Raw genomic sequence first — 144,179 nt, 5'->3', positions numbered from 1 at the left:
CTTCTGCCCACCCCAACAAATTTTACATAGACATTAAAATAAAGTCCATGTAATTCCTGAATCTGTTTTTGTGAGATTGGCAAGCTATTGCCATGAAAGACATAGGAGGAGAAGTGGCCATATAGCAACCCGTAGCAACCCATACATTTTTGCGGTAAAACAGGGGTTAAACTAGGCTTAGGTGACATGCCATCCGTAAAAAAATATTATGATGGTGCCCAGTCACTTCACTACTGCTGCAACCCTCTGCGTGCCCTCTGTAGGACTGGGCAGCACCAGCTGTACTTCAGTTCAAACGTAGCCTAGTTAGCTATAACATTAAATCATACTAATACTCTTGATTTATGAATTACTAACATAAAAGCGGAAATAAACTACAACGTAACTAGCTAACAGTCCTATAGCTGCACCTACACTCAGCAGGTGTAATCACACAGCCACTAAAGGTAAAACATATTTTCTGCACACAGCATCATTTTTCGGTAACATCATGGCATTTGTGAAATCAAGTAGTGGTTTAATTTATGGATATGATATTTCAGTTCGATCTAGTTGACAAACTAGGTTTGATGCCAAGTGGAAGACGCTAACCGCGGAAATAAGGTTTTCATCGTTAATTATCCCCTCGTCTTCGTAATAACTGCGTCGATATAACCAGTTAGCTAGGATATATAAGTAATCATGGTGCCAGTTTGGACTACACTTCGTAAAACTGCTCCTTGGGATTTTTCAGATCACTGGTTAGTTATATCACTGAGTTACATGATACAACCCATTAAAAGTAAGCTTACCAGTGACAAAATGATCTCTCTCCCGAGTTGAGCAACCATAAGCTGCTCAGAAATGAACCGTAATAAAGCTGTGTTATCACTGTGTAGTTATCCTTTGTCGTTAACCTGAGATTTAAAAAACTATTTTCTATCATTCTACCATTACTATGATTGGCTATGTTCTATGGAAAGGATGCTCTCCACGGGTTAACGTGGTCACATGGTATGTGACGTATTAATAACGAACCATACCAACCTTTGCTATTCTTTAATGAGCTCAATCATTTTTGCCATCTGACATATGATTTGAACCAGTAGTGGATGAATGTTATCTTTAGACTGCTTTTGTGTGCCTGTATTGAACTTTTAATTGTGGTCTAATCTCCAAGCGAATCAGCCATAGTATATACTATAACTCATTTGTTATGTTCCTGTGTTCTGTGTGTTAGTGTATCATTGTTTAGTATTATTTATTCTTGTAATTTATTATTTTTCATATTTCATGTCTGGTTCTGTTTATATTTGTTTGTCTTTGCACTCGTCTTCCCCTGTGATGTCTGAGTCTGAATGTTTTCTAGTCCAGTCACTCCCTTGTCTGCGTGCCCCACTATTCGGGTGTTTACGGTAGTTCCGGGGTTCAGTCTTCCTTCCAATCTTACATTACTTACTTCCTGCTTTCTCTCCATTTCATGTTTGTACATAGCACTAATATACTAATCCCAACTAACATAGAATTTGTACAGTACTAATTATACTAACACACTAATATGTTTGTCAAACTAACATTCACTAGTTTTGGGTATTTGTAATTTAAAGCACTTAACTAACTTACTAATGCATCTCCAGTTTCAATTCTGTTCTGTAACTCCACCTCCCTATTCTATCACTGATTACTTGCTTAGTTTTCAGCGAAGTATTCGCACCTGTCTCTCTGTATCTCTGCATCTCCTGATTCTCTGCAAATTGTCTACTCCCTAGTCTGGAGCCGTTTGTATTACATGTGTGTCTTTGTGATTCCAGTCCGCGTTTTTGTTTCCCCCTCGTTATTGTCCCATTACCCTTTCATGTGTCTCACCTGATGTTTATTTGTTAGACCGCCCTCACTCCCATGCCCCGCCTAGTTTGTCTCATTCCCCTGTGTATTTATACCTGTCCTTTTCAGTTGCACGCTGCTAGTTCGTCTTGTCCTGTTTCTGTTCCCGAGCCCTTGATTCCTTACCCAGTTCTAGCCTCCTTGTTTCCTTGCCCTTGCCCTTGCCCTTGCCCTTGCCCTTGCCCTTGCCCTTGCCCTTGCCCTTGCCCCCGAGTCCTTGCCCTTGCCCTTGTTTATCTGGTTTTCCTGTTTTGACCCCTGCCTGCTTCCCTGGACTATTCTTTGTGTTTTGTGGATTTCTGTACCTCCGCCTGTTTGGACTGACCCCCTGGATTTTGACCGTGGCTTGTTTTGTGACTACGCTCTGTCTGTCCCATCACCTGTGAGTAAACTTGCCATTTTCCACACCCCTGTGTCTGCTTCTGGTTCCTCTGTCCTCCCTGCCGTAACATCATTAGCTAATTGAGCCAGGCTAATTGGTGGGTACAGTAACCTCCATACTGACCCTCCCAGGAAAGGAATTGCCCACCTCTGGATTAAACATTTTTCTACTTGATGGTCTGTCCTTAGATAACATCCACCTGTAGAACAGAAGCAGGTGTCCTGTAGTGCTTTGTCAATGTTTTTAAACCTAAAGCCTCCGTGTTGCCTGTCTCTTCACAAAGCCTGCTTTATTAAACTGTAGTTCTCTGTAGTCAAGAATAGTGCGTAAATGCTTTTGGTTAAACACTTCAGTACACATGTAAGTAAGAGGACCAGTGGAGGGGATTCCAGCACATAGCTGTGGAACCATTGGGAACTGCTATGTGTTGTGAGGCAGAAAGAAGAAACTACACAAGAGGTTAAACTAAATCTGTACAGACTCTGGCCTTTATACACAATAAAACATGATATCCTCCTGTGACCTAGCAGAAAAGTTGAAGCATTTACATTTTTGTTGACATAATAAAAGTATCTTGGATCGGAAAAAAAAATTTTTTTGCAGTGAAACTATTTTTTAAGAATATAGTTTATTTCATTTTTGAATGTTCCTTGTAGTGGGTTTCAGCATGGTGAAATATATGGTTCTTGAGATTAGGAGATTAAGTGGTTTTAGTCCCCTACAGAGGACAAAAAGTTATTTTTCTTTGTATTTGACCTTTATGTAACCAAGAAGATTTTGCTCATGATTAATAATCGCTTTTTTGAGGGAGGCCTGGTGAAGATGTGAAGAATTCTTTGCACCTTTGCCTGCCTCCCTGCATTAAATGCACATTCCCTCATAGCTGTACTTGTTGGCAGAACACCTGTATGGCCCTAAACCTCCAAAGAACCCGTGACAGAAAGCAATGATGCACTCTGGCAACTGTCTCATTTGTAAGCAATAGACATCACTGTATTGGCTGTGTTCAAGGACAGAAAGACTATCTTTTATCAACACCTCACTTCACTATTGACCTTCATTACCTGAAACCCCCCACCCCCCCAGGGTTACAAACAGTTTCTTTCCAACAGCAGAGGAGGCCCAGAACAATAAGGTGAAGTTATTAAGCGGCTAGTATTTCCAGCAGCGGTTATTGCCGAGCTGGCTGTCTGGATCCTGAGCGGCTTGGCACACGTAGACAGGAACTTTAATTAAACACCAATGCTAACCTCTTGTGGGGCATCTCAGAGAGCTTAGCCTCGCAGTTCATAAACTCCTGCAGGTTCCTATTGATCACCTGACAAAGCAGCAGGAAGAGGCTCAAAGAGAACAGACTGGTTATTCCACACAGCCTGGAAGATACTAGATAGAATTCAGACTTAAAAATGCATCTTGCACATAAGTGTTCAGTCTCTGTTCCTTTTACGTCAGTCCTACTCGTGTTATGTGTAATTAATATAAAAGTAATGTTTGCTTGCTGTAAATTTGTTTCTTAACATTTAATAACAAAGAACATCGACTGAAGCATGAATACAGGCCTTTTAACTAAACAAATGGAACTTCAGAAAAGTTGCTCGAAAATGCTAGCTTTGGTGCTGGCACTGAGTGGAAAAGCTCCACCAGACCTCCAATCAATTTTCAAACCCAACTCTTCAACCTCATCTTTCCTTTCTGTGACCTTGAGGTGATCATCTCTCCCTTCCCTGAGTGGTTGCTTTCACCAGTCCCGATGCCTGCCTTTTTCTTGCCTGCAATGGTCAAACGATCTTCCTAACACGGTCAGGACATTCGAATCCATGGCCTAAATGGTATTTCTGTCTTTAGATCGCATATTGGTTACCCCTCCTGTCCCCACCCCATAGTACTCCCTCATTGTGTATCTATTTAGGTTATGGTAATTGCATGTCTTGGTTAGCATAGTTCAAATGCATGTGCACTACTGTATAGTGATGTATCTTTACTTGCTGGTCGAATAATGTTGTTTGCCAGGACTGACACTGTTGCTCCTATTAACAAGGTGAATGTACTTATCTTCTTCGATGTTTTAAGTCACTGAATGAGAGTCTAGTAAATTAATGTCATTTAACTACACAGCTTCACAGCAAAATGTCAACAATTGCAGATTTCTATATCTACAGTCAACTCAGGTTTTAATTATGCTGGAGTTGTTTATTGTATGAAATCTGTTAATCTGGAGTGGGCTAAGAGGTACCCTCAGGACAGCTGATGTCCAGAATCAGAAGTGCACACTGGTTGTCTAATGATTTGGCCAGATGTTCATCTGCAGATTTGCTGCGTGCAAGCAGAACAGCCCTCTTAAAATGTCTGGGGTGCTGCTCTTTTGGGCAGTGAAAATCATCAACTTGCACAACAAAATACATGTAGAATGCAACACCACACTTAGGATCTTTCCCAGAGCCCAGGGAGCAGAGTCATGTCAACAGATCACTGGTTAGTTATCACTGAGTTACATGACACAACGCATTAAAAGTAAGCTTACCAGTGACTAAATGATCTCTCTCCCGATCAGCACGAGTTGAGCAACCATAAACTGCTCAGAAATGAACCGTAATGAACCTGTGTTATCACTGTGTAGTTATCCTTTGTCGTTAACCTGAGATTTAAAAAAACTATTTTCTATCATTCTACCATTACTATGATTGGCTATGTTCTCTGGAAACAAGTTAATCTCCAAATTGACCAATATCAAAATTCCCACGAACCTGTACCTACAAATGCCCGTACACCTGTATTTTAATGCTTCTATGCAGAGTATTAACAGACTAATATTCTCAGACATTCAGTGAAAAGCTAGCTTTGTCTCATTTACAAAGGGTAATGTCCACTTGCTGGCAACATTTAGTAGCTAATGCAGTTTTCATTTTGCAAAGGTTACTTCAGCAAAGTGAGATTGCCTTCATTTAGGTCTATTTGATTTCAGCATTATCTTCACAGCTGAAAAACTAAACTGAAGTCTCCATGATGAAATCTAATCTACTTAATGAATTAATGACTCGATGATTAATTGTAGCTTGCAATGAGAATTTGTGGAGAGTTTTTTTTTTTTTTTTTCTTGAAGTGAAATGTTCCAGCCTTTTCAGGTGTCTGACCCAATGTAGACAACATCTCCATGAACACTGTAACAAGTCTGAACCCTTGTTATGTGGGATTTCCCGTAGCGTGCACATATTCTTTGTCAGTTGGCAATGGCAGGCAAAGACAGGAGTCCATGGAGGGTAATGAAGTTCCATTTATTGTAGAATGGATTCTGCATCGTTCAACCGTTGTTTCGATAGAAATACTCAAGATACAACTTCAGAGACAATGCCGGGCTGATAATTATTCTTTCTTTTGTAGAAATCCCCAAAGCTTACCCAATGGCTCCAACATCTTCAGCAACCAAGGACATGAACAATCACCCTTGCTTTTCACGGGCCAGGGTTTTATACCCAAATGTATCACTTCATGCATTTCTCATTTAGGTCCACTCCAGACTACTTAAACTAGTTGTTTTCTCACCCTAATTTTTACACACAAAATCCGGAATAACATTTACAATACAATGCAGATCCATAAACAACCTGGTTCATTAGAAAATGCATGAAAACCCTTAACAGCATATGCTATTCCGAACATTTTGCTATTGCAATGTAAAACATGTTTAATTCTGCAAAAATGTATATTTTCAGGGTGATGAAGTTGAACTTGTGACAGTGACTAGCGCCCCATGTGCATCTCGCCCTTCACAGCAGAATGTATCACAAACACAAATCTGTCACAATACAGATAAGCACATTGCACAAAGAGTGTATGTATTAATGGGTAAGAGAGGCTTCATTAATTTATGAAAGCATAGTGGGCCTACAGTATAATGTGTCCTCCATGACTTATCGATCCAATACGACAATAAGTCATTCAACAGTGGACAGCAGTCAAGTCAGTGATGACAGTCAAACAGTAGATCTCCTCATCATGGAGTTCTTCAAGGCTCACTCTCCCTAATAGCTGTGTTACTTTGCAATAACACAAATATTCCTCCAGTTACACACTGGAATATAGCATGGTGTCAAGGGAATTCCTAAACATTTTAGAATGAATTAAAATACAGGCACATATCGCTTTCTGCCCACGGCTGGCTGCGACAGAGCATATGTTGCTCAGAAAAAGGAAGGAGCAGACGCAATAAATGCAGCAGATGGTGACAGCTGTGTCCCTGCTCACCCACCAGAGTTTGTCCTTGATAAACCAGACATAACCTTCATTGGGCGCAATGGTCAAATACAGCATCCCCTCTCGTGACAGCAACACTGCAGGCAGGGTTCAGTGGGTCTGGTCACAGAGAAATAGACACACATGTGCACGTACGCGCACACACACTCACACATGTTGATGTAATGTTTCAAATGGCAACAATCCAATCAACACAATGTGCAAAAATTAATCCATATCATGAATCATAGCCAAATATTTATTTAAATGTTTATAATCTTAAGGCGGTTTGCTCTCTCAACCTGGAATGTGTTACTAGATCATTTCCAGTATATTGATAGTTTCTTACAATTTTGGATCGTATTGTACGAAAAATAGTGATATTGCCAAATATCGAACCATTGCGTCAAGAATCGAAATCTTACCCTAGCTGAAGCCTGAGGTTTTACACCCCTAATATATGGGCATTGTTCCCCTAGGGAACCAATGTTCCCTTTTTGTTGTTCTAACACTGAAGCCAAGTCTTGATCCATCCCTTGATTGCTTTCTTGTTCATTGGCAAGTGACAAGTGGATAGCAGTATAGTCAGGTAGACCCACAGTGTAGTTGAAATCCCTTTCCTTCAATAAAAAGTAGAAGTTGAAGTAATACTGGAGTCACCTGGTATTTGACACAGTCAAGATGACCTGCAAGGAGTTCACACTCTGCAGTGGTCATTGATGTAAACAGAATGGGATGGTGCCTGCAACACCCCGGGGAACCTGCAAATGGCATTCCTAATGAATTCAAGTAGATCTTTTGACATGTCTACAAATAGTGTCTGCATGTACTGATGTCCCCCCTTGCTGTGTGGTCATGCCTGAATTATTTGTTTTATAATTATTATTCAATTATTAATAACTACAGTTTCTCCCTTGCAATAAACCCAGCAAGCAATTGTCATTTTCCACATACACTCACCAAGCACTTTATTATGAACATTTTTACTTTATTACACCTACTTATTCATGCGATTATCAAATCTGCCAATTGTGTGGCAGCAGTACAATGCATACAATCATGTAAATACGGGTCAGGAGCTTCAGTTAATGTTCACATCAACCATCAGAATGTGAAAAAAATTGATATAGGTGACTTGGTGGACAGGGTGGTTTGAGTATCTCAGAAACGGCTGATCTCCTGGGATTTTCACACTAGCGTTTAGAGTTTGCAAGGAATGCTGCAAAAAATGAAAATAAATCCAGTGTGCAGCAGTTCTGCAGACAGAAACGGCTTGTTCATGAGTGACGTCAGAGGAGAATGGCCAGACTGGTCAAAGCTGACAGGAAGGTGACAGTAACACAAATAACTACACATTACAACAGTGGTATTCAAAAGAGTATCTCTGAACACACAACGCATCATAACTCTAAGTCGATAGGCTACAGCAGTAGAAGTCTAATAAATATGCTCATAAAGTGCTCAGTGAGTGTATTTCCCTTGATTTTAGTATTTTAATACACTCACAATGTTCTAGTTAATGAGTCATCTCATGAGTTGGAAAGGCAGCTTTTAGTCTAAATACCACAGGTGTTTTGTTAATAGTTTTTTCTCTTGAAATACATTGTGTAAAATGTAAGAGCTCTAATTTGCTACATTGGTGTGTGAAAGTGCGTGGTTAAATTTGTTGATGACATTTTAAGTATCATTTTAGTATGTATTTTTTTTTATTCATCTGAATCATTGGTGCCCTCTGTGTTATGGTTATTGTTATAATACTCACTTGCATTCCACTTTTTGAAAACGCTTAATGATAATAAAATGCATTATCATTAAAGTTTTCAAAAACTACAATATCAGTGAATGTTTTGTTATGCATTTGAGACAAAACGTAGATTATAATCCAACAACATTGTATAGCATTTACAAGCTAAGGAAATGCAACTTTAATTCTCCCTAATTACTGGGTTTGCAGGAAATCTTTCCTCCGGCAAATCTGGAGTTACTGTAAAGCGTGAATTTGAGGTTTAGTGCTGACCACCCTGACAGATGTCAGGAAGTGTGGCTCAGGTATGCAGAACGCACAGACTGTAGCGGCTAATCAATAGGGAGGTTCTAGTGTGATGGCCTGGTCAGGTGTGTCTCATCACTGCAGAACTCTACTTGCTGTGATTGATGGAAAACTGACTGCATGCTGTTACATTGATGAAGTCCAGGGATCTCACTCCCCACCCTTCATTTGTGGTCACCCAGACGTGATGACATTACAGTAAGAAAATGTACCAGTTATGCTATGAAACGCTTTCTTCCTAGACATGTGGGATGAGCTGGAACAATGTGTTACATCTAGGGCTCAGTGAGCAGAAACCTGCTAGACAAGGCTCTATAAGAGAAATGGGATGGATTCCCACAAGATGGCTGTTAACTACTTGGTAAAATTAGAAGGTTAAGCTGTTGCCATAAATGCTACAAACAGGGGCATCTTGGATAAATTACAATCGGTGGTTTTCATTTTTTACTTTTACTTGTCTTTTACATTCAGAATAATCAATCTGGGAGATACTAGAAAATGCATTACTTGAGAAAAGTGGAGCATGTTTAATGCAACTAAACCAATAATTCTGCAGCAGAATTATACACCATGAAAGTGCCTCCATCTGATTGCTGGAGCTACTGGCTAACCAGCTTCTGTATGCTCATTCTCAAGACTGGAAAATCTGCAATTTAGTCGTTAACAACACTAATTTCATTTAGGCTATTAATGACATACAAATTAGTTAATGTGATGTGTTAATGGAATGAGTTCATAAACAAACTAAAATAAAATAAATGAAAAGCAATGATGTGCAATCCTCATTTTACCACACTTCATTACTTTAGGTTTCATACTTAAGAAGTGATTCGATTCTCGGTTTTGCTCCACGTTCGTGGTGTATAGAAAGCTTCAAAGATCCATACCTCTGCTTATTAGTAACCCTGGGGTCTGAATCAGGCAGAGCTGGCATTTCCCAGAGTGTTTCCAGAGTGTTCTCCCCAGTGTCCACCTGCATGTGTGACTTCTAGAACATCCATCAAAACTGGGCTCAGACTGCCACGCAGAGGATAAAGAGCCTTCATGATAGGTCCCAAAGCGCATTGCCTCGAAGAACTAAGCTTTCCTTTTCCTCTGGGAAAAATACATGTGACAAAATGGCCAAAGAAAAATATACTTAAATGGCATCAGGGCCGAGGGACTCAGTCCCCTCGCAGAGCACAGATGTAGCAACAAGGGCGAGAGATACTTCAACGTCCAATCAGGACACATCTTCACATCCCCAGAAACGATGCCGATGCTTGTTCCACAGCGATAGAGCATAAATGACGAATCTCAGGGAGGGAGTAATAAAGAATCCTGCCTTCCAGATGGTCAGTGCAGGGCCCCGTGCGTCTCCTTGTTGTATGCGGATGTGACTGACTGGACTGCAACAGGATGCAAAGTGATATTAATTGCTGCTGCTGTCTCAATGCCCAGCCTTTTTATCCCCTGCTGCCACCGGCGCTGAGGCAGGAGCATCAATCACTGGCTCCGTGTCACAGTAACACAAGTGCCCGCTGACCAAAGTTCTGCGGTGCCTAGCCCCTCCTCTGTGACCTCAAGGAGAAAAGTGACACAGTGACCACTTAGGGTCACAGAGTGCAGAATCCATATTTTTACTGCTTGCTTTTCATAGATATGTAGCTCTTTTATTGCTTTGTCTGCTGTGTGAATCCTTATCCAAGGATTGTGGCATGAATGATACCTCTTGTCACTGCATATAGTATGTATACACTGTGTGTGTATGTGTGTGTGTTTGTGTATGTGTGTGGAGCGGTATATTCCAATAAAGTGGCATGCATTTGATGTGAGTGTTTATATTTCATAAGTGCAAAGCAAAGCCCTCGGATATTTCAAAGGGCAGAATATATTAGTTGGGTTTAATTACTTTTATGATCATATTCATAATAAAAGCCCTTTTAAAAAAAATCTGAAACAGTCACCGTGAGGACCATTTCTGGTTGGATTATTAGTTATTGACTGGCAGAACTATATATTATACACAAACAATACACTTACTGGGGGAAAACAAAGTTAATATTATGTCAGCATAATACAAGACAAGGCGTTCCTGGTATCTGGTACTAAAACATTATCACCCACAAGGGTTGGTCCAGATACTGGTTCGGAAATACAAAACACAGATCACAAAAACACACATTCAAAAACTAGTGGTCCTGAGATGCAGATGCAATATCCACCAAAAACATTATTTCTTATGTATAGTGTAGCTCATTTAGTCAACTCATAATAAACAATGTTTTTTTAAATTCTGGCAGAAGAAGATTCAAGCAAATTAAAATGTATCTATTGTTAATGCAAATATTTATAGCCAATCATGTGGCAGCAACTAAATGCATAAAAGGCATGCAGACGTGGTAGAGAGGTTCAGCAGTTGTTCGGACCAAATGTCAAAATGGGGAATAAATTTGATCTAATGACTTTACATTACATGACATTACATGAATGGCATTTGGGAGATGCTCTTATCCAGAGCGATGTACAGTTGATTAGACTAAGCCAGAGACAATCCTCCCATGGAGCAATGCAGGGTTAAGGACCTTGCTCAAGGGCCCAACAGCTGTACAGATCTTATTGTGGCTACACCGGGGATCGAACCACTGACCTTGCAGGTCCCAGTCATGTGCCTTAACCACTACAGTACTGGCCACCCTGTGACTGTGGAATGATCCCAGAAAGGTGATCTGAGTATCTCAGAACCTGCTGATCTCCTGTGATTTTCATACACAACAGACTTTGCAGAAAGTGGTGCGAAAAACAAAAAACATCCTGTGAGCAGCAGTTCTTATGCACGTTGTTAATGAGAGAGGTCAGAGCAGAAGGGCCAAATTAGTCGAAGCTGACAGAAAGGTAACAGTAAGGCAAATAACCACGCATTGTAACACTGGTATGCAGAACAGCATCTCTGAACACACAACGCATCAAACCCATAAGTGGATAGGCTACAGCAGCAGAAGACCAATAAGTCTAATACACCTAATAAAGTGCTCACTGAGTGTACATACTGTATGAAAAGATCATAATTGTGAAAAAATGCTTATAAAATTAAACATGAAGATTTATTTTCTGCTGGTACTTACTTCTGAGGCTGCTGCTCTAAAGGAAATATGAGATTCAAATTCAAAATATTATTTTTGTTGGAAATGATAAATAATGAATCACAAAAAAACATGTGATTCAACATGTGAAAAATGTTTGCATGTAGCCCTAACGCTAACATCAGCCTGCTCTCCATCAAGGCATAAGCACTGATCTCTGACAACATGCTACAGCCATGTTTACTCTACCTCAAACAACATTTGCTTACCACTGGGAAGATTGTTTTAAGATTCAAACCTCTCAAAAAATTCATAGAATAGTGCACAAGTCTATTGGCAATTTTGCATATTAAAGTTAGAGGCAATATACTTATTTTTTTACGTACGACCCTGAGAACCCAGACGCAGACCAGGGGATATTCCAAAAACATAGTTTATTGCAGCCCAAGACAAGACAACCAAGCCAAAACTAGAGTTAAAAAAAAACAAAAAAAACTAGCAGAGGTCAAAAATCCAGAAAATCCGAAGGCGAAGGTACAGATGGGGTAGGCAAAAATCAAAGTCGAAAAAGCAGAATCAAAAGTCAAACCCAAATAAACAGTAGTGCAAACAAATCAAAAATGGCTAGGCAGACTCAGAAATCAGGCAAAGGGTTGTCGAAAAGAATCTCAATAAACAGGCATACTGGTAACTTGGCTCTGAATAATGATGCGGACTGGATGCACATAGACTCACATGTAAGACATACGGCTCCGGATAAGGAAGTAGACATTTGCATAGAGTTCGAGACGTAGTGATAGTAAGAAACAGGTGCGAACACTTCGCTGAAACTAAGCAAGTAATCAGGGATAGCATAGAAAGGCGGAGTTATAGAACAGCATGGAAAGTAGGAGATAACATTAATGAGTTAGTTACGTGATTAAATCTAAACTACCCAATTTACGTGATTGGATTTTGTAATCCAATCCTACGTAGATTCTAGGTCAAATCTTGTTTTTGGTTATTTAAAAATTCTAAGGTGAAGATTAGGATAGTTTTGATACTGAAAATCAGGATAATCAATGTTGATTTAGGGACACATGGCACATCTTTCATTAAATTGTTTTATCAAATGATTGCACATTAATATGAACATAAACCCTTCCAAAACAATAACAATAACAATAATACACACAAGAAGAACACCACAAAGCTAAAAGTGGTCTAAAGAAAATGGTAAGCCTTAAAGAATTGATAATGTGTTGCCATTTTATTTGAAAATGATGACTAGAATTATGTCCAGAATTTACTGATTCCAGGAAACATTTCGGGTGGCTGCTACTGAAACTGGGATTGTAAAGTCACTGAACGGTTAAGGGTAACATTTAAGGGAGAGCCCCTCTCCCTAGAATGTAAAAAACACAGTTTAGTCTCACCTTTGGTTGTTGGTAAAGAGAAATTAACTACGTGATTGCCAGTGACTTAATGGCATCCTGTTCTTGGCAGTCCAGAGTACAGTGCCACTCTTCTATGTAGCTTTTCCCAAAAACACTGTTGGGATCCATCCATCCATCCATCCATTATCTGAACCCGCTTATCCTGATCAGGGTCGCAGGGGGGCTGGAGCCTATCCCAGCATACATTGGGCGAAAGGCAGGAATACACCCTGGACAGGTCGCCAGTCCATCGCAGGGCACACGCACCATTCACTCACACACTCATGCCTACGGGCAATTTAGACTCTCCAATTGGCCTAACCTGCATGTCTTTGGACTGTGGGAGGAAACCGGAGTACCCGGAGGAAACCCACGCAGACACGGGGAGAACATGCAAACTCTGCACAGAGAGGCCCCGGCCGACGGGGATTCGAACCCAGGACCTCCTTGCTGTGAGGCGGCAGTGCTACCCACTGCACCATCCGTGCCGCCACTGTTGGGATGTCATTCAAAAATTTTGTCATCTATTCTAAAATAGTCGCCTAATTGATAGCTGCAAAAACAAGAATTTCACAGTTCTTCCTCAGATAATGCTACGCCAGCATCCAGATGGATCAGTTGGACGATCAATGAGAGACACCGTTATTTTAACGGTCTTTTGATCAGTAAAAACATTGTGCTGACAAAACAGTTGTGTCTGGAAGTCATTTTCTCAATAGTTTTTAAAGTTGAAGTGTTTGGAATTATTTGTATTATCCAGTGAGACATTCCATGACAGCACAGCTACATGGGGCACAATGTCTCTGGGAGGAACTATGTGACATAGCATGCAGGTAGTTTGCCCATTACTAAGATTTAGCGGCAACGTTGCTCACCACGGAAACATATTTGGGTCAAAGTGATGAAAGGAAACATAATTTGATGTGGATTTGTGTCATAATTATCAAGCAAGATATTTATGATTGAGGGCAAAGAAATTAATGTTGCAGTGGAAAATAAGCCCTTTCAATTTAGAACAAAAAGTTGCAAGTGATTCATAATTTTTCTGTGCCTGTGCATTATTTTTCTGTGCCTGTGTTTTGTTTGATACTAAAACCAAAATTTAGTTTGGCAAAAATCTGATTCTATAGCAGTGCGGTATTAAGTGGCTACATCTTGGTAATGGGCAAACTACCTCCACGCTACATCACGACTACCTCCCCCCATATGGACAGCGGCAGAGTGCCTACATCGACCCTATGTTCCTTTCTCAGTGTGCCAACTGGTTGAATTCTGAAATTAGGCTGACTCTGGCCTATGTATTGTGTATTAATACAGATGAGGACTAATATGCAAAATGATTTACATCCAACATGTTCACTCATGTCTTTTTGTCTGAATTAAATGTTGCATTATTTTGCAGGTAGAGACACATCCAAAGACTGAAAATCTATATAATGTAATCCTCATCTTGTGGTATCTTGATCACAATGATTCTATCTGAAATCCGGGACAAAACCAACAAGATCAATTTGATTTGGGATAGCAAAAAAACGGATTTCAAAATCCAGATAATTTTGATCTAGATTTGAAATACTGCACTCATTTTCTTGCTTTTGAGCACCAGTGACTGCGTTATCATGAAATAAAATGTAAAAAAGGCCAGCTGGAGACTATTAGCTCTCAGCAGAGTGTGTGTGCATCTGAGCCACACAGCCCTGAGCTCACAGCAGGTATCCAAGACTCCCAGCAGGGCAGAGGGACAGAGCCCCCATGGGAGCCTTGCTTACACATTCACCAGCAAGCACCAAAGCTTCAGTTCCTCAGATATCAAACAGCACACCGAAAAAGCCAGAGCATCACAGACACTGCAACCCAGGCCTGCACCTGAATGACTGATCCCAGGAAACATCTAGGGTGGCATCTACTGAAAAGTATTGTCTGCTCAAAGTCACTAAACAGTTAAGGGTAACATTTAAGGGAAAGCTCCTCTCCCTAGAATAAAAAAAAACATAGTCTGGTCTTACCTTTGGTAGTTGGTAAAGCGAAATTAACTTTATGCTCTTAAGTGATTGGCAGTGACTTAATGGCATCCTGTTCTTGGCAGTCTGGGGTACGGAGTGCCACTCTTCTATGTAGCCCTTCCCAAAATCACTTTATGCCATAATTCATGCTGCCCTGTCACTGATGGGCACCCACACAGCTGCTGAGCCATGAACAATACATCCATCTCCTAATTACAGCGAGCATCCCTTCTGCTTGGCAGATTTTAAAAAGCTGTCAGAACATTATCATTAACAACCCTTTAAACGAAGGCCATCAGAACTGAGAAGTGTCTCACCCGGTCCCCACTGCCATGTGACAGGTGCTCCTTTTGAGTCCAGAAAAGCACCTTAATGTGTGGATGAGCAATGTCCCTCGCCATATAAAGGGATTTGCAATGCCCTGTAATTATTTGGCTTACAAAAGACAACAGTTACAGAGGCAGGAAAAACGACCGAACGGACCGACACACATTAAAAAGGCTTTACCAGCTTTTGATACTCACAATATGACAAATACAGTATATGTTTACTTTTAAAGACCTGCTAAATACACTCTTGACCAGACACCCATACATATTTTGAAGCAATAGACAATATTTGCTATACAAGGAGTGCCCGTCTGGAGATTTCAATATGCAACCTTCACCTGAGTACCCCCTCTCCCTCCCCCACCCACACACACACACAAACTATAAAAATGTGTTTTAAAAACACATTTCCTTCCAATGTTCCTCATCAAAAGAGAAAATGCCTCCTCAACCTTCAGATATAATTGCTTTAATGATCATGACGTGCAATCTTAAGTGACCATCTCCCCTCAGTTGCACAAAATCTAACAATCACTACAAATGTAACGTCTGAAGATGCAATCGATCACAACTTGCCATACATTACGAGCTTTGGAAAGGAAATCAGCTCAGAATAACTTATTCAGAATAACAGAATAACCAACCAATCAATGCATTTCATTGTCCTGTGCATAGTTTAAGTTATACCTTTCTTGGGTTAATGATGTGTTAATGAATATATCTTAAAGGTACTGTTAAGAAATTCATTTTGGTGAAGATGCAGCTTCCATCCTTGCAAAATCAGAAGGTAAAAGAAAGAAAAGATACTTCAAAATTATCAGTTGGCAAACGGTTCACTCTATGAAGGTATACTTTGCTGAAACTATGGTACTCAATATGAAACAGTATGAACAAAGATAGAAAAGGACTGGATGGACAAAGCCTCCTTATTTAAGTTCAAGTTGCCCAAAGTTTCTCTGAGACCAAATTATAACACAGCCATCTAAACCATTTTTATGATGTGCCAGTCTGTGAAATAATATATTTTGTGCTGTTATTACAGTACTGCATTGGAGATGGAGGCTTCCTACTATTTGTATCTGATGTGCCTAAACCCTCAATGGAAAAATAACATTCTGAAATATATTTTCTTTCTTCTAGTTACACCCCCCAGCCCTCCTCAGAAAGTTATTTTCAAGGTTTTATTTAAGAGCCTCTAATGCATTTGTGTCAGCCTGTGAAGACAGCCTTTCATACAGCTCCCTGTAGCCATCTTCTATTTCCGTACATGTTGCTGTTAAACAAAATGTGGTTCTGTACGGCTAATGTAAGATCGACACCAGTGTTATTTCTGTGGATAGAAATGTATTGGGTGAAAGGACCTGGGACCACATTCAGATCCCTTTGTGTTCTATTGGATTCAATTCAACATTTAACATATTGTAATGTTAACAGATTATTTAGCCTACGGACAGTAGGTTCTAGAGAATCAGAACGTTTAATGAGCAGTACTCTTCACCAACAAAATGGATGAAGAACACCTGTGTTGACAGTTACTTCAGTGACTTCATACATCTGGCCATCCAGTTTTTACACAGTTTTCAAATTATTTGTACATGTTGGGCTTGTGGTCAGAGTAATTGATGGGTGATGTGGGTGTCAACGACTCCCTGGTCTCCATTGCTGTGACCTCCCCCTCATTGTTGTATTATGGATCTTAAGTGCCTTTTGCTGCAGAGTTTCAGGAATTACCCACATGTCCATGTGAATGTCAACTACAGAATGAGATGACATTACTGGGGAAGCAATACCCATGCTGACAGGCAGGGGCCTGCCTTGGTGTTCACCACCTCTGAGTTTTTCAATTTGGCATGAGTGGTCGGCTATCGGTAGGGGAACCACCAGGGATTTGGAGCCACAGGAAAATACCTCACATTGGGACACACCAACCCAGTAAATGGTATGTCCTAAATTCTTTTGAGGGAATTGTCGTGCCCCCGCCCCCATGTCTAACAGCACCCCTGACTGTTGGACAGTCAACATGATGGCTGAGATGAGGAAAAGTTGTTAAGAGAATGCAAAATGGTTGGTGAATGGTTCTGCCTCTAAAATAACAGTAACCATCCATCCATTATCTTACCCAGTTATTCCTGGTGGGGTAGATGAATTTTGTAAAAGAGGGGGGAATGAAAAACAATGGGACGCACCCGGGGGTGCTGGAGCCTATCCCAGCATACACTGGGCGAGGGGTAGGAATACACCCTGGGTAGGCCACTGATCCATCACAGGGCACACTAAACACTCAAACCCACAACCTTCTTGCTGTGAGGCAGCTGCACCAGCGTGCTGCCCTTATTTACTGCAAAAAAATTAAAATCAGTTCACTTGGCTAGGGACCTTGTTTTTTAGGTCAGCATGCTAATTGTATCTTGTAGAGCTGAGCAGCTGAAGAGCCACAGTTTGAAAATATAGTAGAACTAACTAGCTTTTTATCAGGCACAACATTGTAAACAAATATTTCATATTGGCCTAATTGAAAATGGATGCATCTTCAGGATACGTTGCACTGTGAAATTTTCATTTGCAGGCACGCTTATTTCACAATATCATGTAATGGTTATCATATCAATACTTGAATTTTATGATAGTCACCGTGTAATAAAATGTCTGGTCGCATAAACCAACTCCCACTGAGTTTCTTTAGTGTCCCTGCAAGGAAATTAAGGAAGCTCCCTGTATACAATTATTATTTCCTTTGTTTAGTGCTCTAACCTTTGGTGTTATGCAACATTTCTTGTACATTGCGGTCTTATCGAAATAAAATGCCCAAACCAATAAAAATAAAATGACTGCATTGTCCCCACTGTCTCCTGTCGAGGAAGTGAAGTTTAAGGTGAAATATGTTTAATTTTTGAATCCAGCAGTTTTAATAATTAACACCCTAATTTAATTTAATATTAATCACTCTGAAAATGGAAGATAAATGGAACAGTTGAAGTCAAGGCTCATAGCATAGTTGTTAAGGTACATGACTGGGACCCGCAAGGTTGGTGGTTCGATCCCCGGTGTAGCCACAATAATATCCGCACAGCCTTGGGCCCTCGAGCAAGGCCCTTAACCCTGCATTGCTCCAGGGGAGGATTGTCTCCTGCTTGAGAAAAACAATTTCTCCAGAAGTCGCCAACTATGGCCTTCTCACTACTTAGTGAGCATGCCACAGCAACAGAGAGAAACAACCCTGCACCATCTTCCCACAGAACATTCGTCCTGAATGTTCACCAAACACCTTTCCATCAATAATTCACCAAGGGCAACTTTTCAATTTATTATAGGATGACACCACACATTCCTCCTCCTACTGACAACACAGGTATACAGAATCTTTTGAATGACAGTACTATTCAGCTTTTCAAAATGCTTTCCTACACTATTCCTACACTATTCATTGCTGTTTGATTAAATGTGAAGGTCACTGTCTACTGTGGACCCTTATTGTTTGTTGACTGATGTTCCACGCAGATGTTCTTTAGTTTGGATGTTTCACATAAAATGTATTTTTGTGAACTCTAACCCACAAACTTCACCTCAGTATTGAGTCTCTTAATGCCTTGCCTCAGGAACAAATTAAAGTGGCCTTTGAATTAGTTTTCAGTTCACTGTTCAGCAGTTTTAAAGACAAATACAGAATGAATCCTGAATCCTGCAGAATACTTGCCAAACAAACTGAACAGGCACTAATCTCAAAAAGGTTTTATACTTTTGCATGAGAGTAATTAATTTGAACACTCTTTGTCATTTTAATGTTAATAAACATTATTCAGATTAAGCTTAATTCCAAGATAATTCATAGAATTAGTCCTAATATCCTGAAAAGATATTTACTATTGTAGAATATTAAAAATATTTTAGCTGAAATCATTCAGTTCAGAAACTGTATTGTAGGGAACAGAGAAAGTATCCAATATATTGTCAGGGTCGCAGAAGGACCAATATCAGATTCAAGGCATGCATGTTGACATAATAAGGGTTAGGGTACCGCAATACAGGAATATGCAGAGTTCTTAAAGTCCAAGCAGGAGGATGGTTTGGGGCAGAGAACGAGGTCCAGGGTGAACGAGGGTCCAAGCAGGGCAAAAGAAACCAGGCAGGTAACCAGGAGAGAGATACAGCAGCGAGAATTAAGGGGACCAAGGCACAGCAAGAAACAAAACAGCAAAGAAAAGAAAAGAAACACGGGCACAGGCAGGCTTAAAAGCCTCACTAACGAAAGACAACAAGAAACAATTGCCAGGAAGGAAATACGTATATGGTGTGGAAGGCGGAGACACGTAATGGGGAGAGAGTGAAAACAAGGACTGGAGAATGAACACAGAAAACACATAGAAAATGGGGGAACAAGAAAAAAGGGTGCGAAAAGGGACAGATATGCATTACTCTTCCGAAATGAACCTTTAGTTTTTCATTTATCATGCTTCATTTTGCTGAGTGAATTTTTGCTTCGCATGTCTAACATCATCGGTAGGAACTATCCAAAAGAAAGCAGTGTCTCGTCTTCTTCTTTTCTGGTATACCTTTGAAAGACTGCAGGAAGGTCAAACACTCAGCTATCATTCGCCATTACTCCAAAAGTAATGTCAATAGCTTAATGGGAAGCTAACGCTTGAGGCAGGCTGTCTTCACTCTCTTCTGTTCCTCTTAATGTCTTAGACATTAGGCCGAGGGGTGAGCACTATTAGAGACATCTCACGAGACATTTCAAAGTGGCAGGGGCTGACATTGACTGCTCTTTAATAACTCTTGAGACTCACTTTGCAATTACAAGTGAGTTCTTTAACATGAAATTCTAGAATATGCATGAGTAGTTCAATGACACCAGACTGATTTAGGTAAATCCAGCACATATTATTAATATGGTATATGATATAACTCAGCTCTGTGAATCATGCTGGCCATTGGTTTTATTTTCATTGCCTTAACAAAGAGATGATCTGTTAGAGGAACCTATATAGAAAATATAATGCTGCCATATTTTATTTTTTATAGTCATCATGTGGTTGTTGACGGTACATACAGTGGTCTCCAGAATTTCTGGCACCCCTGATAAATCTTCACAAAACGTAGTTGTATGTGTGCTTTATTCATGATTCAATGGAATCACTCAATTTTCTAATTCAAAAAAAAGAATTTCCCCAAAAAACAGGTTCCACAATTATTGGTTTAATATTTTGTGCAAACACCCCTAGCAAAGATGACAGACATACATTTTTTCCTATAATTTGTGACAAGGTTTGAGAACACATTTGGAGGGATGTTTGACCATTCTTCCATGCAGAACTTTTCAGAATCATTGATATCCTTGGTAGCCCCCTCTTCGATTCAGATCACATGAGATTTAAGTCTTGGAGACTGAGATGACTATTGTATTGTTGTTGTTTTTACTTTTATGCATGGATTTTGATTTATGCTTGTGGTCATTGTCAATGTAAATGGTTTAGTTTATTGTGCTCAGTAAGGTCTGTCTTTGTGCCACCCTTCCAAAGAGTTTTCTGGTTTGGAGGTGCCAATACTTCTGGAGCCCACTGTATCCTTGATGTAAATATACAGTGTTCCAATAGAAAAGTTAAAGGAGCACTGGTGTATACATCCACTTACAAAATGAAACCAGAATAACTGGAACAAAACCCAGCACTCTGGCACTCTTCCAAGGGTTGGGGAATGGCAGTTTGAGATCTCAGCAAAAGGATGAGCAGTAATAATCTGCTGGCTCCGGTGGACTTCGTCCTGCATGGGGGATTGTGAGCTGTTGTACTGAGTGTGCGGGACGGGGGGCTGAGTTATGCATTGCTGCTATGAGAGAGCTCAGTTGTGTTCTTTCACTCTCTCCATTGAATGGAGAATCTCTATAAAGCACCTACAAATGATGTCAAATATACATATAACACTATTAATTATGCTATGTGACATTGACATGCCTACACAACAGAAGCAACCAGCACCAAAAATGTAATAATAATAAGCAGAGGAAGAGGAATGTACAGGTAAGTAAAACAGATACATAAACTAGAACATACAATTATTTTGGATGACTGTATATGATAATTGTGTTGTCTTTGCTCTTTACTCCATCATTTGCAACAGACCTGGATTTTTAACTTTTTGGTTTGAATTGGAAGTTAACATCTAAGCCCTGCACCTTCTACTGGTCTTTTTGGAATGTTGGCTGTGTTCAGGTTTCTTGAGCATTTTGGAAACCAGTTGGGATTTGGTATTTTCATGAATACATTTCCGTTGTGACTGTTATGTGTCTGCGTTTGCAACTTTAATTGTTTTAAGGTAGATGAACCACATCTTCAGACTAGACTATAATTTTTGTAACTAAATAAATCTCTTGATTTCCACCTGGTTGCAAGTTGTGTATTTTGATAAAGGTTGATCCATTTGAACATTGAATTTACCAATTTAATTGATAATTTGTATCTTTGATAATAATGGCCAAATTAAAAAAATCAAATAAACATATTTTACATGTTGGTTAAGTGAGGTTGACATGACTGTTGACATACTTGTGTTCAGTATTCAGAGTGCTTGACAGAGTGCTTAACCGTGTTCACAGTTAAAACTGCTGGATTCATAAATTGCTGTTTTAAACACATTTTGCATTATCCTCGCTTCCCCGACAATGTGATATACCATTTATTAAGCTTGCTAGCTGGAGCTATACTGGTGTTGCTGAAGTCAACTTGATTTAAAGCGTAAGGCACATTATCTATATCTAAGGCACCACTGCAATTCAAAGTCTTGACAGGTTAAATATAGGCTAATGCAGTTTGCACTCTTCAATTTTCCTCATCACAGGCTGCGAGAATAAACCAGAACAACATTTAGGTCCACCATCTATATAATAATCATGGCCATCTTAAGTCAATAATGGCAGCATAATGCCTTTCCATGTTGGCTTTCATTGTTTTATTTATGTACTGAAATGACAATTTAGCAAAATTTTTCACACGATAACATTTTTTTCTTGACTATTAAACATAAATCAGCAGACTATTACTGTAAAACAATGTTGCTAGCTACCCCATGTGGAGGAAGCTTTTGTGCTGATGATGACTTTTTGATTATGATATGATTTGACTGGTGTGAAGCCATCCTCACGTTGGCATCAATTCCCCACCCTTAGGTACTTTGTGTCCCAGTTCGCCCCCCTACACTAGAAGTGGGCGATACAAATTTTTGTTTCGATCCAATACCAAGTTATACCAGGGCTAGAATCACATAAAAACATAATTTGTTAAAAGCTGTCTTCTATGTAGGGGAGGGCATTGTTTCATGATGTATCATGTGAATGCAAGGACATATAATTTCAATAATTTCAACTTTGGGGTGGACAACAAACAGGAAATTTTATATAAGATTTGATATTTCCCAATTTAGGCCATATTTGGACCATTTGATATTCCTACAAATGCTTTGAAGAGGCTCTGGCACTGGAATGGACAATTACTTTGTGATACTCCTAGTTGATACCGTGTGTTTTGGAATGTTTCAATTACACTTTATATTTTACCATTGTAAACAGCTGCTGAGTGACTGTATGCTGGAGCACATCCCAGGAAGGGTTGTGCTTGTACAGCTGGGCTGTATCTGTGTGCTGAGCTGCTGCAATCTCTTTTGACTGTGGTCTGATAAGGGCATTTGTGGTTTGACAGTAAATCCATTTATGAAGAAGGGGTTTATATAGCATGGCCTAGAACAATATTACCAGGGGCTGAATAAATGTATATTGTTCTAAAGAGTACATTCTAATCCTGCCGTTCATTATATGCAGACCAAGACCTTGACAGAGATTTGACTATTTTTTTCAAGCAATCTATCATGGGCATTTCTAGGGATTATAATTGGTAGGTGGTGCAAAATGGTTGGTCCAAGTATGGTAATTTGATCATTTCCCAGTGTGTTGTTGAAGTCAGGTTGTAATCCTGTCCTAGAGTTAGATCCATCTCCAGCATACTAATGAGCGAGCATCTCCCTCTCACATACTTAAAGGCAGAGGAAGTAGTCGCTGACATTACATCATAGACTGGGAACTTGAGTGGACGAACAGATCACCCCGGATGACGGCTATTACAATATGGCTGCTTTCTTTGAAGACTGCAGTAAGTTTTGGTTTTGTTTGAATCAAATGTTCTTTGAATCCATTCTGAAAATATAAATCACAAAATATCGAAAGCACATAAATCAAGTCTTGAAGGTTTGCATAGCTTGCTTTGTGAGATTCTTTCTCTATTGCTTAAAGACACTGATTACCCCCTCCCCCACCCCACCCTTAAAGCGAGGCCATTCTTCTTTAAAAAGACGAGGAAACAGCAGATTGATAAAGCTCGGGCTGCAGCCTGTAGCTTGATTTTTTCACCGTGAGCTCTCCTACAGAGAGGAAAATGAGCGGGAGATTGATGTTACTGCCAACAGGCTCGAACACAGGTACAGTAGTTCCAAATTAATCAAAGAGCTTTTGTTGGCATGTCTTCCAGTACAGCTCACAGAGACTCTTTGGCAGGCTTAGGCGGTGGTTGCGATAGTATATCGACTGACTGATCCACATACCCGCTCCGCTGTTGAATACGCGCGAGACAAATCAGCCGTGACACGACGCTGGTGTGGAACAGGGCTTGGTGTCTGATGCTCGCCGTTGTATTGGGTTAACGAGCGTCCGGGGTGCCTTCGGCCTTCACACAGATCACTGCCAGCCCGGCCGGTTCCTGGCTTTTGATAGGTCATTATCAAGGACTTGGTGAAGAAGCTCAGCTCTTCCCGCATGCAGAGTGAACAAATAATTAAGTCTACGGTAAGCTCCATTTCTTGGACTCCCAGACTATATGCATACCTTTAAAGTGCATACACTCAATGCTGTTGGTGTGTTTTCCTATGCTGTAATCCTCATTTTCATTAACATAGGCAAATATCACGAAGGAGAGGTTTAGCAAAACATAGTGCACCTTCTGGTGAAAGAAAGCTCATCTTGCAATGAAAAGGAAGTGTGAGAACAGTCTGGAGCATGCCATAAAAAGTGCTGCTGTCTTAAGGGGCGTCAGGCTTACTGGTGACAGGAGGCATAGCAGTTATTGTTCCAGACTCAATGATATTCCCTTAGCAGACACACCATACATGTCCAGGAATGAACACACACACAGACACTAGCAAACACACACACACACACTTTCTCTCTCTCTCTCTCTCTCTCTCTCTCTCTCTCTCTCTCACACACACTCATTCTCTCTCTCACACGCACACATTCTTTCTTGCTCGTTCTCTTTCTCAAACACACACATATTATATCTCTCTCCCTCACACACATTCTGTCGCTCGCTTTTTCTCTCTCACACTCATACATTCTCTCGTTCTCTCTCTCTCTCTCTCTCTCTCTCTCTCACACACACACACACACACACACACACACACACACAAACAGATAACACTCGCACAGACATTCTTATTCTCACTCATTCCAGCTGAGGGTATAGGCATACAGACAGAGAATAAACAGGTAGAACCTCCTCCTACGCGCGTGCCCTCGCTTTCTGTTAGACAGAGGAAGGCATCATGTGGGCCGAAGACGCTGATGTCATAAGCTCTGTGCTCTGTGTTGTGAATAACACACAGTGTTATTCACAACATCACCAATTCATTTACTGCACTGTCCAGTCAGAGAATCCTGATCCTGATCCACTATACCCTGCTAAAATTTAAAGATATGAGCTAAGGTATCAAATCACATTCAGGGAACAGTCTGCCTTTCCCTCATCCTTCTATTCTCGCATTATTGTAAACACCTTTTTGGATTACATTTCCTTTTTGAAATTGGCCATTAGCTTTTTATTATTAACATGTTGTGTATTTCATTATTGAAATTGGTCATTTCACTGGCATGGTCCTACCTGATTTTGTGCTGATACAGCCTGCATTTTTGCTTTAATGGTTTTTATTCTATCCATTTCCACTGAATATATAAATATATGACAGTGTTTTAATAAAGTGGTAAAGGTTTGCATTTGGAAGTTATGCTGTAATTAAGTTATACCAGAGTAATGTCTTATGAACTGTTAATAAATTACTCAGGAGCTGCATTTGATATTTCAACATAAATCCACTCCATTTTTTATTAATACTGAGTATTAATAATGCATGAAATAGTATCAATAAATGTGTTTTATAGAGGATTAATATAAATATTTATATAACATTTATACCACTTTCTTCTACACACAAACAAAGGGAGAACGAGAGAGAGCCCGTTAAGCAGGATGTTGTGACTTTGGACATTACAGCCAGAGCCTGTGATGAAATCCCCACCTTCCGATTCTCCCAATTTCATTTCTCATTTCCTGCTTTATAGCTGCTCATGTCAGTGATCTGTGGGAACAATAAAACATGGACAGTCACCATCAGCTCTTTCTACATCCAGGCTGAGCTGCAAAATCCAATTTTAATTTTCCAAATCTCCGGGCCCTGGGATCGTATATCTGGTGCTGACTCTAAACTCAAGGTGTAGCGCTGAGTCAGCATTTCTGGGTTATTTCTCACAGTGTTGTTGGTGCCACAGCCCATATAAAAAGTGGCTGTAAGCAGTGAAAATGACAGGGTGTAAAGACACCAGGCCAAAGCTTCTCTGATAGGACAAGAGGCCCTCAAAGCAGAGAGGAGGGTTTCATTTTGCCGTTTTTTTGTTTTGGAATGGTGAGATCTTGACAGGCGGTTCTCCCGTGAACTGTCAAAGCATACAGCACTTCACTTACACACTGAGTAGTATGCTTTCACACAGTACAAGGACGAGAATGTGAGGTGCATACAAAGCTGCGTTTTCTCTTTGTAACGGCAGCTGAGGCGGAATATATAACTTTACCTGGTGTGAAAGCCCTAATTCTTCTCATTAGCAAACCACAGCATGGATATGACCCTCGCAACCAGCAGGAAGCCTGACTCTTTTGTGTGAGGCAGATGTACACTCACAAAGCTCTTTATTAGCCATTTATTGCGCTGCTGTAGCTTATCCACTTAAGAGGTTCGATGCATTGTTCAGAGATTCTCTTCTGCATACCACTGTTGTAATGTGTGGTTATTTGCGTTACTGTCTCCTTCCTGTCTGCTTTGACCAGTCTGGCCCTCCTCCTCGGACCTCTCTCATTAACAATGCATTTTTGCCCACCAAACTGCTGTTCATTGAATGTTTTTTGTTTTTTGCACCATTCTCTGCACATTCTAGAGACATTTGTGCATGAAAATCCCAGGAGATCAGTACCACCCTGTCTGGCACAAATAATCATTCCACGGTCAAAGTCACTTAAATCACATTTCATCCCCATTCTGACATTTGGTCTGAAAACAATACTGAACCTCTTGACCATGTCTGCATGCTTTAATGCATTTAGTTGCTGCCACATGATTGGCTGATGAAATATTTGCATTAACAAGCTGGTGTACTAATAACATTTTATAAGAGATTTAACATTTATGATTCTGCTGTAAGACTTCCCATTAAATATATCAGATACCACATAAAAGCAAGAAGAAAAACGCTGCCACAAAAAAGCGTCTACACTACAAAAAACATCTTGCGCAAGCATTCAACAACCCTCAGCACTGGGCAATGCTTATGTACATGTGTCTACCCCCTGTTCTGTTCACCACAGTACTGCAAATATATTCCCAAAAGATTAACAGGCACCATGCACTCCATGCACATTTCTATGATATACTTATAATTATTATGAATCAATAATGCTAACATGTTTAGTTTGATTAGTCTTGCAATGCAAAGAGCATACGCAGATTATCAGGTGTATGGAGCGAGCATACCAAAATCTGCCATGGCTCTAAAAGCCCCAGGCACAGTCCTCTAAAGCCTGACGAACCTGACAAAGCAAACCAATCTGGTCAAAAAAAGTTGCCTTGCTCAGTTGCTCCTTGTTAATATATTACCCAGGAGCATTAACAGCAGTGTGCAGGTATTAATGCTGCTCGGGATTCTTCTTTTTTTACCTAGCACCTGCACTAAATACTTTGGATGTGTGCTTGCCTCTATTATATTAACATTCTCTAAACCCACATGGGGAACACGGCAAAGCGATGAGGAAAATCGACTTGCTCCACAAAAAGGAGACATGGCCTGGTTCTCTGCGAGCCTGAATGTAGCAAGGGTCACATATGATATCCGGGGAGGGGCTCTCATTTCACCCCACACCAGCACCCAGAGCACAGGGCCGAGAGCTTTCGTCTCCGAGCTCTCCACAAACACAACGAGGTGTCGCTGCGGGCACAGCGACGGCGTGCCGGTGCGTTTTAGCCTGTGGCGCTCCCTCCAGGGCCCAGCAGAGTTCACACTGAACGGCTGTGTGATGGGGGAGGGCCAGCAGCTGTGAGCCGGGCTGCAGGTCCGTGTCATCGCTCCCGAAGGCACCGCGGCTTCCACGGGTCTCATTCCCACTGTCCATGCTCCTCGTGGCTTCCCCTGCCTGGAGAACCAGACCCCTGGAAGAACAGCTGCTCTGCTAAATAAGCAACAGCTAATGGGGATCCAAATAAACAAATAAATATGGCCATGCACCCTCAGAATACTTAAAGGTACAACAGATTTCTGTGTTAAAACATTGTTACAAGACCATTCCTTCAATGTTACAAGTGCTATTACTTCCTATCATTGAAAAAGGCTCACTGGCATGTTGACTCTGAACTCTGAAGCCTGTGTTTATAGTCCTTAAATTCAGTTCAAAATATACAGTTGATAGCCCGACACTGTACCATAACACCATAACATTGTATAACTGTACAATAATTCAAGCTCATTAGTTGAAAATTGGTTCTAATTACCACAGCGAATGGCGTTTCAACGTCAGTGCATTTACAGAGAAGGAGGAGGGATAAACAGTGTTGTGGTTTGAAGGTGTTTGTTGATGTTATTCCTCCCTTGACCAAGTCCGACATTACCTATTGTACCTTTAACTTTGACAATCTACATTACTTTACAGTCATTTGGCAGACACTCTTATCCAGAATGACGTGCAATAGTGAAAATCATAACCCACGACAAATGCGCTGAAAACAGAAAGTTTTGGTAATCTGGTGATGTCATAATTCTCATTGCTGAACAATTGATCATTTCATTGCTTTGACATAATATGAAAGTGTTCATGTTGATATCATATAAGGTGTTTCAATGCATATAATTTTGTGGACTTGGCAGAATAGCCTAAACTTTTGGCATTGCAGGTTATACTACAGTGTGAAGTACAGAAAATATTGTATTTTCTGAAGGTGAATTGAACTTAATCAGTTTTGATCTCAAGATACAGCTCCAGGAAAGCCCAAACAGGTGGTAACGAGAATGCAGGCAATCACAGTCTTACGATTGCAATGAAAATAACATTCTTATGTATGCTAAAACACACCTATGCTGCTCAGCATGTAGAATGAGCTAATCTACCTAAAGAGAGCAACGTTAGGCTGAGCCCTTTGTGGTCCACCTGGACTTCACTCAGTCTCTTTCAACATCACAACTGAATAAGACTGATTGCTGGATTCAGCTCGCCAATATCGCATGCTCCTGTGAATTGCTCCCCCATTAACCGAAAGGCCATTTATCCAGCATGGGTGGTGATTGACTCAATCAATCTGTTTGTTACCGCCGACCACCGTTCAGAGCACTGCTGACAGCCCGGCTCTGAAGCTGCCTGCAAGGCCACCCTCGGGAAATGCAGACGCACTTAGCTCTCTCGCTTCGAGAGGGGCCCCGGCGTTCATACCGTTGAACAGATGTGACTGCCGTTCTCCTGGCTGCTCGGCAGGCTCAGGATGGGGGTTTGCAGGTGTAGCGAAATGAATGAATACCAGATAACATAAGAGCTGAATGCCACATGTTGGTGGATGAGGAAATGGAGCCCGGTCTCTTTCTCTATGTGTTCAGCGTGCTGGCAGACAACACTGAACGCAGCAAGAATGTGTTTAGGAACACGTTGTGAAAGGGTGTCGCACAGTTATGAAACATTTTTTATTTTAAAATATATTTTTTGCTTTGAATGGCTGTGAACTCGTAGTAAACAGTGCTGTTTCTCTATTGAACCTTGCATCTCATTCGTAACTGTTTTAAAACAAGTGAATTTAGAGAACTTGGTGAGATATTTCTTTTCTTAGGTAGGAACAACATTTACGAGTGGTCTCGACCTGTCCTACAAATCATGTAAACACGCATTCCATTCATCTCCTATGGAGAGCCTTGCTGTGCAGAATCTCGGATCAAACTGGGCATTGCAGATCAAGATTCAGCAACTGCATTGCTGATCATCTCTCTCAAATGTTTTCAGAAATGTATTTTCGTGGACGGTTTACAAAGAAAGAAGTTTATCAACAGTCCAAAAAACCAATGAACCGCCGTTTACCAAATCAGGTACCGACTGCACGAGAAGACCCTTGTTCTTGTTAATCTCATTGGCCATCTATCCGACAGAACCCACCTTCAGTACCATATATACTGTATCATAATGGACATAATAACTTGGGCTTGAGATAACTTTCTGAAGCTTTGTATGAGCTCTTCTTGCAGAAAAAGTAAGAGAAATTCATGATAAGAATATGAAATTCTTCAACATTTTGTCAGTTGCCTTTTTTTCCCCAAACCTTTAAAACATTGTTTTTTCCATGTGATACTGATCCTAACACTGAGATATCAAGATAATCTCACTTGGTTTACATTTGCCAATGAATCTTTCTGAAAATATGTAGGACATGTTTTTACTATTCCCGTACACAGCACACATCCTGGCATTTACAGTACATGACATTTAATTGCCTCCGCATTGCCCTGGGGTATATTTATGTGAGACCACAGGCTGTACTGTATTCCAATGCTGTAGTCCTTGCAGGCAAAACAGCTCATTACGATTCCCTACACGTTACCGAAGAGTGCATCTTTCGATGTCCAAGCCATCAGTTAAACAAAAAGTCCTCAAGTCATGTAGCATTCTTAGCTGTAGCACTGCTAGCCAATTCAATGACTGTCTTTGAATATCGACATGTCATACCAGAAGACGGGCACAGGCTGGGGGTGTCTATGTTTCAGAGATTTTTCTCCTCATTTGTGACAGGGGCAGCCTGTTTCTCCTCATTATACCCCTATGTGGCTCTACCCTCTGCCTAAAAAAGATTAATATATTTTTATTTTAAAAGCAGCATAGAGGAAAGCTTTAGGAGAGATAGCCATAAGAATAGACATGGAATTATTCTGTCACCAAGTTATTTACATGGGATTCAAAAGAAAGCAGGGAAATAAGATAACCTCTGGGTTTCAAGCTGCCTTTGAGATAGTAAAGCCATCCATTTCCCTGGCAAAGTGGTTGTGTTTGGCTTGCTAAGCTTTGTTTGTCATGAGCATGGTTTTTTCCAGCATACAGTATATATGCAGAACATAGTAGCCTGGGACCTATAATGTGGTGCATTATTACATGCTTTTCATGTAAACTGATTTTTACATGAAAAGCAACACATAAACATGTGATAATAGTTTATGGATTAATAGGAAACATGTTTAATGGATCATTGAAACTTTATCTGAAGAATTTCTTCCATGACCTTTCAGACTTTCTAGAAACAAATATGCATATTGCAGGCCAAGTCTTAGCTCTTCGGTTTTTTTTTTACTTTTGAGAATGGCTGATTTTTAACTTTCTTTGCCATGTCTGTGGCTCTTATGACCTTATGTAAGACTTTATCTGCCTGTTTTAGTTTGTAAACAGAGCCTCATACAATCCCCAGAGAGAATGAGCCCTGCTGCACTTTTCCATCATATCTCCCACAAATACACGTTTTGAATTGCATTTCACATTCAAACCATGCCTGCCCGGCAAGTTCATAAAAAGATCACATTGCATAATCAATTATTTCAAAACTGTACATTCATTTCATGATTAGAAAAATGCGAGAGCTATTCATACAGAAAACATCAAGCAATATTCAGACAGACGTCATGCTGTACAATACTAACACTATGCTAAATTATGTTGATAACAGGGCACATTCAGAGGTTATGCTATGCTATGCTAACACTATGCTAAATTATGTTGATAACAGGGCACATTCACAGGTTATGCTATGCTATGCTAACACTATGCTAAATTATGTTGATAACAGGGCACATTCAGATGTCATGCTATGCTTTGCTAACACTATGCTAAATTATGTTGATAACAGGGCACATTCAGAGGATTCCGAGCACATTCTCACCATAGCATATTAATCACAGAAGAAGGTGTGTATTGTTAAACAGAATGCACCAATACAGGGCACAGCATGCATACTAGGCTAGACTCCGTTTAATTTGCACTTACTCAAGCTTTGACATTTTATTCTGTTGTTTGATTAGTTTGTATAATGCAGTGTTATATCACAGCCTACTGCATGAATTGCCAGAATTTTTTCTGTTAAGATTACTTTAACATGGAGAAACTCTGACCAAACATTCCCGGAACAAAAATCATCTTGAAGTTAAATACAATGCCTTCCAATGAATACTCAGAAGGGTCCTCTATTTATTAATTTTTTTAGAAGATCTTTCTATTAGTTTATCTTAACCTCTCCAAAAATGACAAACCTGCTGTACTAAAGCATACATCCATTCTCCTTTCCTCACTGTACTACAGCACTCTGCTGAAGACACGATCCATCATTTGCACTTTCATAATGTATGAGTTCCCATTGGCATTGCACATGGCAGTGAAGTATGTGGCCTCTGAGGATGACTAAATTAACTTAACACCCTCTTCATACAGTGTGGCTCATTACTAAACAACATATATGATAAATGTTAATGCATGGTTTCAATAATGCAATTCTCCATCTGCCCTGCTCAACAATAATACATAGTTAAGGATGTTCTGCCTGGAACCTTGCTGGGGGTTACGATAGAACAAATTTTGTCATACACAGACTATGGGGAAATATCTATTTTTGAGGAGGGGAGATCAGATTTGTCATGTGGAATGCATACATAGAGTAGCACCGCATACCCACTGTCAAATATGTAGTTGGGTCATTGGTATTTTTGAGATATTTTGCTAGGGACACTATTTAAGAATCACTTACATCTCCTATAAGATCAATGGCATAATGAATTCAGCAAAGTACCAGGACATTGTAAGGCCTTTTACATAAGTTTGCCACTCAGTAGACCCCCAAAAGGAAACAGACTGTGTTGACCATGTTGACACAGGGTCAGCAAGGTTTGATGAAAAGACAGCGCTTGTCAATACAGGACTATTTCTCCCATCATTGTACTGCCTCTCCACAATTCTGCCACCTCAGTGGAATGCTCCTAGAACTGTTGAGTTGAAATAGTACTGTATAAACCATCGGTTTTCCACACAGTGTTTGGTATCTTTAGATAGCTAATGTTGTGGGAAATAGTTTGGCGTCATTGGTGGTGTAGTACACTGCAAGTTACCTGTGAGTCAGCATCCAGCTGTGCTACAAAGGTTAACCAGGTTTGTTAGACATACAGCGATAACATCAGCAGGGCCATTGTTGTTACTGCCATCTTGTGACTCTTTATTTGATGATTTGTTATTTTTCCTGTAAACCCCAGGTATATAGAGGGAAACGTGAAATGGTTTGAGGAGACTCGCTAATATGACCTCCTGCGCATCATTCGCATATAGCCATTCATATTACACCTTGTAATTCTTGTAACACATTGTAATTATATTTCTGCAATGCACAGTGTTAAATAAATTGTATTAATTTGAACCTGCATCCTTTTGACTCGCAACACTGCACACTTACTAACAGACAAAGACAACATAGGATACCTGCACTCTATATACTAGTGCTGTCACAAGATACATAAGTGTATCATTGTAGGCTATACAGGCCACAGGCACGTCCATGTCTACATAGATAGCGATTGTATCGAGTGAGACTATTGGCGGACATTTGCAATTCCTTTTGTTGAACTGTTAGAACAGAAGAGCAGTTGAACTTATCATATGGAGTCAGATAAACGAGAACAAAATTTAATTAACCCTGTTTCAGTAGCACCTGGTCAGACTACACATGTTTCCTTTACCTCTCAAATACTTTCACTTTTTGGTGTATTTGAGGGGTTCCTACAAAATTTTGGCATAAAATCTGGTTGTCTCTGGGAAGTTGAGACTTGGTCAGAGGTTGATTGACCTGCTGGACAATGACTCCAAACATCAAAATCCACACAGAAATGTTTACGTGAAAAAAACATCCATGTTCTGCAAAGGCCATCTCAGTCTTCAGACTTAAAGGTACAATATGTAATTTCGGACTTCTAACGGTCACGAGAGGAATTGTAGCAACAAACACCCTCAAACCATTACATTGTTTATCCCTCCCCCCTCTCTGTGAACTCGCTGATGTTGAACCCCCTTGAATTATTGTACAGCTATACAATGTTTTGGTAGAGAGTGTTGGTTTATATTTTCCAGACATAATACATACTGTAAGTATTCAGATTTATGTATATGACCTTTGCATCAATAGTTATTCTTTTTAAAAATATCATTATAATGAATGTAACTGATTCATAATACAGTGTAAATGCACTTCCTTACAATTGTCTCCCTTACATGTTTTGTTTTGACTGTGTGAACAGTGTACAAATAGACAGATGGAAGTGAGAAACTATCATGTTGTTATCATTGCACAGATTCCAATTGTATGAGTGCTTAGGCTGTTGGCTGGCACTGCCTCCAGGGAATACAATGACACTTGGTCGGCAGTAGTCACTCTTTGACAGTTGTCAGATAGTCAGATGGCATTGAAAACACATTGCTTTATTTCACAGTACCATTAAATATTTAACCTGGCAAATATAGATTTGTGTTTTCATTGTATTGGGGCACAAATACAATAAAAACATAAATCATTTTGAATGTTCCAGCAAAATCGAATGGTATTCTCTTTTAGGAGATTTGATTTTAAAAAATGTTAATACTGAAATGAAAGATATGACTGGACAGTCATGCAAGTAAAATTTTAAAGTATGTTTTTCTGTGGAACTGGTTACAGAACTATTAAATAAATGTGCACATACACATTTATTTAAGTGAACATACATAGGTATAACCCAAGTATGTTTTGGTATTATAGTATAGCTCCAAGCAATATGATGCATGTCAAACTCAGCAATTTTTATTTAGATTTACACATGGGCCTACTGTCCACACCATGTTTTCCCTGTACAACTGTGTTAAAATCTATTTTTGACTATGATAATTAGTATGGTATATAATATGCAAATTTCCTTGGACACTCAATGTAATTTTTTATTTCAATGATTCAAATGTGTGAATATTGAATAATTATAGAAAACACAGTAGACCTTGTTAGCACTAACCTGCCTGTGAACCACAGACTAGTACAAGTTATTGCAATTATTTAATTAATTGTATTGCCAAAGTGAAGACAAGATGCTTATTTATAATCTTTGGACTACAGGGTTGTTATACAAAATAGGAACACCATACAGTAATCATTCTGAAAACCAACATCACTCCAATTTTTATTATACATAAAAGACTATAGCGACTACAGGAGCAACCATTACAACTGACAGGATCTGTCCATGGTACTGAAATCTGTGTGAACTGCAAATTGGTCATCGATTCATTTATTTTATGCCATTGTTTTTAGTGTGTCTTTCATTTCCGGGGTCCTGTCATTTTTATAGCATTTCATGATTATATTATTGTTTTAACGTTTTGTATTTCAATTACCGACCATACAATTATTGTTAAACATTTTTCCGCGCTGTCTATTGATTACCGCTTTATTTATATTGTAAATGCTGCTTGTTTGTGTCATTAGTGCCTTGTTTTTAATATGTACTGTAATAATTGGGTTTATGAATGTGATATAATTTGGCACGAATGAACGTTTCTTCGTGAAAAATAAAAATTGAATTTCCATGTGCTAGTCAAAACAAATAATGACTTGACAATACACATATGAGTAGGCCTACATAGCCAATTATAAGGGAGAACATTATAATAGTGGTTGCATAATGATAAAAACAAGTGGTTTTCAACAATTCACATGGGTGAATACAATCCAATCATTATTATTACTAGCTACAATCAATTTACCTGACTGCAGTTCTCTGGCCGCCCGGTTCTTGCATTGGGCAGTGTCTTGCTAACCTACCGTTTCATTGGCTATCGATATTAGAGTCTATTATGTTGTGTTCTTCAGTTCGTATTGCATTGGATGTTTTATCAATGTGTGAATTTCTATTGGACGAGTTCTCCCTGCATAAGAGAAACGATTGGTTAATTACGCGAGGCTCATACTACCCCGCTTCAAGTCCTCTCTGATAAATTTGTGAGCATGAATTCTTTCGGGCTGTGCACTGTGTGCAGACTGTAATGTGCGATAGAGCCAGATATGCAGCAGCGCGTGAGACTTTTTACCATCTCTCACAAAGAAGGATTGAATACCTCTCAAATGACTAGATTTGACACGATGTGTATTTAAAGAAATGAACGAGAAAGCGCCTGGTTTCCAGGATTTACGAATCTTTTATTTAAGACATTTAAAACTGCGATAAATGTTTCAATGATTCACTACGGTGCAGGACATATCCCACCGGGTTCATCTGCAGAATTGCCTTCCTGTGAAGCGTGCGCCCTGGATTACATGAAACTGGGATACGAAACTGGCGTTTTGCTAATACAATTGATTTGTATGTTTTTTCGCTAGTGGATAAGGAATGGGTATTCCATGGAAAGTCATTTGTTACATTTCGAGCGTAACAAACGTTACATTTCATTTCAATTACAAATACAACCGAATATATTGATCGGATCGTTTCAGGTCTTATTTCGTGCTTGACAAGCCACGAGGACTTCAATTGTGAAACTGAGCAGCTACAAAAGTAATATTTGATTAGCTTTTCTAGTACTGATAACAGCCTATATAAGTCGGTACACTTGGAACTTTTGCGAGTGCCTTCGTAGGAATAGAATAGGATGAATCGGTGTTTCTCATAAAACAAACAAAAAAAAAAACTTTGGTGCTTAATCAGAAACCACATGGCATACAGGAACCTGTTATATTTATTCTGAAATGCGATGATCATTTAAATGGACCACGGGAATATAATAGTGCTGAACACTGTTGCTGGCAGGAACAATTCGAGTTACTTGTACTAATGTCATGAACAACACCTTTCCTTTATCATGGATGATAAATCCAATAAGCTGATCTTGGTTCCAATTTTAGCCGTTCTTTTTGTGATGATAGGTTATCAGTATATTTGCCCAGCTGGCAGCAACTCCTGCCACTTCAGGACTGGGGATAATTCAAGAGGCATCAAACGTCCGTCAGCGCAGTTTTCGCCGAGCGAGGACTTCTATCGAGATCAAGAGCTGGAAGACGATTTCCCTCCTAAATTAGCGTCTAAATTTAACTTCACAGAAAGAGACCTGAAACGGCACGTGGATTTTAACATCAGAGGAAACGATGTGATCGTGTTTCTGCACATACAAAAGACAGGAGGAACAACCTTTGGGAGACACCTGGTTCGGAATATTCGCTTGGAACAGCCCTGTGACTGCCAGCCGGGGCAGAAGAAATGCACGTGCCACCGACCAGGTAAAGAGGAGTCCTGGCTGTTCTCGAGATTCTCAACCGGCTGGAGCTGCGGATTGCATGCAGATTGGACCGAGCTCACCAACTGCGTTCCTGCCATCATGGACAAGAGAGAAGTTCAGAAGAACCGGAGGTAAATGCTCCATGACAAGTATTTTCCCCTTATTTTATAATCTATTACAGACGCTTGTGCACCACACGTAGCGCGTCCGCTCGCAGATTAAAACAGGCTGTTCAGTTTTGGGATTTAAATGGTTGGCTTTCCGTTGTAAATTATATACACTTTTGAGTTCAAATAAATAAAAAACAATGTACTTACATTTGCCTGGAAGTTTGTGTAAATAATAAAGCGTACACGATTCCTGAATTATAGAAACGTTAACTTCTCGAGATTTACATTTTTGGGCTACGGTGTAGCACCGGGACAGCACCGCAACTGATCTTATTCATTTCTCAGCGATCTCTTGGTATATAGTGGAAAATGTAATGTAATGATGTAAATGCAAAATCTAATTTTGACTTACAATCTAACAATGTGTTTAATTAAACTTAATACAATAAAAACATTCATTATTAATGACAAGATGACTTTGCATATGGTATGTTTAGATTAAGTCGAGTTTTGCATTATCCTTCGGCAGCTAATTTACAATATTTTGTTTAGTGCAATGGGAATGAATTTGCTTGTATGGAGATTAGAATCCAGCAGTGGTATGGACAAAATATATTTTTAATACACGGGAATCACTGATAGAGACCGGTATCTTTTTGTGTCTGTATCTGTAGAGAGGGGAATGTTCTGTGGACTAATTAAATGGGAAGTATTTTATTCAGTGTCTACTCACATGCACCATCCACATTCAGTTGCTATATAGGCCTATAACGTGTAGCCCAAGTCAGTCAAAGTCTTGACTTGAAACCAAAAGATATGCTGTAGCAGGACATAAAACCTACCAATATGTCTGAACCAGTGCAGTTCTGCAAAGAAGAGTGGGCTGAAATTCCTCCACAGTGATGTGAAAGACTGATAGCAAATTATAGAAAGTGTTCAGTTGAAATTATTTCTGCTAAAGGGGGTGAAACCAGTGATTAGGTTCAATGGGGCACTTACTTTAGGTGATGGGTGTTTAATAACTTCTTTCATAAAGTGAATGAAATAATACAGCATGTGTTCTGCATTGACTGCAGTTCCCTTTGTCTAATATTACATTTTGTCAAAAGATGGGAATCCATTCAGTGTGACAAATATGCAAGAGCAGAGGAAATCAGGAAGGGGGCAAGTACTTTAGCACAGCGCATAAAGAACATTATCTTGTCCTGTGTGGTACAATCTGCATGTGAAAAGATTCCATAAACATGATTAAGGAACTTCACCGATAAATTGGTAGAAATAATGTTGTTAAAGTGTGAAGGAGGGAATTGGTCATTTGGGGAGCGGGCCTAGACAGTCTTTCACACATGGGAATGTGCAGTGTCAGTTATATTTTAGCCCCTTGATAAATGTGTAAATGCAAAGGAAATTAGTAACAAGTAAAATGTAATTCACTGAAAATATTGTATAGCTATAAAATGTTTAGAATAATAGCTTCAATTGGAAAAAGCAAAGCAAACACAAAGCAATCGCTTATCAAAAAAACTATTTATGGTTGTCAAAGATGAACACTAGACATATTTAATGCCATTTGATCCGAAACACACTGAACATGAACAGGTGCAAGACCCCCTCTATGGTTTTTAATGAACAAATCCTGAAACAGAATTACTTAATTGCCTCAGAACTTGAGACCTCAACAATCTTCAAACAGAACTTGAGACCTCAACAATCTTCAAACAATCTTTAAAGACAATCTAACGTCTTAAATAGGGAGTCAGTCATTGGAAGTAAAAAAAAAAGTGAAAGTCTGCTTTGTCAACACATAAAGTTTACTCTCCTGTTTGGACGCCAAGGCAAGACAAATTTACTTTACTCTCCTTGATAAATGGCCAGTGTTTGACAGGATGAACCTGCTTCACAGGGCACAACTGTATGAAAGAAGACGACAATGCATTCATTCAGTCCTCTTTATTAATCACTTCAGGTCTTGATGGTCTTTCACTGGGTAGGATACTGTAGCATGTAGGTTCTGTTCCACATGTGTAGATAATAGGGTCCCTCTTCATAATTTCGATATAAGCTGTTTATCTATATTTGAAACATAAACACAAATAGAAAGGATTGTTGTTTTATCTTATGTATCCGTTTTCAACCAAGAAGTACCACTGTGATGAAAATATAATTTTCCTGACATAGTAGCAGCACATATAAGTTTTGAGAAAAGCACAAACAATACAACAAATAAAAGCACATATATTGTACTGTATATAGATGAGCCTAAATTTAAAATGTAGGTGGGCTCAGAAAACTGCAAATTGAATTGCAATAGCAGCTGCTAAGCATTTTCTACACTACAGAAGACATACTGTAATGGAAAGTATGATTTAATTTAATGTGATTTACCTGTGTAGGCATTTCTATAGATTTTGATTTGAAAGTAGTGGCCATCAATTCATTTTTGCTACAGCCAGATTTCCTTCAGCTTTTAATCTAAGACATTCTCGAGACAGAATTTAATCAAGCCAAAAACTAGGCATGAAGAATTGGTATATTAGAAAGGCAAAAAAAAAAATGAGCAGGGATGATTGATTATATTTGCAGGTCTTTCATCCCCGGAGCGAGGGAGTCTGTCTCTGTCGAGTCAGATGTGTGAAGTTCTACCAGTGTGCAGAAGTCCGCACATCTCCCCCGGTCTACACTCTCTGTGCAGTGTGGGAAAGGTTACAGACACTGCCTTTGCCTTCCGAGTATTAGCATCTGGTCTGTCCACCTCTACAGAGCCAAGCTCCAGTACTGTAGATTGTGTCATGGCCAACTGCAATTACATGCATAGCAACCAATGCACTATAATATTATCTCTACCCTTCTGGTACTTTCTAACTGGGTTGGTTCATAAACTGTCAGTCAACCTCTGGTGGAAAGATAGAACCTCGGTTATAGCAGATGCGTGTTTGTTGTCGGAGCGTTGCAATAATTGCGCCTCTAAATTAGTGATTGGTGTCGGTGGTGGTGTGGTGTGGCACTTTTTCTGTGCTCTAAGGCATTTGAGGAACAGGAACATAATGGGAGAAACAGAGCATGCTGGGTGCAGATGCAGTACAGCTTTGCGCAGTGTAAAATATAGAATATAATATGAAAGAATGGACTTAGAGGATAAGGTTTGCTACACTTGTGGACAAGTTAATATTATTGATACTGTGGGATTTTGAATGACTCATTGCACATTTCCTCGAAGACACTTCTCTGCATAAAGCACAAAGGAACCTAGCATTACACCCCCATCTCTCCACATTTGCTTTGTGTGGTAGACAACCAGTTATAAGTGGAGTTAGAATACAGTGCAGTGTAAAATCCCATATTCATTTCCTTTTATTAGGAAATAAAAGATGAATTTATTGTGAAGTTCTCTCAAGTCTTGCCATTTATTTAGCCGTTTACAGTTAGCTTTAAATAAATTGTTTAAATGTAAATGGCATTAGTATCTCTTTTAACAGATTAACAGTTTATTTAAAGATTAAGTCTGAACTGGCCATGTGTTTCTCTGGTAATTTGGGTTTATGCCACATAGAGGCACCAACTGTTTAATAATAATTAATTCAGACCCTACAGGTGTATACAATGAGGATTTACCACTTTGGAGGGAATGTGTGATTATTAATTAGCAGACTTACATATTTTTTAATTGGTGGTGAAAAAACCACCTGCTCCTTTCTGTACACAGCAATATTAATCACCCTGATTCTGTAAGTGGCTGCTGTGGTTTTGTTCTCTTTTTAAAAGCATTGGGAAGCATATCATTAATTTATGAGAATACTACATTGAAATGACTTTCAATTGTGCTTTTTAGGTTTTTTGGAAATGTATTTCCATAGTAAATTCTATCAGACCCCCCCCCCCCCCAAAAAAAAAGAATACAAAAAATAAATAAATAAACATAAAATAAAAAATAATCCAACAAAATAAAATAAAATAAATAAAATAAATAAAATAAATAAAATAAATAAAATAAATAAAATAAATAAAATAAATAAAATAAAATTAACAACATTGTATATCATCAGGCTATGACATTAAATACATATGAACTAACATGTCACTACCCAATTTTTATCTAAAATAAAAGCTATTTACCCAGGTATCAGTTGTACAGTAAATAATTTCACCTCTTCTGGAGAAATGCTGAGCCCTCTAAACTTTTCGACAGGACCGGCTGATCTCTGATACCAGAGCTGTAGGATAATAGAGTACAGAGCCTAGAACCTCTCTTTTCCACATTGAGGAAGAAAAGCCAAAGTACGAAATCAGCCCGAAAGTTTGAACCCCTTCTCTATATCTGCAGCAGTAAATGTTTTTATTTAGCATCTGCATTAAGGGTCCTACATTTGCCCCGGGCCTCAAATAACTATTCCAGGGGCATTTTTATGAGGAGGGGGTAATTCAACATTCCTCACCTGGCTCATGGGTTGGCCTTTGGTATAACAGGGGACCCCTGTGCTGTAGTAAATAATGAACCCGGATTGTAACCATAAGGTTGCAAAGTACTTACCTTCAATTGTCTGTGTAAGTAATATCCAGCTGCAAATACAGATAATAAGTAACATAACAGGGTAGGTTACCCTGGATATGGGTTTTCAATAAGAACATACATTTTATGTTGTATGGGCTCTCAATATTGTTAATGTATAATTGATTGTGTAATGTTGTGACTATTTACTGTATGATATGTTGCATGCCATATTCTGTGGGAAGAGGTTTATTATCCATGAAAATGTGTAAGTAAAGGCGTTGCTCCTACACACGCAGCGGAAGACAGAGCACTGGCTCTCTTCACAGACTCCTTTTTGAAATAAATTAAACGTAGAACCTGAAAAATGCTGACCGTTTTCCCTTGCATATTTATGGGTGTTGCTAAACAGTCGCTATCGGGCAAAAATGAATCATCTCTGACAAGGCTTGGCAGCATTCTCCTAAGCATAGGAACCTGTCGGTACTGAAACAATCAGGCGTGTGGTCCCAACATTATTTTACTGAGTGTGGAATCAGTGTGACACAGTCCAGGCCATTTGTGTTCTCTGACCATTGCTGCTTCTCTGGTCATCGTCAACATCGGCTTATAGCATTCCAGAGACTTCATTTCATGGTATAAAACCCTTAATGCAAGAACTGAAAGATGATTTCTTGTCTGTCATAGTTTCTTCTAGCGCTCATATGTGCTGCCCTGAGCAGACCCTTTTACCGAGGAAATTCATTTCAGTTCAATAAATCATTATTGTCTCTGATGAGCAATTCATTTTGGTGCCATGTTATAAAACAGTAAAACAAATGTATGCAGCAAAAACATTGGATAAATCTAGAAAGATGAATTGAAGAAGAAATGGGAAACATGGATATGAGTCCTTTTTAGCGATGATTAATTAAATTGCTCCTGGCTCAAAGGCAAATTTCGCCCTGAGTACTTTGTGCCGCCAACCAGATGCCGCAGATTACCTTCATTTCTCTGCATTCCTTCACCGTGGATTCCACCGACCACGACTGCTATACCATCTGTACGTGAAGACTGCAGTGATAGCCGTGACGCTGTGGGCGGGCGAGTGTGTCTGTGTGCGTGTACATTAAACAGATCTGTGGATAATATGCGGCTATGCCGGCGGAGCGTGGGTGCTGTGGCCTCGCTCGTTGCAGATTGTGTTTTAATAACACGGACAACCAGGGCTTCCAGGTACGAGGTCGCTCAGAGGTCACGTCAGAGAAGCCCAAAGAAGATTTCATTCCGGCGTTAGGGCCAGATAAGTCTTCAGCTTAGAGCAAATGATGATCCCGCTCCCCTGCTTCCCCACCCACCCGCCCTGGCTCTCTCTCTCTCTCTCTCTCTCTCTCTCTCTCTCCACTGGTCTTCCCGTCCTCTGCTGAGACCCTGCTGCCTCACCTTCTCGGCCCACTCTAAGCAGCCAGACAACGGGAGCCAGACAGGTTTTGAGAAAGGTCATCCGTGTCAGAGCAGATCAGCGCAGCTCCTGCGGCGAGATTCAGGGGAGCGCGCTGCCAGTCAGGGGAAAACAGAGCAGTCGCTGTGCATCTCCAAGACCTTAGAGAGGGAGAGGGGGAGGGAGGGAGTGAGTGAATGAGTTAGAGAGAGAGGGAGGGAGGGAGGGAGGGAGGGAGTGAATGCGTTAGAGAGGGAGGGAGGGAGGGAGTGAGTGAATGAGTTAGAGAGAGAGAGGGAGGGAGGGAGGGAGTGAGTGAATGAGTTAGAGAGAGGGAGGGAGTGAGTGAATTAGTTAGAGAGAGGGAGGGAGGGAGTGAATGAGTTAGAGAGAGAGAGGAAGGGAGGGAGGGAGTGAGTGAATGAGTTAGTGAGAGAGTGAGAGATGGAGGGAGGGAGCGAGTGAGTAAATGTGAGGGAGAGAGAAAAAGAGACAGAGTGAGAGGGAGGGAGGGAGGGAGTGAGTGAATGAGTTAGAGAGAGAGAGAGGGAGGGAGGGAGGGAGTGAGTGAATGAGTTAGAGAGGGAGGGAGGGAGGGAGGGAGTGAGTGAATGAGTTAGAGAGAGAGAGGGAGGGAGGGAGGGAGTGAGTGAATGAGTTAGAGAGAGGGAGGGAGTGAGTGAATTAGTTAGAGAGAGGGAGGGAGGGAGTGAATGAGTTAGAGAGAGAGAGGAAGGGAGGGAGTGAGTGAATGAGTTAGTGAGAGAGTGAGAGATGGAGGGAGGGAGCGAGTGAGTAAATGTAAGAGAGAGAGAAAAAGAGACAGAGCGAGAGGGAGGGAGTGAGTGAGTGAGTGAATGAGTGAGAGAGAGAGAGCGAGAGAGAGGCAGAATGCTTGTTGGAGATGCCCAGCATTTGGAGAATAGCATTTAACATGAGATTAGATGCATGACTTACAAGTGCAAGTTCATAGAAAAGACAATAGTTCTTGGTCCTTGCCAGGTTCTTTCCCTAACTGATTTTGTAATGGTATTATTTCAGGTCTCATTTAGGTTTTTTGGGTTTATGTCCAAAGCCAAACTCTGCAGCTGCATTGTATTAGAGTCTATGGAGAACCACATTCACAAATACGATCATGTGTTCAGTTCTCCTAACTAAAGGTTTGAGATGTCTCGAGGAAATATCCCATGGTGTGAGATGAGGGCAGCATGCCTGTGTGCAATTGTGTATAGAATACATGTGCATGCCTATGTGTCTGTACTACACCCAAATCGACTTCATGCAAATGTATGCACCCTTTCATCTGCCATTTTTGAATAAATTGCTAAACAGTACCTGGAGTAGTCTGGAGAACGCTTTTGTCATTAAATGTATTCAATGACTTGGAGGTTTTCTTTTTCCTGCACTGGTGTTTTTGCCTGCCTTTCAAAACATCTGTGAAGTCCCCAAGCTTACCCTTACTCACAGCATGGCTCACAATATGTATCAGCAGAAACACAACTTTGACGAGATGCTGAGTGTAGGTCAGTGTACTGTAAATGAAGGAATAATGAATTTTAAGGAGACAGCAAATGTATACAGTGCTCTATACAGCTCTATACACTGCCGTCAACAGAGATGCCTGAGGTTCTCAATTAAAGGATTTGTGGTAGTCTCATTTAAACAGTCAGATTCTGTTTTATAGACAAAAACATATTAGCTCAGCATCTGCAAGATGTGCTTTGTGTACATTTTATCATTATAAGTTGGAAATCAGGCTCAGTTTGCTGTGGCCATATGTTCCTTTATGGGCCTAAAGGGGGACTTGTACTGTTCCCCTGAACAAAATCCACCAGTTATTCAAAATTATTGCGTATGGATAACCGATACAGGCTTGAAACAAATGGATTTTAAGTATTTTAAAATGAGCCGGAGGGAAAATATTTACTGTGATGTACATCTGGTACATCCAAGCAAATGTTTTCCCTGGGTTTTATTTGCCCAAGTTATGACCCTGTGTGTAGGTGCAACTAATGGCTTTGCTGTGGAAAATGGTCCTTGTCTAAATGATTATAAAGGCTTCCATGACACAGATTTCATTATATCAGATATGGTGGAGGGTTTTGAGGGAGTGTTCTTGATCTTATACCATATGTGCAATTTTATTTAATAGCTACTTAGAGGTGAGTGTCTGCACATGTAGTTTGCTGCGTGTAGTTCAGTCACCCCAAAGGAACAACTGCTGGTCCTGTTGCTGTAGTCCTGCTTTGATTTCCTGCCTTTAGCTTCGAGAGTATATAGTGCTTCGTCAATCACAGGTGTCTGAATGAATTGTCCAATTACAAATGCCCACAAGATTACCAATTATATATAAAAGCCAAGCATGTCTCTAAGAAGTCTCAATGGCAAGGCTGTCATTGCTTTGTACAGTACAGGAAGTTTAGATTAGATGGGTTTCTAATGGTTGTGATTAAAAAATCTGTCACATGGACATATGACATCATGTGGCTGTGTTAGCAATTCCATTGCACATCCATTCCATACCCCTGCTGCTTTGCGAGACGATACATTTCTTCATTAACTTTTAATATCTTCTGAACTGTCCTGAGTTTATTGTCTCACTTCCTCACGTTTTACAACGCTCTGACAAAGATTTATTTTGTTCATTGAAGGTTGTGTGACATGTATTGTGTTTTTTTAATGTTTGCTCAGTAATTTTGTTCATCGAAGCAACAGCCAAACTTGTTGATGCTATAAGAATTTAAAATATGTATCACCTGATAATATCTGTTACTCAGAGCTGATGACAAAGCAGGATACATGTGAAATTGAGCCAGAATCAATGGCTCTCACCAGAAATAAATGGTGCAGGCCAGGAAATGATTTTTCACTTTTCCTTCTACAGGTAAGTTAAAATGATGGGGATGATAGTTATCGCATTATGAGTATCATATGAGTACATTCGATTGGCTACTTAACATCTGATGCCCGGAGCATTGTGCTGGGAGAAGTACCCTTTCAAGCTAAGCCGGGCTTTTGAATGCGTGCAACACAAATTCCCTTGGATGCAGTCGAGCTGCGTAGGTTCGATTGGCCACTTAACATCCTACGTCTGCCGCATAGCCCCACGTCTGCAGCAAGTGCTGACCTAGCCACAAACATCGGGCTCTGAGGCTGTTGTGCTCTGCACCGACCGCGCCGTGCGATTGTCGTTCTCGTATCCCAGCGTTTCAGAGAAGCGAGCCTTCTCAGCCTCCACGATTCTCAGCGAATCGCAGTAATGAGCGGCATCGCGGCCCCACTAAAGGCCTATTATTGGTTCCACGGTGGGAAGAGAGGGCACTCATCAGGCCCACTCCTGGCACTGCGATATCCTCCGTCATATTTAATTCATGAGAGCAAACACAGAGAGAACTGCAATTACCGCACGCACCCCTGCATTTGGGCTCAGATCACCCGGGCGTGGCCTGCCACCCCCACCCGCTCCATTGTCTCGGAGTCTCTGAGACGTACTGACAGCCTAGTGACGTTAAGGCCTTCCTGGTTCTGTGCATGGGCGAGCTCGCCGTGCATGCTTGGACGATCCAGGAGACAATCGAGCACAGTATCACAACACCCGTACCCAGCTGAGGTCCTCGGTACCATATCTTGCCAATCAGTGTTTCTCTAGCGTGTTCCTAGACAAACATTATGCGTTGGTTTATACAACTGTAATGCTTGTTACCTTCGGTTCTCATCAGTTTTAATCTTTGTTTAAGGACTGAAATTGTTCAAGAATTAGTGAGATACACAATCACTTTCATGTTTCTCAAAGAATAACTTTGAAATTTGCATTTGGATCACAATTTAGTCACTGGTTCAATGAAGCCCAATTACTTAATAGTAGCAGTTTAGAAAACACATTCCATTCGTTATGTTATCTTGACCTTATGTTGTCTCATTATTAAAGTGATTTTCCATCTGCAGAGACCTGGTTAATGGTACCGCAGAAACGCAGGACACATTGTCATCATGCAGGTTTGTGTTGTTATTGCCCCTTTAATGCACTGCAGTTTGTGAGATATGCTTACTCTCTCATTTTTTAAAAAACATCCCTGAAGGTATCATTATGGCTTTGTTTTAGTCTGTTACTTTCACACCACAAAAGACAAATAATGAATGCAAAAGTCCCGATGAACACAAGTGAAACTCCCCTCCATATGTTTATTTATCTGTAAGACATTATTAAAAGCTTTCTTTTTCACCTGTTTCTTTTAGCTTGGTCCCATATTCCCTCATACTGATGCGCTGCTTCTTTGAGGTGCTTCAGGGAAATATTGAGTGTAATGTTTAGTCTTAAGGCATGTGTACTTTCATGTTCTAATTAAATGTGGAGTTCATATTCTCCAGGCCAAGATTCATTCCAAAACACTCTTTCTGATCAACAAATGGCTTAAACAGCAGCTGTCCACTGAACAATAAAAATAACAAAGAAGGCTTTGTCAAAGAGCTTAAAGTAGCATTTTACTTAACTTAGCACTTAGCTTAATTGTGCTATTTAAGGTTTAGTGCAAAAATGAGCAGTCCAGAATTAGCAGAATCTGGACCACAGTCAAGGCTGTGTGGACTCATCTGCATGCACAGCCACAGACACATGTAAAAGGCATATTTTGGCAAGATTGTTAAAAATGCCACTGGCCGTACAGTGTCTAGGCTGAGCATAGAGGGGCGTCCATCTGGTGACATTCAGAACATTAATCCAGTTCATAGTGGAGCCCTGCATCTTAATTCTCCTGCAAAGGACATCGGTGCCTGCATTTCAAAAACGGGGAATGATTTCTATAATGGTATTCTGGAAGCAGGGACGGGGCCAATCGGATGCGAGCAAGAGGGTGCGAGGGCTATGTGGGGTTTTTTTAACATGCTTGCCGAATATAGGTAAAGTTTTTTTATTTTTGAGGGCGCTTGTGCACCAGCTCAAAATCCTTTTACAACATCACTTAGCAAGCTCACCCTAAGGGCATGTCTCTTCCTTCAGATGAGAAGGAGTGAATGGTTCTGTGTTCCAGCGTTTTCCGCCATCTCTGAGAAAAGTGGGCCAGGATTAGGCGTCGTGCGAGCCAAGATAAGACTATGGAGAGAGTGTCAGATTTACAGCTGTGACTGCTGCAGTGGGCATTAAGAGCCAGCACAGTCAAAGGATGCTTATTGCACACTGGAGACGATATAGGCCTGGTGTTTAGACGCACACGGTTTTGGAGATTCTCATGCACCATTAATCCAGACAGTTTTAGCTACCGGGGCAGCACTTTAATTAAGTCGATTTAATAACCAAGTGAAAATCTTTGTTACCAGAGTATTCACTATATAAAGAGCACAAGCAGAAGATTGAGTTACAATTACACACACTAATGATCAAAAATTAATTAAAGGTTATTTTTTGTATCACCTTAACGACATTAATAGACAGAATATTGTATTGTTATTATAAATCCATAAGTAGTAATTGCTGTTGTGCTGTTAGTGCTCAAAATCAAATACATACAGTCTATCCTGTGTTTGCTATCTCTGTGTTGAAACAGTGCAATGACCATGCAATGTCATTTTGATTCCAGTCAGGTTTCAGGTTTAAAAAAAATCAATCCAAATTTTTAAAAGTTTTAAAAAGTCCAAACTCCAAACATTTCAGTATTATATTGCTTTCAGGATGTCAGTCATATTGGCCATTTGGAATCATAATAAAACTTTCCAATATAAAATATTGATTTTTATAGTCATGCTATGGCAATACATATATCCCATATTGTGGAAGCTGACATTTCCCTTGCTATGTGGATTATAAAGGAGTTGATGGTGCTATAAAAAACACGGTGAAAGTCTCAAAATCACGCTGTTTGGACTCCCGAAGTTGTTACATCACAACAATATGCTTATTTGCTTCAGCAAAGCCCACCTTGTAGCCGGAACAAATCCAAATGCTCTGCACATACGCTGTTTAGTTCCAATCAGAACAGATGTTCATTGATATCAATGAGCCTTAAAGAGACCGTCACTAATATCCCTTTCTGACAGAAAACCCAGTGTATATACGGGATATTGAACCCGGGATCAACACGTATTTTACCCATTCACACCGCACGATGGCCGTGGCATTCACACCAGACCCTGGACTTTCCCAGGTCTGCAAGTTTACTTCCATGCAAGTCACTGGGCTTTCCCGTCTCGAAATCATTAAAAGTGGTCAGGGAAATTATCTCGAGGCTAAATATATTTTTCGCAATATAAATAAATACACAGAATAATAAAATGTGGCATGACCTGGTATTTTTCTCAGGCAATCTTAAAATGTACAGGATTTCTTTCCTTTATGCATTCACTTAATGTAAGCTTAATGCAAATAATTACAGCATGCAATCATGTTCAAGCATCTCTGCGATCGAGGAGTGCAGAATGTATGGCTGAGGGAGAATAGTCTCTTTGTGGTCATTGACGATGTTTACTAAAGAGGAATTAAATTGACCTTAAGCTAATGGCTGATCTAGTTTTTGCTTGTTTCATTTTCCAAAGAGAATATTTGTGAACAACAGAAAGAGTGTTTCTTGCCTGAGTGGAACATTGATAACATCTTGACCAGACGATAACTTGCGACATCCACAATGCAGTTCCTTTGAGGGAGAGAGGCATAACCAGCGTTTCCAGAAATATGAAATTATCGTATGTGGGTGGTAAAATGACGGTTTTTTAAAGAAGATCATTTTACACAGTCAATGGAAGTGACAGTATGTAACATGCGCTTGCCTAAATCTAGCATCTTTATAAGCATTCATTTTATAATGTTGTTCGATATCAATATAGGATGAAATAACAATCACTAACTAGGTTTAATGCTAATATTTACGCTCATAGTCAGCATATAAACAAAATAATACATGCTTGTTAAAACGTTGCGTTGGGTTCTTTATTGTAAAGACAACAGACCTTGTTGATCTAGCCTATTAGCGATTGGCTGGAGAGGTATAAAATGCATTTTGAAAATGACTTTGGGTGCATCAGGATGTAACCAGGTTGTCCAGGTTACATTTTCAAAAACCCAATTCTAACTTTAACCTCTGTAGCCTACAATAAAACGTGAAACCGATCATGAACACCATGAAATGACAGTTATGGCACAAAACAAAGTTTTTTAGATGGCAGTTTTAGAGGAGTTCATGCACTGTTCTTGAAACTTAGGCCTTTATTAAAAATACGAGCTGCCTAATACTTAATAAGTTGCAAAAAGATTTTCTTGAAATAAATTTTCTTGGCACAACTTATTTCAAATGAAAACACGATTTGAAACAAAACTACACATCCAGGTTAACTTCAGTAATGTACAGTTAAATAGGCTATCTGCCAATATTACCAGAAAAAATTATTACTGACATCAGCCCCGGAATTCCCATCTCATATATCCCTAATATTTTAAGTTACTGTCAAAGTTACAGCGCATATCTTGCACAATATGATGGATAGAGATGTCTCTCTCTCAACATCATCAACATCCAACATCTTGTGTGGTTTCTTGACTGCCATATGTCATGTGTGCACTTTGATTCTGCCAATATAGCACAGACCACCAGTGTTTAATAAGTGGCGAAAGCACAAGCAAATTATTCGGCACCAGATTTGCACAGCAGCAAATGTTTTTTAATGAGAAACCCTCTGTTGCACTGCCTAACGCATGTTGATGCAAATGCCTTTGCTATTGCTGAACATGAAATTATCTAACAGAGGACAAATAAAATATTAATTTTGTGCCAGATAAAAATAGCAAGTCCACCAAAGCATAAGTGCATTTTCACAACCTCTGTCACTAAAACTGTCTGGGCCCCATATGTTGTATCTATACAGAGACCTGATGAAATCAGGATAGTGTGGTGATTCTCTGCTTGGAAAATGGCATTTTTAGGGAGGCTTAACGTTACATAATGCATCTTTTTGTGCTGCAATTAACAGATGAACTCAGTGGGGGATTGCTATTTTCCTCACTGTGATATGGAAAGAACACAGGAGTCTATGCTCAATGGTTGCAATTTTTTTGTTTTGGTTTTTGAGAGGCTATTGCACATGTCTTGTTTTAACAAAAGACAGTAAGTTCTAATATTATGAAAGCAAAACATGTATATAGGGCAGTTTCCCATTGCAGAGGGTAGTGCTGTTACCTGAAAGCTCCCAGATTTATGTCGGACAAATGTTTCTCATTCACTCTCAGCCTGATACCATTTAGCATTTTATACTGCACTTCAGTGCACAAGCAACCATCTCTGCATAGCCATTATCTGACGTTGTGGCCAGACAGTATTGTCACGGTCAAGAGTGTAATAACAAGCATTCCAATAAGGAATTAGGACTTTGTAATCTCCAGCTCCCTTAAGGAAGATTAGTAAAATCACAAGGAAGTCTTTTAATCTAAAGAGAGATTATAGTGGAGATTTTTTCAGAAATCTGCTGGGTGATCTGAGGGGAGCATCACGTCGCTTCTCACGCAACACTTATACTCACGTGCTTTCTTTCCCACGTGCTCCCATTAAGCAGTGGAGTGCTGATTATAATTTAGAGATGTTGCTCAAGCAATTCCAACAGCTGGGTATATGAAGAAAAAGCTATGCATGTTTGTGAGTCATGCCGTATGTGCTGTTTTTTCATTCCAGAAATCTCTATAGGATTCAGAGCACATGGTTAAAAAAAAAAAAGCCACCCTGTGTGATGAAAGAAATGCAGTGAGCCAAGCGGGCTCAGGACTTCTCTGACGCAGCTGTCAAGTACTTGCTGGCTGGGCGAATATGCATGTCTGACACACTGATTCAGCTCATATCCGCTCACTGAGGGAGGGGCTTGGCCCAGCCTTTGTCTGGCACCCTGCGCTGTGCCAATGTTGTGCCGATGATATGCCTGCTCTCAGCCTACAGTGAGTCACTTGGCAGTGTGACTGTACTGGTGCTTAGTCCCTCCATAGGGGGGATCCAGCTGTCCTACAGTCTGTCTAGCACTGCTGCTGGACTCTGGTAAACCACTCATGATCCGCTTTGTAACCCATGCACTGGAAACATATTGGTTCTATCGGTCAAAATCATTTAATTGTTCATAATTACTCATAAGCTAGGAGTGCTTACTTTTTTTCATTTACCTGTATTCTGTCAATGCCAAAATTTTACTCAATATTTGGACCAGATTTCTACAACAGTAGCACCCACAGTACAATTAACTTCTTATTTACTTGACTGCTACTGTATGTGAGCTGAGAAGGTGCCTGTTATGTACCCTGTTAAGTACAGTAAAAAAATAAGCAGGTGAGCCAATGTGCTATTAGTGTTGACACCAGTCAATCGGGCTGCCTTTCCCATTCTCCTGGTGACTACTACAGGTGTGTTCTGAGAACATGCAAAACTCCTGTGAAGAAGACAGGCTTATCTGTTTTCATCTCCCTTGACAATGACACAGTCAACAGTGGACTGTCATAAGGTCTATGACCCCACAGGTTCTTAGCATGTGAAGAACATGGCACTACAGAACAGCTTTAATATCGAATCCTTATGGTGTTACCAATCTTAACAAAGCATACACTCTCAGAAAAGAATGGTTCTAAAAGGAACCATGTGGTTCCACTGAAGAACCGTATTTAAGGGTTGTTTGTCAGGCAAAATAGTTCTTTGTCTTTCACACCTATGGAGACAAGCTAAATAACTAATTTTAGGGTCGTTGATACTTTTTTCCCCCCACCAAGCTACGTGTGAAATATTTAACCATGCAGCAGGTGCACAAATGCTGGTTCACATTTTTAATTAAGTAGGCCATTTACTTATTTAATACAGCTGTATGTGCAATCGGGTGTTGAGCCATTGCAATTTAAATGAACATTATAACAATTTGTAGAATAATATAAAACACCATATTGTGTTTAGGGGAGGAATTAAGTTTGGGATGAGTTTGAGATCAGTGGAGGCATTCAGAATAGTATTAAAACTAAGGGTATGGCAAATTCTTCCCCAGATTACTGAAAATTCATAAACAGGAAGTAAAAGCATTACATATATTTTGCTGTATAATATTACAACAATAAGTGACTATTTCCTGTAATTTCAGCAATTAATGTAAAGTGTATTTCAATTACTCAATTCAACTCAGTGTAAGCCTTGTGTATTCGGTGTTCATAGTAGAAAGTAGAATCTCGATAGTTGCGTCTCTCGATCAGAGACTCTCCCCCAGAAAATGTTAACAGAAAGGAACATCAAATAGCAAGTAGCGCTGTGCCAGAGCTGTGTAATGCAGCTGAACGAGGCTCTGAGTACGATGAGTCATGCCGATGCGTCCGTCCGTAAGAATTCTGCCGACCAGCCGCTCCTCTGTTTCCGGAATAGTCTCTGGATGATTGAATAAAACTCTCCCATCAATTAACTTCGGCAGCATTTCCCTTGAAGGAAATGTGTCTATTTCTGGACAGAATATGTATTTTAAGCTGTGCAAATATATGTAAATTTCCTAGGGGCATACATGCTACTACTACTATATAGAATTACTGAAAGTCTCCTTCCCCCTTGTACAATATTTAATATGATTAACAGAGAGTAGTTTTTCTATTTTTATAGAATTTTTTATAGTTTGTCTGCACCTTTGAATAACACATTTATATATTCAATCAGATATGACATTTTCCCTAGTAAGGTGATCCCTGTGTTTTTGTAAGTGATTGTTTTGGGCTGGCTCTGTCTTGCATATTGCATAAGCATAAGCTATGTAAACTGCTTGAAGCTATATAAGACAACTTTGCCTGGAGATATCCTTTAATGAAATAAGGTCAGACTATTTTTCTCTTGTTTCTATCTACAAGTGTGTGAGACTCATGAATAGATGCAGGAATTGAGACCGAATCAGACACTTAAGAATGCTGCATATTATTTTGTGTTCTGAAATGTATTCTTTTAACATTGCGGTGGGTGGAGTCTGCGATGTTGTCAGAGTGCTGTGAGAGTCTGAACTTTAACCTCATCTTTATTGTTTTATTTAATATCCGATGTGCTAGAGTACAGAGCCAAAAGAACTGTACCATAAATACCACTTTCCACATACTTACGGACTGCACTGTATGTGATCCAGCCAGCACTGGAGTGTAGACCTGAGCAGCCAGCCTTGTCTCCTAGATTTCAGGTAGGGCGGCCGTCACAGCTGCAAACCACCACCCCTCATTCCGCGAGTGCCACCGGTCTTTTTTTAATCATAGAAAACTCTTATGAAATGTGATCTGAAGCCACTTTTATGCTCTTTCTGGGGTAACGTAACATTCCATGCTATTTTTGTCCCCTACCCAATGAAAACGGGGGAGGACTAGATCAATCAATGCCAGTTTGTTTGTTCATTCATTCATTCCTTCTCCCCACCGTAGCATTATGTAGTAAAGTAAAGTTTCGGTTTGAAATGTCGCTAGCTAACGCTGCACGATATGAGGAAAATATGCGATATGCGATACCGTTGTTGAATATTGCGATGACGATATGACTTGCGATAAATAAACAAATATTTAAGTGTGCACAGATCTAATGTCTTTCTGCTTTAGGTACACAGCTATTTAGACCCCAGACAATGATTATACCATGCCCACTGAATTAAAAACAATTTCCAACATGCTTTTATTGAACAAATTGCACATGAACAGCCAATGACTTTAACAGATGATAACAAATATACAATATTTTTGATCTGTTACTTCATCACAGATCTAGCATGTAATGGTAAAGCATTTATTTCATGTTGAAATATTTATGTTCTGCATCGGCCATCAGACCTCAGTCCACTCGAAAAACCTGTGGGCTGAACTGAAGAGTTTGGTTGAAGGCAGTTCATAAGTGCAATTGCAAGAATGTGAAGGATCCTGCAAGGATATGCATAGAGGAATGGTGCAGAATTCCTTGGAATGTGTTCCTTATCCATTTTAATGAATTTACAATAGTTAGTAGTGAAATAGTGAGTAGTAAAAAAAACTTCAAAATTATCCTAGATCTCAAAGGGTTAACAATGTCAAGTCCATGCTGGACACCATGCTGTTATCCTTGCCTTAGGTGGATGTGTTATTGAATGACTGTTTGACTGGTTCCATTGAATAAAGTACAGTATTTTTATTTGTTTACATGTTGGTATTTTGAGTTTATCTCAATGCTTATTTTATTTATCTTTCAAAGTATTTTTGTGCATTAGCAATCAGGGGTGCCAATAATTCTGAAGCCCACTGTAATAATGAGCTAGCATTTGGTATGCTATGTATGCAGCATAGTTTTGGCCATAGCCCAGCTGCATGGGGAGTGGATGGTCTGCAATCATTATTTATTCATTTTTAGACTGATGAACATTTACCCAGATTTATGTTGTCATATGACCAGAGAGATTAATTTAGAACTCTTCAACACTGTTTAAATCAGATGGAGAGGCAGTGGTTGCATTTTGACATGCCGAGAGGCTTTTCTCCAATGTAGACACACAGAAATGCACACACAAGCATGCTTGCAAGCATACATACACACGCACACTCTCACACACACAGACATGCACAAATAGATCCATATACACGGAGATGCATACGCCTGCACACACACACACACACACACACACACACGCAATCACTCATAGACAGACACACACACACACACACTCACACACACACACACACACTTGCAGTCTCTTTGTTCACTTCATTCATCTCAGGCTTTAAACCCCAATGCAATTTTAGCAATGATCTGTGAACAGTAAAAAAGGCAACGAAAACAACAATATGATGGAATTCTTTGTTGTTTTTTTGTGCATGTGAGACAGATCTATACACAGTATTGAGTAACATGATTTCTGTCTTCGCTCTCCTCTCGGGGGAATGTCCTGGTCTGGCTGAGTTCTGGGGTTGCTTGGCTTTCAGGGAAAACACATCCTTGATCTGCAGCCTGCTCTTTTTTAAAAACACTGCCAAGCTTTCCCCTGGGTATTCCTCACCGTTCTACCGCCTAAGACAATAACCAGGGTGAATTTTAATAACCACAATTTTTTTCCAATAAAAAGAGGAGGAAGAGAAGGAGGGGGCGCCTTACTTTCTTTTCAGCCGTCTCTTAGATGCTTACTTCTCTGCAGATATAGGGCGGTTGGCGTTCCTTGCAATTTTCTCGCAAACAGTTTTGTGCCTGCCTTACTCTGCCCTGCACACTGCTGAGAGGTCCTAATGAAGACTAATAGCACATGTTTCCATTCATTTAACAGCACATGAAACATCAAAAGCGCCTTTCTGCCAAGCGAGGCCGACCGGGGAAAATAAGAACAGCGCGTTCTGGTATCAGAGGCCCCCCGATGCTCGATTATTTATGTCGACAAGAGATATCTTGTTTAAATGGCTCTTTTACCGTCTTATCAGATGCAGAGGGCCATCTTTAACCCTGTCAGGCAGTTGAGCTTTGGCGCGCACGGGCCTTGCCCGCTCCTACGAGGGGGCCGCGCATAAGACACGGCGCTCCACGTGTCACACCCACCGCTTAATTTACCACCGCAGATTGACAGATCAAACAGCAAAATAACTCGCGTGAAATAACTCGCCGCGGGACTGATTTATCGTAGCCCGGGCGAGAAAGGTCGTATTTCCTTATTTGGGTCGAGCTGGTGGCAGGTAAATGATGTCGCAGCAATGCAGGGCAGTGACGGTGCAAGTATAGAGCCAAGATTCGGTTTAATTACAATTCACCTTGCCCCTAACTTTGAACACCGACTCCAAGAAAGGATTAAAGATTCATTAAGACACAAGATAAATATGTGTAGTGACTCATAGATGCAATTAAAACTATTTACTTTTGGTTCTTATTGTAAAGTGTGTCATTTGTGAAAACAAGAGACAGAGTTGTGACACATTGTATCCATTTTGTAATGATTATTCACTTCAAGTTCATTTCTGATCGCTAAGCTATCTATGTAGCTTATAATAGTGACATGGAAAAAAGACCAATACCAAAATTCAGTTATTTGATCTTTGTTGTCATTATGTTGTCAAAAAACTCATTTAAATTCTCAACTGCAAATTTACAGCATACTGTATACATATCTGTATAATGTTTTCCTAGGGATCCGTATGTGGAAAAACTATTGTACTTGTGCGGTATTTGTTTGTACGGGGTCTTCTAACTTTTTGTAATCCTCACATCCAGGTGCGTGGCCATCACTGAATGTGCCAGAAAAAACATCAAGAAATAAGCTTTGTACACTAGTTTTTGTGTTCAATATAAAAAAGGAAAAAACATTGTGCCAATTTAAGAAAAAAAAAGATGTCTATGGTTTGTAATTCGGTTGGAAAATATGTTCATTTTAAAATTGTTTCTTGATCTTTATGGTAGTGCTGTGTTCATGTTTCTCTTGGGTAATTTTACTGTGACTTAATTTACCGCAATGTATTGTGGAAGACATTTGGCTTTTACAGATTTCATGTTTACATACAATCCATTATACAGCTGGATATTTTTTTACAGAAGCAATTCAGGTTAACTGCTTTGCTCAAGGGCATAACATCCCCAAAGCCCCCACCCAAGTATCAAACTCAGTTCCCTAACCATTATACTGCACTGCCACCCCAAGGCAATTGGTGCAGCTGGCCTACTGTAGCATGCTAGTGTTGAGCAGAGGAAATTCTCTTCTTATCATGACCAGGCACGACCAGGTATCCAAGAAAAAAGATGTATTTCTCTCTGCAAAGAGTCCAGTATTTGCACACACAAGGTGGTCAAGCATGAACTCAAGAGACAGAGGCAGTGTCCTCCATTTTATAATCAAAAGTGTCTTACTAATACATTGTTATTATAGATTACCTCTGATTGGTGCACAGTTAATACATAGGCATAGAGTGGAATATGACAACATACATAATTCTACCGCTGATTGGTACATGGTTAATACATTAATATATAAAAATATATACAAAGTCAGTGATTGGTTAGATCTTATCGTATAGATCTTATCATATAGAATGCATATTGGATGAGCACACAGTGACTACAAGCCCTTAACATCACAGAAATTGTTATTGTTTTCAGGATTCAAGATGAAGTGTCTCTTCTGGTTCTTTAGCAATGGGCCAAAAATGATAAGATTGTTAAAAGTCCTGTCAATTGTGAGGGACTAAGTTCACTAACTTTTGGGTCACATCCCAAAAACATGATGAGGCTAACCTAGGGTATCGTTAGCATTTTACTTAACTAGCTATGTAACTAATGTTAACGTTAGATATGTAAAGTATTTAGCTATCTAAGCTATATTAGTTAGTTAGTTTCCAAACATTTCTGGGGACCCTTGTGAACCACTGCTGCAGATTGTGCAAGCACTAAATAGCAATATAAATGTACCTACTACATTAAGTAGATATGTCTAAAGTAGTTTGATGGGTGATCTATGAGATTGTTTGACTACATTTGAAGACATTTTGTTCAGAAAAACAATGGGGTAAAAATATTCTAAATAGGTTTTTGTCCACCCACTGGATAGCTGTGTATGCACCCATTGCATTATGCGGACTTCCCAAAGTATTTTCCCTCCTTAAAATCTCCATCTGGCAAAAACAAAGCTGTCATTCTATAACTGCAAAATATTCCTTAAATTCTTACAAACAACACAATTTATAAGATTGTTTGGTGAATGTAAGAAAAGTGTAAATGGAACTATTACGTTATTATTTTACGTATGCATAGATGACATGAGTTAAAAGGATATGTGATACTTTTGTAACATAATTTGGAGAAAAGTGAGATGATCAAAACACCAACTGCTTAAATGGTTATACAAATATGTCTTTCAATACAATCTACTGTCATCAGGCTTGTTGTTTATTATATTTATACATACAGACTGCTAAACATTACAGTAATTTAACCTTTACAGGAAAAATGCATGGAACGCCCCTTCCCAGCTCAGCCCCATATCACTTTGGCTCAGCCCCAAATGTGTTCAAACCTTAGTGACACCCCTGCCATCTGCCATGTATTTGAACCATGTATTTCACCCTTGACTTTCAAACATTTACAGTGAACAAATAGTAAGCTGATGCATAGTATAAATAGAAATTACGAGTAATTTCAGAAATGCCATTTTTGAGAGATAAAAAGATTAATGAAGTTCAGATTTTGATTGACATTAATAATTTAAAAATGGTTTCTCGAAAACCTGTAAATTACCTTACAGAATATTTATGACATGACAATAAGGGTATTAAAACAGCAGGCATGAACCCTGCTCCCAATGCACTGTTAACTCAGTGCTCTAAGAAGTATGTTTCAGGATAAATTGGACCCTAGTTTTGTATAATAAATCTGAATATAAAGTCCATGATAACAGTAAAATAGAGCATGTGATTACTGTAAGTTTCTGCATAATTACTGACTGGCAGTGTGGAACAAATAATATTATGCAGTAACACAGGGCCCCAATATAACACATAAACCTTATCAGAGGAATCAGTATCCCTAAATATAAGCCAGTCCTCCTGAGACGCGGTGATGATGCTTACAGAAAACCTGCTTTACAAGTGCTCTGCTGAGTTTGCTTTCAAGGGCCCCTTGAAAGTGATTTTGCCTGTGGTGGAAACTTTTTAGTGGAAATATAAGTGCAGAATTGCTTTATTTCAACTTGGGATATGTTAAACAGTAAAAAGTTTTTTGTTAAACCTGTCAACAAGTGGGTGTCAGATGCATGCTATTATTGCAACTTCTATGCAACGAAACGCCCATCTTTGCTTTGTACTTGCTTATTTGCAGCTGTTCTGTGTTAACACCTTTGTGTACAGTATGTGTTGTTGTGATAAATACTGTAATACATTTTAAATTAACTGCTGAGACACATTCTCTTAACAATATGTTGCAAGTGTATCCTTAGAACAATCTGTTTTTGTTGGGTGTTTTGAGGTGTCACTGTCATCAAGCCTTAATGCAGAGCTACCATTGTACTATTCAGCACAATAATAATTCAGCCAGTAGGGGAATGCTACATTTATGGTCAGTTCTTCAAAGGTCATTTTAGAAATTAGAAGATATATTTCTATTTTCACTGTCCTCAAGCAAATATAGGCATAGGTTATATAGGACAATGCCTGCTGATGGTATAATTCCTTTATTGTCATGTCATAAATCTGTGTCAGTTGGATATTTTCTAGAAATTATTAAATATCTATGTCTTATTGCATTCTACATACACTCTGTGACCACATTATTAGATACTTATTAGTTTTCCCATAAAATGTGATTTTATGATTATTATATGCTACCTTTTTTTATTTTATTAACGGTACCAATAATTCTGGTGCCCACTGTAGTTTTCGACTTCTTATACCAATTAAGCTTTTTTGCTTTCAATCTCGCAATGCTATCAATGGCTGTGTAAATATTATGATCTATGAATAATACAAACACCAAAGACGATTGGCTCAAAGAAACAGGAGTAATTATTGTGCTGTGGTTCATGTTTGGGTCATTGTCCGTTGTAATCTTTAAAAGAAGACCTTGGAATATCTGCTTTATAGGATGCTGTACATTTCTTTTCTTGGGTTTTGGCTCTCTTTCTCTCCATGATAAAAGCAGAATTATGCATTAATGCAACCTCTGGACATGTATTAATATATGGACAGTGATTGCATGCAATTCATTTGTCTACATAAAATGTTTTCAACTTATTTTTCTGGTGATTGTTTTTTTTTGTTTTTTTGCCTGTAGATAGCTACAACATAGTGAAAATCAACAGTGAAATATATCGCCTAAGGTAGACGTTAGCTTCTGGGTGGTGGTTCATTATAAGCACTCATTATAAGTTTGTCGACTGATGTGCATTTAAAACAGGTGCGGAATAACAGCAGTTGAGCAAGGAATATTATTGATGCTATATCTCTTACAGCCTTCTGTCACAATAGTTAGTGGTCACAGTCAGTTTTGTCACGATTGAATCGGGTTCTGCATACAAAGCATATCATCCGAATTTGATAACTTGGCTACCTTTTCTGGTAGTCGACTTCCATTTTTTGTGTCTCAAATTTGCTTTGCTGTAGCTCACTCCTCTGCTGTAACATTAGCCAACTAGCTGACGTTCACATTTCACTGCCAAAACAAGCAAATGACATCATCACATAAAAAATATATGTGACATTGGTAAAAAAAAAATCCCAGAAATATTTTATGTCAGAACAGTACTGATATTTTAAAAGAAAGTAGCTTATGACAGTTGAATGAAGTGTTTGCAATAGGCTTCATTCTCTTCACACATTTGACAAGTTTGCAAACTATTGCAATTAAAAAAATATATTAGTAGACCTAACTATGAAGCTGAATGTTTTGTTACATTGATGGTATATCATAGCTTGTAGAACACAAGCTACAAATTGAGGCTTAGATGTAGGAATTTATATTTTCTTGCGTCATGTTCAGGATGTAAAAGTGACTACAGTTTGCCTTTAATATTTCTGCAATTTTGGGAAGAAAGGGGCAGGGTGCATTTTGGGGGGAGAGAGCAAAAATGTAGGGGGGGAGGGGCTTTGACTGCATTTATATAGCACTTTTATCCAAAGCACTACAATTGATGACTCTCATTCACCCATTCACACACACATCAACAGCAACAGGCTGCCATGCAAGGTACTAATCAGTACGTAATCTTCCAACCACCAGGCGACTGCTTTTACCTCCTGAGCTAATGTCGTATGGTTACTGTTGCCTTCCTGTCATCAGTCCAGCCATTCTCCTCTGACCTCTCTCATTAACAAGGCCTTTTCGGCCGCAGTACTGCTGCTCACTGGATGTTTTTTTGTTCTCTGTAAATTCTAGAGACTGTTCTGCATGACAATGAGATGAGATACTCAAACCACCCCGTCTTATTCATCTTCAAGTTCATGCCACTGCTAATATTTTCACTTGCACTGTTACAGTACACAAGGTGCAATATTGTGTGGTTACGCCGCCTATCGGATTTTATTTAACCCTTTCAGTCCTGCGCCCAATATGAAGTGGTTCCACCCAAATCCAAGGGGTTTTGGCTTTGATTGAGTGAAAATTGAGAAAGCTGAGAGAATTTTGTCGGGTTTTAATAGGGCCTCAAAACAATAGTATATCAGTCATTTTGACTGGTTGAAAAGGTATAAGGTGGAAAGAGCCATATGGCACTCTTGGGATTTTACAGTAGTTACGCTTGAGGGCACTCTTGGGACTGAAATGGTTAACTTTTATATTTCATGGTGAGCAAGCTGCGCAGGTGCATTGTGGGAAGGGTCGAGTCTCATTGCCAGCGGTTCCCTGGTGTCGGTGCACACGGGACCCAGGGGTGTGACGGTGCTGCACGGGGTTCAGTGTTGGTGGGGCTCCATTCATCTTCCCTGGGTTTGACCTCTGCAGACAGGGCACGGCGAGGGGCCAGGGGCCTGCAGGGTGCCAGCATGACAAATAGCCCTCACCTCCATCAAGTATTGACTTGAGAGAAACACAGTGTGATTGATTGGGCTGTTTACACCACTGCCCATAATCTGCATTCCAATAATTTAGCTGCATTGCCCTGTACATGAAACGCTTCTACAAGGTGCTAGATATTATATGTCGTAGCATTTGTCACCCTAAGAGGGGGGAAAGTCAAGAAACGAGCACTATTTGCATTACTAGACAGATGCATCTTGGCATCTTTGCATTATGTTTTCCTAACTTGTTGATGACATTTTCCAAATCCATGTTGTACGGGATCATGTACAAGCCAAATTTACTTGTTTATATTTCATAGTTAAAACAGGTATTTGTCAAGGACAGCATGTCTTCATACTTTATATATCAATTTAATTCTGTATATTAAATACGGAGCGATAAACACGGACTGAGCTCAGGATGATCTCTGCTTGTTTGACAGTGTGGTTATTATCGCTTGCAAATTCATCAGCAGATTTCCAATTAATGCATCTCTTTGAGATTAGCACAGAGAAAATTAAAAATGAACCAACTATACAGTAACTCAGAATACACTGAATACAATCCAAACTACAATATGTTGTTCCTGCCTCAGAACACAGAAAAATGTAATATGGTCACGTTTATGTAGCAGGTTTTGGATTATCCAGACATACACAATTTACATTAATGACACACTCAGTGGGGAGCACAAAGGTCACTTGAATGACAGTAGAACTCCGGCAATGCTCAATTGTCATGCAGGTGAAGCTGCAGCCAGTTGAGGCATATTTTACTGCAAGGCAACTGTAAATAGGACATTGTGCACAAATCACACTGGTTTTCTTCCCTTTGAAAGTGAGCGATTTAGAAAAAACTAGCACTGCTTTAAAAGGGAGAACAAAGAGAGTCCACAAAAAGCTGCACACAATAATTCAACTGCAGCAGTGTGGCAGTGTGGTCTCCCCTAAGCATGAGAATGAGTAATTTTAAAGAGCCCAACAATTAGGCTGTGATGATTGACAATGCTTCCCTACCTATGAGTGGAGCCTTTGCTGTTCATGGCCATGCAGCTCTCTTAGGTTACAGAAACACCTGAGGTGATGAATGAACAGTGCGCTCAGTGAGATTTCCAACAGTCACTGTGATGTAAGAGGATCCAGACTGGGTGATATCTGTACCTTCATAGTGGGCTCTGCCATGCATATTCACAGGTTTGGGGATGATATAGTTTTATTAATGCCACATAAAACTATATTGTTTTGTTTTTGTGAATAGTACACTGTATAGACCACGTTATTCCCATGATTCCGCAGGATACCTCAGTGACATTTACAGCACCACCCCCGATGTGACGTCAAGTTATAGTTAAACCAATACAGTAACGCCAGAAGCAATAAACCTTAACAGGATAAGATCTAGGACAATCGCATTGTCGTGTGTCTCTTTGTTGCTATCTTCACAACTCTTCATTTGCTCTTGGCTTTGTGCCAACTACGCCTCGCCCTCCTGCTCCTGATGCTTGGACACAGGCAAATTCCCCACAGTGACTAGGCACCACAGATATAGCTTACCTTGTCGTAAATCAGTCTATAGGCCTATTTTAGCTAAGTGGAACCTGGTGCATGCACATTGCTGCATCAGCTGATCACTGGAAACTGCAGTAAACAAACTTTTTCTGAGCACAGTCAAACAAACTTTTGGAACAAACAAAATTGACCTCTTCGGACAACATCGAGCCACACACGGAAAGACCCAATCTCCTCTGGACCACAATTCACGGCTCCACGTTGCTTCTCAAAGGACAGCCCACAGCTACCACCAGTGAAAACAAGAACAGCAAGTTTGACAAACATTCCAGGCCTACCTAATGTTTAGTCTAGTCTTGACTGAAATCTGTGCCTTTCTGTTTGTTTTTGATCATTTGAATGCATTCTGCATTCTACATTTGCTCATATGCTGAAGCCTCACCATTGGAACGCTCTCTCACTATGCTGATTCTCCCTGAGCGAGCAAATTCCCCGCTCTCTTCCATGTCTCAGTGCATGTACCAGTGAGTGCAAATGTCAGTACTGTAGCTGAGCTGATTGCTAACCGTGTGTAAATCTTGGCAAACTGATAACCCGAAGATCCATTATTGATCTTAGACGACCTTAACAGCTGCAGACTGGATGCTGTATTACCCTCATTCCATCAATATGTCAACATTGCAACAAGATACAACGTTGTGGGAACACCTTCAGTGCTTTTGCTTTCGGCTGCCCATGGGCTGTGCCAATCACAATGTTATTGTACCAATTCCAGCATACCGCCAAGTACTGACAAGAATAAGGCCCACCAATGTCTCTCTTCATAAATAGTGTACATAATCTGTGACGCAACTCTAGGCTTGTTTTGCAACAGACTGAAATGTTCTCTGATTTAATGCGAGTGATCTAAATGAGCAGGTGTCTCTTGTTGCGGGCTTTGTTCGTTTTGTGTATGCGTTCTGAAAAATCTCTTGCATTCTGTCCAAATTCCAAATGAGACCGTTCCCTTATGGCTACTTCTGCAGTCTGTGATGTCTAAACCGAGGAATAACATTCATGCTCCAGTGATAGAAACGAGCAGAAATCTGCCAACATAACCTTAAAAATAAAATCTTGACCTCTTTAGTAAAAAAGTAATAATAATAAAATAATAATAATAACTGCTGCTCTCTTTGCTGAGCAAAGAGTATCAAATGTAGAAACTAGAAGTATAAAAGCTGAAAGAAATGCAGTTTATAAATGACATATACAATTTATAAATCACTTTCAGCAAACACACAACCAATTATAAAAGCAAAAGTGGGTTGGTGGAAAATCTCCCAGCTTTTAGAAACGTGCAGCTTTTCAGGGTCAATGATTGATTTCAGGTGTGCTGGAGAGGGAATAGTCCCCAGAAATGTTCTTCTGTGCCTTTGTCCGCCTTCATTAATCCATCATTCTCCACTGTAGCAATAGTCAGGAGGTATTTTTCAAGAAAGGGCAAAGATTATAGTTGAAGGAGGGGGATGGGGTTTACTCCACTTCTCCCCCATGGTATAATCTATCTTTGCCAAAGGAAACTCCTGTTAGCAATGCAGTTCTAGGACATTAATTCACACCACTTACACTGTATTTTGTAACACACAAATTCCATGAGAACAATTTACAGGCATTTCTAATATTAACTGTGTGGAAGGATGTTCAGTTTATTTCAGTCAGCCTATTGTTTGGCCTGTACCTGTTTTTTGTTATTATTGCTCAATCTCATAATGCTTTCCTTGACTTTAATTGGGACTCTGGGCCTCATGCTGACAAATGGCAATGAAAGATTTACCTGCACGAAGGAAGTGATTGAATACACCTGACTATTCAGAAACAGCTGATACAGTGAATGTCCAATTACTTTTGGTCCCCTAAACTGGGGGAACTATGTATAAAATGTTTTTCTACATATCTTCAATGCAGATCCCTTTTCAATGGATTAAACTCTTGCTTGCAGTACTTGTGATAGGAGCTTTGATTAGCTTTGGCCTTCTCAGTGGGCTGTCTGTCACACTGTGCCAATTGAGTCTAGGATTAAGAAGAGGCTCAGATCAGCCTGTGGAGTGAGTAAAAGCCCTGGGGAATATCCTTCCTTTACTGTTGCTGAGAGATCGTGGGTATTCAGGTTTAACAATCAGAAAAACAAATCTGGTTAGGATGGCTAATGTGGTGTATGATGACCAGGTGCTGTTCTGAGTATTGTGTGTTGATGGGGTAAGCACAGTTTAAAGGTACAATAGGTAAGAGAGGAAATGCAACAACAAACAACCTCAGACAACAACACTGTTTAAGCTTCCCACAGTCTATGAATATAACATGTAATATAAAGCGTTATTGTACAGTTCAGTGCTCTCGTGCACTGTTTTGGAAAGCTGACAGTGACAAACGCGACAGAGCCTGCCATCTTTTCGTAGTGTTCTCGTAATAAAATGTTTCACTTTAGCTAACCAACTATATTGTGTGCCAGCAAGGTATTTGGTTACGTAACTAGCTGGCTATATAACTAAGATATGACAGTCCACCAAAACAATGCAATTGTAACTTACAGTTTGAGAGAAATAAAGGTTCTGCTTAACATGGATGATTGAACATGTAAAGAGATAGAAGGTATGTGTAACTGCCCAAATTGCACTCCAGACAAGCGATCACTGTATACTATTGTGCGTGTGCATGCACGCAGGCACACAGAGACACACCAATGTTAGACAAAGGAATGTTAATATTAAAATATGTTTTAATAATAACGCCTGATGTCAATGTATGTTTTTGATTGAGTCTAACTTACTCAGCCTAATAGTGCAATCACTATCCAATGTTTTTTTAAGTGTTGTGTTCTATATAACTATTTGTAAAATCAAGTAGAATTGTTGGAAAAAAGAAAATCCTTAAACCAGTGGCCTATCATATGAACTGGGTATTGAAATTTGACCCATTTCTGGCAATAGAGCATTCGAAGTGGATAGATGAATCTTGTTGAAAAGAAACATAGGACTGTCCCCAATTAGGGTGCCAAATTTAGAAACATTTTACCATATGGTTCTAGGGGCTGCCATAGACACCCTAACCACAAGAAAAAGATGATGACGATAAATAATAAGAAAAGGTAGAAACACTCTGTGTGCTTACGCAGCTTCGCTGCTTTGCCCCCAATTATAATTTTAACTGATGCATTTTAAAAAATAACATGCGATCGACCAGCATGCCTGGACGTAGCCTACATGACTTTAACTACAGACTGCTGGGCATCGGTGAGCACGATGTCAATGTAAATGTAAATCCTTAATTTGGCAATTAGGCTATGCGATGTTGACATTTAAATGAAACAATTTTAAGATGGGCCAAAATAAAGTTTGAAAATCCAATTACATTTTTGTCAGTAGGGTTTTTTTTTTTTTTCATAAATAAGATACGACCCCTAGCAGTCGTAAGCAGTATCTTTTCATGGTTAATCGCTTTCAAAATGGGATGATAACCATTTACAAAAACATATTATTCGTCAGATCACTACTCTTGGCAATGTCTGTTTGCTCTTTTGCATTGACTTGCTGCCACATGATTGATTGATTAGCAGCTAGGGAGTTGATGTACAGGCGTGCCTAAGCTTCACTGAGCTTTAAAGGGAAAATATACCTTCCACAATCTACCATAGGAAGTTTCCCAATGATCTACTTACTGAACTAAGGCAGACCTTGAGAGGTCTCAAAACACTTATATTATCCAAGGATAACAGTACTAATGCACTGGTTGGTTTTGTTCTCCATTGATGAGTTTTTTGGGACCTCTCAAGAAACTTCTGACTTCTGAATTCATAGGCACAACCAGATACATGCAAGCTTAAACATTGGTCAGATTATCAGAAAGAGGAATTTTGTTCTGTTTTCTGGCTTGAATTGCTGCATTCAACTTACAGCTACCATCACAAGTTAATGTGGTCATTTAGAAAAGATATATTTTGGTGATTGTGCTGCACAGAACTGTACTGTGCAGCAGGTTTATAGCGCAGAGTTACAAGCCTGACGAACAATGCAACCAGTGGTCCTACATTTGTATAGTGTCAATGAAAGGGGGACAGCACATTAGTGGCGGCTGGTGGCCATTCACCTGGGTGGGGTGCCATACGTACACATTTGTGTGCACGCACACAGGCACACAGAGACACACCAGTACTCACCCCAAACCTTTATAATTACAAAGGAAAGACAAAGCAATGTTAATATTAAAATATGTTTTAATAATAACGCCTGATGTCGGTAGGATGTAATCCAAAAATACTAATTAAAAGAGATGCTTAAACTTCATATCACGTCATCATCTCCCTTGAACCATAAGTTTCAGTCTTGGAGCAAGGATTGTTTGGACAATGTGAAAAGATCAATTAATTAAAATTACCCTTGATGTTACAAGGCTTTAGAGGGCAGCTATGGAAGATATTGTAATATACACAAAGGGACAGGGCCGTACCTAAAGGTGGGCCTGGCGGTGCGATCTAAGAGTCGCTGCCAATGGTCGCTGCTCTAGCGACGGCACTGGGTAGGAATAGAATGCCTATTGGCCAGGGGCGCTAAAAATGTGCGCCCTGCCAGGTTTCTGGCAGCAGCCAAACAATGTAGCACAAATACGTCACCCAAAAGAGAACACGCCCCTCCAATTGAACACCCATGTTTCTGTGCTGACAGATCTGTGGTGGGGCAGCATCCTATGAGCCCTTATTGACCAGCCGCCACTGCAGCATATACCATACCTTCCACAGTGGAGGGGAAAAACCCTCTTCAGAGAATAATGGCTTGTGTGCCTCATTGGCAAAGGTGAAGTGTCTAGATCCTTCTTTTAGGTTCTTTTATGTGGAACCTACAATTAATTTAAATTCACCAGACCTGTCAACTGAGACATTTTTGCTTGTCGTTTACTTGGGAAAGTGGATTCAGTTAGAGGATTAAGAAAAATCACTTATTCTCTCTATCTGTGGATTATCATATTTGTGTCCTCTTCAGTGAACAAAGTAGACAAGGCAGGAGTGTTTGAAGAACACTGACTTGTTGCTAATACATTGTGACAGTCATTTAACTCTGTAAAATGAAAGTAACAGTCTCTCCTAAGGAAAACTCCCAAACAATGGAAGGATTTACACTCTGTCAAAGGCTTATTCACTCGTAATTTGTCTCATCGCCTTTACTTTATTGGACTTTTTACAGTCCTTAATTTCCCAGCAACTTTGTAAAACCATTGTACTGTAACACCACAATTAGTTTTGTTTATTTATTTACTGTTAAATCGAGACAAACCAAGTGTAGGCTGTATGAAATGGAATACAGTATTTAGCAACTCTGAGTTAAACCACTAAAGCAGAAATTGTCTGTGCATTTCTGTATTAACAGAATATCAAGTTCAATATAAGTTGAAGATCAAATACTGTTGGAGTGGGCGTCAATGTAAAAGAGAGGTGTTGATAGTGCTCTTTGGAAATGGTCTTCTCATCCCCAAAGTACATCTTTTGTCACACATTAAAAAATATATATTCTTTTTGGATGTAAAAGTGCCATGGTGATATATTTCAAGATGAACTGTCTGTATCACATAGTTTAAAATAATTCCAATAGATATTGGTAACAATCTTACAAACTAACAGAGTACTGTGTCTATCTAACTAACAAACTAACCACATCAATTGTTTGGATATTTTAAATATATATATAATTTACCATCTGGAAAAACTGCCATAAGGTCATTTCAGAAATGCACTTTAATTATGCACAAGCACATTATATTACATATCTTTTTTTCTTTGTATCCAGGAACAAATTCAATTTTCATAATACAAGAGATATGTTTCGAGCTCCCTGGTGCGTATATATCGAAGTAGACTTAAAGAAGGATTCTGTAATTTGGCACATTGCTCTTGGCATCTATTAAAATCCAACTGCATCTGAATGTTTGTTTATGCAAATGTGTTACAGAGGAACCCACATTATCATTGAGCAGTCATTGCTAGGAATTTCTGCTTTGAAAACAAAACAGTCAGACATTTACATTTTAATGTGCTATGTTGTAAAATCAAAAATTTCACTGATGACTTTCCCTCCTTCCCATCTCTCAACACATGCTGTAATTGTTCAGAGCGCCCTTTGGGGTCCAGTACAGACAGGCATTTTTACGAGTACAGTGCTGGAAGAAAGACTCACTAAAACAAACTGGTTTATGTGCTATTGTTATTAATGGAACTGCTTCTCGTGTGAAGAAGAAAATGTATATCTGGCGTTTTTTTTTGTTATTTAAAGTTGCTGCAATAGTAATAAAAAATAACTGTATGCCACCTGTGTCTAATGGAAGATGTTCTGTCCCAGTCTTTCCCATCAGTCTTTGCTGCAGCAGTGAAACCTTCCACAGTGTTTTGTTGTACATTAGAATATAAAAAGCATGAACACTTCAGGAATGGAGTTGGTTTCCAAACTATGAAATATCTGAAACATTAAAATGATTAGTTATACTTGGTTCCTGCTCTTGCCTTATTTTTTTATACACTCTTATTTTCTACATAGAAAACATATGTATGACATTTATTCCATTGTGATGTATTGCACCCAAGAAATGGAAGAAAAAGTGTGACAATATGCCCCACTGTCCCCTACTGTATGTATGTTGATTACACAAAAACTATTGACAGAGAAAAGAACAAGCCTGTTGACCAGAGAGTCTGAGGTATAGCTGAAGTTTGACTTTACTCATGAGCGAGAGGAGGACAAGTATTGTGACGGTCATTGTTGTGGAAACAGCCATTTGCAGGCCCCATTTGCTGAAACTGGAAAGAACAGAGGAAGTGACATTAACAGTGAGAAAGATGACTCTCCTCACAGCTTGATTGCACACCCACAGCAAATAGCAGAGACTGGTCCACTCTTTAGAACCATCCTTCATATGTTTGCAAAAGACAGGGGAAGACCTCAGTGGGAACAACTGAAGCAAATGGATTTAGCTCAACCAACAGATAGATGAGACAAATGCAAAAATCAATAGGCTCGTGCCAAATAACTTTCTACACAGGGGTCCTCAGTACTGGCTGTCACTGCCTGTTCCTTAAACAAGAGCAGAGATGGAATGAGGCATCCAGGCCTCACGGTGTGTCACGAACAGCACACACACCAGTACTCACGGTGTGTCACAAACAGCACACACACCAGCCCTCATGGTGTGTCACAAACAGCACACACACCAGTCCTCACGGTGTGTCACAAACAGCACACACACCAGCCCTCATGGTGTGTCACAAACAGCACACACACCAGTACTCACGGTGTGTCACAAACTGCACACACACAGCCCTTACGGTGTGTCACAAACAGCACACACACCAGTCCTCACGGTGTGTCACAAACAGCACACACACCAGTACTCACGGTGTGTCACAAACAGCACACACACCAGTCCTCAAGGTGTGCCACAAACAGCACACACACCAGTACTCACGGTGTGTCACAAACAGCACACACACCAGCCCTTTACGGTGTGTCACAAACGGCACACACACCAGTCCTCACGGTGTGTCACAAACAGCACACACACCAGTACTCACAGTGTGTCACAAACAGCACACACACCAGTCCTCACAGTGTGTCACAAATAGCACACAGACCAGTACTCACGGTGTGTCACAAACAGCACACACACCAGCCCTCAGGGTGTGTCACAAACAGCACACACACAGCCCTTACAGTGTGTCACAAACAGCGCACACACCAGCCCTTATGGTGTGTAACAAAAAGCACACACACCATGCCTTTAAGAAAAACAGGCCATCAATTTCATAGTAACCAATCACTGCAATGCTGTATGTCTGCTAAGCTGGAGAAGTACACAAACAGAGCTGTCCAGTTGTGTTTGTGTTAGGCACAGTAAAGCTTTCAGCTTTGTAACACATGAAACAGAGGTTGTAACAGTACACAACACCTCTGCCCCATAACACTCCTCGTAAGTTCAGCTGAAGGTTAGGGGCATGCAATGACTTGACCAGAAGTAACGAAATGATGCCTGGTTTAGGCAGTATATTTTTAGCAAATAAATCATGACGAGACCAAATGCTGTACTTTCTGTTGTTGATGCCTTGGCACTTGCACAATTAGAGCACTGAAAGCATTATTAAATGTCTGATTCCTTTTATGAGTTATATGAGTGGTAATTTATCAATCAGTTTTGAGCTCTGTAATCTCATCTGTCAGGCTCACAACTGTATTTCCATTTATAGATTTTTGAATTCTCTATAAGGAGACTAGATTGGGACAGTACTGGAAATATGGATATAAGAATGGGTTATCTCAGCCAACAGAACTACAGTCATATGTCTCAACTACATTGATTTCAGCACTGCAGCAATGATTTATTGCTGCAAATAAAGTATTTTGTATAAAATATTTGTAGCTAATTCTTTTTCTGATTAAGAGAGGGGTATAGGTATATTTTCTGTACAGTTTACTCCCAGTTGGAGACATCTTTACACATTGTGTAATGAATGCTTTTCTGTTCTTGCGATGTCAAGTCATGCGCGAAGTGTTTCGTGACTGTGTGCCAGTTCTTCATGTCCCATTGTGTCCACACTCCTTAAAGCTCTTGAGCTTGGTGCTTCCTTTTGGCTTAGCTTTTTTTGGTTTCTGATGTTCAGAACTGCAGCTAGCACCCAGAGCACAAAACAGCTGTGGTCAGTTACAAACTGGCATTACTGGCAACATCTTGCACAGATGGTCTCTCAGTTAGGATGGTTACCCTTCCCTCTCAGTCCCACAAACACCCACCCCCCTTTTTGTGATGAGCTCACAACAGAAAAAAAGCTAAATATAAATACTGTATCTACATCTCTTTGAACATTCAAAATTCCTCCTGTTTCAAAACTCATTTATAAAATTCATGATGTTCTTGAGACGATTAAATAAAAAGCCGGTGAATTGATGATTAATTTATTATGGAATATTTCATTGGAATTGCATTGTGGACAGAAGAACCATGTGCAGACTCAGGGATGAATAGAAAACAGACTTTAATGAAGAGAGGCAGTGGTCAAAATCCAGGCAAACAGGTATAACCAGGGTAATCAGGTGCATAATCGTGAGGCAGGCAAAAGTCCAACAACAGAAAGACAGTCCAGAACAGACAACAGTACAGAAAATGCAATCCAGGAATTAGAATCCAAATAGTCAGACAGGGGTCGAACAACTGGTGATCCAAAAAACAAACAACAGAATACAGACAGGAAACGGGACAGGGAAGAGGAGGCAAGACCAAAACAGAGGGCAGGCATAAAGCAGTCAGACAAACTAGCAACAAAACAATGCAAACAGACAGGTACACATAGACCAATAAACTGAAATGATGAGCAGGTGTGGGTGCAGAGAAGTAGGCAATGAGACAATTGCAGGAAGTTAGTAAATATAAGGTGTGGAGGGTGCAGACACGTAATAGGGAGAGAGTGAAAACAAGGACCAGAGCGTGAACACAAAAAAACACACAGAGCGAATTTATGATTCCATACATATGAATGTTATTGTAATTATTCGTAAAATTCAATTCGTAAATGTAATCCTCGCCTCTGACTGAAGTTTCTGTTCATTTATCAGTATACACAGTTACAAAACAGCTATAGAGACAAGTGACAGATTTCAAGTGAGCTGAGGACTTCAAATGCACATCTGCAACATTGAAGGGCTCTATATCTCAATGCTCGTCTCCCTGTTGGGGCCAGGCTGCTAAATATGGTTTCCTAACTCTCCCATTAAATGCAAGAAGCAAATTAAAATGTATAGAGTTCTGGAACAAACTGGATATATGAAATGAGATCCAGGAGAGTGTGGGGACTATGTCTAAAAATGGCAGTAATACACAGATTACCTGATATGAATGTAAATACCGTCATATTAAAGCTGACCATCTGCACTTTAATTCACTGTTTCATTTTAAATCCACTATGCTGCCAAAACAACAAAAAATTTTGACACTGTCCCAATGCATATTGCCATATATACTATTGAGATCAGTATCAGTCAGAGTAAAATGCACTTTTGATTGAGTTACTTTAACAGTGAATAATCGATTGTGCCATGAGATTTAAATGCAGAGCTCTACCATGAAGTTTTTCCTGGAAATAATGTCTGCATCTCTGATTCACGTGTTCAGTCTGCTGTGCAGAGCTCGGCTCGGCAATACAGCCATTTAAGAGTAGTGCCCCAGTCTGAGTGCGAGCGCACATCTAAAGGCTGCCAATGTTAATGAAGCCACCACCGTAAACGGGAAAGTCGTCTGTGATTAAGTGCCATGTCATGCCTGGAGTAATTGCCTTAATTAGCTATTGAACAGGTTTCTGGGTTAATGGGACAACAGGTTTTCTGTGAATTTGATTTACTGGTGGAAGATAATGATTTTGCTCTCATCTTCCGATCATTCCTCTGAACGATTTGACAAAATGGCACGGCAGAAACAGATTCCATGTTTGTTATTACAAAGTCAATTTCATGCCTGAGTGAACTAGCTCTGACAGTGTTTTTGTTGAGGGAATGACGTGCTCAGTCATGAACTGAGAAGAAGACAAGTGCCCAGGGAAAACAAAACATTGCCTAAATCTGACACCATTCCAGACCTGGGTCAAATACATCATTGTTTTGAATTGAAATATTTTTCTGTGCTCAATTTATCTTCCATGGTGCAATTGAGTCAACCAAGAGGACCAGAAGGCAGACATGAAATACTCTTTTGGTTCGAATACACCCAACTCAGCAAAGCTCAGTGAATCGTAGAAAAGTATTTGAATCCAAAACAATTACGAATTTGACCCAGGTCTGCATCACTCTCCAAAACTATGCTTTTTTTGTAACTCTGACATTAACTTTTCAGTTAAAAAAAAAATTTACTTAGTAGAATTAACAGAATAAATACTTTGAACATCAAACATCAAAAGTAAGAAATAAAATGCTGGAGGATAACATGTCCTTTGAATATAAGATTTTAAAAGTTGTCAGAGTAAAAAAAATCTTATAATAAATTTTGATAAAAAAACATTAGAAACGTTATTCTTCGTCTAATCTTCTTTCCAACAAAGAGAAAGCCAGAGGCCCAGTACCCAGAGTGCTCTTTTTCTGTCTGCATTCTGGCTTTGATATGGAAATGTCTGAGGTTTGCCAGAATAGTATTCATGGCCAGCACCATGGGTAGAGCATCTTGGCATGGGCAGCTGTTGATGTGTTTGCTCCTGCAGAGCATGCAGTGAGCTGAATCTGCTGTCACTTCACAAGTTGGATTTGCAAAGTAATGCCTATAATTAAAACCTAAAGCCCTGCTATCAAACTGCTCTGCCAGGAAAAGGTTCAGAGCAACACAGATGAATTGAGATATCCTACCCCACGATTTAAAGATAACGCATCACAGTATTAATACGAGGGAGCAGTCCAGCTAGCTTAACTTCATATAGAGTTATTTATTTTAACCATATTTTGATCAACGTTAGAGTATGGCTGTTTTATGGCCCTGTTTTGCTTGCATGACTAACATTCTGTGATTGGATCTCATCAACGCTGGTCCTCTGTTGTAGTCAGACTGCAATAACAGAGCATGCACTGTATATCATAAGATAGCATTCATCAAAGCATAGCAGTCATCTGCTTTAGCCAGCAGCGACTTTATTTATTACAGCCAGGGAGAGAACAGCGCCAAATGAAAATGGTAGCGCATGAGGTTTAATTCACTTCACAGGCAAGTGTCGTTGAATCTGCACTTTGGGCTCTGAAAAGGTCACTGGTATGAGAAATCCTCACTTTGCAAAGGCTGCAGTAACAGCTGCATTATCAGTGTTGTAATATTTCATTAATATTAATGTCCTTATTATCATTTAACTGCTTTATTTCCTTTCTTTTTTTCTCATTTGTTGTGAAGTTTTATCTACCTTAGTAAGAATAGTGCTTTTCAACATTTAACTAGCGAAAGAAGCTGGAAGTAAGGAATGCAATGCTGGAAGAAATGTTGAAAATCACCCGAATAGTGAAGCACAGCAGACAGGGGAGCTACTTGGACTCAGAAACATTCAGACACAGACATCACAGGGGATCACAATGCAATGACAAATGAATGTAAACAGAAAACCAGACATGAATATGAAAAATAATAAATGTATAAAAATACCAAATAAACTAACGGACAGAAATCAGGATCATAACAGATTTTGAATTTTCCAGACGATCCAGATGCCTCTGATCATTTTGGGACTCGCCAAAATGCGAGGATACATGTGTGTTCGGCGGTTATAGTTACAAAAAAACGTCTCTCGTTTTAAAAAGAAAATGCCCTGCATTTGTAGCTATTTTGAATACACATGATACCTTAACTGGTGATGATTCTAATATATAAACTTGATTACAAATTGAACACTTTAGTGTACTCAGTCGCCTATCAATGGCTACTGCAACCGATATGAAGCACAATTGGGGAAAAAATACCCATGCAGCTAATGTGTTGGTACGTCCCATGAGACTGGCCATCCCAGAATAGATAGTCATCTTTGTTGTTGCATTTCGTACACAAATCTGTCTGTACGCTATGACCATTTTTAAAAAGCAACTAAAAGCTACATAGCAATAATTTTTCAGATGATCTGGAACCTTGTAATTTTGTGTTTGTAGTGATTTAATGCTTAATTTGCTTATATGAAGTTGTTGTTGTTGCCGTCTATGATGAAATCCACCAGCATAGCACTTAGCAGTATACTGGAAATGCCATTCAGCTGGACTACCGCTTTACCACCCTATTTTGTTTTCCTGGATATAATACTATCACTTGCGCCTCCATTAATATCACTTCAATGTCACATTCAGAGAATTATTATTTTTACCTGCCATTTTTTTTTATTCTGCCAATACGGTCCCTTATGTTTTTTTTTTTTGCTTTATTGGACAGTATATAGTATAGAGAGACAGGAAGAATGGGAGCGAGAGAGAGGGGAAGACATGCGACAAATGTCAGACGGTCGGATTCGAACCGCCGACGTCAGTGCTCTACAGGCTGCGCCACCGAGACACCCCGCTCCCTTATGTTTTACTACAATTACAATGATGTTATTTGGCATATTTTTACTGCCATTTGAAAGTGAATTTAATTGCGAAATAAGATGCGCTAAGCCATCATTAAGGACAATTGAGGCCGCTCAATGGATGGAGTCATGAAGTGCGTTCTTGTCTGCACAATTTTATGGATATTTGTGATTCATAAATAAAAGGTATGTACAGTCAGGTCCATAAATATTGGGACATCGACACAATTCTCCCCTTTTTGGCTCTATACACCACCACAATGGATTTGAAATGAAACGAACAAGATATGCTTTAACTTCAGACTTTCAGCTTTAATTTGAGGGTATTTACATCCAAATCAGGTGAACGGTGTAGGAATTACAACAGTTTCTATATGTGCCTCCCACTTTTTAAGGGACCAAAAGTAATGCGACAATTGGCTGCTCAGCTGTTCCATGGCCAGGTGTGTGTTATTCCCTCATTATCTCATTTACAAGGAGCAGATAAAAGGGCTAGAGTTAATTTCAAGTGTGCTATTTGCATTTGGAATCTGTTGCTGTCAACTCTCAATATGAGATCCAAAGAGCTGTCACTATCAGTGAAGCAAGCTATCATTAGGCTGAAAAATCAAAACAAACCCATCAGAGAGATTGCAAAAACATTAGGTGTGGCCAAATCAACTGTTTGGAACATTCTTAAAAAGAAAGAACGCACCGGTGAGCTCAGCAACACCAAAAGACCCGGAAGACCACGGAAAACAACTGTGGTGGATGACAGAAAAACTGGTGAAGAAAAACCCCTTCACAACAGTTGGCCAGATCAAGAACACTCTCCAGGAGGTAGGTGTATGTGTGTCAAAGTCAACAATCAAGAGAAGACTTCACCAGAGTGAATACAGAGGGTTCAGCACAAGATGTAAACCATTGGTGAGCCTCAAAAACAGGAAGACCAGATTAGAGTTTGCCAAACAACATCTAAAAAAGCCTTTACAGTTCTGGAACAACATCCTATGGACAGATGTGACAAAGATCAACTTTGTACCAGAATGATGGGAAGAGAAGAGTGTATGGAGAAGGAAAGGAACTGCTCATGATCCAAAACATACCACCTCATCAGTGAAGCATGGTGGTGGTAGTGTCATGGCGTGGGCATGTATGGCTGCCAATGGAACTGGTTCCCTTGTATTTATTGATGATGTGACTGCTGACAAAAGCAGCAGGATGAATTCTGAAGTGTTTCGGGCAATATTATCTGCTCATATTCAGCCAAATGCTTCAGAACTCATTGGACGGCGCTTCACAGTGCAGATGGACAATGACCCGAAGCATACTGCGAAAGCAACCAAAGAGTTTTTTAAGGCAAAGAAGTGGAATGTTATGCAATAGCCAAGTCAATCACCTGACCTGAATCCGATTGAACATGCATTTTTTACTTACTGAAGACAAAACTGAAGGGAAAATGCCCCAAGAACAAGCAGGAACTGAAGACAGTTGCAGTAGAGGCCTGGCAGAGCATCACCAGGGATGAAACCCAGCGTCTGCTGATGTCTATGCGTTCCAGACTTCAGACTGTAATTGACTGCAAAGGATTTGCAACCAAGTATTAAAAAGTGAAAGTTTGATTTATGATTGTTAGTTTGTCCCATTACTTTTGGTCCCTTAAAAAAAGTGGGAGGCACATATAGAAACTGTTGTAATTCCTTCACCATTCACCTGATTTGGATGCAAATACCTTCAAATTAAAGTTGAAAGTCTGCAGTTAAAGTACATCTTGTTCGTTTCACCACAAATCCATTGTGGTGGTGTATAGAGCCAAAAAGATGAGAATTGTGCCGATGTCCCAATATTTATGGACCTGACTGTATGTGTGATTCACGGAATTCATCTTAATATTCATCTGTACGCCCATTTATGACTCATGTGTATGCATGATTTCATAACTCAATTCTGATTGCTTGACAGCCATATAACATATTGAATAGTAAAGATGGGCAATTTCAGACTGGGCAGACAGTGGGAGATCTTGCTCTTTCTCAGGGGAGCTATGGCAACTCCCACCACGCCACAACTGCTATGTGCAAATGCACAGTTCGGCCAGATGAGTCAACTGCTGATTGCTCCGAGGAGGTTTTCCATGTCCGGTGTTGGGTAGACCCCTCCCTTTCTCCTCCCTCAATCCCTGCATCCCTCCTGACAGAGGTTATGCGACTGCCCCAGTTGCGTCCCATGGAACATAACTCAAGTCAGTGTTTGCCTTCTATTATCACCCTATTTTTTCCAAGTCCATACTTGTTACCCGCAGACACAGGGTGAATGTGAAAAGGAATACAAGTGAGACCTATGAGAAAATGCTGTTTGGGAATTTCTTTTTACATACCACTAACTGCGGGGCGGCACGGATGGTGCAGTGGGTAGCACTGCCGCCTCACAGCAAGGAGGTCCTGGGTTCGAATCCCCATCGGGTTAAGATAATGAAGCGAAGCGGGTTAAGATAATGGATGGATGGATACCACTAACCGCACTAACATGAAGGCACAATAAAATCTGTATGACATGTAATTGCAATATTACTGGTCTATTTTATAATAGATGTGACAAATCAAATTAATAAAAACTTTTAAACAGCTTATCCACCTGGATTTTATCAATGAATCCATCCATCCATCCATTATCTGAACCCGCTTATCCTGATCAGGGTCGCAGGGGGGCTGGAGCCTATCCCAGCATGCATTGGGCGAAAGGCAGGAATACACCCTGGACAGGTCGCCAGTCCATCACAGGGCACATGCACCATTCACTCACACACTCATGCCTACGGGAAATTTAGACTCTCCAATCGGCCTAACCTGCATGTCTTTGGACTGTGGGAGGAAACCCACGCAGACACGGGGAGAACATGCAAACTCCGCACAGAGAGGCCCCGGCCGACGGGGATTCGAACCCAGGACCTCCTTGCTGTGAGGCGGCAGTGCTACCCACTGCACCATCCGTGCCGCCTTTATCAATTAATGAATGTAATAATTTCAATTTTGAGGGCTGATTACTGTTATGTACGGCTCCGGAGACCCAGACACTAGAGGAATTTCGAAAATTGTTGTCTTTAATCAGTCCAAGTCAAATGCCAAGAGATCACAAAAGCACAGTGCCAAACTGAGATGCAAAAGAAAGGTAGTCTAAACAATCAGAGGTCAAAAATCCAGAGGATCAGAAAACTGAGGTACAGAAGGGCAAGGCAAAAACATAGTCGACGGAAGCAGAAAGTAAATCAGAACCAAAAAAGGGCAAACAAATCCAAAGGGCTAAGCAAACTCGAAAAACAGGCAAAGGGGTGTCTTCAGGAATCTCAATTAGACAGACTTACTATGAATCAGCACTGAATAATGATCAACGTTCTGACAATGTGTACAACTGAGACTGGTATTTAAATACACTGAAGAATAAGACAAACTAGGCAGGGCATGGGCGTGAGGATTATCTAACAAATAAACATCAGGTGAGAAACGTGAATGGGTAGTAATAATAATAATAATACAAAATACAAACAAAAAGGCAAAAACTCATAGTACAATAACGAGGGGAAACCAAAAAGCTGAGTGGATTCACAAAGACCCACATGTAATACAAACGACTCCAAACTAGGGAGTAGGCAATGGCATTAAGGAACATAGTAATAGTGGAGAGCAGGTGCGAATGCTTCGCTGAATCAAGGCAAGCAATTAGAGATAGAACAGAGAGGCGGAGTTATAGAGCAGTATCGAAATAGAGGTAGAGTTAGTTTGTTAGTTAACGTGATTAAATTACAATTACCTCAAACTAGTGACTGTTAGTTAATTAGTTAGACAGACAATTAGTGTCTTAATATAATTTAGTACTGTATAAAATCTGTTATTAGTTATTAGTAGATTAGTGCTATACACAAACATAAATGGAGGAAAGCAGGAAGTAAGCAAAACGAGAGTGGGAAGGAATCGTGGGGAACCGTAAAATCGTGAAACCACCCGAATAGGAAGACGAATGCAATGAACTATGAATGGATGAACAAACAGATAACCAGATATGAATAATGATTAAAAAAGTAATAATAATAATAATAATAATAATAATAATAATAATAATAAATTACAGGAATCACAAATAACGGGCAGAAATAACGGGCAAAACTCTGTTACAGATTACAATGGTCTCTGGAAAGATTGACATAACAGACCCACTATGTTTGTAAGGTTAGTTGGTTCAGTCCCAGAGTTATTATGACAATTTTAGTCTAGAGTGACTGTGCGTATATTGTCAGTTATAATGTCATACATTTCAGCCTGCATTGTAATTTGCCTGCAAGAAGCAGTTTGCAACCAAAATAATTATGTGAATTTTGATATAAATTGCAGAACTTAAGAGAACACAAAAAGAAAATTATAACTCTAACATTTCATACATTTTTGGTACAAAAAACATTTTGTAAATTTTGGTCTGCATTACACAGATTTTCAGTCTTCAACATCAACAAAAAAGGCCTGAACCGATGCAGCCAACCCCCTGTGCTGCATCCCAGCTGCTGACATGCTGGCATAGCCTCCTTTGGAAACTCCATCATAGAGATACGGGAAACTGCAATAAACCAGAGAATGTGGACAAAGATGGATCTCTGATGTTATCAGCAGTGAAGACCAGGACTACAATGCCCCTCACAACAACAGTGGAGGTCAGGTGGCTTCCTGTGTGCTGTGAACAGAGAAATATTGAACTGGGGAGAGCTATGCGCAACAAAGCGAGACTATTGCTATCTCCTTTGGCACAAGCAGGCAGAAATCTGTTGTAGTGGTGCAGGTTATATGTAGATACCAATTTTCCCCTGACCTGCTCGTCATCGAGTAAGACAAATTACACTTAAGATTGGCAGGGGAATGGAAATCCCAGTGGCTTTATATGGCTGCATGTGTAATGTAAGTATTACACAGTCCCTGCTGCATCGCAAATACACAGATCTTTCACTGGGGTTTGTGAATTTATTTTCTGAGTCATCCCAGTGATATTTGTTCAATCTGTGGCAGTGATGTACTGGGATCAAAAAACGGCCCTGGCATTTGCAACCGACCATGGCCTGTTTTGAACCCCCCATTTGCGACTATTATAGGGGCAACATTAGGCGGTAAGAGCAGTCATCTGGCAGTCAGAGGGTTGCTGGTTCGATTCCGCCCTGGGTGTGTCAAATTGTCCCTGAGCAAGACACCTAGAAACTCCTGACGAGCTGGTTGTTGCCTTGCCTGGCAGCCAATCGGCATTGGTGTATGAATGAGTGAATGACAAGCATGAATTGTACAGTGCTTTAGATAAAGGCGCCATGTAAATTCCGACCGTTTACCTACCGTTTGCTTTCATTAGACAAGGTATTTTTATAGAAGCATTCAACAACATGTAACTGTAAAATTACATTACCTATATGCTAACGGAAACGCTAACGTTAGCTAGTAGTAAGCCAGCTCACAAGACTAAATTAGGTTGCTAGCTGTTATGTTTGACAAGTTAGCAAGTAGTTATAGTTGTAACTAGTCGGATAGCTAGAGAGTAACTTAGAAGTTGTAGCTGGCCAAGTTGACTAACTTTTCTGAACAAACATTCTGTGGCACTTGACTCTTAACATATTAAGTAACCTAATTATAGCTGGCTAGCCACAACGTCGGACTTCAACGTCTGTCAAGGATTATCATACTGTTTTTAAGGTGGTAATTTATTGTTGAAAAGCTATGGTTGCAGGACAGATGATGGTTGCAGGACAGATGCAGTCCAATACCAAAGAATATTTCTGAGCTAGAGGTGTTCTGCCATGAAGAATGGGGAAAAATTCCAAAAGTGAGAATTGAAAGACCTGTATGAATGGGAGTGATGCACAGTGTGATATATCTTACTTTATCTCAGCAGCAGTGAAGTTGTCTGTCTGGCTCTTTGGGCTTTAATAGGAATCTAAAACCTGGAACCCTCTTAAATCTGGAATACGGACTGAAGTTGGTTTCTTTTAGCTAGTATCCATCTCGACATATTGCTGGCTAGCTTCGACTATGTGCCTCATTTATGTTTTTTGACTGAAGAAGAGCTTGTTAGTCTACGATCAATGAATCAAACTGCAATATGGGGTAACGTGAGGACAATAGGAGGAGTGAGAGCTAGAGAGTGGAGACATCTAAGCAGCAGGGAGTTTAAAAGATGACAGTAAAATTCATTGTTTAATGTTTAAGTGGATAAGCCTATACTTTTGCTTCAAAATGCATGTCAAACATAGCGTGTATGGCATTCTGAATCAGAAAAGCATGTGAAGCACCGAAGGAAACATTTCGGAATATTTGGAGACATGGTTTTCAGAGAAGCAGACAGAAAGGTCAACAGCATTCTACATACACATGAAATTTGACTTGCCAGCGAAATAATATAGCTGAAATAGACTAAAATATGTAACAGCTGCTATATTAGGGTGGGTTTGAAAATAGGGCCGGTCTTTCGCAAATGCCAGGGCTGTTCCCGGTCAGCTGGTGCTTAACGTTATTTATGATTGACTACATTTTGTATTATCTACAAAAAATGAAGGCCTATACAAAAAATATTTTTAATACAAATAATACAAGTCAAACTTATTTAATATTTTATTTATATGCTATTTTCCTTTTGAGATCAAAGTAATAATTAATTCTGAGCGGCACCAGTGGCCCGTAGTCACGGGCTGTTTGCCTACCTTGACCTATGGCTAGTCCATCACTGATCTGTGGCTTAGAGATGATGAAGTCTAACTGTGGACTGAAGTGTGAGATGGTGTGATAATAAATCAGAGCAGCATCTGCATGTTCCAGTGTTAAGAGTCTGGCACATTCAGTATGGGGCCAGCTCCTAACCCATATACAAATTCCCCTGTGCGGCCAGGGGTTTGATTCCTGTGATCATATCTGTACCTATAATCCTCTCCGATTTCCCTCAGTCTGAGTAAAGCAGGGGAAAAATAGATAGTGCGAGCTGTAGTATGCTCTCCAACGGCTGTGTGCAATCATTTTTCTGCATACACGATGCTTTGTATGCTAGACTGATGACATGTTGGGTAGTGACTTGAGTAGGAATCCTTGCAGAATCTGATACTTATTTCTCCCTAATCTAATGAGGACCCCAGGGATTCACTGATGGCCAGATGCACTAAACTTGCATGTAAGTTAAGAACTAAAAAAAAAGTGGCACTAAGGGCTTGGGAGAAAAATGATGTGGGATTTCCTAAGCAGTCACAATGGCTCAAACATGTAATTAGGAGCCATGTTCCTTTGCCCTAGGTAGATATGCACTTTTTCACATTAATATACTATTGTGGGATGAATGAGATGACATGTTACAGTACAACCAGGATGAGATTTTATATTTGAATACCAATTTAGCATTCTGTTGCATTTACTAAGGACCGTGTTACAGGCAAGCATCATATTTCCATGCTAATCTGTGCAGCTCTCATTATGGTTGCATAAACTCAGCATCATGAAGAAACTCAATGCATTTTTCTCAGTAGGGAAATCTAAGTTTGCAAATCAGAATGTAGCCAAGACCATTCTGTATTGTGACCTTATTACTTCAGGAATTGATGTGTGTGTTCATATTTTATGAATGTCTGCCTTATACAGTATGCTGACACGGTGCATAAAAATAACTTCAGACTATAGTGATCAGCCTAACACTCTGAATGTACGTATAGCTACTCTTTTCCTCTTATCTAAACTTTTTCATTTTCCATGAAGACTAGACCTTAATTTTTCTGACTATTACTGTATATACTATAAAGGTGTAAAATACAATACACCAAACACTGTGTAAATCTGTCCCTTGCATGCAGATAATCTAGTGAATGTGGTTGTTATCAGATCTGAATTTAATGCCAACTTTTAATTTGAACATCTCATTAAGGTGCTGTCTGGAGACCGTTCTTACCCAGTTGTACTCTGTGATATGGGTTTGTTTGCGCTACATGCTTTGCATAAATTGTGTAAATGAATCACTGACTTTTAATTGACCAAGTGAGATACAACACGATTGCTCTTTTAGTGCTGTGCCTTCTGTACTCAATTGCGACCCATGATTTATACAATCACTACTTACATTAAAATAATATGGTGGCCTTGTCACACTGTCAGATATTGTTTATCTTCAACTGGATATGATATTCTGTGAGTCTTATGTCATGCTTATGACAGTGCTACATTTGATTTAACGTAAAGGTCATATTTACAAATAGTTCATTAGGAAACCTATAACTTTTACTACACTCGATTTTAATTTTATATTTCTACTGTATTATTTATGCGTTATGCGTTTTCTGTGTTATCTGGCTGCCCTTTTTGCCAGGTCTCACTTGGAAAAGAGATTTTTAATCTCAGTGGGACTTCCCGGTAAAATAAACGCTAAATAAATAAAATAAAAGTTGTACTACAGAAATGAAAGAGAGGAGAAAGAGGGAGCACAAGTGTAAAGGATAAAGGGACTGACAAATTTAGCCGCTGATTATGAGAGCGCTAAGAGGAGCTAGGATCAAAGTCAAGACAAAGTCAGGCTTTTTCAGTCACTGTGCTTTGCCTTTGCTACATTATTGTTTCTCAGTAAAAGGTCCCTTCATTATGATGTTTATGCGGCGGCACCACAGTGAAGGATTCACAACATTATAATTAAGGCTGAAGTTCTGATTGACACCACATCCCAGACCTGCATGAAGAATGGTTAAACAGGCTCAGCAGATCTTCGGTCATTTTTGATACCTTCTCTTGGGTTGGTCTGTTATAAGGCAATAAAATGCACATTGTACTGAATAAATGTAACTGAGGTTATACTGTAGACTCACACACTCACATATTCTCAGAATATTGCCTTCTTGAAACGAGAAGGCAATATTCTACTTCGCAATGAAAAGCAGTTAGAACTGCCAATTACGGTCATTCATGGACAGTTTTACAGAAGGTCACATTTGTTCTGTTTTTTATTTTCTCTATGTTTCCTCTAATGGGCAGGAGCATACAATCAGGTCTGGAGAAGAAGCTTATGTAGGAGGGGGAATAGGCACAGACATTTCAGAGGAAAGAGTCAGGTTCAGCCCTGATAATAACCAGGCCATCATTTTTACAGAAACGTGTGTATGTACTGTATATGTAACAAGGAAAAGCGATTATATATGCTTAGTCTTTTTCCATTCACTTTTCATAATTATCCACTAGTCAACTGCTAGTAAGTGATGCGAGACAGGGGGGAGACAGGGAGAACATGGCCTTCCCCCCCAAATGACAGAAATAATAAAGGCAAACTGTAGCAACTTTACATCCCGAACATGGCACAAGCTACTAAAATAGTTACTTCTAAGCCTTAATTGGCAAGTGGTCTACTTAAGCAATAACTCACGACAGGTAGTTGTATATAGAAATTGTATCACATTTCACAAGTTTCTTCACACAAAGATTTGTTCGTGAATATTTGTTTATTTATTAGGAGAAAATGTCTGTCACTCCTCTGCAATACCTCAATATAAATGTAATCTGAAATCTATTATTTATTGCAACAATAACATGAATGCCGGATTGCTAATTCATAGCCTGTGAATCAGTGGTAAGCAGACCCACATTAATACTTAATATGTGACAGCAGGGTGAACCATGTCTTTAGTCTAGGGCAGGGGATGTAAAGATTGTCGGTTTTGGAGATATCCAGCTTTGACTGGAGACCCAGGAGGCATTCAGTCCTACAGTATATCTACAGTGCATCCGGAAAGTATTCACAGCGCTTCACTTTTCCCACATTTTGTTATGTTACAGCCTTATTCCAAAATGGAATAAATTCATTTTTTTCCTCAAAATTCTAAAAAGTTTTTTTGAAATTTTTGCACATTTATTAAAAATAAAAAACTAAGAAGTCACATACTTTGTTGATGCACCTTTGGCAGCAATTACAGCCTCAAGTCTTTTTGAATATGATGCCACAAGCTTGGCACACCCATCTTTGGGCAGTTTCGCCCATTCCTCTTTGCAGCACCTCTCAAGCTCCATCAGGTTGGATGGGGAGCGTCGGTGCACAGCCATTTTCAGGTCTCTCCAGAGATGTTCAATCGGATTCAAGTCTGGGCTCTGGCTGGGCCACTCAAGGACATTCACAGAGTTGTCCTGAAGCCACTCCTTTGATATATTGGCTGTGTGCTTGGGTCGTTGTCCTGCTGAAAGATGAACCGCCGCCCCAGTCTCAAGAGTGCTCTGGAGCAGGTTTTCATCCAGGATGTCTCTGTACATTGCTGCATTCATCTTTCCCTCAATCCTGACTAGTCTCCCAGTTCCTGCCGCTGAAAAACATCCCCACAGCATGATGCTGCCACCACCATGCTTCACTGTAGGGATGGTATTGGCCAGGTGATGAGCGGTGCCTGGTTTCCTCCAAACATGACACCTGGCATTCACACCAAAGAGTTCAATCTTTGTCTCATCAGACCAGAGAATTTTGTTTCTCATGGTCTGAGTGTCCTTCAGGTGCCTTTTGGCAAACTCCAGACGGGCTGCCATGTGCCTTTTACTAAGGAGTGGCTTCCGTCTGGCCACTCTACCATACAGGCCTGATTGGTGGATTGCTGCAGAACTGGTTGTCCTTCTGGAAGGTTCTCCTCTCTCCACAGAGGAACGCTGGAGCTCTGACAGAGTGACCATCGGGTTCTTGGTCACCTCCCTGACTAAGGCCCTTCTCCCCCGATTGCTCAGTTTAGACGGGCAGCCAGCTCTAGGAAGAGTCCTGGTGGTTCCGAACTTCTTCCATTTACGGATGATGGAGGCCACTGTGCTCATTGGGACCTTCAAAGCAGCAGAAATTTTTCTGTACCCTTTCCCAGATTTGTGCCTTGAGACAATGCTGTCTCGGAGGTCTACAGACAATTCCTTTGACTTCATGCTTGGTTTGTGCTCCGACATGCACTGTCAACTGTGGGACCTTATATAGACAGGTGTGTGCCTTTCCAAATCATGTTCAATCAACTGAATTTACCACAGGTGGACTCCAATTAAGCTGTAGAAACATCTCAAGGTTGATCAGTGGAAACAGGATGCAATTTTGAGCTTCATGGCAAAGGCTGTGAATACTTATGTACATGTGATTTCTTAGTTTTTTATTTTTAATAAATTTGCAAAAATGAATTTAATCAATTTTGGAATAAGGCTGTAACATGAAAAAGTGAAGCGCTGTGAATACTTTCCGGATGCACTGTATATGAGCTGTGCTTAACTTATTTCTTTGTCATCGTTTGTTTAGAAGACAGAAGTTGTAAATAATAGCACTCTAAGATCTACTTTTGTACTAGAAAAGAAACTCTTTCTCCCAACCTGCGCCCAAATTATTTCGAGCTGTTAGGGTTTCTGACCCCAAGCAATTATGCACCCTTGACAAAACTCCCAATGGATTTTGTTCCAAGGTATGTCAGGAACTGTTCTTCTAAACTCAATTACAATGACAAATTCTTTTCAGAAGAAAACGGCACTACAATGGAACAGAGAGCGAAAATGTTTCTAAATAGAAGAGCAGCAGAAAGCAAAAGAGTACAAAAAAGTAAAAAATAAAAGATTTCTCCATTCCAACCAATTACATCAATGCATAAAGAATTTATTCGCAGAAGTTTAGACCAAACATTGCAGTGGCCAGAGATACTGTTAAAAGGTTGACCATCATTACATTCAGTCACAGACCTTATATGCTCATATAATTTAGATTAATCGGTTTTACTCTAGTTATTTTTTTATTAGCCAAGCCCTGCAGCAAACCATTTAATTACAATGGAAATCCTTCAATTTATCACTTTTGTGAAGGTGAAGTAATTGCACCTTTTAATGTGCGTAGACTACTTTTTACAGATCAAAAACAATGGTATAGAAGATCACTATAAAAAATGTGATAGTGCCACATGTCTGTGGGTTTAGTGAGCACATTGAATGGAGCACATGACAGTGTAGGAATTTTGCTGTCAATCATCCCTGGAAATTGACTGTGGTGCAGATCCACTAAGAGCTCTCCCCTCAACTGTTTTGACACTGCAGATTGCATGTTTACCTACAGATTAGGCCATTGTGAAACAAATCACATGTCCCTAATGAGGTTATTAAGAAATGTAGCTGAAATATAAGATCATGTACTATTTATGATTGAGTGGCAGTAATGTTTCTGGGTTTTCTGCCATCACAGCTTGATTGCAGGAGTGGTGGGTTATTAATGGCCTGATTCTGAATATTATAAGCCTGAATGTTGGACTCCCTCCGTTGCATGGTCATGTGCATTCAATAAGCATATAGTTAATAAACCATTATTGTATGTCATTTTAGGCTTGGATGGAGCAAAAACCAGGAACATATCTAGCTCTACCAGACCAGTGATGCCTACCCCTGGCCTACATATTGATCCTTAGTTTAGAGTACAACAACACATTTTTGTGGTAAATTGTCTTTTGACATTGTCTACTGCAGATACAAAATACCTTTTCAGGTATTAAACTCTTTTTTTAAGAATCCTAACTTTACTCAGTACTGGGGCCAATTCTTAAAGACAGCACTTCGCAGTGGAAATATTTGAACTCTATTTCACCTCTTATAAAATAGTGACACATTCGTTCACCACCACTACACTCTACCCCTCGGGAAGGATCACAGAGCTAAGTCAAAACTTGGCCAAGACAAATATCCGTAAGATCAGATTTGATTTTAATATGCTTAGATTTCTTATGCCCATTGTTTAGCCCTCTAGACCAATGGCCATAGAGACAGCACCAAGGAAGACTCTGAGTGACAGTTAGCCACTCTTTAAGAACAAACAGTCCAGAACCAATAGTCTCTCGGATAAATCCCACATTTGACAGTAAAATATATGTCAAATATGACAAACTGCGTGGAAATCGTACGGGACATTCTGTGTCAAATCAGATAAGGTTGTCACAGCACCGTCTCAGATTTTGTTTAAACCTTGTCTATATGAATGGGTCCCAAAATATTTCTGTTCAGATCCTGTTTTCATATTTTTTCAGCCCTTGATATTATTTCATTTTTATAGCCTCAAAAATGCCTTATCTGACCATATTTGGGCATTAATATCTTGACATTATTGACAGTATTGTTCCTAGCCTCACCAAACGTTGTAGGATGGAAGACCAACGTGTTTTCCATATGCCAAAACCTTTAAAAGTCTTTACTGCATGCCACTTTATTTTTATATGGCCCTAGATTTGGAAAAAAGTGCTAAATTCTTGAATGAGAGTGATATTGAGGGTACTCCAAACCAACATCTTTGCACCAATATGATATCAAATATGATATCAAAATATCAATATGATATTTTCTCTGCAAATATAATCTTTTATTAATTTTGTGCCAATATGTGAGGTCTCTACCACTAATGAACATGAAGGTATTAAGAATAAAACTGGGGTGATAGCATTTTTTGATCATTTTCATAGGATCAAAATGGATCAAAAACATGAAAATGTACCTAGAAATTGATGTATGCTTATTAAGGGTACAAAATGCCAATGTCCTTCTGTTTTTCCTTCATACAAAAATAGACACAGATTTTAGAGATATTTTACCTATGGCAGAAAAATGTCAATTTCAGGATTCCATTTTTTTGCTTGAGTATCTCCATGATTATTGAATTCCTGTGTCATAGGAATTGTAAGAAATGAAGGAAAAACATGTTTTCAGTATGTTTATTGGAATAGAGGGCAATTGAGGGGAATTGTGTCTCCGGTAAGGTCCTGGATATTGAAAATAAGTGTAATATGACCTATAGTAAAAAAATTAATAGAAAAAATAAAAAGCCTAGCAAAAACATGTATTTCTTTACTCCAATCAATATATCAGAGGCTGGGACACACATAAGTAGAGATAATAAGGAAAGACCCTGCTTCTTTATTATGGACATTATTTTTCTAGAGGTAAAACAATGCCTTTAACTATGTGTATTTATCTATGAAGGGAACATGGATGGACATTGGAACTTTGTACACTGAATTACCATACATCAAGCAATTTCCATATACATTTTCATGTTCCTACTATGAAAATGACAAACTAAATGTTACCACGCCTTGTTTTATTCTTAATATCTTTGTGTACACTAGTGGTAGACCTCAAATTTTAGCATAAAATTTCTAAAAGTTTTGTATTTGAAGAAAAAATTATGATTGATACCATATGGGTGCAGGAAAATGGGTTTATAATACCCTCAATATAGGGCCTTATAGAAAATCAATAGGCATGCAGTACAAACATTGAAATTGAACAAAAATATTTTACAGGCCTTTGTGAGACGGGTGTGTGGGGGTTGGACCCAAAATGCACGACTCAGAAGCAATAGTAGGATAAAGTCCCGTCAGGGCTTTATTCGGGACGAATCCCAGGAGCGTAGTCAAAACAAGCAAAGTCCATACACGTAGATCCAGCCAAACAAACAATAAACAAACAAACAAAAAGCACAGTGCCGAGGGAAGAGGCAAACTCGTAGTCGGTAGACGTGCAGGGAGGTCCGGTAGCAGGAGAGCTGTCAGCGGGGTAGAAGTACAAGCGGACGGCAGGCAGGGTCGTAGTCGAGGGCGATGCGGAAGTAGAAACCATAAAACAAACAGAAAGCGAGGCAAAGGTACAAAAACGGTAGGCGAGGACGTGGTCAAAAACAAACGATGGTCAACGAAACAGAAATCAATAAACAATGGTCGGTAGACAGGCTTGGATCTTAACGAGTAATCAATGACAGTAATGCTCAAGCATTGCTTTGACGTACAAGAGGCAGACAATTTCGCGAAGAACAGAAGTGCGACTGGGCTATAAATGCAGGTATAGACAGGTGTAGACAATTAGTTAGAGAGCAACAAGGGAATGGAAAACAGGTGCGATGGATGACAAGTTTAACAAGGTAATTAGTAATCGTTAGTAATAAACCTATCCTGCCCTAGCATTAGTAAATTAGTAAATGACATGCACGAGAAATGTAAGGTAACATGAACACATGATTAGTTTGTTAGTTTAACCCAATCCTGATCTAGCGTTAGTAGTTTTAGTAAATAGACAAATAGAAACAATTAGGGTGTGAGTGACAGAAAGAGAGAGAGAGAGAAAGCCGGAACGCAAGGTTTGCGGAAAGACATGCAATAGTGTATGTTTAAACAACGACCAGTCAGCGTTACAATAAACATAAATCAAAACATAACACTAAATGAACTAAGACGATAACCACTCAACATAACAAGGTAAAAATAATAGTAACGAAACATAACTAGACATGAGAGGAAAATAAATCGTAACAAGAAACAACCTAAACAACATGACGGACCTAGACTAACATAATACATGATAACACAATACGTGACTAAGACAAAATGAATAAACATAAAACATGGCAAGACAGACCTGAAACGTGACACTTTGTTTATAGAGCATAAGGCCTGCATTATAGACAAACTTTGAACAAAATCTGACACTTTCCTGGATTCTGTCTGATTTGACACGGAATGACCCATACAAATTGGTTTCAGTATGAAACCAGACTGTTTCACCTGAAAGATGTAATTTTATGTTACTGTATGGTATTTTATCAAATATCAAAATGGGTACCATGTTTAGTAGTGCAGGAAGGAGAATATTGTTTTTAGGGTGATATTTTATGAAATATTACATGGCATTACATGAATAATTTGTTTAGCAGACACTTTTATCCAGGACAAGTTAACCAGGAATGCACTCAGACTGAATATTTCATCGCCTGGCTGTTTTTATCATTAATGCTTGTGTGCATGTCAGTTGTATTTTTTTTGTTAAATACATTATATGCTACTCATGTGCCATGCGAGATATGTCAGTTTGCACATGAAGTATGACTTTCAAGTATATATTTTTACAGCTAGGGTGATGTTACAGAGCAGAAATAAATAATATATGTAAAAAGTATGCTTTCAGCTTGGCAGATGCTGCATTGTGGGGTGTTCTGAGGAGCGAGTAAAACTGGAGCAGATATGAGCAGCTCCTGCTACTCGCTGAAAGATGTCAGACTGCCCGGCATGGGTTCTCTCTCTGTAATTAAACTCTGAAGGCTGCAACCCTGCCTGGTTCAAGGACACTGACTTGTAAGCACGATGGTTTCTCATCACCACCATAAGCCGAGTCTGAAATCCCCCCCCCCCCCCCAAAAAAAGCAAGACGCTTCGAAGGCAGGGAGGGTGGGGGGTAGAAGCGCCTGTTCGTATTGCCGGTGGAAATGCTCACCGCTGTCATTCGAGGACACAGCTGTTGTTTTCTCTTTGAATGTCACTCTAGGTGGGCTTCCTTGCAGTGCACGCAAGGTAACTGGTAATGGTATGCAGTTCTGTTCCCTTGCAGATTGTGATGGTTTAATTTGTGAAAGGTTCAGTCTCTTGAGCTTGTGGTCCCCCTGCATGATGCACCTAGGAATGTATTCCAGGTTTACATTAGGATATGGAGGATCAGTTGGGAAATAGATAGAACAAACATAGATAGAATTGGGAACAATGATATATGATCAGGCAACTACGAGGAACACCCAACTCCCAAGCCTCATCATCAGATCCAAGATGTGTGTGTGATGGGAACCACACCTGCACAGTGGAACTCGGTTCCATCTGAGAAATTCAGGATGAAGTAATATTCGCTCATGCTGTACCTGCACTACTGAACAAAATATTTAAATGGTAAATGGTTGGCATTTATATAGCGCCTTTATCCAAAGCGCTGTACAATTGATGCTTCTCATTCACCCATTCATACACACACTCACACACCGACGGCAATTGGCTGCCATGCAAGGTGCCGACCAGCTCGTCAGGAGCATTTGGGGGTTAGGTGTCTTGCTCAGGGACACTTCGACACAGCCCGGGCGGGGGATCGAACTGGCAACCCTCCGACTGCCAGACGACTGCTCTTACTGCCTGAGCCATGTCGCCCCCATTTATTTTAATTATACAACTTTTGAACACCTTCATAACATTATGAATATGAAGTAGAGACACAGGGGAACACAATACATAATGGTAGATGTAATGATTATTACTTGTTTAACACAAACAGTCATTATTTCTTCATTATGTTTTATGTTGATATTACATTTATTACATATTACATGTATTATACCAGAAGGTAAATTGTTGTAAAATGTTCCATTCATCATCAGATACTATTTACAAATGCAGTCCATAATTTGTGCCTACTAACTACAGTCAAAATAAAATTTTAATGAAAAGGTTCTGTTAATTGTCATTCTTCTCATTACAGACGGGTGTAAGAAATACAGCACCCCAGGCACCACAGTGTAGTACATAAAAAAATAAAAACAGAAATAAATATAGGAATTAACATTTAAAAAAATAAATGGGCAATTAACGATGAATGCAAAGTATGCATTTCTCTTTCTTGTGGCTTTTATATGAAAGACAAACTTATTCAATAATTCCTATGCCTCCTGGCCTTACTGGATCAAATGAACAAAATGAGTTTTTATTTTGACGAAAGTGAATGACTCAGTAAAAATAATTGCATTGCACACCACTACAGTGTGACATGCCACACGGAAAATAGAGCATGACATTTGAAGAATGGTTTCATGTCTGCTATACAAATTATTACTGTATGTAACACATCATAAGACGTCACACTAAGAACAATACAAAAAATGTATAGTTAATGCGCTTTCCTGTACTACTGTAGTACTAAACTGTTGTTTAAATACCATAAAACAGAATGAGTTGCCCACTAAGAACCGGTGCGACAGCACCAAAATGTTGTAGCTTGTAATTTGACACAAAAGAAGTTGCTACTGTCCCAAGATTGAGCAATTTGGGCTACTCAGGCATGTGCTTCACATCCACAGGAGTGGGGCAGGGGGATAGGATTGATTGCTGTTGTTAGATTAGTTTTTGCTAAGCAGTCATAGGGAGTTATTGGCAAGGACACATAATCCTCAGACGCTGAGAAAGACAGACAAATAAATAACTGTTGCCTCCATACCACATGGCACAAAAGGCTTTGGGAATTGAGAAAAAATGGGTACAGCTAAAGGTCACACAGTGAGCAAACAGAATACACCAACCTTTCCATCAAACAAAACGCTTTTTTTCTAACTGGGGAATTAGCATGCCCTCAGCAGAGCGATCAGGATTGTTTACATGCATTGTTTAAGAAATTATTTACCACATGTGGAAAAGTTAATGTTACAAGAGTCGCATTTAATTTTGTGTTCTTTGCCATCTTTGATCTGCTATAAAGTACAGTCTAGCTTTTAATTTTTTATGGTTTTGTTTTTTTAATTTACATATTTCTTTGAAAAGAGAAAATAATTATCAATATATTCTTTGGTTGTTTCTTCCACTGATTAAAAATTCATATCATAGAATTTCTTCTGTAAAATGCTTATTTTCTGTTGTCTTTTATTTATTTATTGGGGGGGGGGGGGGGGTGCAATACAATACTTTACTACCAATTATTTTGTTTGTTTCAAGCCTTTATTTAACTAGGTAAGCTAACTAAGGTCACACGTCATAGCTTGAGGAATCAATATGGGTAGGGAAAGCAAGGCCTTTAGATGTAGAGGGTGAGCAGGTGGCCAGATGTACAAGTAAATAGTTTTGTGGGAATTTGGCCAGAAATGTGACCTACATTCGCACCCCTAATCCTTCAAAAAGTGTCATCGTATCTGTACTTACTCACTGCAAAATTAACCACAGTAACAGTGAAAAAGATGTTCCATAATATCAATAAAATAATATTTTGGAGCAGGGGAGTTTAGTAGCAATTTACATTTTACAGTATAAGTTTCAACTTGGGACTGGTTTGTTTCACCATGCAAAGAAGCAGTTTATCTGCAAAGTGAAGTGGTATGGGTGAGCAGGGCATGATGTCAACGGTTCATTTTCATAAAATACAGCGATGTGCTGAACAGAAGCCACGCAGAGTACACAACGTACACAATTCTGTATTCAGTGCATTGAGAGTCTGAGACAGGGCATGGCCTACATTTAGAAACTTTATATCTTGGCAAAGAAAATGGCAGTTATGTTACATTTCCTTCCTGAAGGACACTCAGACCAAAACAAATCAACATTAAAACACAAATATGACAAAGATTCCATATGCCTTTGTTTGTTTTTCCTCAAAGTCTTTATGATAAAAACTCCTATAAGTTTGATATCTCTTGGTTATCAGTCAGAATCAGGAAGGAAAATGGATGTAGCTTTTATTTAGGCTGCTTGCGAGAGGTAACACACAGACCTGCCATGTAAAGAATAATATTTCAGCAAATCTGTGGCTGTCATTAAGGAGAAAGTGAGCGCTATATTATAGATGAGCCATTAAAAATGAATTCCTGTCATTTGTGCTCACCCTGCAGTGTCCTCTTTCCATTGCATAAAGAAGAGTTCCACATTGCACTATGATGAGGCTAAATAATAGAAAAGTTAGGTTATGGTGAGAGAAGGGAGCAGTAACCACCAAACACCTTGGAATCAGATCTTTTGTCTTACATTCTCCATTTACGCCACCTGAACTATTAGAAATGAGAGAGACTTCATCTATCCTTATTTGTCGGTAATGGATTATACATTTTTTCTGTTAGTTGCACAACAACTTTCATTCATTTTGGTGGCTGCCCTTATATCTTACATTTATTATTATGACTGAATCTAGGCTTTATCCTCTTAGAAACAATTATTGCCTGTTGCACAAAATTGCCTGCTGATACAGTATGCCATTATTGTAGACTAGCTTTGATCAACATGATTCTCCATGCTGAACTCAGTAGCATGTGAGGTGCTCAAATATGGTAAATGGCTGGCATTTATATAGCGCCTTTATCCAAAGCACTGTACAATTGATGCTTCTCATTCACCCATTCATACACACACACTCACACACTCACACACTCACCAGCTCGTCAGAAGCATTTAGGGGTTAGGTGTCTTGCTCAGGGACACTTCAACACAGCCCGGGCGGGGGATCGAACCGGCAACCCTCCGACTGCCAGACGACTGCTCTTACTGCCTGAGCCATGTCGCCCCCTGTTCCTGAAAAAAATAAGCTTTAATGTTCCACATTGTGATGGAAATGTGAATTGCAAAATATATAATAAATAAAGAAGCAAACAATAAGAATAAGAATAATAATAATGATAATAATAATAAGAAGAAGAAAATATGATTTTAATCTCCCTTTTTGAATGGCTTAGGCGGCACGGATGGTGCAGTGGGTAGCACTGCCGCCTCACAGCGAGGAGGTCCTGGGTTCGAATCCCCGTAGGCCGGGGCCTCTCTGTGTGGAGTTTGCATGTTCTCCCTGTGTTTGCGTGGGTTTCCTCCGGGTACTCCGGTTTCCTCCCACAGTCCAAAGACATGCAGATTAGTCTGATTGGAGAGTCTAAAATTGCCCGTAGGTATGAATGTGTGAGTGAATGGTGTATGTGCCCTGCGATGGACTGGCGACCTGTCCAGGGTGTATTCCTGCCTTTCGCCCAATGTACGCTGGGATAGGCTCCAGCCCCCTGCGACCCTGTTCAGGATAAGCGGGTTAGGATAATGAATGAATGAATGAATGAATGAATGAATGAATGAATGTCCAGCTTTACAGGTGCTTATACAAAACTTTGTATTTGTGCAAGTTTGGTTCAATGGATTTAGAAGTGGTGTCTCTCATGGGAACTGAATAAATGGTCAGGCATTGTTATTCTGATGAAAAGTATTGGCTTTGTGAAATAGAGCCTGTGAGATAGAAACGGAATCTGGGTGACAAGAATTTAACAAACACAATTAATCAAAGAGAGGTAATTAAGCCATAAACAAGGCATGTCATTACAAGTGGCAGTTTAATTGCAAGATATAAACAGAAGTGCATCGTGGGAATCGAGTGGGGTGTTGAAATGCTTATACTCTTACCAGAATATTGAGCACATCCTGACAAACACATGTCAGAATATCATAGGCAGAAATCAGTAGTGGTTCAATTCTGCAATGTGGTGAGCTGTGATTGTCAGGCTTCTGTATCTTGTTTCTCCAGCGATCCCAGCATGCTTAGGGAGAGAGGGCACATTCGAAATATAGGTCTAAAGCCATTGTAGCACAATAAATTCGCATCAACCCACATACGTTATTACAAGGAAACATTGCCCATAGGCAGAGAAACATAAAGGCCTGAAATGAGTTTCGCTCTAGCAGTAGCTGCAGACAAGCGTGTGCTAGCAGCCACAACTAATTTCTACACTGCATTTTACCTTCTGAGCTGTGCAACCATTGTGTCAAGGAGCAGGTTCTTCTGCAGCTTGTGGAAGCACACAGCAGAAACCAGATCAAGATTATCGCTGTAGAATTTCAGGAAAAATCCAGGGGTCAGAAACTAAAAATCCTGCTATTCTGTTTCCATCCAGCAAGCTGATTTCAGTAATTAGTGATGGATTGTGCCAGTTAGCAATTCCAGGTGATTTGGAACAAAATACTGGGAAGGAAATATGGATTGGGATTTTCCACCTCTGAAGGAAACCCTGAAACAGAAACCTTTCCTCCCGGCTGGGGCAACTGTGAGTGTGCCCAGGAAATACCTGGCCACAGTTGGGCAGGATTTCATTACAGACCAAGAAGTGTTTCAGTGCACCAAGGACAGGTGCTTTCTGTGGATGTGCTAATCAGAAGCCTTCAGCCTTCCTTGCTTTGCTTTAAAGCAGGGCTTCCTAACTCTTAATAATGAATTTTTTTTCCGTTGAGTTCAACAGGAAAATCTGTCAGGAGAACCTATTCTTTTTGTTTTGTATCTATTGCATATCTGGCAGCAGCATGCTGGTTTCCATGTTGTACATTTCTATGTACTGAAATAAGCACGAACCTGTCAATGTCAATGTATTTTACTAATGGGCAGCTTTTACTGTGTGATTTCTTCCAGTTTTTTCCAGTGTTCCACGATTTCCAACAACTTTGTTACGACTGCTTTGTGACTTCAGTCAATATTTTCCATGACAATACCCCAGCCTTATATATTATCCAATGCATTTATCAATATAAATTGTAATGTATTGAATGCACTTCAAGTAACAGTTTAGTATTTCACAAATAAGCCATTGTTATGCCTTTATATCATTGGTATGTGTAGGTAAGTGTATGTTCATGTAACCCAGTGAAGTATTTGGGTTTACAGAAGAAATGGTTAAAGGTAATATATTAACCATAATCTTTATTTAATATATTTTCATATGGTTTATGAGTGATTTAATTTCATATTATGCCAATTGCAGTATAGCTGAGCTGATTGACCGTTGATTTCAGACTTTTTTAATCTTCATAGATAATGAAGGACTTATATGTTTAAAAAAGCAGGAAGTACGTTTTCTAGCTAGACATGCATGAACCAGTTTGAGCCGGTTGAACCAGAGTGTTGCTTGCTGGTGAAAAAACGTGAATACAGAGAGTTGAGCAGAACGATCGAGAAACTATTTTAAAAGTGTTGTATTGAATAGTTAAGTGAAGGAAATGGCGGGCGTGCAGGTTAACTGTCTTTTCTAAATGCTGCAAACGCATTGAATTCCTGTAGCCTTATTACCGGCTTCCATATTCGCTCTGTTGCACTTTATATTCACGAGAGAATTGGAAGCTAACCTTATTATAGCCACCAAAGAAACCGAAGAGAAGCTAAACAGAACGCAAGGACACTGCAGTGGAAACTCTGGTTTCATCTTTTCTTTTGTATGTGCCTTGCTGAGACTCGGAAAGCTAAAACTAAGCTAAACTTTCATTGCTAGATCTCCACGTTAGTATGGTGGATCGTTTTAAGTTTCATGCAAATATGACCATCAGTAAATGCTAACTATGATGCGACGATGTTATGCTTAATTTTAATGGCTGCTGTAACAAACTTGGATAGCAGTTTCCAATTAACAAAAGGACACTAACGCCGACTTGGTGAAAACATACAGTAGAACCGAAATCCTCAATAATTGTTGCTTCCTAAAGTAAATGTCGATTTGCAATGTTTTATAGCTGTTCGCTTATGAAAATGTATAATGCGACTTGATGTTGGTTTCATGCGAGCAGAGATAAGATGAAATAATTAATCGAACAATGGTAACGTTAGCTATCTAACACTGTTAGTAACAAAATAAGTTGATTTTCGTGACGTTACTTATTGGCCGTAAATATTTAAGATATTTAATTTAGCTGACTGAATGATTAATGATTTATTCCAATACAAGTTATGGTTCAAGAGATGCAAGAGCCAGCTAATTGCTAAGTTAAAATACTGCTTGCAAACATTTTCGCCGAATATGACGATGTTTATCTTTTATAGCTTAAGACTGCGTAATTGGCTGTTGTTGTGTGATTCATAGTCAGCCTATTAACCAACTTAAAAGTTAGAACATAGATTAACCAACTTAAAAGTTAGAACATAGGCTAACCAACTTAAAAGTTAGAACAAAGGCTAAAATAGGTCAATTCATTCCAAAGGCATTTTATAGGAAATTCATAGAATGTTGATTAGCCTACTCTCGATACTGTCGCCATACATGGTTATGGTCACCATTTAGCAGTATGTTGAATATAATTTGATAATATGCATTTGAATTGATATTTACATAAATGTATTGTGCTCAGCAGTACATTGTTGAATTTAGAGTGAGTGATTATGTTGTACAACAAACAGAATGGAGAAGAGCTGAACCTGTTTCTGTATAGGTCAGGTCTTTTGACCACTTCTTTTGATTAAGTCGAGAACCACATCTTTTGATTCCATCAAGAACTACAACAGGGACGATCCCGATCTCAATAGATGGCGAGCCACCCAACTTGGATTTCCAGGATTGTGGATCAACCTACTAAAACAGGGGTTTGACCACCATCGGCCTTGTGGTAGGACTGTGCCAGTCAGACTGAGTGGCACAGTGACACACATACGTGCACGTCATCCTGAGACATTCTCAGATTCAAAGAGCTCTTAGACAGAACTGACTTGATGAGATCTGACCCCAACGGATCAGATTTGGATTCCACCTTCGACTCAAGACATTGGACAGTTGAAAATTCATACGGAGAGACATTCACAACATTTTATTATTTTGGGCCATTTATTATTTTCTGTATATTGTACATGTGTATATGCTGTTGCATAATTTACGTACAAGGTTGCAAAGTAAAAGTGGTGACCTTGAAATCACGTGTGGTTGTGGTTATTGTACTTACTTCATACCTTACTCCTTACGAACCTAGCTCATATTTAGAGCACCAACGTCATCCAGGGGTGGGTTACATTCAGCTCCTGTAAGAGTAGCCCATGGAAGGGGGACACATTAACTGATTTCCTGCATCTTTCCGCCTGCAGTACAGCTTGACTGCAGGCTCCAGTCCGAGCCTGCTGACGGGGAGTCAGGAGGGAGGGGGGTGTGTGCTCACCTCATGGGGAGGGACGAGGGACAAGGGCTCAAACAGGTCCAGCAGATGCTCTCTGTCACAGCTGGTGAAGATGATCTGTGTGCCCTGCTGTAGGCTGCCTGTCTCCACAAGATACAGGATGACTCAGCGACATGGAGATATTCCCAAGCACAAATATAGCCGATGGGCTTCAGTGCATGTTCGCGACAGAGGGCTGCTGTTCTCTCACATAACTTCCACTCGCATCATTTTTTTTTTTTAAAGATATTTTTTAGGCCTTTATCAGCTTTATTGGACAGTATATAGTATAGAGAGACAGGAAGAACGGGAGCGAGAGAGAGGGGAAGACATGCGACAAATGTCGGACGGTCGGATTCGAACCGCCGACGTCACGGCTCGCAATGCCCCACAGGCTGCACCACCGAGACACCCCCACTCGCATCATTTAACACAAAATGACTTGAAGCAAAGATGGGGTATTGAGTTTTAGCTTATCCTCGCTGAACATAGCAATGGAGTGGCTTTCTAGTGTCTTTCAGTAGCTGGACACTAGCTGGGCAGCACGGTGACATCGTGGTGAGCACTGCTGCTTCATAAGAAGGAGGTTCCAGGTTTGAGTCTGGCCCAAATCCTGTGTGGGGTTTGCATGTTCTCCCCGTGTTCATGTGGGTTTCCTCCTGGTACTCTGTTTTCCTCCCATATTCCAAAGACATGTAGGCCCAGGAACTCCAAAAAATGAGCCTCCCTGGCTAACTGGCACATTTACAGATGTGTTATTGATGTAGATTGTCCCTGTCAAATAAACTAATAAATGAAATGATAAATAATGAAAGTGGAGGACTGGAATAGCCTCAGCCACTAGATCTGCTCAGTCTGCCATGATGCATTCCTAGCCCTGTGGTAGCAGCTTTCAGAATTATCATAATATGGGTCACAAAGCAATGTGTCAAGCCTGTCACTGTGGCAGTACAGACATCTCTGAGTCCTGTAGGAGATTAAAATGAGCACTGGAATGTGCAACAGGGTGCTCTGCAGGCCTGTTTTCACAAAGTCAAACCGCAGGCAGGCAAGTAACTGATATTACTTCAGTACATACAATGAGGGTAAATGGCAGTACATTCTCCTGGTAATTGCTTGTGCATAGACTCCCCAGTGAAGTGTTTGTTAATACAGGCATTTTCCAAGAATTGGCTCTTAATTATGCCTGTGTCCTTGATCATAATTAATGAAGATGATCTTGGCATGTATTGATTTTAGGGTCTTCACTTCCTCTATGGGGAGACTTTGAGCAAATGAAAACGCATAAGGATAGCTGGAGCCAGCATCAGATCAGCCTCCTCTCAGTGAAATCAATAGGAATCTATTTGCATAGCATAGAAAGGCGACTGCATGAATTTGGCCAGGGAATGGCCAGCCCAGGCTGTCACCACAGTGGATGATCCATTAGGTAGGAATGGAACAACGGTGTGGCTCAGTCATACATTAGTTTTGCTATTAGTGAAATTCAGCTGATGCCAGTAATTATTGTTTTAACATAAGCCTGCTGGACAGAGATTAATTATTTCAGCTCTTAGAGGAACAAGACATAGGTGCCTAAATCTCAATGAAAAGTTCTAATGTACTTGGATAATGTGGAGTTTGTGGAAGAGGTAGAAGATGTCTTTTAGGATCCTTCTGAAAATGTGGTATGCCATATACCAAGTAACAGGCTATTGATTATCAAGGAAGCATGCATTTTTTGCAAATTATTGAAAAGGTTATGAACTTTCATTTAAATGTTAGATCTAAATTAAACTGGCCTAGTTTTTACTTTGATCCACCACCACCCCAGGCCCAGTTTTTATGGATGGGTCAATGAATGAAGCCAGGCAATCCAAGGACCAAGCCTACTGGTTAAGTAGGCATACACACTTAAGAGTTAAAAGTGTGCTTCTTTCCACAGTAGGTGGCTGAGACCGCAGGAGAGGAGATCCGGCAATGTCAGAAATTTTTGTACCTACCTGTGGCCAGCTCTTCTGGCCTCCAAGGGGAGTCACACGGTGTGTGACAGTTTGTTTTTGGTCCGCTTTGTTCTCTAGCAGTGTTGTTTGCTAGAGAAAAAAACTGACTAAAAATACTGATTTGTTCCAGTTAGCCAATACTGGAAACATAATATAAAGTTGAATTTGTCATAAAAATGTACCGTTCCAATGTGGGGCTAGACTTTTATGCTGATTCTGATTCTGGAGAGTGAAGACATGCAGTTCACTAAAACGTGGTGTCACCAGTATGCATGTTTTCTCACCACCATCCATGGCCATCCTGTATTGCGCTGAAGACTAGTCATTCGGCTCATGAGTCATTTTTGGCATGCAGTCAACAGGCGCACCATGGGCATCAGTGCACTGCAGTATAGTACCTTATCCGAATGAGCCACCCATAGCTTTGTGACTGAATGTTTATGGGGCGACATGGCTCAGGCAGTAAGAGCAGTCGTCTGGCAGTTGGAGGGTTGCCGGTTCGATCCCCTGCCCGGGCTGTGTCGAAGTGTCCCTGAGCAAGACACCTAACCCCCAAATGCTCCTGACGAGCTGGTCGGCGCCTTGCATGGCAGCCAATCGCCGTCGGTGTGTGAGTGTGTGTATGAATGGGTGAATGAGAAGCATCAATTGTGCAGTGCTTTGGATACAGGCGCTATATAAATGCCAACCATTTGCCATTTTATCATGTGCATATAAGGCTCAAAATTCTAATGGATAGCAAATGTGTAATTCAGGTGCAGTCAGAAATGCTTGAAACAGCCAGTTTCCACACTACAAGGCACACAGCACACTGAAGGAGAGCTAGCATTAAACAGAGAAGCTCATCTATCTTTGAAGACCACTGATAAACCATAGGTAGTGAGGAAGCATTGAAGCTGTGGTAACTATTATGAGAACCAATCAGAGCCACTCAGACACCAAGATGTAATAAATAACAGGCTTTAATCAGAGTTCCACAGAAACAGGTCAGTGCACGGCAAACAGGGCAGTGCAGGCAAAGCAGTTTAGTGGTCGAGTCCAGGCAGAGGGTCAGAGTCCAAGCAACCAGAGCAATGAGGAGAAGGCAGGGCAAAGTCCAAAAACAGGCAGAGGTCGAAGCTGGGAGATCAAGCAGCAGGGGGCTGGAGAACAAGAGGGTAGAAGGCCAGGAGACAGGTACAGGAAGCAAGAGGACTGGAGCAGGGCTTGGATGATGACAGGCAAGGCAGACAGGAGGACTGGACAAACAGGACTCAGAAACAAGAACTTGGGAAACAGGTAAATAACTGGAAGGAATCAGTGACATGTATGCAGGACACGAGACAATCTGGCACAGAACAGACAAATAGGCAGGCTTATATGCAACACTAATGACGAGACAACCAAAAATAGGTGAAATGATTACTACAGAGGAAACACATATCAGGTGCAGGGGAGCGTGGAGAAAGTAATCGGCAGAAAGGGAAAACATGGAACATTGACACAGAGAATACATAGAAAACATGAAACGGAATATTTAACACAGAAAAACAAGGTGAATACCGAGAAACAGAAACATGAGACGTGACAAGTAACACACAGAACCCTTTCTGATGTCGATCCATCCTAAAAGATATTTTCAGTACAGGACACACCACTGTGGTCTCCCTGTCCCAGTCACAACAGAATAATTTAATCACCAACATTTGAATTAGCAATGGGCTTGGCTATGGGAAGATAGAGGCTTTGCTTCCACTACTCTGATAGGGCTCGTTGGGCATGATTGTGTGCGGTGGTTTCTACTCCATATTTGAGGGCTGATGAGAATGTATTTTCTGCCTCCCAAAATGAAGGCTTTAGGGCCTTTGAAATGTAATGAAGGTAGGTTCATCAATGCTTGGAACATCCAACACTTTGCTTAAGTTTTATTTTCTCTCAGAAAGAAACAGCTCTTGATGTTTACTTGTAATTCTCACTTGGCCACACAGACTGCACTTTCAACGCTCTGTTTTACAGTGAGAAACAGAGTGAATGTGAACTGGACCTCACTTCTAAAGCTGCCTGGAAACATGGGGCAGCCAGCTGGGGGAAAGTCAGCATCAGCCGACAGGGCTTAATCAGGGAAACTCCAGAGAGTGGCGTGCTCTTATGCTCACACAGCAGTGATTAAAGGCCCTCACTGGGACTAATGAAGGTCCGCTGCTTGGGCCTGACATGCACCCTGCCCAGTGGAAGGCAGGTTAAGCGAACAGTGATTATAGCACTGTCACTCTCCCCTCTGATAAGGAACTGGGAGGTAAACTCCCTTGCGAAGCTGAAGGGGGTAAATCAATCAGACCTGTTTCCTGGGTATTGTAGTCTGTGGGATCAGGACTACAGAAGACGGAGCTACAGGAAAAGCAGAGCAGCTTGACACCTGAGAGTCACAGACTTCGGGCTGACCATATCAAGCAGTTTGGAGAGAATTTAACAGACTGCATACATCCAAGTGACCATTATTATTCATTGCCTAATGGTACGCATGGACAGTAAGCCTGTTAAATATTTCATCCAACAACAGCCAAGTACTTCCACTTGGAATCTGCCAACTCATCTATGTAACTGGGCACTATGTACACAGCTGTGTCAGACACTGCCAGCTCTGTATATACAGATGGTAATAGGTGCTTTTGGAAAGGTTTATCTCATTCATATTTTATTGCGCTATTGGTCTCCAAAGTGGAGATATTGCTGGTTAAACAGTTTCTGGGTGTGAATATGTTGAGGAAAATGGCTACTTGCAGTCCAGGCAGTATTATTTTTAGCCGAAAGCTCTGTTTAGCTTCATAATTATAATAATTAAACATCCATTCATAATGTCAGTGATGACATCCTCACATTATGATCCCTAATTGTCTCTCACAAACAATCTCTTGCGAACAACCTCTCTTCTCCTCTCTCTCTCTCTCTCTCTCTCTCTCTCTCTCTCTCTATCTCTCTTCTTATTCTGGTGGTTGCTGCTGTGGTTCCATGTACTAGAACATAGAAAAGGCACATTAGTCCTGTCCTTATTGAAGTAGTAGTGATTCAGCATCTGAAGAAGTCAGTCACAACCTGAATAATATTTTTTCTCCCAGTCACAATGCATGTCTGTTCTGGCCCCACAATGGCCAGGTCTGCCAAGTCATTGCCCACCTTTCTGAGTCCCACCTACGTGACATCTAATAAAGACTGTTCTGCCAAGTTTTAGGTTGCGATTGGTTCTTCGGTCCCAGCATTGATAAAGTACTACGAGTACCATGATCCACCAAGGTACTTAGTTGCCATAATTTTTGTTGAAAAGCAACTGAATGTTCTGTGGAAATTACCTGTGGAGGCTTTTTTGCTTTTTTAAACTGATTCTATCTGGTGTTGCATTGTAGAATATCAGACATGGGTCAGAAAACAAGGAAACAAGTGAAATTGAAAATATTAAATCCATCACAACAATTAGTGAAATGAGTCTGCTCTTAATAATAATAATAATAATAAGTAGAAGAAGAAGACGAAATTGCTTCTGAAATTATATTTCTGCCTTGTTTTCCCTCACAAATGTCTCCAGATGTATTTTGGTGGGTTTCATTGTTGCAATTGGCCTCTGTCCTGTTTATAATCAATAGTGATTTGATCTCTGCCTCTTGTGTGGTAATTTAGATATCAGATTCAAGGCTCTGTAGAAATGGCTGAAGAAGTATTCTGGAGAGTGCATACGTATTTCTTGAACATCAAAGAAACTCAATTATGAATTATTAATATCCTTTTATCATATTAATGTGAAAAGCATCCTGATACTGGCTGCAGTAGAGGCCTGAGACATTGAGATAACTGTATTAAAAATTGAAAGCGATATGACGGATGAATATAGTCCACTGAACTTGGAGAATCGGCCAATGAAATGATAGAATTGAGGAGCCGTTTTTCAGTACTATTTCAGTGACAATGATACGGGTGGACTTGTGTTTTACATTGATTTACAACGGTAGATATAATGTAGTGAAACATAGGTTATAGAATGATTTAATGATCTATGATTTAAACAACTGGAGGACATTACTCTTTTTCAAGAGTAGTGCAAGAGTAATCAGTGAATATACATTTTAACCTTTTACTATTGCTTTAAATTAAAGGATATTATTGAATTGGAGGAGTTATTAAAACTACACTCAAATCTCTCATTGAATTGACCCCATATTCATGGTTGAATTCTACAGTAAATGCAATTATTATAGTAACTGCAATGGACATTAGTTAATTCAAATGCCTAAAGATTATTTTATGAATTTGTGATAAAATGGCTGCTAACACAAACAAAGGAAGATTTGTAGTTGATGTTACGGCAGCATATTACTTTTGTTGAGTATACTTCAGAAACCTACTTATAGAGTTCTGATGTTCCTCCCACGTAGAGCTTTGCAAAATGTGACTATAAAAGATATTTCCCTCTTTTTTTTGCGACTGAGTCATTGCTTGAGTCTCTTGTTTGAACAATTTGTTATTTCATCTTGTTCACCCACTACTCTGATCAGGCTGACACTTCCGTAAAGCCTTCTAAAACTGTGATCTCTATGTCACGTCAGAAAATGCTCCGGTGCCCACCTTCAGCGGATCTCAAAGGCGAGTCTGTCAGTTTCGCTGTAACATCATTACCCTGTCTGCGAAAGGGGTGGTAGTCTGTCAAGTCCATCTTACGCTTCTGTCCTTAGAAGACCTCTCAGTGCTGGGTGCCCTGCTGTACTCATTAGACAGACAGAGAGAGGGAGCGAGAGAGGAGCCTGTGGAGCCACATTTAGTCAGATAGGCCAGCCGGCCCTACGTGAAACACTGCTGCCGCTTCACTACTGTCAGAAGTATCCCCTTCCCAACTCCCTCTTCCTCAGCACAGCTCTTTCCTTTCTGCCCATTATTACCAGCAGCACAGGGATTTGCGAATCAGACCAAACCAAATCACCACTAACCTCAGATATATCTCTGCCTGGGGGCAGGGTGAGAAGAGCCCTGAAACTTGAGTCCATGATTCAAATGATTCAAAAGGAAATGCTGTATGTCAGGATTCGTTGTGCTACTACTTCTACTTCTGTGATGGAGTTTGCTTCCCCCATTCATTTCAGTCATCTAAACAGAAATGATATGCCGAAGGACAACCGCAGGAGATAAGCAGATGTCTTAATGAAGGATCCGGTACAAATGATTCAGAATTGTCAAGAATTTTCATTCAGTGATGCTTTTACTAACAAATAGAATAATTATTCTATTTTGAAGGAGGAAATAAAACCTTGGACAAATAACTAGACTCTAACAACTAGTATAAGTGGAATTCAATGAATATGTTTACAGTTACAAAAAGCAGCCTCCCATAGGCAATCTACTTGGTTTTTGCTGGGAATCCAAAATAATCAAAAGCTCAGAAAAGATGTACCTATTCAAAATATTACCAATGAAGTGTGCTTGTGATCACAATTCAATTCATATCCCCGGGTATAAAATAAGTGCTGCAAATGGCTGGGGACATGCAAAAATAGAAAATAATATCCTTGGGAGAAATGAGAATAGAACTTTGGTCCTCAGAAAAGTGTGTGCACTCATTGTATTGTTTATGGTGCTGGTAGATTTTCTGAGGTAGAAAAAACTTTTTCAAACAATCAAGAGTACTTAAAACTAAAACCTTGTCAGAATTATAGAATAATTACAATGCACCCAGTTCAGTAGCATATTTGGTAAATTACAAAGTCAATATATGAGCGAGAAATTGTTTTAGTTTGAAATCTGTGTATTCTCTTTCATAGCCTGCCTGAGGCCTCACATAATATGCTTAGGTAAACAAGATAAAACAAGTATCTATTCAACATGGTAGCTAAATAACAGGTGCTGACTGCCAAAAAAGAAATTAAAAAATGTTAACTGCTTCAATTGCATGGCAGTCTTAAAAAGAACAAAAGTAAAGCCACTACTCCCTCTGCATGTGACCCACTCTGCACTCTGCAGGCTTTAGCTGATTATAGCACTTCACAAAATGTGTGAATTGTCTTTAACACTGGACAGGTTTATGGCAAGTAACTTCAACAGTGTTAATTCACAATGTTTTACCTCATGCAGATGGCCCATTAATGTTGTGCTTTGTCCATGCCTGTTTAATTTAAGGAGTAGATTTCCAGCTACTAGCTTCTCTGGTACAGTATGTCATAGACACAGGAGAGAAGTCTATTGCAAGCTATATGGAAGTGGAAGGCAACAACTCTTGGTTAATACATTCGGTGAGAAACTGCTGTTCACCATTGTAGACTGTATTGCAGTGGTTCTGTAAAACCCCACGCTAACCCAACGACGGAATTTAGCGAGGGCTGAAGGTATCAGCGTGCTCGTCCTCCTGGTGTTGCTGAAAGAATACTAATAGGGTTAAAAATTAGTGGCCCCTATGCGGAGATTCTAGATCAGCCACTAAATAAACCACGATACAAAGGCAGTAGTACTACTCTGCCTTCTGCTCTTTACTGGTCCGGGCTAACCAAGAATCTCCACAATAGGGCCAATACATTCACCTTTGTTTATCTGACTCCATTAGAATAATAATTTAGATTGGTTGTCACATTTGGTGGATGTCTTATTTATAATTTTGACTTGATCGCTCTAGGAATCCTGTACTGAGAAGAACTCGCTGAACAATCCTCTGCTGGTACCACCGCATGTCACATGTTATGTGCATGTCTCACGAACTGACTAGCTATCTGTAGTCATTACAGAGGTCGCAGGAATAGCTACTCTCGGGTATATCTGTTTACAGCCTAGGGACCCAAGCAGACCAACATAGCTACGGCTGTGCTCGACATGAATGAACTACCATGCGGAGGCGAGGGATTTACCAACATAGGTCTACGGGTGCTCTACGCCGTGATACAGTAAGTGGAAATAATCGTCCTCCCTAGACCAGTTCGAGGGGGTAAACCAAGCATTCCCTGTATAACATTAAGTGTCAGTAGGGAAAACCAAACAGATCAAGTTTTAACAATGTATTTTACCAGGCAGGTTACATACGTAATTACACACTAGTTCCAAATACAATATAAAAACATTAGAAGGAAACCAAAATTCTTTGTCATCCCAGCCTTCTGTGCCTGAAGTCCCAGTCATAACATATTTCACAATTTGGGTTTTGCAGCTAATGGTCCCACTTGAATTGCTCAGCAGTCCTGAGAGGGTTATGGGTAATGACTCTGGTGTTCGGGGACTCGAGAAGTGTAATTTGCTGTTTCCCTTTACCTTGGTAATGACCTCCACTGCTGCTCTACTGCCCCACCTCCCCCTCCTCCCTTTACACTCCTGTAGTCACACGGAAGAAGTCTGTCACGGTGCAGCATGTATCAAATGACTGAGTTTTCTCTGAGGAACAGCACTCCTCTGTCCACTGACAGGCCCTCTGGGCATCAGTGTGGCAGTTAAATGTGGTGTGGATGTCTCTCAGACACGGCCAGATTGATCCACAGACTAGAAGCTGGCTTTGACTGCTTTCTTTGAAAACTATTATTCTGAGAAAATACATCACAAGCCTTGATGTGTCTACAAGGATTGTTAACAGGTTTTATGGTTCATGCCATATGAGCCAGGTTTGGTCCAACCTCCATAAGCTGGCCTGGAAGAGCAATCACGTGAGCCTTCTGTGCTAAATTTGGTCATTTATAACCTATACGCAGTGGAACCAGGCAGGCAAGGGATCTGCCCCTTAATCTTTTGTAAGAGACTGAACTGTGGGCTCACCGTACTAACACAAAATGCTTCAAACATTCTGATTAGATTGTAATTTGTTTGCGAGATAACATGATGAGAACATTCCCCAAATGGCAGATTTGTTTCTCATTGGTACAGTAATGTTCTTTTTAAAAAATTTGAAAGACAAATGACTTTTGAACTTGAATATAACTTCTATAAATAAAATTAATGTCATCTCTGTTGTAATCCTCAGAATTTAAATGCCACCAAGCACCATCATAGCCTTTTTAAGTGGCTACAGGGCCATTGCATTTCACAGTTTCTGAATGATTATTTCTACCCTTCCAGTAAGTCTAAGTGCGCTTAGGGCATTTACCCCTCTGATGGCCATGTTTAAAAGCATTACTGTAGGACAGGGGTATACAACTGTCATCCTGGAGAACTTCTGTCCTTTGGCACCTTAAGATCAGAATTAATTTCAACCCAAGAATACATGTGATTTAACCATGTTAATTGATGTGTGTTAATTAAGTGCTGAACCAGCAGAACCTGCAGCTCTTGAGGGCTGGGGCTGCAGACCCTTTGAGTATGTGACTCTCTGGGTCTGATTGGGTCTGTTAGATTTGCTGAGATGCCCCAGAGTCTACTTGGACAGTACTTCTTTGAATCATCCTGGCTATATTCAAACAGTGAGCTCCAGGAGTTCTTGCTTCCCTGTGAGACTGTAGTTAGACTTCTCTCAGAAGTCTCTCTATGTCTGCCGGTTTGTTTGTACCAAGCTCCAGAGATGTCATGTACAGTATTCTGTTAAAAAAGCCTTGACTTGGGTACAAGCCAGTCACAATGGTGTCCAATACAGTGAGCCAGATACAGTGGCCATAAAACCATAAACGTGTTGCTATCCACTGAACCTCCATAAAAGTATGACCTTAATCGTTACAAAATACTTTCACATTAACGCACCTTACCAAATGTATCACTGCTACTGTAGGTTCCCTTGATATCCAGCTATCCTTTTTAGTTTGTGACATCAATGATCCCAGACCAGTTTAGTGATTTATCAATTATTATTAGGTGTGGAATTCTGCACAGAGAAGGGGGGTGTAGAGGTGTGCTGCTCTTCGGTTTCCCAGACTTCAGTGGTGTTTTAAATAACCTCTGCTGTGTGAAGGAGTGATGTAATGCGTATCTAATTAAGACGAATGGCAGGTCATCTGTTGTACATCCAGTCCGGATCGATCGGGAGACTGTGTGAGTGACAGATTCACTGGGAGTCCAGCTTGTTGCCAGATCAAAATGCAGATACACTTGACTATGTGCCAATTCCAGCAGGAGAGAGCATCTTTATGGATGCATTTCTCATTTTGCTAGTGCAGAAATACATAGATCGTTGCTTCTTACGGTAACAAAAAAGATGATTTAACATCGCAGTAACAGGATTTGACAAGATCTGATGCTATCATCACTATTTTAATCCCACAGGTCTCGCATTTTTCACAATTATTATTAAGACAGCCCATGAAATACAAAGGAGGAATTGGTCGCTATTTTTCTAAATCATCTTCCAGACAATGTTTTCTTTGTTCGAGGATGAAGAATGCATAATCAGAAGGTTTTTTGTCCATCTTGGTAAAAGTATTTGGGATAATTAAAATACCCCAATGAGCGTAAAATACAGTGGCTTGATTTTTAATTATAGTAAGTCACTAGATGGATTGTGTTCCAATGACAATGAAAGGGTAACCACATAAAACAAAAACATATGAGTAGCTCAAACTGAAAAAATATGTATATACATTTCCCCAAAAAACAGGTTCCACAATTAAAGATGACAGCCATGGGTCTTTTCCTTTAATTTGGGATAAGGTTAGAGAACAAATTTGATCCTCCATGCAGAACTTCATCATTCATATCCTTGGGATACCCCCCACTTTCGTTCAGACCACAGGGTTTTCATGAGATTTAAGTCTCATTTAGGACTGAGGTGACCATTGCAAAATACGGTTGTTGTTTTCATTTGACCACTCTGGTCTGGATTTTGATCATTGTATTGTATGTATTGATTAAAATTTTTTATGCTAAAACACTTTGGTAATATGCATGATACTGCAGCTGAGATACCTACACTCTGGGAAATATGATAACAGTGTGGTTACACTGTGATTAAATCATTTATGTCTCAGTAGGTATATCCAAGATTGGATTATTTTCATTTACTGGAATGCCTGATTCAGTCTCTGTTTAAATAAAATAAATAAATATTTCATTATTTAGATTTTGTTTATGCTGCGTTTTACCCTGATACTCATAAATAGAAATCCAAATGCCACAAAATTGTCCCTGGGCAAATGAAAAAAGTATTTAAAAAAAAAAAGTCTGGCATGATCAAAATGGTAGCGGAGCGCCAACCGTGTTTTATTCCAGTATTTACAGAGACACTGAGGTGTTTTTCAAATCAGCCACTGTTCATGATGTAAAAAATAACTAAATAATATTCCTAGACTTTTGGCAGGGTTCCCCTTAACAAGTATAAAATATCTCCAGCCGATATGCTGTACACTGTAAAGTACAGGCTGTTAACCAAAATGGAAATGAGCCAAACCTCTAAGCAAATAACAGTTTAAGCAAATTACCCAAACTGTTTTTAATCAACATTTGCTCTGCATTTTTATCATTAACATTTGCCACATCTAACCTTTATAGCCCTCCCCCCTTTTTACAACTTCTCGTCCATAAAAACTGCCGTCGCATTTTAGAATTCGCAAAGAGTTATGTGCCAAATAACACTGTCATAGTCACTAGACACTCTGCATGGGCGGCAAATGTGAGCTTTTATTATCATTGCAATGTTTTAAGGCTTCGCCTATAAATAAGACAGATTGTGATTCCTCGTTCAGACTCACCATTTTGCTTTATAGACATGGTTTCCTATTCCAGGGCCTTCATTATCCATCCATAAAAATATGTATTTAAAAAATCATAAATTCTGATTGGCTGTTTGGCTCACTCTGGGAGTAGTGGTCTCTGTGTTCACAGTAAGAAGCCTGACTCTGCCTTGCTTCATGTTTCAATTCAGCAAACAGTCTCATCCAGAGCAACTTGCATATATACATATTTACTGTAGGTAAGGAACTGTGCTAATAAGTGATCAAGGTTAGGGGGCTCAACCCCATTTAGGTGATTTTCCATTTAATTTTTCGATAAATACTGTGTCATAAATGATACAGTTTAATCAAGTAACAACATATAAATCACTAGCTTGCCAGAAAATAAGGTTTGTTTGCTTTAATACAATTTTAGAAATTTCTCACCCTCTTCCATGTAAACACTGTCATTAGAGGGAAACACATTATTGTCTTGGGATTCCTTTTTTCTTCAAAAAACATTTCATAGCCGAGAACAGCTAGAGGCAGGTCCATTGGAATGCTAGCAGTGGTAACGGTAAATATATGAAAATAGATGATAGATGAAAGTATGAATAAATAATGACTGATTGACATCTAAAACATGTGACTGTGAGTTTTTCCTCATAAGAAATTGTGTATTAATGTCTTCAATGTGGTTAGATTTTTTTATGATGACCCCATTGATTTCTATGCAGTATTAAGTGCAGGCACAAACACTTGTAAACAGAGTTACTACGCCCTGGTGGGACTCTTTGCTGCGGCCCGGGGGTGGCCTGACGCATAATTCTGGTGGGACTGTTTGTTTTACTTTATTGTTTTACTTTATTATTGCTTTTATTTTGTATTGTGTATCTTATATGTATTTTTCTTTCTTTCTTTCACTCTTTCACATTTTCTTTCTTTCTCTCTCTTTATCTCTTTCTTCATTTTATATTCTGTATAAATATTGTATATTGAGTTATTGTTCTCAATTATAATTATCTTTGATTGCTTTAAATAATAGTTAATTTTGTAGTTCTCTTTTCTTTTTTAAACTTTCCTTTTAACTTGTTAACTTTTTCTATAATTTGTATGCAATGGTTTCTGACCATTGTGTCTCTTGGGTGAGGCTCCCATAAAAGCCCAGTAGGGTTTCATGTCTCCCCTTGCACATTTTAAACTGTGATGATCTCTTTTTTGTTGTCTGTCTTTGCTATTGTGCAAAAAAAAAAAAAAAATTTACAATCATTTCTGGCTTCTAAAGTAAAAGAGTAACGTTGCTGCAGTGCACTTTTTAAACAATTCAATAGTTTAATCTATTCTAATTTTATATATTTACTTGTGAAATTACCTGTTAAGGTGAGCCCAGATTTTTTATCGTTGTGTGTGGAATGCTCATTGTGCTTAGACTATAGTGCAGGCAGAATGTTCAACCTCCCCATCAAGGTCACAACTGATAGGCCTAGGAGTGAATACACAATTAATGATATCAACGTCAGTAGACAATCGAAGTGTTATCTCAAAATAGAAATTTGATTGCCTTCTATATGTTGTACTACACTGTAGGAGTGGAAGGTAAAAAATTTTTTTTATAAAATTTTACTTCTGCTTTAGATTTTTAGGCTTTTTTTATTCTGTGGTTTATACAGTAAATGTGGTTTGTCAGTACCTTATCATCACATCACGCAAAATTAAGGCAGAAACAAGAACAGAAAATGTTGACATGTTGCTTGAAAAAGTCAAGAAATTTTGGAAGGATCAAATATATTATCATTACGATATCAATAAAAGTATATGTCTGGGGACCGATGACCCCAGTTGTTTGCTTGAGGGTTAATGAGTATCTTGGGTATCTTTTGTTTGGAACATAACCACAGTTTTGGGTGTGAATGAGGATAAATGTAATTTTTTTTTAAACCACATGTTCATGCTATTTTGTCTGTCTCTGCAATAATTGCTGCAATAATGAAACAAAGTTGTTTTCTTACCAGTCATATCATTTTGTGAATCAGTTGTGGTGTGGTCTGCTAGGGAGGCACATACACCCGGACACATGCACAGCTAGATAGATGTTTGGAAGAATTGGGTGAGGGGGGTGTTCCCATTGCATTATTGTTGCCTTTGGTAACTGATTTAATGCGAAGTATACTTTTGTATTATGTGTAGTGTCGCTCTAAAACTATGTGTTGAGTCCATCAAAATCAGCTGGCTGTGGCATAATGAAAAACATCTGTAATTTATTGCACGCAATGAAAAATGTATTTTAAGCCATATCTTGACACATTGTCAGATTTATTTATTAATTAGCAGTGCGAGCGAGGGTTTATAACACAAGTCACTGTTTTTTCTCTACTTAGTTATCTGTTCGCTTATCTTGAAACATCCACATCCAGCAAACACATCATTTGTGAGGTAGACTAGTGTTAAGGACTCTTTACAGTAGACTTTACAGCCCTGCCTCCTCACATGGTGTCTGTAATGTCTGGTGTGACTACTAGCACTACTAGCAGAGACTATTATAATGTGACGTGATATCTAATTGATGAGCATTTATAAATACATAGGTGTGTGTTCTTTGTGAAATTCAGCTTTAAAAACAAATAATATATTATTCCACTTAATAATTAATTGTATATCAATGTTAAATCATGGGTTTGGTGCATAGAGGAGCAACAAAGCATTGTATCATTTTTCTCATATTTTCAAAACTTCTGGTTTAAGCCATAATCACTTCTGTATTTCTTTTCAAATATAGATACAGATAATTGTGTTGATATAACAAATCGTAGATACAAATACAGATACCATCTCTGCACTCCCCTAATGTACGGTCCTGAAAAAAAAAAGGTATTCACAGACATTTAGTATTTATGGTCAGGAACAGTCTCAGGAAGGACAGCATATTAACCCTGGAAACTTCCCTGACTGTGCAATTTCTAAGGAGCAATGAGGAGGCTGTGATGGCTGAAAGATGCAATTTCAGTATGAACATCGCTCCAAGTGCTTTCCATGGTAGCGTGCTGACAAGTAAATGAAGAAGCTTGTCATTCACTTGTTTCTTCCCAGGTGAACTCCTGTCCCCATTCCATCACAGTCCAACAACCAAGCAAGACACAAATTCTCAAAAATGGTCCATTACAGACTGTCACGGCAGCTGGAACATGGCATTTGGGACCGTTAACCCTTACACATAATGTATGTCCCTGGGGTATGCATTACTCAGTCCAGATAGGCAGAAAGACTGAAAACCTAACCGAGAGATTGCAACCTGCCACCCCACTCTCAGGAAATGAGGGCATGTACAGAATGAATATGTCAATATGACTTTAATTTCCCTGACAGTGCAGCAGCTTTTGCTGAAAAGCCCTTTTTATTTGTCAGTACAGTGCGCTTGACAGAATGTGTAGGACGTAAGGCCTGTGCGTTTTCAGATTAAATTGTTTGTTTTCCATATAGTACATACTATATATAGTATATAAACATACTGCACGTCATATTTTACCAGTGTAATTAAGGGGACAAAAATGCTTTAATACACTTATTTTGCATTCCCAGATCTTTTTTTTTTTTAAATAGCGCTAATATTTTTTTCATTAGCAAGTTAGAGTCAAGGGTAAAGATTTTGGCCATTCTGCTCCAAATCAACACATGCTTGTTCATCTTTTGGAAAGACAACAGAGTCTCAGACATCAGAGCAGTATGACGCAAATGGCTGGGATCACATCAGGAGCTATTACATAAGAGACACTAAGGGGTAGATCCACTAAGAAAAAGTGGACCAATGTACATCCTGTATAATGTGTACATTAATACGGTATATATCTACAAGCATGTGAGTAAATACATGTTTTATTGGAAACATATTGTCTCCATATCATCACCCTTGGCTGAGTCCTACTCCCCTTTTGACAGTATCGCTCTGAAATTGTATTGGGTCCATCAAAATCGGCTGATTGAGGCATAATGAAAAACATTGGTACATTTTATTGCACACAATAAAACAATGACTTGAAGCTAATTTGACTTGGAGAACAACTGTGAGTGCAGTTGGGTGCACCTGATTAACACTATCTGCAAGATATTGTAGACTGAGTTAGTAATTGCAATTCACAAGTCCAATAATGTGTCATGTTTTTTTGTAGCAAAACATGATATTTCAGCCATTGGGTCAGCATTAAGCTACATAAGATATTTATTTCACAGCAAGGGTCATACCAAGTTTCATCTTGAGGCTGTGCCTTGTTTCAGTTGACTGAGCACATTTTTAAAAACTTTAAAATTGGTCTTGGTGTCAAGTTATTGCTCAATGCATGAAGTCACAGCATGGTTTTGATCACATATTTGAATTTGAGCAAGCGCTGACTCAATGCCATTAATAGGAAACTGTCATTTTAAGCGATTCATTTTACTTTGCTACACAAATAATGGTTTAGGAATAATAGTGGCTAAAAAAGGGACCATTGAGCCACCGATGAAATTGCTTCAAAGGTCATGCAGCAAATTGACCGCTTCTATATTTCTTGGAACAATTTACTCTCAACTCATAGAATTGGACCATTTTGCATTGAAGGTTTTCATGAATGTCACATGGTTATTGGAACAATATACTATATGTACAATGAAACCAACTTCAATTGTAGCAGAAAAAAATGGGGCAATCTTGTTTTTGTCATCAAGCATTTCTAGTGTTGCACACATAACAAAGTGTCTTCCTCTTGCAGCTATGACAGCTACTATGGTCTTGCACAAGTTTACACATTTCATGGAATTAGTTTCAGGTTGTCTAAAAACAACTATGCTTACTGCAACCAGTACATTTCAGTCATCTTTGCATATTAGACATAGCTTGTACTGGGGCCCATTAGCAGTAAAATGTATGTCAATAACATAAATCCAATATGTATGACGAAGACAGCATGCTGTTACGCTATTTCCATGGTAATGTGGTTTCATGTGCCTTCCCCCCATTATTCACTTTGTGAATTGAATGAAGTGGTGTGCAAAAATGTGGCCGCCCCTGGTCAAAAAGTATTTTACAATCAACATCTAAGTGAATAAAAGCAAACCTGACTTCTAAATGGTACAAAGCTAACCCCTTCAGTATGTCCCCTTTTCTTGATGCAAGCTTAAAAATCACATAGCCAAAATAAGACTTACTAAGTTACTACTATTCTTGAACCCTTTTGACTACAGGCATAATCCCGGTCTCTTCTGAAAGGTGAAAGATTACCCTTTGGGATTTGTTTTCCATGAGTCCAATTACTCCAGATTTCAAAGTATGCTTTGGATCATTGTCTTGCTGGACCCAACCTCTCTTCAACTTCAATGTCTGGGCTGACCTTCAAACATTAGCCTCTAGAATTTCTTGATATTTGGTGGAATCAATTCTTTGTGGAAACTCTGCCATGTAGGTCTTTGTTGCTTAAAGTATATTGTATTATTGTCCTGGGAACAGCTAAACCTGTGTCTGCTACTCTTTTTTGCAGCTATTTTGCAGTGATGTGTGGGTTTTTATGAACGTTTCTCACCAGGTCTTGGCCCATTTTATCAGAAATCTTTCTTGGTCTTCCAGACCTTGCCTTGAATTCAACTTTTCCATTCATCTTTAATTTTGTAATAATGTTTCTGACAGAGGAAATAGATTGTTTGAAACATTGAGATAGTTTTGTAATTTCCTTCTTGGTGGAAATGAACCATCTTCATTTTATTATCCTCGGGCAACTGTCTAGAGAAACCCATGGTTGTTAACACCAGACAGAACAGCCACTGTAGTTGGATAATTTAGAAGGCATGTGACTTCAGAATAAAAATTTCAGCCTTGGAATTATACTCACCTGACTCATTGAAGCCCTAGTGAGTTAATAACCTGGGTCTGGGCCTTGGTAATCATCCTTTTAAAAACTAACAAAGAGTAATCCGAAAGGGTTCCCAAACTTGCACAGGGCCCTTTTCCTTTTTTCCTTTTATATCATTTGCAAACAGTAAACATTTTAATTAAATCTTGCTTTAAAATTTGCATGAAGGTTTCATTTTTAACTCTGTACCATTTAGAGTTCAGGTTTCCTTTCGATCTCATACAGATTCACTATAACAGATATTTAAACCAGGGATGCCCAAATGCACCACACTGTAATACTTTTCTTGTGCAGTTTACATTACAGTATAACTGGCATTAAATCACAATAGTCACAAACGTCATTGACATATACACTGAATGACAATGGACCTATAATAGACCCTTGTGGGACTCCAACATCATGATGTTGAATTGCAGAGCCATACACACTGTTTCCTATTCTCTAAATACGTTTTTATTAATTTAATAAAACACATTTTGCTTTTACTATGAACATACTTATTCTGATGGTGTAGTTCTTCTGCACAGTGACTTGGAGAAGCTCAAAATGATAGCAGTAGAAATCTGTTTGTAAGTTCTCCCATGCTTCAAATATGATTACCAATACAGATCCCTGCCAGTCCTCTTTAAATGCATATTCTGCAATTTGAGTGATGTGACTGTGCCAGTCTGCTGTATGATGTATTCACAGGAGGACTGTGACTCTATCAATACCACGGGTGTGTCAATGGATACAGTCAGTGATCTCATTGCTGGAAAAAAGTTTAGTGAATGAGCAGCTGACAGTTGGAAACCAAAGTAGGCTGTGGTGAAATGAGACCAGATCACCTGCTGCTCTGCTAGTCTACAATTATTCTAGAGAAGCATTGACTTCTGCTGAAAAAACCTTTTTATTACAGGACTAATGTTGTGCTGCTTTGTGATAGAAGTATAAAATAAAATACAGTTACCTTGGGAACAGAGCAGGACAGGAGAAACACTGGTTGGAAATGCTGGGAAAATGCTTGTTTATATGTGCTGTTCATTTCTTGTAAAGGCAATGATGACAAATAGTACTTTTCTGTCCTAAGGTTGTTTCCAAATGCTTACTGACCTTTTCTTTCCCAAGTTCTCATTTGAAATATAATGTATACATCCGTAACTGTAAGGCTCTGATTGGTTTTCTTTGAAAAGACCTTTGTGTTCCTTTAGTCACATGGCCATAACTTAATTTAAGTGAAATAATGAGGTAAGAATTATGTCAAAGGTTGTGCATCAGCATGCACAATACATGTCAGAAGTGATTAATTTGTAGCTGCTAGCCGCCCTGTAAGTGTGTGGCACTTGGTGGAGACAGGTGAACTGGAGCCAAGCTTCTGCTTTAAATATTCATTAAGCTGCCATTTAACCATATGTTGATTTTGTATTCCAAAAGAGCGGCATATTGTATAGGTGTCAGAGTTTCAGCTCTAATGATGGCTGATTATGATTTCAGTTTCACCAAATCTCACAAACTGTAGCACTGCTGACAAGTTTTAACTGTTTACCTTAAGTGGTATATTTTCTGGAAAATGTCAAGTTAAACATAAACATGGTAAGATGACTCATTTTTCCTTACATAAAGGCCATCACACTGTCCTCTCAACCTCTCAAAGATGGCCTCTCATCAGGACACAAATGCTAACATTCAAAAACCAAATGAAGCAATGTGACAGTCATGATTGATGACTGTTAAGTATCCGTCTCATTTCCTTTGTATGGTTGTTTCACCACAGATAGGTGGTATTGAGTATGGATGTACTGGATAATTACACCATGTGAGGTCTTTTCTAAAGTTACAGTGAGAGAGCTAATGCAAGCAGGAAATAACACCCCCAGCTTTACAAGTAGAGCTAATGATCTTGAAATTCAATTGCTGAACTCTACAGGCTGAGATTTCTTGTCGCAAGATGCCGTTAAGTCTGAAGCCTTTATCTGTTTTTAATGGAGGAACTAAATTGCCTCGTACCCAGTTATTTCCATCAAATCAAGACTATGGTGAATGTGATTGTGCTGTTTGGGCCATGGGCTAAAACATTAAGCTACTCATTGATTACTGACAGCAGCAAAAACATAGGTTGTCAAATCTATATCTTATAAAATGGCCATTAAAGAAACATTCCAACTGAGCCAATTTCCACACCAGTCTTTTATTTTCTGCCCCTCAACAGACACTCAATAACAGACAAATTGCATAGCAGAAGATTTAATCACACCGACAGTCAGCAGTCATTAACGGTCAGCTCCTCACAGACACTTTTGCAGCAGGGGTGCATATTTCTTTCTTTCCGGGGGCTGGAAATTTTAGTTGCACAAATAATTGTTACAATGCATCGAATGAGTTTCATGTCCAGTGGCACTGTCATCATGCTGGGCTGCCAGTGCGAGCAGGAACAAGTTGGGTTTAAAATACGCCCTGAGGTTCTGTAAAGAAAGCCAGGGTGTTGCCGGCCTGCAACACTCCTGCCATTCAGCAAGAAGCTTGCTAAACAACAGTTGATTCAGATAACTTGAGTTGTCTTTCTCAAAGAAAAAGAGGCTCCACTTTTTGTCACTTTATTTTTTTTCATGAAATCACTCTCTTTACATGACAAGGCCCTTGTTATGACAGCCACTGAGAACTGCTGGGATATCTGAAATGGTGCCATGACATAGCCTGGGTAAGACAGCAAAAATGCATGATTTCAGGATATATGGAATAAAAAAGATTTTAAGGGAGCACTGTGTGGCATTGTTTTGTTGTTGTTTCACTCAGATTTGAGAATTGGCAGGCAAGACATGATGACATTATACTGCAGATAGAAAGAAGAGTCTAGTTTATCCTATCATATTCTGATGCCATGCTTGTAGGACTGCTGTAGCCCTGAGCTGCCATACTGGCCAATGGGTGACAATTTACTTTATATGGTAAACAAGGAACAATTCAATTCCACAATCTGATCCTATCAACACCTTGTGACTGAAAGAACTGGGGAATTATACACAGCTGTATCACGCATCCGCTGTGCCTTGCTGCCAACAAAGTAAGCTCACTCCAAAGCTAGCATCTTAACAAGGAACTTCAAAAGGCAACAAATTTGGAATGCACTTTGAAGACAGGATTACGTTACGGAAAATTAACTACCAATTTGGCTTGTTCATGGAAGTGCAACAAATTGTGAAAATAGTTAAAAAGCTACCTTCAAATGCTACCTTCTAAGCCAGCTGTCTTCACACTAGGCCACAACCAGCATCTATATCTACTGTAGCACAACCTGTGTGTCTGTGTTAGCGGCTGGGGTGTTGCAGAAGAGTGTCAGCTTCTTTGGGAATTCCACTATGTGTGAACCTTACCAGGCACTCTCCCCTCCTGTAATCAGCCACAAATGTGGTTCATCAGTTTATTGTTCTCAAACTTGCACCCACAAAAAATAAATAGCTACTGTAGTTGTTGAAAGCAATGCGCAGTGTAAATCTGTGTCCCAAAATCTGAACGTGTGCGTTTTTGTTCTCAATTCATATTGTTATTAGCCCACACATATTGTGTAAATACATATATTTTATATCTATTAGAATTCTCCTTGCAATTGCAGAATGTCATCGTGGGGTGGTGCTTATTCGGTGGATGTGAACCGATTTCCAGGGCTTGAAAAATTGGTACAAGATCATGTTTTGAGATCACTGAGCTGGTGAGCTTTTTCCTGGGACAGTCCTGGGTTTCAGCCTCTTGTTCTGACTTATCAGTTATCATATTTTTGTGGGTTTTCTGACAGTAATGGCCATTATTGTAGGTTCTCACTACATTATGCATACGGACCTGCAGGGTATCAGACCACCCTACAATGAGTCAGACAATGATCCTTGTTGTCAGAGGGGCCACAGGACACAGGGAAACAGCAAGGTGCTCACCAGCTAAAATGTCAGAGGTGCCCATTGTGACAAGAGTATGCCCTTGGGGGCAAAAAATAAAAAATTAAATAAAAAGAGTATGCCCTCGTAGACTGTAATGTAAAGTGATATATTTCAAATATGTGGAGCTTCTACAAAATATAATGCTAACGTATATATATATATTTCCAAGAAGTCTTTAACAGTATTTTTAAAAACATTGCTGTAATGCAGTGTCAATACTTTGTGAAGCGTTGCCATATAATTTCTAATCTATAATGTTTGAATTTTCAATGGCAAAAAAACCTTTTTGAGAAAAGACGCAAATATACACTGTGCACAACCATACAATTTGGGATGCGGACTTATATGCACAGTCCAAAACAAATGTACACTACTGAAATGCAGTACATTGTGAGTGAGCAATCATGAGAATATCCTTTAAAGTTCAGCCTCACATTCATTTGAAGTTCAAATTGCATTAATCACAAGCCTATGACATTTAGAAAAATTACACAATTTTAAGCATGCAGTGGTTATTTTTTCTCTTCATTCTGTTTCTGCCACAATATCATTTTATACACAGCTTCAAAAGGCATTGTTGTATTGTTGTATAATTACATATGTATTCATATTTTTTCCATTGATGTTCTTGATGGGTACACTATTGTATGATGTTAGCTGCAATATTTCAATTTAACATTTCTGTAGGCTATTTTGTGCAGTGGTTGTTGACTCACTGCCACAGAAGGGTTGACAAACATATATTGTAGCATGTTCCTTTATTGAACCGAATATAATAACAACCCCTCACAGGCTTTGTCCTTGATATTGAGCTGAAAGCAAGAAAATAAGAGATTCCATCACCTGGAGGAAGGACTTGCATATCAAGGTTATTTCTCTCCATCTCTTGCAATCAGTAATCGACAGTTTCAACAAAGTGTGCCAACTGTATGTAAATTAATTAAAAGTATGGTACAGCTCTTACTTTGCATGCATGTCTGAGAAGGGACAAATACCTCAGAAACAGTCAAACTCTGTGTTGCCTTTGCCAGTGGTGTTCAAGGAGTTGGATTTCATTAAAAGAACAATGCTGGGTCATCTATTTTTTATTAATAAAATGTGAGGCCAGTATTAATAATGAGTGTGTAAATATTACTTGGAAGATTGATCAAAGTTTTGAATAAATTTGATGTGCAATGGTCTAAATAATTAATTGGATGCATATTAAAGATTTAGACTCAGGAAAGCTCTTGGTTAGTTAGTCGTTTTAATGATTTCTGGTGTGCATTTTGTGTTTCCCTGGCAACTGAACCTCTGTTGGTGTGACATTCTATCTGAAAATCTGTGAAAGGAAAAGGGTTCTGTCACTATCTATTCTACATCTTTATCAGCCAATTACTGTCTTAGAAACTGGTGGTTCTAGAATGCATTGACAGGGAGGGCATTTTGAAACGTCAGTTAAGCTTCCTTTTTAAATGTAATGCACATATCACACACCAATTTTGATTGCAGCATCATTGTGAGCAAACAAAGAAACAAGTCAAGTTGAAACAAGTACTGACAGTCCATTCTAAGAGTTTATAACTTTTATATAGAGAAATATAAGCCAAAATCAACTCAAACACATTTTCTATTCTATTTTCTATTTTTTTGTCTTCAACAATGTCCTTAGAATGTCTGAAAAAAAACTTGCTAGTGATTGTGGAGTGTCAGGGAGTGGATGATTATTTACAGTAGACACTGTTGAGTTGTACAAGTTAGGGAACGTTGGTCGATATAAACAGATGGTCACCAACTAACAAGGCCAATAGCTTTCTAAGGTCTACACAACACATTCCACCAAAAAGCCCAGAAAAGAGGCATGGTCACATTACAGTAGGCAGGCTATGAATACAATGTGTTAAAACATTTTCTGATTTTCCTGACTGGGCAAGGAGTTTGCTAGCCACCTAGCTTGGTAATTCCTTTATAAAGCAGTACCACATGCAAATTACAAGTTGATTTATTGCCAACGTCCAACCCTGCCCACCCCAGTCACCGCCCCTGCTCAGAAAGATTGTTTTTTCGTGAACCTACATATATGTTCACCAGAAAGTTAATGTACAAACCAGCATATGCCGATTGCACCAAATAATTTGTTGTTATATTGAACAGCATTCACAAGTATTGTTCCATGCCCCTAAACTAACAGTCTGTGACCCTGTTCTCTGCCCTATTTCCCTGTCCTATTTCCCATAGGACTTTGACTCTCTTTGAGTTCTGTTGAGATTGTAATTAAACAAATGCATCAATATCTTTAGACATCATATACTGTGTCTTCAGCATATACTGTATGGGACTAGTTCTGTCAGAATTAATACAGAGTTCATAAAACCTACCTTATTTTTTTGCATTGTTAAACTACAAATAAGCATTTAAACTTGCATGCCAAAAAAGTTTCATATGTGCATTTTTGCTTTTACAGTAGAACCTCAGAGATCCAAAACTTGAAAAACGAATAGTCCACTTAATATCCAGGGAGGGTATGGAATCAGACATATAACATTATGACTGCAAAAATGCAAATGAGTAACACTATTGAGAGAAAAATGTACAAAATTAGACAAGGGACTGACTGATCCCAGCGACTGATGCTAAAGAGTAGCCAACAAGGAAAGGCCCAAATTTGCTGTTGGATGGAAGCGAGAAGCAGGCAAATAATTTGATGGCACTTTTTATGATGCTATTGTTTGGCCAAATGCCATTGAGTTTATTGGTTTATTATGACTAGAATAAACTGAACTGAAATAAATATTTAATTTCCTAAAATTTGTGTATTTCAATATCACTTTCCGAACAAGCTTCCTTCCCGACATGTTCGGTTTTCTGAGGTTCGACAGTATAGAAAATACACAGATCAGATTTCCCTTGCAGCATGCATGTTTATAAGGGGAGAATTATGGTTCCTACTATGCCTAGATGGACTTATGCACAATGCTTTGGATTACCAGCAAAATGTAGACTACAGCACCACAAACATTATTCCATAGCTACAGTACAGGTTAGTCTCTCTGGAAAGATGCAGTTTATCATTTATTCCCGTTTTCCTTTATTGTTTCTGTAATTCTCCCTCTGCTTGCACTTGTTTGCAGCCAATGTAGTTAACATTGCTAGGTATATGCCTCTACTGGTAAAAATTATGTTTTTAGATAGTCGAGAGGCCTATCAGCGTATCTTGTCAAGAAGATGAAGAAGAAGAACAACAACAACGTATTAACAGCAATAACATCACAGAAATCTAGGGGGAAATAAAGGCAAAGCAATAGTTAAATTTTATAGGCTAATAAAGATTTTATTGTTGATTGTTGAAAGTGGCAAAAGAGGGGAAACTTAGATGCCCCAGTTTTATTCTGTAGTCACCAAACTTTCCAAAATGGAGGCGATGAAACCACTCACATATTAACCTACCACTTTAATGGGTATTTGCTGTTATTTTTTGTGAATACTTGCATTAAGTGTATCGCTATTTTAAGGTTTTTTTAAACAATGTACGATGTCGGCAGTGACATACGTGCATTATTTTGAGTATTATTTATGCATATTCTTTGTTTGCATTTTTGATGAATTCTTTCAATATTTCCTGTTGTTTCTTTTTGTTTCTTTGTTTCTTTGTTTCTTTGTTTTGATGATGTAAAGGGAGAGGCCATTTTGTCACATATTCCAGTCTTGATTAGCCCATTTTAGAGTTTAGAATTTGAATATAAAAATAGATAAAAGTAGTTGTATAAAAGGTCAGTTGTGTACAAATGGGTATTGTAACCTGAATTCCTCTGTTTTTGACCAAAGATGCATGGAATAACATGCAGATTGCCTGGGCCTGAAAATTCAAGACTAATTTCAATAGCCCTAAAAAACTGTTTCTATGTTTCTTGTACAAGCAGCTCAGATTGAAATAGAGGTGAACTCTTTAGTTTACCAGAGCTTGAGCTGATATTTATAGTGATTTGCCTCCAGGCTATATTGCTGCTTTAGAACAAAAATCATTCCTTGGCTTCTCTACAAACTCTCTCGAGGGATGGGCTCTATGCAGTACATTGCAGAGTTCCCAAACTGCTTCTTCTCTTTCCATAAATATGTTTGCATTGGAAATACTGCTGTATGTAATATGGCACAAATATGTAGAGTTTACTTGAGCTTAAGGTTGCCGGTCTTGAGGACGCGAGTAAAGCTGAGGTGCAAGGACTTTGTCACAGTCACACTTTTTCTGTTGTTTTGGCTCTGGGGTGGGTTTCCCAATAACATTGGCTCTTAAGATTAATGAGTGTGTTTACAAGCAATGGGTGTTCTCTACGTACGTGGGTTTGCCAAACACAGCCCTTAGACCGACTCTGAAGGGGAATTTAACGACAAACTTATTTGCAAAACGCGTCCATGCTTAACATAAATCCATGTCGAATTGAGCTCATCACCTGATTTTAACTAATCAACACTTCATCTGATAATTTTCCTGTTGAAATGGTCTACATTTTGTCTATACTAACCGTATATGTAAAAATGAATATGTAATGAATATGTATGTGAAAGAAATGGATAAGAGCGAGTGCTAAAAAGGACCGAATAAGTGAAGGTACACATGGAATATACAACGTTTGTTGTATACAAGTTCTGTTAGTTTATCATTGTTATTCTTGTAATTTATTATTTTTTATATTCATGTCTGGTGTTCTGTTTACATTCATTATTTTTTGCACTTGTCTTCCCCTGTGATGTCTGAGTCTGAATGTTTACGAGCCCGAGTCACTCCCCTGTCTGCGTGCTCCACTATTCAGGTGTTTACAGTAGTTCCAGGGTTCAACCTTCCTTCCAATCTTGCATTCTTTACTTCTTTCGCTAGATAATGTTGTAAAGCACTATTCTTAATAACAACTACTAATTTAGATATTGTACAGTACTAATCATATTAATACACTTACTGTCTGTCTAACTAACAAACTAACAGTCACTTAATTTGGGCAGTTTAGATTTAATCACATAACTAACTTACTAACGCATCTCCAGTTTCAATTCTGTTCTATAACTCCGCCTCCCTATTCTATCACTGATTACTTGCTTAGTTTCAGCTAAGTGTTCGCACCTGTCTCTTGTATCACTACCTCTCCTGATTCTGTGCAATTGTCTACTCCCTAGTCCGGAGCCGTTTGTATTACATTTTTCTTTGTGGATCCAGTCCATGTTTTCGTTTCCCCCTTGTTATTGTGTTATTAGCCTTTCATGTGTCTCACCTGATGTTTATTTGTTAGACCGCCCTCACTCCCATGCCCCGCCTAGTTTGTCTCATTCCCCTGTGTATTTATACCTGTCCTTTTCAGTTGCACTTTGCTAGTTCGTCTTGTCCTGTTTTGAGTCCCGAGCCCTTTAATTCCTTCTCCCTGTTCTAGCCTCCTTATTCCCGAGCCCTCGCCCTTGTGGCATTCTGTTTGGCTTTTTCCTGTTGGTTTTTGTTTCGTTTCCAGATTTCTTGTTTATGACCCCTGGCTATTTTGGCTATTCTTGTTGAATCACGATTTTGGATCTCTGCCTTGTTTGGACTGACTTCCCGGTTTTTTAACTTTGCCTTTTTTTTTATTACGCTCTGTCTGCCCCTTCATCTGCCATTAAACCTGCCATTTTTTCACATCCCAGTGTCTGCGCATGGTTCCTCTGCTCCATCTATCGTGACAACGTTACACTAAAAGTTATTGTGGCTGATGCATTTTAAGGTGGGGGCATGTCTGAACAGCTGTATTTAGTTGTACTCCCGCATGGCTCACAGTCTCTACATGCTAGTGACATGTGCCAAAACTATCCTCTTAGACCAATTACTTATCCTCTAAGATATGTAATTCAAGCTACAAATACCCCTTAACCTGCATGTTTGTATTTCAGTGCTTCAGCAGAACTATAGCTATTGGTTAGCTTCAGGGCATGAGCCGTGATGAGCGTCTCTTTATAATAATACTGTTGTTCACTCCATTGTCTTAACATCAGATCTTTCTCAGTCTAAACAATGGCACGCATATTATGACACCTGAATATTACGAGTGCATGCGAAGTGCAATACAATCTGGCACATAACTGCACCCGAAGTGGGTGCTGCTTCACCGCACATATTTTGTGGATAAGTGCCATCTACTTGTGATTTTGATGCCTGACAGTGCTGCGACCTGTATCAGCCATATCTCTCATGTTCAGCAGCCCTAGAATGTGTGTAGCTCACAACTTAACTGTAGGTCTCACAAAGTTGTCTGGCTATTTCTGTCCTTTTGCCAAATTCCATATTTTCATCCTAGAACTTGTCTACACATTAAGTTAAATTTGATGAATTACAATTTGTAATTAATTCTGAAATGTCACATTAAATACTCATATTAAACATAGCCTCTGCAGTAAAACACAACATATATTTGTCTGAAATGGAAAATTAACCTTATTTTTAGTTTTGGCTAGAAATGTTTTACTATAATCGTATTGTGTGCAGTAATTAATGCAGATACTGATTTTTGAGGAGACTGCAGAAAAGAAAGAAAGGTCAGTGCTGATAGCGGTAGTTACAGGGGAGTTGAGCTGAGCTGCTAAGGGCCAAGAAAGAAGGGTTTGCATTGTAATTTCACCATGATCATGCCATTGACTTACCAGACACCTGCTGTGAATTGGGTATTGCTCTCTCTCCCCATCTGGAGAAGCTCTGACATGTAGCCAGAGTGTGCAAGTGAACATTCAAATTATATTTGTGTGAATCCTCTCTCTCTCTTTCCTCTCCTTCCCTCCCTCTCTCCCCCCCCCCCCCCCCTCTCTCTGCCAGTTCAAAATCAAAAGGGCATTAAGTGTCTCCACTGTGGTGTCTTATGATATAGGCTTCAGCTAATCTTCACATGGTAAACGTAATATTCTAGAGCTGTATGCCTTCTTTAAATTGCTGAAATTACAGTTGGAGAAGAGAAAATGCCTAAGAGATTCTGTCATTGGAAAGCTAAGAGTCAGCAGATTTGTGCCTGTAATTAATTCTCACCATGCTCTTTATTTTCCATAAGGTCACATTAATCCAGATAATTTCATCACTGCTCAAAGGGCAATGCACCCTGGACACGGACGATGTGAACAAGCAATCTGACACAAATAGCTTTACGTGACATTTAACCCTATGCACATTGTAAGGCCTGAGGAGTAATGTACAGTGTGCGACCTTAGCAATGGAATGAAGTCAAAAACATGTAATGCAATGTATTTTCTGCAAGTTCTTCTAGGTTTTATATTTTATATTGCAGTATTTATTTATAACTTTATAGCGGTCTGTAAAGTTTCTGAATCTAAACCGTATCTATGGCCAGGGGTCCATGGTAGTTGGAGAGGATTGTTTCATAATTGGGTAGGATCGGTTTAACTCGTTTTAACTTCATACAACTACAGAACCTGTCCGATTGCATATTGAGAAGGGGAATTTTCTACAAAAAATTTATTCTTTTTCCTGAAGCATGTTGATTTGTCCCTCCATGTCCCATTCTATGTCGGTAATGAGAACCAGCAGGTTGTGGCTATCCATGGAATCTCCCCCAGTGACCACTGCATTTTCTTATGTACACACAGTAGCAGACACATCACCACAGGAATGGAAAGCTACCTCCCGCCACCATCCAACAGTCCGGCAAGGAGACCGGAAAGTTCTGTGACTTGGCTCTGGCAGGCTGAGATACAGTCTGCTCTGCAAGCTTCTGTGAAGCGAGACAGCACAACAACTTTGAGCATTTGCTAAGGCAAAGATGAAAAGGACAGAACTTATTTGATATGTCTTTTCATTCCAGGTAGAAAGTCATTCTGCATCTTTCAGGTATTGGTATGGAATTCCCTAGCAGTATTTTTTATTTCAAAGAAGGGGTGAAATACGATGCGGTGGTCTTCATTTTGATTTGATACAGCATGCAGGATTGAGTGAGTATCATTTCACTGAAGCTTTGTCATTATAACAGGAAAAAAAGTTTTATGTACTTGACCATAATAGCTACCATAGTTGAAAATATTTACAACTGCTCCATGCTGGTCACCTGAGGTCACATGACACAGCTTGTCCAGAAGGATCCTTACTTATGGTGTATAAAGACGTGTTACTTAACTCTGCTGCTTACTCTTAGTATTGCAGTCACTGCAGGTCTTAAGAAGCATTCTCCCATATCAAGTTCTCATCCAGATCTCAAGACTCATCACTGACAGATAAACCCGATGAAGACAAAGCTCCCTGCACCACAGCCCATGTGTCAGAGGCTAAATCTACAGCTTCTTTTTTGGTGGTGTGCAATTATGGGAAAGGGCAGGGACGTGGAGTCATGCCATTAATGTTAATTACAGGCTATTAGAAGGAAACGATCAGTGGCTTTGGTGCCGGGCTGTGTGAATTGCTTCTGTTGACTGACACAGGTGTCGAAAGCGACAGAGTAGGCTGTTGTTACTTTATAGAGAGGCTCATCCTTCAGCTGCTTGCTTTGTCCTCACAGTACAGAGGAGTTAACTACACAGTGTTCAGTGTAAAATCACCTCATTTTACAATCTGTGTATCTTTTAGCCACTGTAGATTCCCACAAATAAACGACAAGGGTTGAAATTAGCACAGTTGATGATGCAGTGTTGTTTGATTTTACCGACAGGTATTTATTGATTCATATTTGAATCTGAAACCAAACACTGCATAGTTAGCATAGTTATACTGTATTTATATATATCAGTCGGTTTTCTGAACTGCCCTTTTCAGGTCACCTTCCACAGCATCACTGTTAGGTTCAACTAAAGAATTTGAGAACCTGAAACAAACAGTTCTTGCTCAAAATCCGACCAATGTGTCTGAATTAAATCAGTTCTGTGGGCTAGAATTTCTCCACAGCAATGTGAAAGACTGGCATGGGTAGGGTTACTATATTAAGACATTAGAGGAAGGCTTTGGTTGCACTTATTGCTGCTAAAGATGGAATGACCAGTTATAAAGTTGAAGGGGGCGATGTTATGTTTTCACATGGGTGATTTGGGTGTTAACCTTTTTCATTATTTAAATGTACAAAAATGTGTTTGGTGTCTCCCCAGTTTCCCTCTGCCAAATATTATTTTTTGTCTAAAGATTGGAAACCATTCCGTGTAAAACATATGCAAGTAGAGGTAATCAGGAAGGGGTCAAACACTTTTTCATAGAATTGCACATACAGTACTTTACATATAGAACTGTTGGCAGAAATGCATTGTTAATGAGAGAGGTTGTGAGTGCAAATTAACCACACATTACAACAGTGGTATGTAGAAGAGCAATTATGAACACACAACGCGTCAAACTTGTGAGTGGATAGGCTACAGTCTAAAAAATAAGTCAAATAAATACCTAATTAAATATATAGGGATTGTGTATTAGTCAAATGCAGTTAGTTAAGTCCACGTTCCTGAACCACTGAATGGAAACTGCTTTAATTATGGTATTCGTCATACTTATGAAAGGGTTGGCCAATGTGGGCTTTATTCTGCATGGAGCAAAAGCAGTGCAGCTTTTGGGATTCAGAATGATTGCATACATGTTCTGCAAGCCTCAGTTGTGCAGCACTGCTGCTTCTCAGTTGAGCTCTCTGGAAGTGACAAAGATGCAATATAGATCCTATCCATTTTTACTCTATGATTAACCATGTTTGGAAATAACTTAAATACCTTTCCTGCCTCGGATTGAGATATTCACTCTTGTCGTTTAAACCTGATTGTATAAATTTACTCTTCAATCTCCCTGTTTACCCACTCAAGAAAATACAAAAGTAGCTACATCCTGTTCAACTGTTGAATGTAGATGGCCGAAAAAGAGGAGGTTAGATAACCGACAATCAGAGGCCATTAAAGATTGAGGACGACCAACAGAGAAGAGGTCACTAAACATTGCAAATGACCGACAAAGTGGAGGTCATTAAACATTGCAGATAACCAAAAAAGTGGAGGCCATTAAAGAATGAGGAGGACAGAGAAGAGGTCATTAAACATTGCAGATGACCGACAAAGAGGCCACTAAAGAATGAGGATGTCCAACCAAGAGAAGGTCATGTGTGTGATTGCTGCTGTGCTGCTGGTTGTACTTTTACATTTTTTTCAGTAGGTACAAGCAGGGTTTTATGTAGGAGTGGGAGCTGGATACTTATTCCTTCTGACAGTTTTTGCAGGTGACCTTTCCACTTTGGGCCTCGTAGAGAGCGTAGCAGCGTGCTTACGGCCCAAAGACGGGGAAATGGGACCCTGCCTCCCGTCCTCCCACCACAGGAAGAATCAACTCGCAGCTGTACCCAGCAGGGAGCACTGAACACGTTGTTCGGGCTGACGCTATCATCGCACGGACTGAACACACGCTGTTACTGTGCTATCTCTCGTGCTATCATCCACACTGTCTTCCAATCGAAGTAATGAAAGGGTTTGGCCTGAGAATTTATTTTTGTGTTATATTTTGTTCTCAAAAGAGAATGCCATTAAACTCATCACATAGGAGCATGGCATTAATTGCACATTCTCTAGAGAAAGTGAGTGTTTGGAAATAAGCCCAATGGATTGCCACTTCCGAGCTATGTGGGAACAAAGAGGAACAGACATTCAGTGGAAAGGCCTCAATAGTTCTTATCTGTTTGACTAAAAATGAGTCACTGTACTGTGGACATTGCTGCGGAATGTGTAAAACATGTAATATGTTTGAACATACATACTAGAAAAGCCAGGTACTGAGCTTTACTGGGAGAGATTAGGAGAGAAAACTGATTGTATAAAAAAGCTGAGCATTGTATTGTTTAGTCACAATGTCTTTTAGCAAAGCAGCAATTCTTTCCTCTGTACACTGTTTCAGTAAGCAGGTTTTGTGTTATAAATAGCCTAACATGGCTGTTGATTTCCAGGAGATATTGAGGTACATTTCAAGGAGACAAATAGTTGGTAGTGCTGCAGGTCAGATGGGAGGAGGGTGGTAGATTGGGAGGATGGAATGGGGAGTCGGGGTGTCGGAGTCGTTGATGGAATTGTGGTGTATACCAGCGGATCTTTCTAGAGATCACAATAAATGCAAGAGACTTTGGCTGTCTGCTGTTGAACTCTGGGGAGACATTCAGTTTAAGCCCTGAGCCAAGATCACCCCATCTACTCTAGTTCCTATCTCTCTCAGAGCAATAAGTGCAATGAGCAAATTGATCTTGGACCAGCAAGTCCACAAAAAGGTTTGTGGCAGATCTTGCTAAGCCCTGCAGATCATGGACAATGCATGATATTACATTTGTATAACAAGCTACCCTAACAGAAATGGAAAAACTGTCATAAATTGCAAATATGTGGCCTACCAGTATAGGGCAGTGGGGTTTGTATGGGAAAGCTGCAAGGCAGTAATGGGTCTAGGTCCTTATGTGTACCTGTATATGTTTACCTGTTTTACCACTTAGAATCCCTATCCAGTCTATTCCGAATATTTGGTATTTATTAGACTTATTCGTCTTCTGCTGCTGTACCCTATCCACTTAAGGCGCTTGACACATTGTTTGTTCAGAGATGTTCTTCTGCATACCACTGCTGTAATGTGAGGTTATTTGGGTTGGTGTCACCTCCCTGTCAGCTCTGACCAGTCTGGCCCTTCTCCACTGACCTCTCTCATTAACAAGCCATTTTAGCCTGCAGAACAGCTGATCACTGGATGTTTTTAGTTTTTCGCACTATTCTTTGCAAACTGTAGAGACTGTTGTGCGTGAAAATCCCAGGCGATCAGCAGTTTCTGAGATGTTCAAACCACCCTGTCTGGTGCCAACAATCATTCCATGGTCAAAGTCAATTAGATCACATTTCTTCCCCATTCTGTGTACAGTATGGTAGTTACAGCAATGTGTGTGCTGCTGTTATTGTTGCTGGCCTGGTTCTGCCTATGGCCTTTATGTTCTGGTAAAGCTATTGAGCTTGGCACTGAGGTTCTGTCCGTAAGATTCCATTCACTGTAAGTAGAGGTGATCTCTTTTTGCCTGTAGTCTTCATGTCTCCCAGAACATTGTTCCATTCTCTCCATGACAAATGTGTAGTCAGGGAATTGCTGTAACTGGACCACCCTGCCATTCTACCAATTCCACACTGCATCAGTCTAACGTACCATAGATCCTCAAGCAACAGCTTTGATATTAATTTCTCTTACACCTTTAAATGAGAAATGAAACATCATGGAAAATTAACCTTGGTTTTCACAGCCCTATTTTATTGTTAGAACTGAATTTGCACTGCCTTCACACTCGCTAAGTTCATTCTTGTGTCTTCTTCCTCCCACCCACGCTTTCTAAGCAATTCTCACCTTTTCCTCAGCTTCATGCAAGTGTGTGTGTGTGCGTACATGTGTGTGTGTTTGTGGTGTGAGTGTCTGTCAGAAGCTCACTTAGTAAATCAGAGTTTAACAAATAACCCTTTAAGACTAAAACATATTCACATCAGTCTGCTAGAAAGCAGTGCGCATAATTAAACAAACTGTGTTAAGTTTAGCCAGTGTAGGTTTACATTATATCATTTATAGATCAAATGTTGCATACGTGTGGGCACTCATGTGTGCTCTGATTTGAGGAACTGACCCCAGCATTGATGGCTGTAATTACAGAAAGGTCACTGTATACCAGTTCTTTTCCCACTCAGAAAGAAACTTTGCCATAATTTCTGCAATAAAACCCAGCTGTTCCAGCAGAATATGGAAGGTGGAAAATTATCCCAGCAAATACCTCTGCTCGGTTCAGTTCAGAACTGCCAACAGTGGTCTTTGAATTGTAATGAAATGCAAAGTGTTAGCTCTTCCTCAGCGTCAGGGGTCCGCCAGGCACACGTTGCTCACAAGCAATGCTGTGCTGGCATGTTATAATAGGTGTACAGAGTGCCTTAATCACTCTTTAATCTGCATGTTTCCCTCTGAGCGCAGTTTGCGTCAGTCACTCACTTTATCGTCAGTGTTCTCTCCATGTCCCTGGATATCTGTGATTTCAAGTCATTATTTTTTTCAATGTATGAATAATTGCCTTTTGCCCAAATAGTGCACTGATATCGATGTGTGTGCGTGCTTGACGTGTGTGTGTATGTGTGTTTGTGTGTGTGTGTGTCCGTGTCCGTGTGCCTGTGTGTGGGTGTATGTGCATACATTTGTGTGTGAGTATAAAAATAATTATATCGGGCAAAAAAAAGATCATTTTTAAAAGCTAAATGAGCGTGAATGCCAGTGAGCAGAGAACAGCAAGGAGGAGCGTGAGTGGGGTAAGAGGGGGATTGAGGGAGGAGTGAGGGTAGGGTAGGAGTGGTGTTGAGGGAGGAGTGAGGGTGGGGTAAGAGGGGGACCTCCTGGGATCAGTGAGCCGTCCAATATTTACAGTGGGCTCCATAATTATTGGCACCCTTAAAAAGTGCTGTAAACTAGAAAATAATACAGTTATGCCATAAGCTTTATTTTCCAACATGCATAAGGTTGTGTGCTTTATTACTGATTCAATGGATTCAACCAAAGTCTTAAATTTTTTAAATAAATAAAATATTTCCCCAACATATTGGCACCCCTGGTTTAATACCCCTGGCAAAGGTGACAGCCATGAGTCTTTTCCCATCATTTGCGATAGCGAACACATTTGGAGGGATTTTTAATTAATCCTCCATGCAGAAATTTTCAGAATCATTGATATCCTTGTGTTTGCGCATATAGACCCCCTACGTCAGTTCAGACCACAGATTTTTGATGGGATTTAAGTCTGGAGGCTGAGATGACTATGACAACATTATGAATAAGTCTCAGCTTCCTACCAGCGGCAAGCAGATTTCCTGCCAAGATTTCCTGGTACTTTGTTAAATTCATTGTGTAATTGATCTTAAATAGTGCCCCTGGCCCACTGGCAGCAAAACATCTCTAATGGGTACAAAAAATACATAAACGGTTAAACATACCACTTAGCATTGTAAGGGCAATAATAAAAAGGCATAAAACATATGGAATGGTTGCATACTTGCCAGGAAGAGGCGAGGGAGGCAATAAAGAAACCAAGGATCACTGGTTTTTAGATTTCTGAGATAGTTTGCATCTTGGAAGTCTCAAAAAGAACCATAAAACCAAAAGAAGCCACCTCTATACCAACAAACTCTTTGGATGGGTGGCAAGAAGACAGCCCTTACGGAGCACAATAAACAAAACAAGCATCGGAAGTTTGCCAAACCTCATTGGAATTATGCCTGGAAGGGAGTCCTATGTTCAGATGAGAGCAAAATTGAACATTTGGGGCATACACACCATCAACATACTTGCCGGCAAAATGGAATGCATACAAGGAGAAGCATACCTACTGTCAAATATGGCAGTAGGTCATTGATGCTTTGGCAGAATCTTGGCAGAAAATCTGGTTGCCTCTGCTAGGAAGCTGAGTCTTGGTTGCAGGTATACTAGATTGTCCAGCAGGACAATGACTGCAAGCATACATCAAAATCCACACAGAAATGGTAAAGTAAATACAACAACCATGTTCTGCAATGGCCTTCTCAGTCTCCAGACTTAAATCACATGAAAAATGCTGTGGTCTGAACTCGCAAGGATATCAATGATCCTGAAAAGTTCTGCATAGAAGTATGGTCAAAAATCTTTCCAAATGTGTCGAACCTCTTACAAATTATAGGAAAATACTCTTGGCTGTCATCTTTGCCAGGGGTGTTTGCACAAAGTATTAAACCAGGGGTGCCAATAATTTTGGGACATGGGGTTTTCAGAAAAGTTTTTGAATTGCTAAATAAAAAACATTGAAAGATGAGAGTAAATGTATTGAAATAAAAGTATATAGTTTTCCCACATGTCTGAACATAATATATACAGTAGATCATTATCCGTGTTGTTTCTTATATGCAGCCTTTTTATATACTTTCATTAAGGATGCCAATAATTCTGGAGCCCACTGTAGCTATATGGTCTGACGATGAACTGGAGGCAAAGTGTGTCAATTTTTGAGTGCTATACTCTGCATGTTCACATCAGTAGAGCCGGTGCTATTCAGATTCAGTAACCGTTACACATGGTTTTAATAGTCCATCCATCCATTCATTCATTATCTGAACCCGCTTATCCTGAACAGGGTCGCAGGGGGGCTGGAGCCTATCCCAGCATACATTGGGCGAAAGGCAGGAATACACCCTGGACAGGTCGCCAGTCCATCGCAGGGCACACACACCATTCACTCACACACTCATACCTACGGGCAATTTAGACTCTCCAATCAGCCTAACATGCATGTCTTTGGACTGTGGGAGGAAACCCACGCGAACACGGGGAGAACATGCAAACTCCGCACAGAGAGGCCCCGGCCGACGGGGATTCGAACCCAGGACCTCCTTGCTGTGAGGCAGCAGTGCTACCCACTGCACCATCCGTGCCGCCATGGTTTTAATAGTGCAAAACATAAATTAAATTCATAAACACTAATTTATCTGCGTTATCTCTTATACTGTAAACCACTGCCTTTACAAAAAATAATATCTGTCTCCCTTGCTAGGGCACTCCATGCAAGCCATAATCCAAAATTTAACTAGATGGCAGTTGGGTAATTACGGTATTTGGAAATCGTGCAAATTAGCATTTGTCACAAACGGACAACAGGCAAGACCCAGAACCCACTTATCCCATAGCATCAACCCATTGAGGGTGTTGTCTAATACAGTACAGACAGATAATACACTTAATATACCAAGAATGTGATTCAGGACACACGCACACAAAATATTCAAAACAAGATCAGAAAAAAACAATCCGGCAAGAAATGCGCAACAAAGAAGTACGATTGCGGTCCGTTTGTCACGGTGTTTGGCTCGTAAGCAAACTGTCTGATCTGGAGTTAATGTGTTGACTGCTGTTTTGTATTCCGGAGCGTGTTCCGGTGGCTAATGTTGCAGTGCCCCGGTGCATTCTTACCTTCTCGCGAACGTCCTCTGCACTGTGGAGGGCTGATGAATTGGAGTAAAGCCGTCTCATTTTTCTTCGTGTTCACTGGCTGTCCCAGGCCTTCCCTGGATTGAGGCAAAATGCCCATTCTGGCCGACAGGCAGTGAGATGTTGGACAAAACGTGTTTCATTTAATAACTGCTCTCCGTGAAACCGCCAAAGGAATGTATTTCTCCTTTGAACAGTGGAGTAGAGTGCGGTGGACAATTGTTGCATAAAATATCAGTTTTATCACAATATATTGTTAGGCAGCACTCTTTTATGCTCTTACCTGTGGAAAGGGAGTGAAGGGGAGGGTCTTTTACATGCCACATGCTCTGACAAAATAAAACCCCGGGAAAGAATTTATTTGGATGTATTGTAACATTCGGTCATGATGTCTCTGCTGTAAGGGCTCATCGATTTGGAGTGTTGGTACTGAACATTCGAAACATTATAGAGGAAACATTTATTCTGGGTGTATTTTCAAATGGCTATTGACTTTTTCCAGTAAAAAGCTTTTGCAACTCCAATTAGATACAAGTTATATATCATATTTTATAGTATTTTCTTTCAGAAAGCAGCAATAGGTGTCTGTTAAGAGGTCGAAAAATGAGACTTTACGATGTTATCCTTCATCCGCTCACCACTTTCCAAGTTGCAATTGATAGGCCCTTTAAAATGTAATTTGGCCTGGCCCCAAAACCTACTGCCTGTCTTTTCCTCCCCGGCCGTTCATAAAACACAGCGACTCCCGCCGCAGAATTGTGTTGTTCACCTCCGTGTGTCTGTCGCCCCCTGCAGGAACTTCTACTACATCACCATGCTGCGCGACCCTGTGTCTCGCTACCTGAGCGAGTGGAAGCACGTCCAGAGGGGAGCCACCTGGAAGACGTCCCTGCACATGTGCGACGGCCGCTCTCCCACCCAGGACGAGCTCCCCACCTGCTACAGCGGTGACGACTGGGCCGGCGTCACCCTGCTGGAGTTCATGGACTGCACCTCCAACCTGGCCAACAACCGGCAGGTGCGCATGCTGGCTGACCTCAGCCTGGTGGGCTGCTACAACCTGTCCTCCATGAACGAGAGCGAGCGCAACCACATCCTGCTGAGCAGCGCCAAGAGCAACCTGCGCAACATGGCCTTCTACGGCCTGACCGAGTTCCAGCGCAAGACACAGTACCTGTTCGAGCGCACCTTCAGCCTGCGCTTCATCTCCGCCTTCACGCAGATCAACAGCACGCGCGCCGCCAGCGTGGGCATCGGCGACGACACACGCCGCCACATCGAGGGGCTCAACTTCCTGGACGTGCAGCTCTACGAGTACGCCAAGGACCTGTTCCTCCAGCGCTTCCAGTTCAGCCGGCAGCGGGAGCGCCAGGAGGAGCGGCTGAAGAGGAGGGAGGAGCGCCGCTGGCTGAGGGAGCAGAGGGCCTTCCTGTCCCAGCAGAGGCAGGAGGAGGACCGGGCCACGGTGCCGGCCACCACCGAGGACTACGCCAGCCAGGTGGTACGCTGGTGATGGCGCCGGCAACGGCCTCGGTTGAGCCGGACACTACGGCAGTCTGGTCTCTTTCCGTCCTGTCTGTCCCTCTGCCCACTTCTCTCTCTCGCTATCTCTGGCTATCTATCTGTATGCACTCAGTGACCAGTTTATTAGGTGGACCTGTACACCAGCTTGTCAATACAAATATCTAATGAACCAAACATGTGGCAGCAACTCAATGCACAAAGCATGCAGACATGGTCAATAGGTTTAGTTGCTGTTCAGGCCAATCTGAATTGGGAGGAAGTATGGACTAACTTTGACCGTGGAATGATTGTTGGTGCCAGACTGGGTGGTTTGAGTATCTCAGAAACTGCTGATCTCCTGAGATTTTCACCCACAGCACTCTCTAGATTTTACAGAGAGTTCTGCGAAAAACAAAAAACATCTGGTGAGCGGCAGGTATGTGGGCAAACATGCCTTGTTGATAAGAATGGTCAGCGGAGAATGGTCAGACTGGTTCCAGCTGACAGGAAGGCGGAGGACAGTAGCACAAATAACCACACATTACAACAGTGGCATGCAGAAGAGCATCTCTGAACACACACTACAGCCGCAGAAGACCAGTAAGTACTAAATAAGGGAACCAGTAAGTCTAATAAATGCCTAATAAAGTTGTCACTGAGTGTATCTCTCTCCCTCCCCCCCCCTCCTCTCTGCTTAAGTGTGATCTGATCTCTTACATTTTCATTCTTGGGACAACCAAGCCTGTGACTCTCACAGCATCCCTGCCTTGGAGTATCCTTTGGTGTCTTACATATACAGATGGATTTATTTATTTATGAATCTACATATTATCTTTGCACATTTGCTCCTGATTTCTCTCATGGCCAGTCATTCATAGTCATACAGATGCAATGTCTACTGACAGTAAAAGAGCCATAAAGGTGGCATGACCAAGAGCGGTTGGCGGTATTGATTTTAATAGCAGGTTTCAGAGATTGAGTCTGCACAGCAGTCATCCATCTTGCAATGCTGTCTTTGTGACAGGGTCATATTGGCTCAATACAAGACTATATAACAAAGCAGTTTCTGACACACAACTTCTTATTGGTAAAAGAAAAGGTTAAAGAATGGGCAGAATGGCTGACTAAATGGTGGCTGACAAAATTGAATCATATTTTCCAGTAGTGACAGACAGGCAGTTTGCAGTCCTGCAGAACATAAGTATGTATTCTTATGTAATATGGCCTCTTTCCAATTTATCTATGCATAGAATGATGCAGTTGCATATAATGAGATATTACATTTGTTTAGCTGAGTAGGAGGAATTTAAAAAAGGTTAAACACTAATAGCATGTTGTACAAATATTTTTCCCAAGAACTAAACCAAAAGATACATTGATGTGAAATAAAAATCAGTCATCCATTATTATTATTATTATTATTATTATTATTATTATTATTTATATTACCGGTTGTAGTACTAATAATAAGAATAGTTTCAAAGCAATTCATCAACAATACAGAGCATTTGGTGTCAGGCAAATTGTTTATAATGCCTCGCCAGTCATGTAAGCCTGCTTTTCTTTTCTTTATTCCAAGTGCATCCTTTAAATGTCAGGATCTGTATGTTTTCACAATCTGTTCTCACAGCCCCATTTGATCACAGATCAAATGGGACCGTTTAACATCGTCTCCTCTGGCCCAGACACACTCCTCACCCCCTCTTACCAACCACCATACGCAAGAATTCAAGTGTGAACTCAATTAAGGACAAGCCAGGAAGAGACGCATGGCCTGCAGGAGTGGAGCAGGGCGTTTGTATTTACATTCTGCCCAGCGCATAACACAACTTTCCACACAAAATGCTCTCTCCAAAAAATGACTATGATTTATATGATCTATGGAATTCACCGAGCACCGAGAGCATCAGAATTTCCCCCCTTTTCTGGGGGGAGGGGGTTCTGTTTGTTTCCATTTAGTAGACGTTTCGTATCTATGAATGATTTATTTGCGGGAAATGGGCCAGTGCGGTATGTGTGTGCACAAGCCGGCTTTGAATGGGGATATCAGCATTCCTCCCCCATCCTTAACTTGGTCACACCCTGTGCGTTTACACATTTCTGTTCCAGCTGGAGAAATGGCTAGCTGTGCGAGGGCCCACAAGAGGCACAGCGCTGTCATTACAACCTTCTCAAAGAACTGGCTGTAGTCTGGCTATATATAGGCACCTAGCAGGGCTCTGTGACAAAGGGTTTGATTGGATGCACCAAGAATTTATAGTACATTTTCCGCAAGAAGTGTCTGGACTGTTTAACTGAATGATTTTCTTTTCAGTTTCTTCTCAATTTCTATTCCAAGTATTCCAAGTTTATTTTTACTTGTTTCAAAATGACAATTAGTTCCACATTGCCAGTTTGTGTATTCATTAATGTTAAATGATAATTGCTTCTGAGATTAAATACTTTCAGAGAATAAAAAGATTTGGGTTTTCTGAGTTACTAAATTTGCATAAGGAAACTAGGCCTCCTATTTCTATTAATTCTATAAACACATCCATTAAGAATCTCTAGGACAGAAAGCAGCATTCAAGCCCACTTTAATGAAGCTCAAAGCAAGATGGACAAAGGACTGTGGCTTCTGTGTGTCTCTATAAATCCAATAGTATATTATAGTGGTATTTATTTGCCTTTTAATTTAAGTGCTATTTGTCTGCTTTTGTATATTTGAAGCTTGAAATACAACTGTTTGTTATTTTTTGTTATTTTCATTTATTCATTTCGCACACCTTAGTCATATATTGCCTGAAGTTGTGCTTCACTTTGATTGTAAGTTATGATTACTCTATTAGTTAAATTATTTCGAATGAATACCTCAAACTTTGCTGCATTATTTTTTGGAAATCCAGTGCCACTTTCCTTAGTTGGAGCCAAGAGCACTGTTGACTGTGGGGGGGTATGTTTTCAGCTGAATACATGATCATGACTTGTAATGTTAAAGAATAGTTGGATTGATCAC

At 39.8% G+C, this 144,179-nt stretch overlaps 1 protein-coding gene across 1 annotated transcript; it reads left to right on the top strand.

Annotated features, from left to right (window-relative positions):
- Positions 1 to 36,561: 36,561 nt before the first annotated feature.
- Positions 36,562 to 141,194, top strand: LOC133124968 (heparan-sulfate 6-O-sulfotransferase 3-B-like). Its single transcript, XM_061236599.1, has 2 exons — positions 36,562 to 37,106; positions 140,477 to 141,194. Exons 1-2 carry the CDS (start codon positions 36,562 to 36,564, stop codon positions 141,192 to 141,194), a joined length of 1,263 nt encoding a protein of 420 aa, XP_061092583.1.
- Positions 141,195 to 144,179: the final 2,985 nt, after the last annotated feature.

The sequence above is a fragment of the Conger conger genome, chromosome 3 (assembly GCF_963514075.1).
Source record: "Conger conger chromosome 3, fConCon1.1, whole genome shotgun sequence".
NCBI lineage: Eukaryota > Metazoa > Chordata > Actinopteri > Anguilliformes > Congridae > Conger > Conger conger.
Note: the sequence above shows the minus strand (reverse complement) of the source record. Positions and strands in the feature narration are given on the sequence as shown.

Bases quoted from the DNA above. Each gene is read 5' to 3' on its own strand.
- LOC133124968 (XM_061236599.1), top strand. From the start codon at position 36,562: ATGGATGATAAATCCAATAAGCTGATCTTGGTTCCAATTTTAGCCGTT. The intron at 37,107-140,476 runs GTAAATGCTCCA...CGCCCCCTGCAG, and splicing joins GAAGTTCAGAAGAACCGGAG to GAACTTCTACTACATCACCA.